The sequence below is a fragment of the Ostrinia furnacalis genome, unplaced genomic scaffold (assembly GCF_004193835.3).
Source record: "Ostrinia furnacalis isolate ACB-3 unplaced genomic scaffold, ASM419383v2 OfSCF1131, whole genome shotgun sequence".
NCBI classification, from domain to species: domain Eukaryota; kingdom Metazoa; phylum Arthropoda; class Insecta; order Lepidoptera; family Crambidae; genus Ostrinia; species Ostrinia furnacalis.
In genome coordinates, this window is record NW_021131370.1 from 776179 (window position 1) to 918897 (window position 142719).

The 142719-nt window shown below is 38.5% G+C and overlaps 3 protein-coding genes and 1 long non-coding RNA gene across 14 annotated transcripts; 1 reads left to right on the top strand and 3 right to left on the bottom strand.

The window, feature by feature from the left end:
- The first annotated feature begins 15009 nt into the window (after positions 1 to 15009).
- LOC114351353 (uncharacterized) lies at positions 15010 to 18898 on the top strand. 2 transcript variants are annotated; one of them, XM_028302540.1, is made up of 3 exons: positions 15010 to 15310; positions 16439 to 16629; positions 17483 to 18898. In XM_028302540.1, the coding sequence occupies exons 1-3, from the start codon at positions 15195 to 15197 to the stop codon at positions 17863 to 17865; spliced, it is 690 nt and encodes a 229-aa protein (XP_028158341.1). In that variant the 5' UTR covers positions 15010 to 15194; the 3' UTR covers positions 17866 to 18898. The 2 variants fall into 2 exon arrangements, with proteins under 2 accessions (XP_028158341.1, XP_028158342.1); XM_028302541.1 differs by having other exon boundaries at positions 15010 to 15301.
- A 601-nt stretch (positions 18899 to 19499) lies between these two features.
- LOC114351351 (kinesin family member unc-104) lies at positions 19500 to 86020 on the bottom strand. 10 transcript variants are annotated; one of them, XM_028302533.1, is made up of 41 exons: positions 85910 to 86020; positions 80828 to 80991; positions 70571 to 70653; positions 67240 to 67318; positions 66042 to 66202; positions 65202 to 65386; positions 63051 to 63162; positions 62519 to 62662; positions 61952 to 61963; positions 59577 to 59740; positions 58902 to 59041; positions 58344 to 58388; positions 56579 to 56713; positions 55968 to 56168; positions 55357 to 55514; positions 54049 to 54214; positions 53431 to 53603; positions 52796 to 52910; positions 51575 to 51660; positions 51374 to 51421; positions 50750 to 50961; positions 49100 to 49306; positions 47256 to 47393; positions 46656 to 46786; positions 46031 to 46201; positions 45090 to 45270; positions 41937 to 42027; positions 41657 to 41755; positions 40582 to 40815; positions 39839 to 39977; positions 39233 to 39353; positions 38671 to 38773; positions 38002 to 38176; positions 37545 to 37657; positions 36027 to 36155; positions 35025 to 35157; positions 31771 to 31900; positions 26527 to 26725; positions 25161 to 25297; positions 24257 to 24358; positions 19500 to 23116 (listed from the first exon to the last, which is right to left on the bottom strand). In XM_028302533.1, the coding sequence occupies exons 2-41, from the start codon at positions 80925 to 80927 to the stop codon at positions 23074 to 23076; spliced, it is 5295 nt and encodes a 1764-aa protein (XP_028158334.1). In that variant the 5' UTR covers positions 80928 to 80991; positions 85910 to 86020; the 3' UTR covers positions 19500 to 23073. The 10 variants fall into 10 exon arrangements, with proteins under 10 accessions (XP_028158334.1, XP_028158333.1, XP_028158332.1 ...); XM_028302532.1 differs by lacking the exon at positions 51374 to 51421 and having other exon boundaries at positions 19500 to 23130; positions 51527 to 51639; XM_028302531.1 differs by lacking the exon at positions 51374 to 51421 and having other exon boundaries at positions 19500 to 23130; positions 40582 to 40794; positions 51527 to 51660.
- Positions 86021 to 131935: 45915 nt separating this feature from the next.
- LOC114351347 (uncharacterized) lies at positions 131936 to 132921 on the bottom strand. The gene has a single exon (XM_028302526.1). It carries the CDS (start codon positions 132824 to 132826, stop codon positions 131936 to 131938), a length of 891 nt encoding a protein of 296 aa, XP_028158327.1. The 5' UTR covers positions 132827 to 132921.
- A 6418-nt stretch (positions 132922 to 139339) lies between these two features.
- LOC114351350 (uncharacterized) lies at positions 139340 to 140386 on the bottom strand. The gene is made up of 2 exons (XR_003655775.1): positions 139865 to 140386; positions 139340 to 139414 (listed from the first exon to the last, which is right to left on the bottom strand). It is a non-coding gene; the product is annotated as an uncharacterized LOC114351350 (long non-coding RNA).
- Between the last annotated feature and the right edge of the window lie 2333 nt (positions 140387 to 142719).

Below are 142719 nucleotides of genomic sequence, written 5' to 3' on the forward strand. Positions count from 1 at the left end.
CAATACATGTTTAGTTTGTAATTTTGTTAAATTTAATCACAGGGTGTTTCTAATATATTATTTAGAAGCGTAAATTAGTGTGGATTACAATTATTTGAAAGATTTTTCGGTATTTATAAGCTATATTTTTACCGATTTTTTTATAGCACTATCACCTAGTCGGCTAAATTGTACCACATCAAGTTGTATGGAACTTTACAAAAGGATTTTGAAAAATTTTTTTAGTAAATCATATTTTGAAGTTTTATTTGCGTAGTTATGTTCAACTAACAATAAATGAAAGGAAACGACTGGCAAAGTAGGTTAGGTACAAGTGTGCGTTACGATAATTGGAATTACAAAACTTTTACTCAAAATCGTGATAACGTGTAAAACAATATCGATTGTCTATGTTATTAACTACTGTTCCTTTTCGTTACCTAATTTGTTAAGAATGTATCATATAATATTTTGCCATAGTTTTTTTATAGGCTTGAAATTTATTGAAATCCAATTTAGTAACCCTGTGGTACAAATTATCGAACCGGTCGGCTAAATTGGACCGAAGAAGCTCTGAACTCGTATTTTGTTGATATGTGCTAAATATACAACAATTATGTTGATTAATACCTATGAAATAGTAAGTTGAATAATTTCTCTATAATTATACACCATGAACATTAGAAAAAACAAAAGAAAACTATGTGTAAAATGGGATTGAAAAAAACTGGTCCAAATTAGCGGACTCTCCCTTACTATTTTTTAGGGATCTGTTACCTAAAAGGATATAAAGAGTTTAGACCCTATTATTATGACTTCGCTAAATGTTGTCTGTCACCAGGCCCGTATCTCATGAAAATAAATAAATACTTAATTCAATAAAATATTTAAATATTTAAGAAGGGCTCCCATACAGCAAACGTGGCGTTGCAGTTTTCTACTTGATATTAAAACGTAAACAGATGAACCCTTGAAATATTCACATAATATTTAGTTTAAAAATATATCATAAAATTAAAATAAAATATTTTTTATGGGGGGCTCCCATACAACAACAAAGTCTCACGGAACCCTTCGTGAGCGAATCCGACTCGCACTTGGCCGGTTTTCTATTTGCCGTACTTTTGACCGAGTCTGCCAGTCGTTTCTAGGATTGACTAGGCAAAGCCCGAAACAGATTATTTTAGTTTCGACGTTTGACTGAACATTTTAGGCACTTCTAGGTTTGACTTAGTCAAAGGCCGAAATAAGAATTCACTTCGGGGTTTTCCTGAAGGCCTTGGTCAAACCTAGGATAGACCAGTCATTCCGCGAAGAGACTGCGTATCGACCTTTGACTATGACATAGACACAATCAATCGATTCATCGAACAGCTAATTATTCTTCAGTGTATAATTACGCGCGCGTAATTGGCACAATGGTCAATTATAACGTATTTCACAATATCGTTAAAATTAATTTAACTTATTGTGATGCAGACGGCTTACTTACTCGGTTAATTAAGTTGATTTTAATATTGAAATATCAATAATCAATATAGATGATTTTTTCTCTCTGATTATACAAGATCGTACGGATGAGGGTAAATAAATAAGGACCTCTTTTAATAAGCGTGATTCTGCCACAAAAATGTCTAGTATGATGTCAGCAAGGTACAAAATATACCTACTAGGTTAGATCAGCGCGCTAATGATTATCTGTTTGAGTGTTGCACATTCGTTTTTTTTTCTACAAATGGAGGGACCATAATACAATCACAGATTTTGTTATTAAAAGTTGGACAAAGCTGCTGGCTGAGTAATACAAAACTGTACAATTAATTAAAGGGAAAACCTGATTCAAATAAAGAGATTACGAATGCTGAGTGTTATACGTTTAGACTTCAATCACACTTAATATGCTAGTACAGTAGTAGTAGTAGAGTAATCGATACCTAGCTATGTAGCTAAAGAGTATCTATGCAGTTGTGATGCAGTTCAGTTATCTCGATTATTTTCCAAATCGCAAACCATTCCGATAAGTGATTTCGCGCTAATTACCCGCTGTTTGAGTGCTACACTAATGCCCCATACAAATGGAGTCCATCGCCGACCGCACGTTATCGCGGCATCGTTAAACGGTAACGTTACCTGCTATCGTTATTATCGTTCGCTATTTACCGTTAAATATCGCGATTTTGCGGTCGAGCTGTAAATTCGATTGGATTTACGTTATTGAGTGTTGATTAACGAATATTCAGCGGTACCTGCAGAGGTTGGCTATCCATTTTACTTAACCTGAATTCGCGACCTCAATTAACATTTATGTTGAGGTATTTCTCCGTTATTCTCTGTTAAAGTAATTTAAACAAGTTTTCAAAAAAACATTACTTCACTTAACTTTGCCACTTTTGTTATGTTTCAAAAAGTTCATTCATGCTTATAATTTTTTAACCATGACAGAGAATATCTGACTGGCATCTGATGGAACGTTATGATTAAACCCTCAACAGAGAGGAACTAACGATCTTAAAAAAAGCTTACCAATATCATAATTGAGCATGAAATAAGGTTTATTTATCCAGTTTATAACTAAGCATTTAGCAATAAAACCTACGAACACATTTACGGGTAACTCTGAGTATGGTATAAAATAGCATGAGGGAAAGTATCACAGCAGGGTGACACGTATGAGCTTAATGGTTTACCTTTAAGGGAAAAATGTGGTTCGTATAGAGAAAATAAGTGTTTAATTACCGTGATCGGATAATTAGCCTGGTTTTGTTCGAGTACATAACTACATACTCTTATATTTAGTTTTTAATAGAGAACCTATAGCGACTTGTTCAGTGTTAATCTATACTAATATTATAAATGCGAAAGTAACTCTGTCTGTCTGTCTGTCTCTCTTTCACGCCTAAACCACTGAACCGATTTTGATGAAATTTGGCATAGAGATAGTTTGAGTCCCGGGAAAGGACATAGGATAGTTTTTATCCCGGTTTTTGAAACAGGGACGAGCGCGATAATTTTTTTCTGTGACAGACAAAATTCCACGCGGGCGAAGCCGCGGGTGGAAAGCTAGTTTTTAATAAAAGTTATTAGACATTAACTAGTGAATACTGCCACCGTTTGTTCATAGTGTTTATTATAGTGTCATTAAGGTAAAATATCATCAATTTAATATTTTGAATAAAAGGTTTGAATATTTTATTCCTTTCTGTTTAAATAATGTAAAAGCATTTATCTTTTTCCTTTAATGATATAAGGCGCTATAAACGACAGTAGGTATAATAAGAGTTGAAAAATAATTACCGTCCTACTTTTGTAAGTAAAACGGTAATTATTTTTCAAATGTTATTCAATTGTGGCCAATCTGTTCAAATCTTTAAAATTGATGGTTCCATGTAACCTAACTATATAAAATAGTAAACAAAATGTTAATAGGCTACAATATAATAAGTTTGCTTTAAAGGTATTTCAAATCAGCGCCAAAATTCAATTTCCCAAAACGTCCCGTGCAGTAGTAAATTCCAACATGTAAAGCCAATGTAGATTATATTATGGAATGCTATGCGTATATAATTTTAGGTTAATAACATCGTAGTACGAGCAAATTGGATCAGTGGAAACTATGATCGTACTCTAATTTTAGGAGGTAGGGGAGACCGGGGTGAGTTGTAACAGAGGAGAGTTGTGACATTGTTGATTTTGGAAACCTATTAACTATTAGTGAGTTCGTATCAGCGCGCATTTGTTAGCTCGAGACTTGAACTGAAATACACGCACTGTTAAAAGTTCGCTAGTGGATAATAAGTTCCAAAAATGGACTATGTCACAACTCTCCTCCTGTTACAACTCACCTCGGTCTCCTCTATATACGATGCTAACGCACGATCAAAATGTAATTACTATCGAACGAATTTACATTAACAATGATATCCTGGTACTATAAAACGTACCGAGAATATTAAACGTGCCATCGTAGTATTACAATTTCAGATATTTTGTAACTATGTCGAGCAAATAAATCCTGGCGTTTTGTTTTTAAAACGAAAAAATAATTACTTGTTTATAAGCAGACAGGATTGGATAAAATTATATGGTTTCTGAAAAAAAAAAAAACGCTTTTATTATTTTTGACTCTAGTCATATTAGCTCCTACGCAGTTTACTCCCCCTCTTTCGAAAAAGCTTTATGATCTTACATATTTTTTGTAGTGTCTTCAACTAGGTTAACAAGGATTTAATAACTGTGGAAACCAGTTATTAAAACCGGTGTTATTGTTACAGAAAAATGCCTTGTCATTGTAACCATTCAGTAAAATTCCAATACCAAAATTTAATATCTGTACCTGAATAATTAAAGAGTAAAATGAATGATTGACGTCTACCTCAACCGCTGGATCATAATATTAAAAACATTTTGAATATAAATATTTAATCTCGATATGACAGGCTGGTATTAAAAAGCAATTTAAGTTTATTTAAAAAATAAACACGACATTCGAAAACAAAAGAGCGACGAAATAGTTAATTCATTAAAAGAGGTCTACCGGTCGCGCAGTTTTCTTTTGTAGGATTCCGTACTTCAAAAGAAAAAATCTGACCACTATTGGCTCCGTGCACGATTACAGCGCCAACTAGCGTCCACAACTTTGAGGGCTCTGTCACATTGACATTTAGGTCGTATATTTGTGAAAAAATATCGAAATGAAGAAATAACAAATATTTTCGACTAATAAGTTGTTGTGATACCACGATTTGGATGGAAAAAAGGTTTTGAAATCATTTTGGTCATTCAAATNTAGTATTTTATATTTATTCGATTCTAGAATATATTTCCAAAAAGTCTGAAAGGTGTTTTAATTTGTATCACTTGGATATGATTTGTATTAGAAAGTGTTGTGAGTGTGACGCTTGAAGGGAAGGAAGTCAACCTAACCTAACCAACTGCGTATTTCTATACTGTGTAGCTGGAAATCATGGCGGGAGCTCTTTGACGCGCTGTTTTCGGCGAAGAATTGCGCGCGCAGATTTTGACAGCGCGAAATACCTACTTTAGAAGAAATACCAAGCCTTAAAGAGGAAAATGAATGATTGACGTCTACCTCAACCGCTGGATCATAATATTAAAAACATTTTGAATATGAATATTTAATCTCGATATGACAGGCTGGTATTAAAAAGCAATTTAAGTTTATTTAAAAAATAAACACGACATTCGAAAACAAAAGAGCGACGAAATAGTTAATTCATTAAAAGAGGTCTACCGGTCGCGCAGTTTTCTTTTGTAGGATTCCGTACTTCAAAAGAAAAAATCTGACCACTATAGGATTTGTTGTCTGTCTGTCATTCTGACTCTTAATTCGTGAAGAGATTTTAAGAAGAAATTGCCATTAAATATTCATGTCAGCTTCAAGAGAAGCTGTAAAAAATCAAGATTCCAGGAAGGAGGAAGGAAAATCTTTGTATGGTTGTTTCATCTAAAAATATGTTAAAAAGCATTTGATAAACTAATCGCGACTTATCTCGATGTATGGAGACATTTTTTTATCTTTTTACATACTTACAAGTTGTCACTACTGACACTACAAAACTTTCACAAGCAATAATTCATGTATCTGAATAGGTTACGCATACCTAGAGCGCACTGTTAATATAATTATCACTCTTTTTACCTATGTTTATAAATAAATATATTTGATTTCATTTCATTTTAAAGTTTGTACGGAACTCCAGTGCGTGAATCTGACTCAAATTTGACCAGTTTTGGATTAAATGGGCGCCGGAATGATATCCCATTACGATAATGTGATGATGAATAGTCATTGCACAACCATCAGTGGTAACTCACGGGTTTATCACGCGGAAAGTAATTCGGGAAGGACTTAAAAGGAACGACTTAATTTTATCCCAGCCGAAAACCAATCAAAAATATTGTTAAACTCGATAAAATTGCGACAAAGGAATTTAATAAAGGAATTCTAGAGTTCTTTTGTATTTTTTTTCTCAGTAAAATGATTATTACGTTGTAAAAAGGAATAGACGGTGTGCTAGTTTTTATTTTTTAGCTTTTTGTTTAGTTCGATTGTAAGAAAATGAGGAAAAGTTACTTTATACTTGCCTACTTATTTCTACATAATACGCACAATGGAATTGGGCCATTGTGCGAGATAGACTTAGACTGGGTTGCTCCATCTTACTTTAAGTTTGACAAGCGTCAAAAGTCTGTCAAACTCCATACAGGAAGCACCGGTTACTGTTATTGTTACTGTTAAAATAAGGTGGTACAACAAAGCCTAGGGGCGGTAAAATTGCCCCGTCAAACTAAACTAAGTTTCTTAGATAAATCTGCTGAAATCTGATGAATTAACATTCTGTAATACCTAGTCTATTTCGAGAGTAAAGTTTACCAAAATCTAGTTATAACGTATAACGTTATCGAAAACGTTAAACACTCGTTATGTTATTTTACGTGCGTATAACACCCTCGCCCAGAGCAATATGAGTTTCCGTGTTATAAGTTCGCGCCATATCAGATTCATACATTAATTCATGAATGGTACGGCAGCTGTAAGCATTAAAACTGAAATGGCTATTAAGATTGTGTGAAAAATTGTTTTCATATTTCAACAGAAGTATCTTCATTTTTTCCTTTGCTTAATGAACATTTTAGATCTACATCGTTGCGCTTCTCTGTCTTTATTTGTATGTTTTACATTAAAGCACCAAAGAACAAGGTGTAAAAAATAAAATAACTTTATAATGTCTTAAAAAACCTTTTCTTTCTTTAAAAAATCTTACAAAACTAATACTACGCCCGCAGAAAGCTATCTTCAACTGCAATCAGAAATGTGACCTACTCCGCTTATTTCAGCACCGCACACGTAACGCAGTGATGTATAGAAGAACCACTGGGTTACTCTCTGTAGCCCAATTTACTTTTTCGAATAAATTATATTATTACCTGAACAGAAATGACATGTAAGTCTTTGGAAGTAGCTTTGTAGCGGCATTACTTACGCTGGGTGTTTCATAGAAGACTTTCGTAGGCACTAGTTTTCATAGATAGACCGCGCACGTCAGTTAGAGACACTTGATAGATGCGTATAGGAAAATATCAATCTCTACGATATAATTCGTTAATATGTCCTGTCCCTTCCTTTAGTTGTCCCAAATCATAGTTTTACTAAAAATGATGTATTCTTCAAAGTGGAAAAAGCTAAATGTAAAAAAAAACAAAATTTCTGCAACTCCTGTATAAGCAGTTTGCAGGCTGAAAGAAGTGAACATACTCTGTTCACGTTGACTGTGGCAATATAAACTTGCACCTCACGTACCCATTCCATGAGTTGAACTGGCAACCCGTCTTATCACTTACCAAATATTCGTAAATTGGGTACCGTTTAAAATTCCAGTGATGTTTGTTATTGTTCTATCTGGAGTACGGTATCCTGGAAGATTACGCGTGCAGTTATTTACGTACGAATTACGTAGCCGTACCCTTAGAAGATCGCTGAGGTTGCAGCCGCGCGCTCTGTATGAAAATACCTAAGTGTCGATATTGCAATTTGGCGCTGTGACGCAAATCTATTTCCTTTCAATATTGTTTAATTTAATTTGTCATTCCATAATCCGACTTCGATTAGGTTTCATCTCTTAGAAAGTAATTTCATGTAATTTTTTATTTCTTTTAATTAAATATATTTTAAATTAATTGGTTTTTTTTCGATCCTCCGGCTGCAGTAAACGTATTTGGCGCAGTCGGTAGGATACTCGCGGGCCGGTTCGCGAGGGTAAAAGTTAGAATCTCTCTATCGCGTCGCGAGTCGCCCGGGAAGCTATCAAGATTCCATCGACGAGTATCCTGATCTACGGACCTGCTGCAGACCAAGGAGGAGAATCCAGCCTTCGATTCACGAACAGGACCAGTTATGAAATCTTACCTGTAAGTACACTTGAATTGATCTCGTGTTGCTTCCTTTCTATTGTTAGTTATCCTAGTGTTTTATCTTAATCCTTCAAGATTTATCATCCTAGAGCTAATAGTTCGCGGGAGACTGAATCGAAACAGGCTCGCCGATATAGAATAGACAGTAATAGAGATATAGACATGTCGCACGACCCGGACACAATCTTTAAGGCCTTACGCCTCGTCCCGGAATTCGACGGGAACCCTAATATTCTCACACGATTCATTAATATTTGCGATCAACTAGTAACGCAATATATAAGTAATTCACAAGGTAGCGAGTTCTCTAACTTATGTTTATTGAATGGCATACTTAATAAGATAACTGGGACCGCTGCGTGTACCATCAACTCCAACGGGATACCAGAAAATTGGATAGGAATTAGAACTGCTTTAATTAATAATTTCTCAGACCAGCGCGACGAAACGGCCTTGTACAACGACCTCTCATTAGCTACGCAAGGAAATAGGACTCCGCAGGAATTCTATGACCATTGCCAAACGTTGTTTAGCACCATAATGACGTATGTGACTCTACATGAATCGGTACCTACGACCGTACAGGCGAAACGTGATCTATATAAGAAGGTTACTATGCAGGCGTACGTCCGCGGACTGAAGGAACCCCTAGGTTCCCGTATTCGTTGTATGCGTCCTCCCACTATAGAAAAAGCATTAGAATACGTACAAGAGGAGCTGAATATTATATATTTACAGCAGCGAAATGAACCCACTAAGTCCCATGTCAATGTCACTCCCAAACCTACCTCACAGGCACCTATCCCATTCGTGCCGCCACCCAGGATCCCTAATTTGCAATTACCCGTGCCTAACTGGCCTATTCCTGTAGGACAGCGGCCTATGAGACCTCCACCTCAGCCATTCAAGTTCTCAGAACGCATGCCCACTAACACCCAGAGGATGTTCGCCGCACCTCCACCTAACTACAACCCCCGTAGTCACGTATTCCGGATGCCACCCCGGAATAATCCACCACCACCTCAATATCACGCTCCCCAACCGATGAGCGGAGTACAGCGCTTTACTCCTAAAGCCTTACCTCACACCCAGATGTTGACAGGGCATGACTGGGCCAAATCAGGGAACCCGCCTCCTACTAATTATTTCAAAAGTCGCGAAATGAACGTTAATGAATGCATGCCGTACGATGCCGCCGCCGCCGATGCATACTCGTATTACAATCACTATGACTATTACGAACCGGCGTACAATTACTACGCTGACTATACTACTGACTCACCCGACTTTACTCCTGACTATAATATTTTTTATAACACGACTGATGAAAATCAAGTGACTGAGGAAATTCAACCACAGCCAGGTTCTAGCCACTCCGAGCAGGATTTTCAGGAGGATTCAATATTAAAAAGGCAAAAATAGAATTAAATCTCCAGACCCAAAGACAGTTGCCTTATATTCAGATAGCACACCCCCCATTAAAATTATTAGTAGATACCGGCGCGAATCAGTCTTTTATAAGCCCCGAGGCTGTAGAAAAATATTTTACTAACTATCCTCTTAATTTCGACCCCTTCGAGGTTACAAACATACACGCAACCAGCAGGAACGATTATTCAATAACGTTGCCGTGTTTCCCCGAGTTCAATGACAATGATGGTATGAAGTTATTTGTGTATAGATTTCACGAGTACTTTGACGGGCTTATTGGATTAGATCTTTTAAGTAAATGGGAAGCCCGTATAGACCTGAAGGAAGGGCAATTGCTAACCCGTTCAGCTTCAAATCCGATTAAAATGTTTAACTCGCGTAACGTAAATTTATATGAAGACATCATACCAGCATTTTCTTCGAAAATCATTAGAGTTCCCCTTGATGTGCCTGACGGCGATGCTTTCATTAAAGAACAGATTATTTGCAACTGCATAGTGCACGAATGCCTCACCACAGTTAGCAATAATCGTGGTTACTTAGAGATAGAGAACCCTACGGCGAATGATGTTATAATTTCACTAGATAGTCCAGCGCACGCCGAATTATTTAATATCCAGTGCACGAGCACTCAACAACCGCAGGCGCGCACCGACAAAGTTATTTCACGCTTACGTACAGAACACTTAAATGAAGAGGAAAAGGCTAATTTAGTCACTCTGTGTTCTCGATACGCAGATGTCTTCTACATAGAAGGCGAAGCGTTAACATTCACGAATAAAGTGAAACACCGGATTAGGACTACCGATGAAGTGCCCGTACATGGTAAAACTTATCGTTACCCGTTCGTACACCGACAGGAAGTTAGGGACCAAATCGAGAAAATGCTAGACCAGGGTATTATCAGACCATCTGACTCAGCTTGGAGTTCACCTATCTGGGTTGTACCCAAGAAGATAGATGCTTCTGGTAAGCAGAAATGGCGACTTGTGGTTGACTTCCGTAAACTTAATGAAAAGACTCTCGACGATAAGTACCCGATACCCAACATAAGTGACGTACTTGACAAGTTAGGGAAATGTCAATACTTTACGACCCTCGACCTGGCCAGTGGCTTCTACCAGGTAGAGATGGACCCTCAGGACATCACAAAGACCGCCTTCAATGTCGAGCATGGGCACTTTGAATTTCTCAGAATGCCCATGGGACTTAAGAACTCTCCATCCACCTTCCAGCGAGTGATGGACAATGTCCTCAGAGGCCTCCAGAATGACATATCGATACCTCTGGGCTCAAAGGTCGTAAAGGACAAAATACCGAAAATGAGTTATTTATACAGTTTTACTCAGAATTTAATTCTCTATCGATCTGTATATTTAGATTGTCGAAATTCTCAAAAAAAGTGCCTTTACGACCCATGATTTTTGATAAGCTAAACAGAAATCATCCTGAAAATTGGGATGTAAATACCATTTTATTTTTTAGTACAGTTACCATGGTAGTAAAGAACAAGTAAACACAATTTTTTGGGCGTATAATGTGCATGAAGTATATCTATTGTCCTATACAACCTAACATTTTCATACCAAAGTCTAAATAATTTGTCCTTTACGCCCTTAGATTATCTAAACAAATATTTTAAAAATCTACAAAGAGAAGATATTTTAATAACTGAGAAGGTTAATTTTATAGACGTTTCTTATTGTATTTAAGTAAGTGCGTTTGGAACAAACGAAAGAACTAAAAAAATCATCAAAAATATGTAATAAAACTATTTTAGAGTGTATTTATGTGATTGTACACACGACAGCACATCAGGTTACCCATTTTTGTTGCCAAACTCGCCCCTATTACAACTGCTCAAGAACCCACAGTGGTAACGTTGACGTGCCGTCGTCTGTACATATTAATTGATGACATCTACCTACATAGGGTGAAGAAATGTTGCTTTTTATTATTTCTCATATTTGAAGAAACTACGTATTTGTCAGGTAAAAGATCATTAAAAGATGATTTAAGAAAATGAAAACATGTTATAGCATGTTTTTATGATTTTTATTATGACTATCCTAACTTAATTAAGTAATGAAAAGAAAAATGAAAAAGCTAGATTTGTTAAAATTTTATGAGAAAAAAAAGTCACCTTACTGTAGTACCTTAAGGTGTCATTATTTTCTATGCACAAATCACACAAATGCTACTCTTATCGATTGTTTTTAATGATTTCCTAGTAATTTTGACTAACGCCCTTGGTCAAAACCACTTTTACTGTAGGTACTAACAATTATAATAAATAAGTATAGTTTCTAAAGTTATTTGGATCAGCTAATATTTATCTAGTAGGAAAAATATTTACACAACATGGGAAAATATAGTGTCAGTTGAGACTTAATCTACTAAAAACCGTGAAGGCACTTTTTTTCGAACTTAAATTTTATATTAAAAATAATTGGCTATTAAAAACGGTATTATTAGTCCTACAGTAAAGTAAGTGGATGTACTTTACTGGAATGAAAGCTTCCTACTTGTAATCTTACTTACCTAACCTTTTTACTTTTATATCAAGTAAAATGACATAATTTTAAGCTAGTATGAATAATATTTTTTAATCTATTTAGAATTTAAATTATTTTATAGTTTGGTTTTCGCATGTCCTTAATAATTCTATCCGATCTGCATTATCATAAGGTCAACTGGTTGACAGACTGCCCTATGGAATTAAGTCCGCCATTTGTAGTTTTTTTACAATAATAATGATTATTTTCGTATATAGTAGATACACATTTATGAAGTTTTATTTTAAAGCGTCATAATATTTATTTTCTAAATTCGCTCTTATATCGGAATTAATCGGAAATGGTATCTTCTAGTTCGAGGATATCAAAACTTCTGCTTAAATAGTTTCATAAATTGTGTGCATTAAATTATGAAGCTACGAAAAATCATTATATTTTATTTATAAGACCATAATTCATTAAAAATGTGTGAAGAAATGGTATATTACATATCAAATACCATAAAACATTAAATATTTAAGCTAAATTATCAATTTACCCTTGCATAATACCTTACCTGGGTGTTCCGTTACGACCAATGAAAACCTATAAAACTATGTAAATTGTCATTTATTACCTTGGTTTTGTAGTTTTGTGAAATAAAAAGAGACTTTACGTCCTGAGTAACTTGCCTAGGACGAATATTTGAGGGGCGTAAAGGTCTTTTTATTGTAATTTTGAGGGCGTAAAGGAAATCTATCTCAGTAAATACAGCTCTAGTCCAGTTTCTCAATACCTCCTCGGAAAATGCTGTGAATTCTAAGCACTTTCTTCCTAAGTCATATTTTAATAGCTCAAAAAACAAAAAAGTTACTGTCGAATAAAAAAATAAAAAAACGTTTTTTGCTTCTCCTGAAAAGTCGTACTTTGTCCTTTACGACCTTTGAGCCCAGAGGTATCGATACAACAATATACTCAAAACCATAGAGAGCAAATGAAAAAGGTCTATGACTTAATTAATAGTTCTTCCTTAGCTAACCGCACTGCTATTATAGACAATAGGAATCGGAACCGGGAACCAGAAACAGAATACGCACCTGATCAACAGATCTTCATCAAAAATCCTCTGGCTAGTCGTCAAAAAACCGCTGCTCGTTACACACAAGACACAGTTCTAGCAGACCTACCAATACACATATACACTTCTAAAAAACGCGGCCCTGTAGCCAAGTCACGCCTGAAACGAATCCCTAAAGCGGTTAATTTGTTACAGGATACTGTTAATAACGGCCCTCGGGTTCAGCCAACCTCAAGAGATAAAACTTGAGAGCTTGGATGACGGACCAGGACTGCTACCACATAAACTTGGACCTATGAAACTGACGACCCATCATCATACATTCATCCAGTACGTAGACTTAAACGACATCGAGGATAAAATTAACTCACTACAAATCCAACTTAAGAGCTACGAACAACGACTGACTAACGACACATTCTTACTGTACGAGACTCAGATCGACTATTTAGGCAACAAACTCAACAAGGTACTTAAACAACTAAGGTCATTAGAACCGAATAGAGCTAAAAGAGGCATTGTAGATGGCCTAGGCTCAGTAATAAAAAGCATTACCGNTCAACACCTTCTACAACAATATACTCAAAACCATAGAGAGCAAATGAAAAAGGTCTATGACTTAATTAATAGTTCTTCCTTAGCTAACCGCACTGCTATTATAGACAATAGGAATCGGAACCGGGAACCAGAAACAGAATACGCACCTGATCAACAGATNGGGCCAGCTGCTGCAGGAAAGGACAGCCGCTCCGTGCTGGAAATCTATTTAATCTTAGCCTAGAAGCTGGGTATGACTACCCCGCCCCTCTCCTCTCCCCAGGTCATAAGCTGGGCATGACTTCCCCCTCGGCCAGAAGTTGGGTATGACTTGCCTCTCCTCCCTCCCACCAAGGGGCCAGAAGCTGGGTAAGGCTTGCCTCTCCTCCCTCCCACCAAGGGGCCAGAAGCTGGGTAAGGCTTGCCCCTCCCCCTAGGCTATAAGCTGGGTATGACTTATCCCCCCCCCCCAGGCCAGAAACTGGGTATTAGCATCATATTATGTATTATTATGTTCAATACAAACAATCATTAAGTTACACTCACCCCAACCGCGTCTCCGCATTGCATCGAATCCTATNAAGCTATAGGGCTGACTTCGGTGACATTGATATAGCGTCAATGTCACTATGACAGCAGCTAATTGGCTATAACGATACCGTTATTTTAACGTTTTAAATTTTTTTCACAATTAACAATAGCAACTTCATAATCAAATACAGTGTGAAATTTTTAACAGATTTTAGTTGGTTCGATTCCCGGCTGTGGCAACCAACATTTTTGGAAATCTTTGAATGTTTTCTTTGAGTAAAATTTTCTGCAGTATTAAGAGTACTTTCCCTCCAGGTGGCATTACAAAATTCCACCCTGTATACTAGTATTAATACAGGGCGTCCAAATACCACGACACACTGACACCGGACATCTTAGGCCTTCGGTGCCAGTGTGACTGCTAATTTTATTTACAGTATTTATTCATTTTCTAGACGCTATCACACATTTATGCCTTTTGGCGTCATGAACTAACTTAACTTAAGGACTAAATGCAAAACGACTATTGCAAATCATTTCGCAAGCGCTCTCAGCTATTAATACACAAACATAAGTCTTTTGATAATTATTATTATAATGGTCCCGCGGCCATTACCAGCAGGTAAAAAGTAAACAAAAATTACTGAACGATTTAACTTTGTTAAAAACAAAAGGTGGCGATAACCTGCAATTATTGTCACAGGTGATAGAAGTAATGTAAACAATCATAATGAACTATTCTCTTGCATACATTTAAGTCTGATAGTAAATTTTTAAGATAACTTCGAAGTAAAATACTCTTCTCAATTCTCAATAATTCAAATATGAATGCTATATTAAAAACTTGCAGAAATAAGAAACGTACTGTTACTTGACCTTACTTTCTAGGACAACCTGTATGCAACCACGTCGCTCTAAATGCACAAAAAATACTCTCTGAATACCTTGTTTAATATGTCTTGTACTTTGTGGTTATTAACAAGGTCATTCTAATTTAGTTATTCAAAACAAATAATCTTGTAAATTACAAAGACGTAGCCCAAAAACAATATTATGTATACGCGATAATATGTCTTAAGATGTTCAGCCAAAGTACGTCACTTAAGTCATTTTACTGCACAGTTCTCAACATTTATATAACATACGCGAAGTTGTTATCAATCGGCCATAATCCGCGGCGGTAAACACGTTTCCACCGCGTTGAAAATGTCATGATCATTTATTTACTCATATTAATAACAGTGATGTATCTAGCCAAGTTCAAATCTTTAAATATCCCGCCGTTTTCTTGGTGTTTTCCGAGCACAAGTGACGATAGGTACCAAGGGTAATTAATATTTGTGTTAACGTGTGTATTGTGTTGTAACATTGCAACGTGGTCAGTGTAAAGATTATCGTGCGATTTGCTTATCGGTTACGTTGATTAATTCGCCTTGTTTATTATTTTTGATAATGACTTGTGATTGATCGATCGTTTTCGTGTTGCATAATATGGATTTTTTATATGTTATTAATTTAAATAATTTTGCAATTCTTAATAAATAATAAACTGTCTGGTTAGTGCTTTAGTAATTTTGTAACTTTGTCCTTGTTTCAAAAACCGGGATAAAAACTATCCTATATGTCCTTTCCCGGGACTCAAACTATCTCTATGCCAAACATCAAAATCGGTTCTGTGGTTTAGGCGTGAAAGCAAGACAGACAGAGTTACTTTCGCATTTATAATATTAGTATAGATTTAAGAATATCTACATTAGTAAAAGTGATCAAAATATCTGTGAACATTTCATTTAAGTACCTGTACTCATAGTGTTTTGACTTGACTGAGATTTTTTTTAATAATGAATGTACTCGTTCGTACCTATCCATGTATAAAAGTACCTAATACTAATTTGATCGATTTATTGACTGGTTGATGCCAATTTAGTTTTGACCGTGTGTTGATGGATCCGGCCACTATAATTCTGTAATCCATTAAAGACATGTTTATATTTTTTTGTGTTGCTGAATAAACATTTCATTTTTATTGCCATATGAATACAGGTCCTTCTCACCCAAGCACTTGATTCACTATATGGATAGGATCTTTGCGGATGAGGGGGGATAAAGGCATAGGGAAGCACAAAAGATCCTAATCGGTCGACGTGCACTGCGCCCATGCGCGGCCGTATATAAGATACTAGTTGACCCGGCGAACTTTGTTCCGCCTTAATGGCAATAAATAAGCAGACTTTTTTTTAATTTTGAACGGGATAAAAAGTATCCTATATCCTTCTCCTGGCTCTAAACTACCTCCCTGACAATTTTCAGCTAAATCGGTTCAGCCGTTCTTGAGTTATAAGTGGAGTAACTAACACGACTTTCTTTCATATATATAGAAGATATTGCTATATGAGTTTTGTCTTCCTGTCAAAATCTTCAACTGTCTTTTAAAATCACAATATAACTTTCTCAGCTACGCAGTAGTATCAGAGTACTACGGTCGCGGGTTATTCAACAAGCTGACGGTGGTGACGGACTCGCCCGATGCGCAGTCGCCGGTGGCGCCCGCGCCGCCCGCCGCGCCCGTGACGTCACCGCCCGCGCAGGCCTACGGGCCGGGCGCTGAGGCCAAACTGAGGCTGCAAGAGGGACAGAGTAAACAAGGTTCGTAGTGATTTCACTTCTTATATTCTGATTTCTAAGAGCTCTTTAAACAAATAAAGAGCCCGACGGATTAGCAAGCTGAAGTGGCAGTGGGCAGGGCACATAGTACGTAGAACTGACGGCCGATGGGGCAGCAAGGTTCTGGAATGCAACACGCAGCGTGGGACGTCCACCCACAAGGTGGACCGACGACCTGATAAAGGTAGCAGGAAGGCGCTGGATGCAGGCCGCTACCAACCGTGCGATGTGGAAGTCATTGGGGGAGGCCTATGTTCAGCAGTGGACGTCCTGTGGCTGAAAAGATGATGATGATGAAGAGCGCTTTCACACATTTAGGCGACTTTGGCAGCGTGACGAACGCGTTGCCCATAATGTATATGACATCGCGGCAGCAGCGTTTTTATAACGTGAAGGCAGGCATTCGCAGCTGCTGTCGCGCTTCTGACGCTCTAATTTGAAAGCGGCCTTATATTCTTCTTTCTAGTCGGAACGGAAGACGTCCACTAGTTGACAAAAATGATTTCCATGGCGTCAATCCTGCTCTCTCTCTCGACAGTTTGCTTCCTGCAACTTTTATTATTAGTAATCTGTTGTCAGTTAATTGAGTAATGCCTTGAGTGCCTTTATAACTCTTTATTAAGTAATTAAAGTTTGTTTCTCATCGCATGTGAAATGTTGCAGGTCCAAATAGTTATTTTTAATATCACGGTTTAATATAACCCAAACGAGTTACTGAATTTTGGTCCTTAGAGGCGAAACATAAAACGTTTTTCTGTAACTTTCAAAATAATTTATCATTCATACATTCTAAATATCCAATCCATATTCTAAACCAATTAATTTAATTTTGCAGTATTCGTAGCAACAGCCGCCAAGCAAGTGGCGCCCAAAGGCACGGCAGTGATCCCGATGCCAGAAGGCCGTATGCGGGTACTAGAACAACAGCGCTACAGCTCCAGCCTCGAAGCAAACATGAACAAACTCGAGCCAAGGGTACACCAAGTGGCCAAGTCTCCCCTCGCTTCCCCGCACCCCCAAAGAAAGCTAGACGCCCCCACTGCGTCCCCAAAGAACATTTCTTCAGCTATCGCCAACGATTCCCCTAAAAATAAAAATCCATTCGAAGAGGAAAATTACGACGAATCGAAAAACCCCTTCGCCGACGGAGAGGTCGACGACCCCACCAACCCGTTCGCAGAAGACGACTACGATAAGAACTTGAACCCGTTCTCGTGAAGTGATATTACTGTAAGTAGTTCTAATTTATATTTTATTTCGTTGTTTTTTTGAAGGCAAGTGTTCGTAAGTGGTTGTAACTTATCGACAGTTGGTCAATACCACAAAGGCTGGTACTCCGAAACCACAATCGAAACTCGATTGAAACTCATGTATCAATTCGAATCTTTCATTGGTTAAATTTCAATATTTAAGCCAATGAATGACTTGGACTTATTCTTGAGTACGCTTGTGAATTCATACTTGAATACCACCTCATAATACTGGCCTATGACCCTGCCTGGTGCCGGCCTGATGCAAGATTACTCGTAGTAGTAAGAAAACGCCATTTTATACGAGCTTATTTGGGAAGGTAGAATCATAGTGGTTTAAGCCACCGTACATAGTTAGAAAGTTTAGTTTCAAACAAAATACCGCATGTCAACTACTATAGGTCTTTAACTGAGCATGGGAGGGTGTTTTTGTGACATCAAACGTCACCGAGACTTCAGATCTCCTTCAGATTTGTATGCACGTCATAATACGTAGGGTTCGAAAGGATAATCATCAATGATATCAATAATAACAGATGGATAATAATATCGGTTGATAATAACAAAACAATGCGCTTGTCAAAATGAACTGTATTAGAAGTTTTGAATTTATATTTCCGCACTTGCGTCTAGTGGTGGGCGTTAACCAACATAGATAGTAAAAAACCTATCTATTTAGCTCCACAATGATCACTAGTTATCTAGCGTCAAAACATTTATCTATTTTCCAAGCTATATGCGACTAGCGATGGACTTGAAAACAATCAGCAACCAAAAACATAAAGCAACATTCGCAATCAGAATTTATTATGACAAATGTATGTTATACTGTTGATAATTATCCGATAATTTTCATGAATCGTAATTATCTTGATAATTTGGACCCTGATAATATGTCAATGTCACCCCTACTGTGCCACTCCCATACCTCAAACACTCACTCAGTATACCTTTAATATTTTAAATCACTTTGGTTCTACTTTCGCCATTTAATATTTGCAAGTCGAAAAATGTAACCAACTGATTGTATTGCTTAAACTAGATGTTAGCATAAAAACGCAATAAGTAGTGGAGAGCTCATAATCTATGGAATTGAACACTCGTACACATTCATTTCAGCTTGTCACACATACGTATAGCCATCGTGTGAAATATAACATGTTGTATCATGTAAAGAACATTTACAGATATTTATTCCATTATTTAATAGGTATTAATAAATAATAGCGCTATGAATATAGTAAAAAACCGATGATATATTTGTATAAGAAACGTTCTATGTCACATATTATTTTTATTTTTATCTATTTTGTAAGATTGAACTGATATGTATTTTGTACTGTAATATAAGATCAAATGAATACATAATATCGTGTTATATTGATGACATGAATAAATACCATGTGAAATTAATAATATTCTTTTTCTTGAAATCTTTCTTAGTGGGGTGTAAAAATAAATGGGAATCAATAGAAACAAGGGTGTGGAAATTTTCAAAGCATTTTATTTATGACCTTTAACACTGTGTATAATATATTTTGATAGTACATTTAGAGCAATGAGTAATATTACCAATCATTACATTGTTCTTATTTTCATAAATTGAATGAAATCCATAAATTATATATAGAATATATAATTTTTTAAATATCATTCTCGCCCAACAATCAACAATCACTATCGAATCACAAACCGGGCGCCGCCCGAAGCGAGCCGAGAGAAGCGCAGGCGCCGACGGCACAAACCAATCGAACTGGAAACAACTCAACACAAAACAACTGCTACTCCTATAAAAATAGCGGTATAGCTTAAACAGTATACTCTATAAAAATATAATCCAGCCTCGGCTGCAATCTCTAATTTAAATTTTCTCTTTAGAATTACAAAAATATAACAAATAAACATACTTTGCAAACGAAGTGTTCGAAAAAAGAATAAATAAATAGTTACAAAAAACATCATATAACACCCACCGCATACTCACACGTGATTTATTATTCCTGCCCACTATTCAACTACGTAAACACCATTTTGCTATGCAAAATACATTACTCTATTATTTGAAAAGGAAACGGTAAACATACATGGAATGTTATACAAAATGACTAGAAAAGAAAACGTTTCATTTACAATATTATAATGTCATTTTAATATGAGATCTCTTTATTCGTTCATATTACACATAAAATATTAGAGAATTCAAATAAATAAGCTAGGTACTTCATTGAGAAAGAAGGACGTACGACTATACATTAAGATTCTTGGACATTCATAAGCCTCATATATGTTCCTGAAACATTTTAAACACCGCCGAAACGAACTCGAGTTAGATGGAAGAAAACTAACGATAGCATAGTTCATACAACGGAAGTAATACATCACATAATCTCGACGACAATAATTGTATTAATTTCAATTTTAAGAAATATTATAACACACAGCATGTCTAAATTTGGATAATACTTTTTGATCTTACACCTATTTATTTTAGTCTATGCTAAATTATTATCAGGATATTACCTAGTGTTAGCCGAGTATGTCTACATCAGTGTGTAAGCGGTGACCGGACAACGCGGAGCAACTCGAGTGCCGTCTGTAATCCGAGGGGTATGTACCAAATGGTTAAGTTATTTACAACGACTGAGTCACTTAAGCTTACAATGTTGTCATAAATAGAACTATTTTTGCTCGATTTATTACGAATTGAAAATAGTCACCTAGAAGCGATAGTACAGTGACTTTATAATAATTTATTTATTCAACATTTATCAAGCGGTAACGAGAGTTAAGAATGCTGGACTTAGGCTGTTAGACGAAAGGAATAAAACTAAACATCATCCATATAAAACTACAGTCACATACATTAACTAGCTACGATGATATAAATGTTTTGTATAAATATTACGGTGTCTATGGACAACTCGAATAACCTTGTGAACTTGTTTGTGAACAACGTAACATAGACAATCTATAAACATACTACAAAGTGATCTGCAGCTCAGCATTGATGTAACTATGGCGCTACTCTATCACATACGATGTACTACGCGGAGAGTACATGACTAGAATACAATCATATGTGCCCGCAGGCGCGGGATAGAACGGTCAAACTACGCCAGTAACATCCATATTAACCTACTTTATACAAACCGTTTAAAGATCTCAATAGAACCGATAGTAAAAGACAAAACATCAACACAAAGTATAAATCTGGACTACAAATAAGTAGAGAATAATAAAAATGTCTTACGTTTTTGTAACGTATAGTCTATATTTAACTACAATGTTATAATTAATGTTATGTATTTACAATCAATAGATACTAAAACGTGAAAGAAACTTTACGTATGACATCATACGAATACGGACTATGCCTTCATCGAGTCGGCCTTTTGAGCCTCAAAATATATTTATTCTACCATTCGGGTCATACGTATATACAAGGTAAATTACATTAATAAATGTATCCAACATTAGAAGAAATTTTATATAGTATTTTCAGTGATTTGTCTTTTCACAATACAATTCATATTAAATTCATTCTTGTCTCGCCTTTAGAAATGGAGTCTATCGTGCAACGCCGACGCACACTTGTGCGCAACTCGCAGGTTGCGTCGCTGCCTCTCGCATCACGAACGTCGACAATGTTCCAATATAATTATGATCAAGCATTGATGATATTTCAATAACAATGAAGAAGTATTTAATGATGATTAACCTGTTAATACACAAATGTATCTAACATCCACGTTTTGATCAATGCTTCCAAATTACAATAATAATAAGTAAAGAACATCGTGATCCAAAGACCGCCATACATTACAAATACAATTAAATAAGATAGATTAATGTAAACAGCTTATAAACAACGAGCATCCTCTCCCTAATAGACATTGAAACAGCCATATGATATTCTATACCCATACATTTTATTGTTCCGATTGGTAAAATTCGTCTTTCTGTAAATAGTATTATTATCTTTACCCCGATCCCTATCAGTGCACCGGTTTGGTCCCACCCGCTCACACTTGGCATTCTACTACAAACATGGTTACTGTAAACGATCAAAACGTTATAACACATAAATATATATTACGTATAGATCGTATTTGCATTAAATGCAGACTTCATTAATACTGTTTAAAAAATTGGGGATATGCTAAAATAATTGATTCATAATATTTAGTGATATTTTTCCTATACCATTATCTTGTGGTCCCTAAAATATAAAGAAATATCAATAAAATCAGACTATAATGGACCACAATCGATCATTTCGCACATCGAGCTTGAACACGAATGTTCAAGTGAAGGAAACTTTAAACTTTCTACCAAACCAGCCACGGATATAATTCCTCTGTTTTGACGGATTTTATTCACTTTAGGTCCTCTACGAAATAGTTTGTGTAATAAGAGTTACAATTACAACATCAAGTTTAATAAACATTGTAAAATATTACCTATGTGTAGCACATAAAATTGGCTTTTTGTATACTACCACAACCTTTATCACGTAATGACGACGGATTTCATTCATCTTTATAACTTACAACCCCAATGCCTTTTTATACGCGGGTATAAAAACCATAACATGCGGTAACTGGACACATAGCGTAATTTTATAGTTTTTACGCGCTTTACTTCTAACATTCGATTTATTAATTGCATTTTACAACGCTGAAGGGAAAACGAAAGGAAGAAATGTTATTCCTTTTGTGTACCCGCGTTATATACCCTCAGCTCCCTAGACAAAGTAACTTAAATGACAGTTTTAATTCCGAAATCGCTTTGCTCCGGCTTTTTGTGAAACCGTGAAGCGATTTCGCTTTAATCTGTCATGAATATAACTTTGTCTAGAGAACATACATTGTTACTAAAGCCTGGTCCGTGAGCACGTAGAATTTTGTCCAATGACCCCAAGCTACCCATCCTTATCGCTCGCGGGTAATTATATTGCTATCGCGACTGTGCGACGCGCGCCCGTAGTGAGTGTGCGAGCACTATTCCAACTGATATTTTACAATCCAATCCGTCTTCATTACGCGATCAAGTGAAGCGAGGACACAAAGTGATACCTGGGCCGTTTCAATACCTTGCGGCGGGATGCTTGCTGCGTACGTGTCGCGTGCGCGCGCGCCGCTTAAAAAACGAGGATAGACTCCATTGTGAGGTGGTCTCATGCCGGCGCCGCGCCCGCCAGCCGCCGGCCCGAGCGCGACCTGGCGGAGAACACCTTGGGACGTGTATATTGACGGGGTCGCACCACCACACCACAAGCACAGGTTACGGCCCTTTACTAACCATATTTTACGTCATCAACTTGATGGGATCCAATATTTTTTAAAATAAAATATTTGTAAAAATTGTAAAGGGCAATATTTATTATTATTATTGAGCAACTGCAGGAATTACGCGTTTATGGCGAGTTGTAAGCAAAATAAAGTTACGTGGATTTTTTTTAATTAGCTTAAACACTGTTATAATGTAGCAATGTGAATAAAAAACACATTAATGAAAGTACAGATTACTCTATCGCTTTGTATAACGATTATGACAATTTATTTATATCAAAATAATATAATTATATGACAAACAGAATAAGTTACTATATGTTATTTAAAATGTTTAAATATGATTAGTAAAGGGCCAAAATGTAAACGCTATAATGGAATAATTAAACAGTTGCCTACAAAGTAGAAAATGTTAACTAAATCTATGAAAAATGTAAACGATGCGATGTTGCATGCAAAATTATCAAAATACTATAGAAGACGTAATAAATATAATATTTACTTTTTGTCTCACTCATCATTAAACTTTAAGGACAAACGATAAAGTAACGTTTATATTTTTCTGTTAAAATACAATATTACGATTCGTGAGGCTAACTTATTGATCGCATTCAAGAATCGTCAACTGTTGAATACAGAGATCATGTGGCCAGCGAATTTTGTAAGATTTATAACAAAGTTGTTTAAATTACTCGTTAATACATTAATGCATCAACAAATCTTTTTTTTTTTAATTAGGTATTGTTTTACTGGAACTTTATACAACAACAAACAACAAGATCTCAAGTGCTGCCACGTGGCAATGTGAAAGTGTAGGTATAGTGCAGTATAGTGAAGTGTAGTGCAGCAGTATAATGTAGTGTAGTGCAGTATAGTGTAGTATAAGTGCAATATAGTCTAGTGTAGAGCAATATAGTGTAGTGTAGAGCAGTACAGTGTAATGTAGTGTAGTATAGTGCCGTATAGTGTAGTGTGTACGTACAGTATTGTACAGTATAGCGTAGTGTAATGCTGTACAGTTTAGTGCAGTGCAGTATAGTGTAGTGCGGTGCAGTGCATTGTCCTCACCTTATCTGCCCGGCCAGCAGCGGGTTGATGGCATAGAGCCAGTCGTGCACCTCCTTGTCGCCCAATGTCTGCAGCAGGTAGCCGCGCTCCTTGCTCACCACGCTGAAGAAATAAGCATTTTTAGGGTTACGCAGTTCATTGAGCAGGCTCACAGAGAGTTATCAATGAAATATATTCGCCCAGTAGGGTGATATTGTAAAAAATATCGCACGCCTAAGCGTTAAAAGTCAAAAATCCTTATTTAAGCTTTTGGTAAGATGATGAGTTGATTTTGACCGCATCACAAACGTTTTTGTGACAGATTCACGCGAGCGATCGTATACCAATCGAGTAAATAAACATTGTCAGATAAATTAAATTGTTCATGCAAATTGTTTGCAAGAAAAAGTGATCGGTCAATTTAAAAACGGAGAAATTGTTTACGAGGTTTCCATATCGGTAAAAAGTACTGAAAAGTTACCAGATTCAAAAAGTAGGAATTAACCTACACTCTGCGGGCCAGGCGGTTAGACGAGGCATGATGTCATCATAATTCGCCTTCTATCGGCACCCACGGGAAGTATTATACATTTGTCTCGTGGTAGTTACCTGAAGGTGTTGGGCATGCGGACCATCTGCTCCTGGTCTTCAGAATATTCCACGTGCGCGTTGGCGAGGTTGATGACCGCGCGCTCGATGGGTCGCGCTTGTGCAGAGAAAACTGGCACCTAATACGATTGCAGTAGAGGCTACAGTGCGGTAGTTACCTGAAGGTGTTGGGCATGCAGACCATCTGTTCCTGGTCTTCAGAGTATTCCACGTGCGCGTTGGCGAGGTTGATGACCGCGCGCTCGATGGGTCGCGCTCGTGCAGAGCAAACTAGTTCCTAATTCAACAGCAGTAGAGACCACATTGCGGTAGTTACCTGAAGGTGTTGGGCATGCGGACCATCTGTTCCTGGTCTTCAGAGTATTCCACGTGCGCGTTGGCGAGGTTGATGACCGCGCGCTCGATGGGGTCGCGCTCGTCGCGGTAGATGAACACGTACGGTCGCCGCACCACCTATCGATTAAAACATCGATATTTATATCGAGCCGGTCCGATACTTCAACTGCGTCCCAAAAGGACTGTATAAAAAAAACTAAAAAGACTTGGCAAATATTATTGGCGTAAGAAGTAATTCCTAAAAAGACTAAATCCATGTAAATAGTCCCAAGACAAGACCACAATTGACGTTTAAAGGTCTCAATAAGATTTTACTATTCATATAAAAAGTTCTCAAAATACTTAGCCCATACCACCCATGAATTGGCCAATGCCATACGCATAACAAAGTCTCATTATGACTTAGCCCATAATTCATGTTAAAAGATACCAAAAAGACAAACCTAAATAAGGCTGAGTCGCACCATCTTACTTTAACTTTAACCAACGTCAAAAATATATCAAACTCAAATACAAAAAACACCGGTTACTGTTCTCTTCTTCTCAGTCGGTAAACTCTTGTCAGAGTGGTCGTGGTCATCATTGTGAATCACGATTCAGAGTGATGTTCCTCGTAATACGGCGCCATTCCTCGCGGACTGCAGCTTTCCAGGTACTTTCGCTAACCGAGCCCTTAGTTGCGGCCTTGATCTGGTCCGTCCATCTCATTGGTGATCTACCACTTGGTCTGGTGCCCTCAACTTTTCCCTGCACTACGAGACGCCGTTACTGTTAGTTACAGCACAGAATAATAATAAGTACTACGTACAGAAGTTTTACTTCGCGAAGGTATTTAAAAAAATGTATGCTCATTGTCATTAACAATATGGTGTAATTTAGCCTGTCTCAAGAGTCAAGCACCATTTTGTTGACAAACGTCAGTGATCGGCACTGCGCCGAAGCTATAGGGCTGACTTAAGTAAAATGATGTGACGTGAGGTGCCAAACTGCGGAAAATGGCGGAGGAAATACATGATTTAGCATGAATTATCACGAATAATATTAACTACTTATTTACCTCTCAGTGTCTTGAGGCAGCTTAAAAAAGTACATTCTGTGTTTTTATTATTATTTAGGCAGTTAAATACTGCACAGTATTTAGTACACCATTTTCTTTATTTTCTTCCATCATACACAAGAATACGCGTGCGTGAGTCAATGTTCGCTCGTATGTGAGGCCTTGTCGAATAGTATCCTGTAGGTGGGCCATCGTGCGTGTTTTGTTTTCGATGTAAACTTTTGGAGATGAACAGGCCTGGTTACAGTTAAAGTAAGTCGGTGCAACTCAGCCTAAAACCGTCACATACCAGCCACCGCTTCTTCCAGCCATGCGTGCCGTGCTGCAGCACGTTGAGGTGGCCGCGCCGCGCCACGGCCGCCGACACGCGCACCTCCTCGCACTCCGGCACGTACAGCGCGCCCGCTGCTAGGGCGCCGCCCACGCCCGCCGCGCCCGCCCAGCCAGACATGGACTTTTCGAGAAGCGCACGCTCCGGGGAGCATAGCCTGTAAAAATTATGTCAACAACGTGAGCACGTACAACGTGCCCGCTCCTGCGCCACCCAATACGACATAGACTTTTCAAGGAGAGCGCGCTCGGGAGATGGTAGTCTGAAGGAACGATATACTCATTGACAGGGGTGAATAAACAAACATTTGCGTGCCCTTGTGATTCCATTCTAACACGTAAAACGCGCCCACGAAAGTACAACATCGATTTCTCTAGCACCGCGCGTCCGAGCTAGCATAGTATGTAAAGACGGGACATTATCAATCCGGCACGTACAGCGCGCCCGCGGCCTGTAAGAACGATATGCTCATTGCGTGTAAAAGCGCTTTTTAAAAGCCTATTTGCAAAAATAAATGAATTTTATGAATTTTATTGACAAAGATTTGCGTGCTCTTGTGATTCCATTCTGACACTTAATTTCTCTAACACCGGGCGCCCGGGCTAGCAGTAAAAGACGGGACATTTTCACTCCCGCCCGCTGCCCGCCCAGCCCGACATGGATTTTTCCAGAAGCGCACGCTCGGGAGAGCATAATCTGTGAATATGAACGAACAAAATGACTCGGGAACGTAAACTGCGCCTGCCCGCCGCTAGGGCGCCGCCCACACCCGCCGCGCCCGCCCAACCAGACATGGACTTTTCGAGAAGCGCACGCTCGGGAGAGCATAATCTGCAAGGACAGTATGACAATGACGGTTGAGATAAGATAAATGGCTGGCAGAAGAATTATCACGCAGTCTGTAAGAACAGAACAATTGGGGTTGATTAAAAAAAGATCTCAATCCCCGCCCAGCCGGACATGGACTTTTCTAGAAGCGCACGCTCGGGAGAGCATAGCCTGTAAGAATTACGTCATCATCGTGAGCCCGCAAGCACGTATAACGTGCCCGCTCCTACGCCACCCAATATAACATAGACTTTTCAAGGAGAGCGCACTCGGGAGACCATAGTCTGAAGGAACGATATACTCATTGACAGGGATGAATAAACAAATATTTGCGTGCCCTTGTGATTCCATTCTAACACTTAAAACGTGCCCGCGAAAGTACAACATCGGTTTCTCTAGCACCGCGCGTCCGAGCTAGCAGTATGTAAAGACGGGACATTATCACTCCGGCACGTACAGCGCGCCCGCTGCTAGGGCGCCGCCCACGCCCGCCGCGCCCGCCCAACCAGACATGGACTTCTCGAGAAGAGCACGCTCGGGAGAGCACAGTCTGCAAAAGGGATGGTATATGACGACCGGGGTTCGGTGGTGGCGTTAATAAACATAAGGAAAATCATCATTCTAATCACTATCTCGCGTAATTCGCACCCGCGTTTGCGCCCGATATAGATTTCTCTAGGAGCGCATGCTCAGTCTTAATCTGTAAAAGGAGCGGTATACGTTGACAGCCGGGGTTCGATAAAAATACAACGGATACATCACTAGCGGACGTAAAGAAGCCCGATATGGACGTCTCTAGAAGCGCACGCTCGGGTGAGCCTAGATAGTTTGTTAAGTGAGACGGTTTAGGGTTGACGACGAATTGATACATTATCAGTTAGGGTTGGATAAACATAGATCGGAATCGCGTCATCATAATAGCTCCGGCACGTACAGCGCGCCCGCCGCTAGGGCGCCGCCCACGCCTGCCGCGCCCGCCCAGCCAGACATGGACTTTTCTAGAAGCGCACGCTCGGGGGAGCATAGCCTGTAAGGGCAGACAGTAAAGGTGTTGACAGGTTGTCATGGTCAAAATCACTCCGGCACGTATAATGCGCCGCCTAGGCTGCCATTACAGCGCCCTCTCAACCAGGCATGGATTTCTCGAGGAGGGCACGTCATATAGTCTGTAAATACGCGACATGGCGGGTTGAATAAAAAAAGATCATGGTCAGCATCACTCGGACATGTATTACGAGCCCAAGATCGCTCACTAACCGCTCAACCTAACAGAGACTTCTCTAGCAGCGCTCGCTAGGGCGATCATAGTCTATAAAAGGGACGGTACACGTTGTCAGCCGAGGTTCGATAAAAATACATCGGAAACATAACTAGCATGTGTACAAAAGCCGACATGGACCTCTCTAGGAGCGCACGCAGGTGAGCATAGTCTGCCAGTAGGCGAAGTTAGGGATTGACGTATTAACAGAACCGGATTTAAACTAATCGGAATCACATCATTATGACCACTCCGGCACGTACAGCGCGCCCGCCGCTAGGGCGCCGCCCACGCCCGCCGCGCCCGCCCAACCAGACATGGACTTTTCTAGAAGCGCACGCTCGGGAGAGCATAATCTGTGAATATGAACGAACAAAATGACTCGGGCACGTAAACTGCGCCCGCCCGCTGCTAGGGCGCCGCCCACGCCCGCTGCGCCCGCCCAGCCAGACATGGATTTTTCTAGAAGGGCTCGCTCGGGAGAGCATAGCCTGTAAGGGCAGACAGTAAAGGTGTTGACAGGTTGTCATGGTCAAAATCATTCCGTCACGTATAATGAGCCGCCCATAACCTGGATCATAGCAGGAGCATAGCCTGTAAGAACGATATGCTCATTGACAAATATTTGCGAGCCCCTGTGATTCCATTCTAACACGAAAAACGCGCCCACGACAGTACAACATCGATTTCTCTAGCACCGCGCGTCCGAGCTAGCATAGTATGTAAAGACGGGACATTATCACTCCGGCACGTACAGCGCGCCCGCCGCCAGGGCGCTGCCCACGCCCGCCGCGCCCGCCCAACCAGACATGGACTTCTCGAGAAGCGCACGCTCGGGAGAGCACAGTCTGCAAAAGGGATGGTATATGACGACCGGGGTTCGGTGGTGGCGTTGAATAAACATAAGGAAAATCATCATTCTAATCACTATCGCGCGTAATTCGCGCCTGCGTTTGCGCCTGACATAGATTTCTCTAGGAGCGCATGCTCAGTCTTAATCTGTAAAAGGGACGGTACTCGTTGACAGCCGAAGTTCGATAAAAATACAACGGATACATCACTAGCGGACGTAAAGAAGCCCGATATGGACGTCTCTAGAAACGCACGTTCGGGTGAGCCTAGATAGTTTGTTAAGTGAGACGGTTTAGGGTTGTCGACGGATTGATACATTATCAGTTAGAGTTGGATAAACATAGATCGGAATCGCGTAATTATAATAGCTCCGGCAAGTACAGGACCGGACATGGATTTTTCTAGAAGAGCACGCTCGGGGAAGCATAGTCTGTAAGTGGGGATTGTATACGCGTACAGTTTGAATACAGTAAAGCCCAATCTAGCAGCGTGCGCTCGGGTGCAGTCTGTAAAGAGATAGTAAACGTTAACTGCCGGGCTCAATAAAATACATCGGAATCATCACTACCGCACGTAAAATGTGCTACGCCCTTCTCGGCATCGACTTCTCTAGCAACACGCGCTCGGGCTAGCAGTATGCTAGGGCGGTGTACGAATAGGGTATTTGACACCACCAATCAATTGACGTACTTTTTAAAACTGTCAAAACGACACTCTCCCATAGATTTTGTACGGCAATACTAGCATGTGACGTCACAATTTTATCAACTCAATGAAACTACTTTTTTCAATTATAATGCAACGAAAAATCGTAATTTACAGGTAATTAAAAATTAATTAAGTTTTTAAGACCAGAAAGAAGTGTCTTTTTAAAAAAGTTGTGCTTTAGAATTATTGGGAAATGGTGTCAAATACCCAATTGACGATTTAGTTTGAATAAACATAGATCGAATCCAATCCAAAATGATATTATCATCATCACTCCGGCACGTACAGCGCCACCCATCATCACAGCGCCCATCCAAACAGTGATGGATTTCTCGAACAGCGTATTCTCGGGTGAGCATGTCTGTAAGTACGCGACAGTTCGATACTGACACACCACGTAAGAGTAGGTTACAAGGGGGTTACGCATTGACAATCAAATTTAAATAAACGAACAAAAGGTCGAACGAACTTCATAAAAGTTATCCTGTAAACTAAAGTTAAAATATGAGTAAATAAAATGTGTTGGTATCTAAAATAAATTACTAAATCTGCTGAAAAATCATCTTCAATAGAGGTTAGATAGTCAACATGTGAGTGACATAAAATAAGTTTTTTTTAAATAAGTCAATGTTTTGAGGTTAATAAGTCAAAGTCGCTTGGTGTTTCGAAGCAGAGATTCGTCAGCAGATTTCTTATTGATTTGTTGAAATAAGCTAGGCGAAGTGTTGTATGAAGAAAAAAATAAACAGAAAAGGAGTAGAAAATAAATCAGATTTCACCAACCAATAGAAAGAGCGAGCAAAAGTTAACGCACTGTGCGGTTCCAAAATTCCCAAACCTTCAGGGCCATGTTATGAAGCGAAGTCCCTTAACGGTGGCGCTTGGCTCGTAGGGTGTCATAGTAGCTGGCGAGATATGACGCGAGCTATGAGAAGAAATGCGGCGAGTGATCGAGTAACTTTAGTTTTTTTCAGTATTAAAATTGGAATATAATAACCAGTTTTGAATGGGATTATGGAAATAAATGTATTTTTATTTAATCTATTTTTGCTGTAAAATTTCTTTAAATAACAGCATTGTGATAAATACAACATTGAAAGTACAGACAACAGCACTTGATGAGCTTTAAACACCATCTCGTTCGTTCGTTTCAGCCAAATGACGTCCACTGCTGGACAAAGGCCTCCTCCAAGCCAAACATTATCTAATATTGTTGTAATAGTAGATAAAATGTAGCCTGATGTGCTGTTGTCTGGACAATGGTTTTGCTTGAATTTTAATGATGTTACTATACTATGTAGGATTACTAGCCTAGCAGCTTTGTTGTTTAAAACGAACGTGAATGACAAATAGATTACAAAACTAAAGCTAACTGATCACTCTTTCCAAAAACGATTTCAATGTATTTCCACCTCCATCACCCACACCAATACACCGAAATCGCACCTCTTCCCAACACTCACACCATTCCCCTCCAGCCACCATCGAAGCGGTGAAAAAAACAAAAGATGGGATCTAACTTAGATATCAGTTTAACGCAAAGGTGTAGCACTAACTCGAAGCTGCTCGCGCTGTGGATGGACGACAGCAGGCTGGGCGTAGACAGGTCGGCTGATACGCCTTCGTCGACTGGGGTAGCGGGCGACCCGGCCGCTTCTAGTTCCTTGCCGCCGGAGCCTATCCGACCTGCGGAGATAGATGGTTGAGTAAGTGCCCTGAAAAGGGCTTAAGAAAGAATTTGAACTAGATAGATAATTTTCATTGCACACAAAATACTCGTAGACATAATAAAGGAAATACAAAATCAAAACGGTAGAATTCAGGCGGTTTTATCGATTGGAAGTTTTCCCTTTCCATAAGTTCGAATAGAACTCTTTTTTCATCATCGCAATTTCAGCTCAAGAATCTAATGTTGAATATACAGGNGATGATAGAAGGTAAAACTCCTTTATGCTTAGGAATTGGAGGATAATTCTTTTAATTTTATAAATAAGTATAGTTTCTAAAGTTATTCAAGTGTTCACATCAGATATTCATCATCTCATCATGATGAATTGGTCATGGTAGGTACAACTCCTTAATGCTTAGGAGTTGGAGGATAATTCTTTAAATATTATAAGTGCAAATAGACCAACAGTTGTATTCTTTCATGTTTTTAAGGTGAGCTGTCGGTTTAAGGTCTTTTAGGTTTCCTATATGGTAACCTGTATTTTGTATGGAATATTATTAACACTAGACATGAAGAATATGGTGTCAATGTACTGCCTACCTTCAGTGGTAACATCAAGGTAATAATTAGTTAACTAAAAAGCAAGAAATAAGTAAAATTTTATTTTATTTTAGGCAAACTTTACATGTTTCATAATCTTGGCACCGACTCCAGAAGTATCAATCATGGTATACCTACATAAATATTAATTCGTCCTAATAAATAAGCAGGAAATTAGTAATTATTTTTCTACTTTTTAGTGTAGGTTTTTTGGAGTCGGTTTTATTTTTTTTTATAAAATTTTATTAATATTGACACACGCTTTTTTCTTCTTTATCACTGGTGGCAAATCAACATAAGTCGACCCAGATCCACATAATGGATCATATTTGTTAATATTTACTTCTAAATAAACATTACTCAGAAAAGTCCATCCACTATCACGTTCCTGAAACTCTTCAACCTTCTTTTTTATGATATTTAATACTGATGTAAATAAGCGCTTAAATGCAAAGTTACGATGAACAATAATATTTTTAGTTGCGAACGATTTTATTTGTTGTTCGTTATTTTTGAACAAAAGGAAATTACCAAAATATTCTAAATTTACTTTGATGCTTACATGTTTTTTAAGAGAACTCTGTAAAAGTTTGTAGAGTTTGAATTCTACGCTTTTTAAAAATAAGTCTGGAAAAGAATGTTCTGTTTCGGTCGTCACCGGTAACCTGTAGGAGGCTATGCGACCGCGGAACGCAGACGCGACTTCAACGACTCCGTCCTGAGCGACCGCCGCGCACTTGTTCTTGTGCGCGGTGCTCCGCAAGTGGCCAACCCATTTCCTTCTATCAACTTGAACGGCACACCCAGAGCAGAAGGGCATCTTCTTAGTTAACCTAACTTAACCAGTAATTAACTTTAACTAACCTAACTTAACCAGTAATGAACTTTAATTAACCTCGGAACCTGTCTTCTAAAGATTGGAATTATTTTGTAGCTAATAAAACTTTACTTTTATTGATTTTATGTAATGTACCTATTTACTAATGTATTATGTAACTTGCTGAAATATGTGAGTTCGTCGAAACGTGGTTTGGGCTAGGTACCGAGGTTAATTAAGTACTATAACACTAAGGAGAACCAAAGTAACCGACATAGCTCGCAGAATTGCTAAAATCAAGTGGCAGTGGGCGGGGCACATAGCTCGTAGAGACGATGGCCGTTGGGGCAGGAAAGTTCTCGAGTGGCGACCACGGGCTGGAAAACGTAGCGTGGGCAGGCCTCCTACTAGGTGGACCGACGATCTGGTAAGGGTCGCGGGAAGAGCCTGGATGCGGGCAGCGCAGGACCGTTCATTGTGGAAAACCTTGGGGGAGGCCTTTGTCCAGCAGTGGACGTCATTTGGCTGAAACGATAACACTTGGTAAATTCTTGCTGTAATTGTCGACAATTTTTGGTTTTTTGGAAATAATCCCGTTTTTAACTTTATCTACCTTGGTTAAAAATTATTATTCTAATGTGCCCAAAATTCAAGTTTCTGGCTTAAATGAGGTGGAGAAGCCATTTTAAAAGGTATGAGCGGGACGGAGAGGGCCATCTTACCAAGCAGGGATGTTATGGATATCCGTAACCGTAACCGAAACTATCGGATATCCGAAATAAAAAATATCCATAACCGTAACCGAAACTGATTCAAAAGTTACGGATAGTTTCGGATAAAGGCGGAGTCTAAGGGTACAATTATTCCAAACTGCAAAACTCTATGAAATCTGCAGTACGCCGCAGCAGCAATGCCGCGCTACCGATTTCATAGTGTTTTGCAGTTTGCGGTCTGCGGCCCGTCTTGGAATTGTACCTTAAATCTTAATATTTGTTACCAACTTGTCATTTCAGAACTTTAAGGCTTATTCCAGAACTTTGCCCCATCAGCCGTCAGTTCGGCGTGCTTTTCACGATATACCTACTTTACAATCTACAAAATGTTACAGTTACGATTCACCATCGTCATTATTTCAGCCACAGGACGTGCACTATTGAATATAAGCCTCCCCCAATTTCCACATCGCCCGATTGTTACATAGTTACGGTTGTTGTATTACATTGTGTATTATTATTATTATTGGTTTTTTGGGCCTACATTTGCGCCAGCTCGACCAGATTTGATCTATTGTGGCAGCCCTTGTGTTTAGAGTTCACTGCTGAATCCCGTTGAGTCTATAAATTTCCAGATTCTTTGGTGCGTGATATCTGCTATCGCATCCGGGTGCATGATGTGTCGCCCGAGATGGATACTTCTTTTGCTAATAAGCGGGCCGCATGAGCAGAGATCATGCATGGCCGTTTCTTCTTCTGTATGGCAGAATCTGCACAGCTATAGTCTGGCCCGGGTGCACGTAGAATTTTGTCCAATGACCCCAAGCTACCCATCCTTATCGCTCGCACGTAATTATGTTGCTGTCACGCTCGCACACTCACTGCGGGCGCCCGTCCCACAGTCGCGACAGCAATATAATTACGCGCAAGCGATAAGGATGGGTAGCTTGGGGTCATTGGACAAAATTCTACCTGCTCCCGGACCAGACTATACATTGTGTATACACTCACCCTGTATGAGCTTGATGTATTTCGTAGCCAGTTCGCGCTCGCGCGGCGTCATCTCCCACGGCTGGTGCGCGGATTCATCACGTGGTGCGTGCGCGCACTCCGCCGCCGCCTTCGCCGCCATGTTGGATACCTCCTGTGAGGGGTCACGTGGTTACAAACTAATTGATAACAATAGCGGACTGGACACTTTCCGACAATTGAAATGAGTTTTTTTTTTAATAAAAACAGATTTAGGGCTGATTTTCCAATCGTCAGATATCTTTTAACTAAAGAATAATCGTGTCATTTTGACATGTTTCCCATACTAAATCTGTCAATGTGCCAAACTTATTCTTCAGCTAAAAGTTATCCGAGTATTGAAAATCAGCCCTAAAGGTTTATTTTTTCAGACATTTACTTCAGAAGTCACACTTCTGCAATCAATCTTAAAGTAACTGCTACTTTAAAAAACAAATCATTATTTGTGTGTAAGCTGCAAACAAGCGTACAGTGACGAATACGCGTCTAGTCTAGTACGCTACGCACCGTCGACTATTTTTTGCTTTTGGCAGCATCGATTTGCCTAATCGAAGGTATCCAAAAGACATTTGGATATCTTAGGCAAATCCTATGATGTATAAACATATTATTTGGATTTTAACACACATAAATGTAATGTATCCGTGTACGTTATTAATCTGACGTTCAATCAAACCATATTGAACCTTAACACAAGTGCACAGAACCCACCTTCTCCGTCTTGGTGAAGTCGTTGGGCGCGACGGAGTTGTCGTGGATGTTCAAACCAACTTGAACCTTAACACAAGGGCACAGAACCCACCTTCTCCGTCTTGGTGAAGTCGTTGGGCGCGACGGAGTTGTCGTGGATGTTCAAACCAACTTGAACCTTAACACAAGGGCACAGAACCCACCTTCTCCGTCTTGGTGAAGTCGTTGGGCGCGACGGAGTTGTCGTGGATGTTCAAACCAACTTGAACCTTAACACAAGGGCACAGAACCCACCTTCTCCGTCTTGGTGAAGTCGTTGGGCGCGACGGAGTTGTCGTGCCCGTGGCGCAGTCGCTCGCGCAGCGCCAAGAAATGCCGCGTGCGCCCCACTTGCTCCAGCCGCGTCATTTTCTCCAACTCCCACTGAGGACAAGTAACGTCTTAGTAAGGGGGCGTCCATTAATTACGTGAGACAATTTTGGCAATTTTTCAACCCTCCCGCTCCCCTTGGTGAGATTTTTAAAGACCCCCTCCCCCTCCCCAAAATCTCACGTGAGATTTCTTAAAATGCATATTATTTGCAATGTAAATGGGTTATCTATGCTTCGATTAGGATTTAATATTAAAAAAACCGTTTCTCCTAATTTCTTTATTGTTTAGAAGGTTTAGAATAAAAAATTGAATAATTTATCATTATCATCACAAAATATTTTTTTTTTAATTTAAAATAACCCAGTTTTGTCGCAATGTCACCCTTTTTCTTACACGAAAAAAAATTACGTGATATTTGTCGAGATCCCCCCTCTCCCCTACGTGAGATTTAGTGAGGTTTTTCTTGACCCCCTCCCCCCCTAAACGTCTCACGTAATAAATGGACGCCCCCTAATATGCGATATAAGAGCCAAATTACACCACAGTAGCTTGCATATGATCGAGTATCCATACACTAAAGCCATGAGCCAACACTGAACATCAGAAGTAGTTCTTTGCAGTAAGTGATATGAATTTGAACTGGAATGTCGCAATGTTCCTGGTATGAAACGAAAAGAATACGGTTGGATTTTTTATGGGGCACCACATCATTAACGCTAAGCTCGAAGCTGTTTTGTTCGTTGTTCTACCACCAAGTGATCAAAACACCATCATAAAAAAAATGAAGTAATTCAGAAAAGGCACAAAAGATATATACTCAACATCAAATAAACCGCACCTTCCGCGACGCGAACTTTAACGATTTTCTTCTGACACAATCATGGTGCCCCAACAATATTGGTGTTATTTGAAAGCCCAATAAATATACTTAATGAAAAACACATTTAATTTCTTAATAAATGATTAACATTATACCATAAATGTGACTTGAAAAAATACCTCACTTTGGGCCCACCTATGGGATCAATTAGTCCAATTTTTATGGATATAAAACCAAATAATGATCTCACGTGTCCTCTTTAACAGATGAATAGCGATTAATCCCAACTTAACAATTTTATAGCCATAAAAGTTGGCTCTACCGTAACTACCTATTTTTTGAAGAAGTGACTCTAGATCCTTCTAAAGACACATTTTTGGGATAAAAACCTTTCCTTTAGTGAAATGAAGGTTAGAACTAGGCTTTCAAATGGTGCCAATATTGGTGGGAAGTGGGGAAGCATTCGTTTGAAAATGCTTGTCGCGGGAGGTGCGATTTATTTGATGTCGAGTGTAGTACATATTTCACTGACGAAAACAGTGTTAGGTTTTAATCAAGGATAAAACCAAGTGATTGACGAGACAAATTAATTTTATATCAGTCGTAAAGCATCCACTGACCTGGTGGTCGAATATCAGCGAGTCCCCGCGTGGCCTCCAGCCATGAAGGTTCTCTTCGCCTCGCACGTATGTTCCGCTGGTGTCCAATACGCGTCTCTGTCGTCGCTGTACACCTGTGAAAACCAGCATGTCGTCAATATACATCACCTTAGTAATCCTAAATAAAGTTAAAAAAACAACTGGGATCGTACAATGTACAGCATCGTTGTGTTTTTGGCAGTTGGAGGTAAGATTAGGCAGTTCCTCCACCGTTCAAGTAGATCTCATTCCATCACTTGATCATCACTTTCCATCCATCAGGTGAATGTAGGCTCAAAGCCTTCCCATGATGGTTTAAAAAAATATATCAAAATCATACTGTATGCAATGCTCGAACGAAGTTCTCATTTCCGTTGCAACGTATTCCAGTCTGTCATTTTACCCCTAAAGAATTTAAGGTACCTCTTAGCAACCGTACCTGGCTCCAAGGCCCGGTGAAGGCTCAGCTCGTATAATCCGGCGATGCGGTCTGCGCGGGCGGCGCGGGGCCCGAACAGGGCCCGTTTCAGGGAACGTCCCGAGCGGGCCTCGCGACCCACCACTACGACTGACAGGTCCTTTGTGATGATGGCTGGTCGGCCGCAGTTCTCCACCTATCGTGAAAAATAATACTATGGTTAAAGTTTGCAAAGTATACATCAAATCTAAGGGCCACACCGACAGAGATGGAAAAATACAAACTTGCATTTTGAGAGATGGAAACTGCAAGCGTCTTTTATCTAGAGATGCGTACCTAGGTATCGTTAGCTTGAATATAATACCTATGATTTGTAACTGTCTAGTCTGCAGTCCGGTCGCCGAGCACGTAGAATTTCGTCCAATGACTCCAAGCTACCCATCCTTATCGTTTGCGCGTAATTATATTGCTGTCGCGATTGTGCGACGGGCGGCCGCAGCGAGTGTGCGAGCGTACTAACATAATTACGCGCGAGCGATAAGGATGGGTAGCTTGGGGTCATTGGATGAAATTCTACGTGCTCGGCGACCGGGCTTTACATAACGTTAGGATATTGTCTGTCACCCAATAACGTATGTGATTCTATTCTTCTACAGAATAATTATAAGCGCTAGATTTGTGTTAGTTTACCTCGAGGTAAGCGCTGAGCGTGATGTAGACCACCTCGCCGTTAGCGCTGACCCTGTTGAGCAGCGGCGAGCCGTGCAGGCTGCTGTCCCACGCCGCCTCGAACCTGGGGAAGGGAAAAGTTATACAATAATCTCCATTTGATGGGATGCTAATAGAGCAGAGACTGAGTCAGAATAGATGCAGTATGTTCGGTAAAATATTATGATCACCAAAAACTGTTTTCATATTACTTATGTAACGCCAAGACGAGTACATAAATTATTGTTCTCTAATAAGTTATCAGATCTTATAGAGAGCTAAGATTCATTTCATAGCGTTTAGCTTTCTGCGTTAATCCGAGTCATAAGTTTTCTACAGTTAAGAGTACTTCCTACAAACCCCACACTTTTGTCAAAATAAGAGACCAAGCCATACTACAAGGGGTTAATCTTAATAATCTTACTGCAACCTACATCTTGAATCAGAAAATAGATAATGGACATGAATGTGGTTTAAATATTGTTAATAGCACTCCAATAAACGATAAAACTTGATTCACAAAAAAACAAAAGAAGGAATGTACCTGAATACGGCCCTGTCGTCGAGCGTGGGCCTCTCTCCCGGGAAGAGTCCCAGCGAGAGCGCGCCGTCCTCGTCGCCGTCTGTTGTGTCCTCATTAGCCTCTGGCGTGTTGCGGATGCGGCCTGTCGACAATGTTACATGCTCACTAATTGCTCCATAATAATAGATTAACTGGGCCTTATTACAAAAAAGTTAAACGCGCATTGAACATTTATTTAAATAGACATTTAGTATGAAAATGACATTTTAAATTAGTGGTGTTGAACACGCGTAATAACGCAAACGTCCAGGAATCATCGTGCTTTTAACAATAACTATCTCGAAAGACTTGAACAATGATAAGTCATGCCTCTAGGAACACGTGACATAATGATGGTTAGTTTTGTTTTTATTGCCTACGTTATTTGCAAAAATGATAGATACCAATTTTTCTTTCTATTTTTTTTTCTTTATAAGTAAAACGAATGCCTCATTGAATGGATTGAAAAGCAAAGAGCAAAATTTTAAGAAATGTAAGTTACTTAGTTCTTTCGAATTTGTGAGAGTCCATACATTAACTATTTATTACAAGCTTTTTATTACTTTCATTTGTTTTGATGTCGCTTACCAACAACAAGCTCCCTGACATCGGCCCACTGCAAATCAGACGAAGGCTCGTGCAGGATAGTGATGCGGATACGGCGCTGGATGCCCTGGTGCAGCACGAATAGCCCGCGGCAGGGTAAGTCGTCGCTGTGCTCCACCACCTGGTAAGGAGATGTTGGGTTCAGTTTGCTGGTGGATTTAGATTCTTCTAAAGGTATAAGGTTCAAAATGCTGCAAAACTGTTTCAGAACTTAGTGCATTTTGAACTTCATATTTCACGTCAATAGTTTAAAAAATTCACTAATAATTGTTGTTGTATTGTTTAAAATGTGATAGACATCGATCAGCTATGATCAGGTTAGGTTTAATAGAAATTATACGGAACGACGCGCGCTAAATGAAAGGTTTGGAGTTACGTACTTACACACGGCCACACTGTTAACTATTCATATCCGTTTTTGCTCTCGCTCTCATCAAATGGTGATTGTTTGCGATAGAACGAGATGACATGACAGACAATGTTAACACTGTTGCCGATGGTACAAGTTTTTACAATAAACTAGGGCTTTTTTTGTCTAGGCGTCTACGGGTTCAGGATTTCAGGTGAAGTTGGATTCCACTTCAGTATTATCATCTCTTTAAATCAAGAGAGATGCAGACCAATAAATTATCTATTGTGGTGTCGTGAAGAATTGGCCGTAACTTAGTGACTAATTTCAATTAAAATCATTAAAATCTTAGAGCCTATGAGAGCACAATACTCACCGCAGGCACGTAATCGCCACTAGGCGCCAACTCGCAAATCTCGAACCACACCAGCAGATCGTGTTTAGAATGCAGATGGCTCGAGCAGCAGGGAGGTGCAACACTAGCAGCGCCCCACTTAGGGCTGCGAACCGGCGCCGAGATTGGAATAGAGGGCGGCAACATACGCCGGGGCGGCGTGCGCCCGGCGACAACCCCGTCTTGCTTCGCGTCCTGCATAACAAAGCTTTGCTGCTATCGAACAACAAAAGTTTCAACACTTTAATACGGCGAATTTTGCACGCTGGTAAATATGGACAGAAGTGTAAAGTACGGCCAACTAGCAGCGATACAAAAGGATTCGACTGTCGAGTTGACAATCTATTCTGTCTCTTCCCATCTTGTGTATTTGTCGTAATGTCTCGTTCTCCCGCCAAAATATGTCAAAGTTAGACGGATTCGTCAACATTTGGACATCCATTTTAGTATACATAGTTGTTGCAATTCACATTATTTATTATTTTATTTATTTATTCCGATATATTTAAGTCTCGATGAAAAAGGGCACCATACACCGGGCACATTGTCAGGCAGAAATGTTATTATTATTCTCGCTATTGAATTTAAATCTACATTATACAATAATTCAAATTATAACAATAACAAAATTCAATAAAACATCTATTTGTATGGTTTGCCAGATATTTTTTAAAACTATATTGTCTACAAAAATATGTAAACTAACTATTAAAAAGTTATGCACCCCTGCTATTCCAAACGACCATGACATTGGGTTTGTTTACATTTGGTATCGCTTCTCGTTGGCCGTACTTTAGTGATGTGGTTGTCATATTTACACAAGTTTTAACGTGCAAAGTGCCAGCTTAAAGTGAGTCTACTTTGAATTAATAACAATAAGATTAGTTTAGAATTTCATGAACGAAGAAAACTTAGTGCCTCAATTTAAGATATCTGGATAGAAAGTTGATAGATAGATATGAGATTCTTTTTATTGCACACCACACAAAACTGACAAAAGAAAGGGTGCAATTTAGACATGAACTTTTGTCTTATGTATTTGTTTATAAATTCTCACCTTGTGCAATGGATGTTGCTGGTAGTGACCGAACACTTCGAAAACAATCGGTTGCGTTTTTATGTATTCGACAAACGATTTCGTCACAGGTACCGTGATCTGCGGAAAAATGGATTGTCGGTTAGTTACACATATTTTGTTAACCCTTAACCAGGCTCTTGTATCCACAGAGCCCACATAAAATTGAACTTTATGCTGTAAAGATATAGTTGAAAACCAATGACTTTTTTTTAGTCTAGTTAGAGTTAAAAATAAAATAATGAGCAAATAGCTAACTTACATTCTGTACGTGGTAGAAACCGAGTGGTGTATTTTTTCCTGTATTCTTGACGGGTTCCGTCGAGAATGCATCTTCGTTGCGATGTAGGAAGCTGTAACAATATGTAATGTCATCCAATTAATTATTTTATTTTATTTGTTAACATTATATTGTTACACAAATGCGAAAACATGTTAATGGTGTTCAGTTTCTTAAGCAGTGGTTTTTAGACTGTTATTGTTTCACTGTACATACAGTAAACATTTACCGAAGAAAATAAAATAAAATAAAAATAAACATTACATTTACAAATTCAAATTCATTATATTTGTACAATCAAGTACATTTATTACTTGTATGTTAAGGAGAAGTTGCAACTTCCATAGAAAATTACCCCACGTCCGACAGCTATGAAAAATAATAATATCTCATTTTTAATAGCTATCGCTTTTTGCTCAGATTTATCACAGTTTATTTAAACTTATATAATTATTATAGTAATATTTTTACAGTAAGGATGATCACTGAAAGTATATCATTATTTTCATACGAATTCTTAGCAATTTTTTGAGATACTTCTTGTTGAAGTCGGAAATTGGAGCGTGGTTGGGTTGGTTTTTGCAACTTCTTCTTTTACATTTATAACAAACAAATAAAGAAAAAATACATATTTGGACACATTAAGAACTACAAGTTACAAAACCAATACAATCGGCACATCGCAACATTTGATTTAAATATGAATCTTTACAACACAATACACAGAGGAAAAAAAGGATAAACCATGTAGAAACATAATTTACCTTTTTTTTCCTTTTACAAGTACATTGTGGCGGTATACAATGTTCCTGGCTGGTGACAAAAAGAAGAACTTACTCCAACTGGCAGAAGACATAAGCGTAGTCCAGCCGTTGTTTGCGTCACGCTCGTCCGCTGCCGTCTCTGAGTGCGTACATTCGGCGGACCCAGAGATGGCGGCGCGCGAGTGACCGCTCCTCTACGTTGAATCGTAGAATCCACATCACGTATGAATTTTTCGTAGACTTAGCGTAGTTTTAGAGTAGGTTTCTAAAGTCAAAGTCAAATTTCTTTTATTTGTATAGACTATTATATGTATAGTGCTTACAAATCGTCAAATATTTTGCTCTTAAGGAGCCTCTACATGTCTCATAATGTTTTTACCCTACCAGCGCTTCGAGACCAACATTTGGCAAGTGCTGAGAAGAAGCGCCGCAATGAACTCAGTCACCACTGTCTGCCGGTTAATATAAATAAGTATATTCTACTCTGTGCACTCACTCGAACTTGTGACGTCAGCATACGTCCGTTGTCTGTGTGGCACTCGCGCGCCGCCATTTCCGAATCCACACATGGTAGATCCGGAAATGGCAGCGCGAGGGTGCCTGCTCCCTTTCCCGCGTGAAATCCCATCACACTTATCACACTGCCTGCTTATACTATGTTACGATACAGATACGTTCTTGCGTAAGCCTGCATAAGTTTAAGCGTAGTCCCCACTCTTGAAGAAGTCTTCAGCGTAGTCCGGCGCCCGCTGTGTGTGGCACCCGCGCGCCGCCATCTCTCAATCTATTACTGGTAGATCCAGAAATGGCAGCGCGAAGGTGCCGTTCTCCTTCGCGCGTGAAATCCCGTCTCACGCGTCCGCATCACTCTGTCTGCTTATACTGTTTCGATACAGGAACGTTCTTGCGTTTTAGCGTAGTCCCTAAAGCCTGGTCCGTGAGCACGTAGAATTTTGTCCAATGACCCCAAGCTACCCATCCTTATCGCTCGCGCGTAATTATATTGCTGTCGCGACTGTGCGACGGGCGCCCGCAGTGAGTGTGCGAGCGCAACAGCAACATAATTAAGCGCGAGCGATAGGGATGGGTAGCTTGGGGTCATTGGACAAAATTCTACGTGCTCACGGACCAGGCTTTAGACTTGAATTGGCAGAAGACATTAGCATAGTGCGGCGTCCGTCTGCGTCGCACTCGCGCGCCGCCATCTCTGGGTATAACAAAGTATCTCCAGAGATGGCCCGGCGCGGGTGGCCGCCTATTGGTTGCACCGCTAGTAAATGAGCCTCGTAATGTCGTACTCTGTTTACATTTTTGTGTCTTCTATGTACATCTGTTCCTCTATTTCTTCTCACATAAACACATAAACTGGTAGAAAATGAAAAGTCCAGCGCACGCTGCTTGCGTCGCATTCAGCGTGCGCTGTCTATATTATAGACAAAGTTGACGCATGATCAATTTTAAAAATGTACGTTTGCACGAGAAATGACCAGCCTACATGGCGGGGGTTAGGTCTAATCGCTGCGGAGAAATATAAGCCTTATGGTGTTCAAGCGTCAACTTCGTTTATGGCACACACAGCTTATCCAGAAATGTTATACAGAGATGGCTATACGATCATAACAACTAGCATACCAACAACATTACATATAAAGTAATTACATGAAAATCTTACTTATAGAAGTTTAGTATGTCTAATAACAGGTACACACAGCTTTGGCCAATGTCAAAAATCTGTCAAACTTCATACAAAAAACATCGGTTATCGTTATAGTTACCGTCAAAGCTAGGTGGTGCAACTCAGCCTTAGTTTATACTAATAAATATGAAGTACAGTCAACAGCATATCACACCACACATATTTGTTGCACAATAGCTCACATTGCAAGTTCGTAAGATACCACAGTGTGCGGCCTGATATGTTGTCGTCTGCAGAATCAACACAGCAATTAAAACACCACTGCTTATACACATTTATTTGCGTTGGTTGTGAATACTTAGGGCTAAAAAGACAAAATGAAAATACACTTTAAGGCTGAGTCCGCACTACGGTTTTTCACGCAAGCGGTAAACCGCCAAACCGCGAGATTGCCCGAAACGTATACGCGGGAAAAGCCGCATTGCGGACGCTTGCATTTGTTTTACTTGGTTATAAAATCAGGTGGTTAAAAACCGCGGCGGTTTAGCCGTAGTGCGGACTAGACCGGACCGGACCGGACCGGACGTAGAGCCAGGTGACAGCTGAGCCTACGCACTCACTTGAACTGGCAGAAGACGTCGGCGTAGTCGGTGGCCACGCTGTGCGCTTGCAGCACGGTGACGCGGAAGGTGAACTCACCCGAGCGCCAGGTGACAGCTGAGCCTACGCACTCACTTGAACTGGCAGAAGACGTCGGCGTAGTCGGTGGCCACGCTGTGCGCTTGCAGCACGGTGACGCGGAAGGTGAACTCGCGGCCGAGCGCCAGGTGCTCCGGTAGTTCTTCGTCCTTCAGCTCTGAAGCTAGCGAGCTGTCGCCGCGCCCGCTGTCCGCGTCGCATTCGCCCACGGCCATCTCTGTAAACAGCAAGCTGGTTAATGTTGGCTGAAAAAGGAAACCACGAAATCTTGGCAGCGACAATAAATTAGATCAGTGTTTTTCAACCTTTTTCATGACGCGATGATGCAAAGATGTTGTAGAAACCGAATTTTTCAATCCATACAACATTTATGTATTTGCATAATTATATTTCAGATAAATCTATATTTAGAACTCTATTGTTTTTTACTGAGGTAGTTTTTACGACTTTTCGCGACCCGCCTTTAGAGGCTTCGCGACCCCATGGGGAGTCGCGACCCACAGGTTGAAAAACACTGAATTAGATAACTCTTTAGTTCAGATTCCTATTTAACATCGTAGCGGAATTTATATTACATATCTAAGATGGATTTTCGCTGCTACAGTTTCGCAGCGAAGGTAGCCTAGGACATTGTCCTTGTCCTTGTCATTGTCCTTCATTCTGTCTATATTCCAGTGCCACTCTTTATTATCTATATCTTTTTTAAAGGCATAAAGCTTCGGCCAAACCACGTACAGCTTGCAACAGCGAGTGAGATGACGATGGCGATCACTACGCGTGCAAAGATCGCCGCGACCAATGATTGGACGCGTTGATGTGAACCCGTCGCTACTAATTCATACATGACATCTGATCGCCATCGCGCTGGCTGCCCGCGTTAATTTGGCCAAACCTTTACACTCCTTTGTTCTTGTATGCTTTTCAACACTGGTCTCCAAGTCTAGAGCTCTGGAGCCGGCTCGTGTGACGTCACTCACCTTCAATCTTGATGTTGGAGTCCTGTCCGTCGGCGATACGCTCCTCCAGATTGAGCGCGTTGTGTTTCTCGACGCTGGTTAGCGCCTTGAGCCGGGAACGCGTGGGCGCGACGTCGTCGTCGAACGATATCTTCGCCGACTGCTTCACGCCGGCTACGAATTCAGCATTGTCTACAAATTATACCGGACCAATCAGTAACATACGCTTCAATGAAGCAATTATGGAAGTGTGATCGATCGTTTTTTTATGGAACAAGCAGCAGTGCTTGAACACTGTGCGGTATGGAACGAGTTAAATTACGTGTTGCCCACACTCAAAACTAATTGAAACTGTTAGAATATATGCAAGGTCAGGTGAAAATGAATCTTTACTCATGCCCGCAGAGTCAGATCGCATCAATACGAAACGTATAGAGACCGACAAAGTTGTTTTTCATGATTCGGGCTGCATTCACTTTGAGATCACAGTGTGGCAAATCCTTCAAGGGTCATCCTCATCAAATAGTTTTATGCAATATGACATTGACAACTCAGGGCTGCGTTCACTTTAAAATCACTGTGGGGCAAATCCTTCAAGGGTCATCCTCATCAAATAGTTTTATGCAACATGACATTGACAACTCACTCTTGTCAGCGTCGATGACCGCCTGCACGGCCACGCGGAGGTAGCCCTTGACGTCTCCTTTCTCGTTCACGATGGCCACCTTGTGAATGAGTGGAACCGGGTACAGCAGGTTCGACAGGTACACGAAGCTCCTGTTGTGGGAAATGACATTTATTAACTTCGTTACTTACTGCCAGAGACGAAAACATAGACAAACTTCTTCTAGATGAATGGATGACAAGATTGAAATGGCGGGATCCCTGGAGATCAGGTCGATAAGAGCTAATTGGTTTTCGTAAAAAGATATACGTCCAGCTTTAGAACGTTACTTGTTTATATTGATTTCTCAGGTAAAAAAGTGGCACATTGATATTCCATGATTCAAAGGATAATATTATGTGAAGCTGCTCAGTATGATTGAGTCCTGTCCGACACCAATGTATGGCAGCTCAGGAAAACTGACCCCACTTGCTAATATCCCCAAGCCAAAATAAGATTAGGATACTAATTGATGACGTCAGTCACAGTCGCACTAGGAAGATCCTAAGGCACTCACGAAATCTTGACTCCAAGTTGTTACAACCTTTCTGTTGGAAGATATGAATTGATGACGTCACTCACCGTCCCACCAGGCGGAACCAGGGGAACCGGTCATAGAATGGATCCCCGCCGGTGACGGACTCGATGTTGTGGTCGGGAGACGTCGGCGACAGCTCCGCTTCATTGTGGTACATCTCACGCATCAGCTCCAGGCGTTGTCTGTCGAACAAACAACTTTATTGTGACGGGTCCAAGATTGAATTTGGATTGACAGGATTGTGCAAATTGGATTGGGATAGTTTGGGTATCACGAAATCCCATTATGACAATCTGCAAACAGTTTAATGGAATTTCGTATATAAGGTTATGTAACATAGTGATCATTTTATGTAAATCTAAATAACACATTTGCAGCTAAGCAAACATTGCAGTTTTGATTAAAAAGAGTGACATTATAAAAACATTTTGATACAACATAAATAGCCGGTGATTTGGCGAACAATTACAACAATTTTTTTTTCGACTAGACACAGATATTTCATTCTTTAGTATAAAAAAAGCTTTCAGCCGCAGCAAGCTTCATCATATTGCAGTTTGTGATTTTAAAAAAGACAATGACAAAGCGATAGGTATTGTATCATCGAGATTTTGGACAATCGGATTTATACACAACATCGTTTTATAAAATAAATCAACAACGGGATACAAAAAACATATCGATTCACAATGTGAGTTACTAGGTTGTATTTATACTACAGGACAAGGAATATCATACAAACTATGTAAATTACTAGTATATCTAAGTAGGTATACAATGCTATTGCTTAAATAACGACATCGTAATATTTGTAGTTTGATTATGAGGGTGGTTTGTGCAGGATTCAGGATTAAGAGTTGATTCTGAAATGCATTATTTTTTCATATTAAAAACATAACAACTTTTTCATGCCTAAAAATAAAATGTCAGTAAAATGTCAAGAATACATTACAAAATCACTCCGTCAACACAACATCGACGCATACGCAAAGAAAAATGTGTGGGAACACCAAATCATAATAATTTCACAGGTATTACACATAAGCTTAAAAGCTATACCATCATTCTAAAGTGCTTTATTTAAATAAGTTCATCTTGGCGAAGTGACTTACATACATTTCCATATTTGTAAATCCTTATTTTCTCAATAACAATAGTCAATAGAATAATGGTTTCACAAGCATGGTTATGGTTTCACAAGTATATGGTTCACTATCTCATACGGTGATAAGTGCAGGACTGGATGGTCTATCATACATTTTGGTCTCTAGAGGTTCTCCATCTAAAATAGTACGCTGGTTGTAACATAACAATTCGAAATGTATGAGAGTTCTGATTTTGATTCGAAATGATCCTACATTAATGTGCTCTATTGGTTACCTTTTCATCACCTTGCCTCAATCACGAGTTTGTTGTTTGAACCTATCATTCATGACTTCAAGCGGGTCAAAAACTCTACAGCAGTGTAAGCAAGTCTTACTAATATGAATAAAGACGTGATCAGTCGACTCGTGAGTCGTACACTATTGCTAAATCCTGCCAGCGGCGACCTGATAAGCAGATGCGTTTAAACGATCAAGAATCTTATTCACGCTATAATATCGTTTTGAAAGGTCTATTCTGTTACTGGCAAAGGGCCCTTGAATACTTGAGAAACCTCTTTTATTGATAACTACAATGAGGTCCCGACACTTTTGCATCAAAATACTTCAGTCACGGTCACATTCGAGCGCCATATAAACCTTTATCACGCGTATTGTAAATTGTAAGCTGTGTGAATACACCAGCATCGTAACCTATCATCGATAGAAGTGTAAGCTGTGTGAGCACACGTACTACTGCCGGCATGAGGCGAGGCGAGACGAGGCGAGGCGAGGCGAGCACAAACCTCGAGGGCAGCAGGTTGGCTAGCGACAAGCGCGTCTGCTGCGCGCACGCCGATATGCACTGCAGTATGTCTGGCGCGGCGCCGGGCGCTGTTGCCAGCTGGGCGGCCACGGCGGGCGGCGGTGCCAGCTCGAGCACCGGCTCGTCGTCCTCCTCGCACGCGCTCCCGTTCATGTTGTATATCTGCCGCATGAGCTCCAGGCGGTGGCTACGGATAACAGAGGGTTGCAGCGCACCGCCCGAACGCTCCGCGGTGGACGAGAGTATGGGATGACATGCGAGAGTTGTGCGTTGGACCTTTTACTTCTTTTTACTCAATATTTTTTTAAACGTTTGAAAATCATTTGGCACGTTAGAGATTTCATTTGCGCTTGTGCTTTCGAAGTACGTTTATCAGGTTAACACAGTTATCTAAAGTTAATCAATTAGATTTAAAATAAAATTAACTTTTTTTTTCTCTTCTCAATAATAATAAGGTCCATTATTGACTACAAATACGAGGTATTTCGGTAGCATGTCCTCTCATTTGGTCCACGTTCCCAGCAAATGACTAGACTCGATCGTTATTGTTTTCATGAGAGCTAATGTAACGTCGTGTATGTACACCACATCTAACACAACGACGAAACACACTACTATTCATACTATACATTCACGTTCTCATCATTTGCTTCACTAATAAATATGAAAAATCTATTATACATAATAATTATGTAAAAGGTAGCACGTAAACATATGGGGAACTAAAATGAAAAAGCGGCAACTAAAACAAGCTATAAGATTGAAACATCGCAATCTATACAGTAATAAATATCATAGGAATATTACTTACCCTTGAATAAATATGTAGATATTGTTAACTAACTACAGAGCATAATATAATAATACATAATCATATTTTTCCGTACAATTGTACAAAGGAACGGGTTCGTCCAACACGGCACCAGCAAAATAGGTCGGTTACGTTTCTCATACGAGAAGAAAAACGAAATAATAACACAACAAAACGCAACGGAAAAGAAACAAACATAAATAGGAGTACAGTCAGTGAAAATACATAAAATAGTACACTATTTTTGGCCATTACTGTTGAAAATAGGCCTATTAGTTCTTATGTACTGAAGTCGAGACTGTACCTAAAGAAAATACGTAAAATAAAAGTACATATAACATAAATTCACACGAAATAGTTTATAAATAAATAAAGATATGACTGCAACGAGGGTTATTTGAAGACAGGATCACGCTTGAATAAAAATTAAAATACTTATGTACAACTAGAAATTATAAATAAAATGTAATACCACAGACAATTTTTTTTTTATTTGTACTATCTAGGTTTCAAGTTTATGTCTGTGTCAAATTATTTCTGACTCATTACTTATCGGATGCTGAATTATTGAATATACCCCAATCGACTGGTTTCTGGAACGTATTATTTTCTCATCCTAGTAGAATGACACAAAAAAATTGTTGATCCATCTATTCGTTAATTTACTATTTAAAACCTCAAAAAACTCGTAATTTAAATTGCATGGGATTAAGCAGTTACATATTCCCTAACCTAATTAATGACCTACATAATCTTCAATGACCTCAAACGTCAAAAGTGTTATAACTCTTTGTTCGAGATAAACAAATATGAACTTACCGCAGCTTCTCCAAGGTCCAATAATGCGTAGCGCCGTTCTTGGTGTCAGTAACTTCGACGGCGACGACAGTCGGCGCGCTGGGTCTATACTCGTCATCGGCATCGTCCCGCGGGGCCAGCTCAGCAGGGAGCGGCGAGTACGCGGTATCGGTCAACAGAGTGAACTGGAATTGCACCTTCTTGCGGAGTTCGACTGATATTGCGTTGGCTTCCTGTGGGTGGTATGGTGTGTTAGTGGGGTGGAGTAGATAGTTTCGAAGGGTAGGAATTTATGATGGCTTAAAAACATGCAGTTGTATGTCTCACCAGTTGTTAGTCACTTCAAAAGCAACGGGATAAAAATGCAGGTCAGTAAAGAATTTTCCTTGAGGGTCACCGCCTAAAAAGGTTTCAGGATCGGAAACCTTCAAAATGCACCCTGCTCTGGAGATAATCATGAAGCAAATTCTTTCCTGTCACTATCTATCTACGTCATCTATACGTCAATAAGGTCACTGACCTTCAAGAATACAACATTGCCCCAGAGGCCGTCCCGCAGCAAGCTAAACTGGCGCTTTATCCGCCCATATCACTGTTCTTTACTGTCACTATCTACGTAATCTATACGTCACTAAGGTCACTGACCTTCAAGAATATAGCGTTGCCCCACAGGTCGTCCCGCAGCGAGGTGAACTGGTGGTACTTCCACTTGCGGAACGCCCACGCGGATCGTCCACCCATATCACTGTTCTTTTTTCCTCTCACTATGTACGTCATCTATACGTCAACGTCACTGACCTTCAAGAATATAGCGTTGCCCCAGAGGTCGTCCCGCAGCGAGGTGAACTGGTGGTACTTCCACTTGCGGAACGCCCACGCGGCCAGCCCCACCTCGCGCGCCGACCAACACTCTGTCTCAAACAGGGGATTCACTAAAACGGGAGCGTATAGTCACTATTGGGCACGGTTAAAATGTTATAACATAAGGTAACACATAAAGGTCACCGCACACGGGCTTCACGCCACAATCAGAAACAAAGTTGACGCCGGTGGCCGTAACACTAAAATGTGAACTGTGAATGTGACTGTGGCGCGAGTGAAGTCCGTATGCGGCAACCTTAAAAGCAAATTGGTGTGGGGTCATGCTGGGATAAAATCAAATAATAATAATGAATAAGAAAGAACTATAAATTAAGAGATAATAATAATAAAATAGTTTTTCTTTTCTCATCACAAACATTACAATGACACAAGTTATTAAGCACATTACAATTCTTAAAACAAAGTTGTTTGTGTGAAACTGATGCCTGTGATAGTAATCAAAGATATTATTATACGTCTAGCGCTTACGTAAACAGTGCCCGTGGGAGCGACATGGAAGAGGTGACATATGACGTGACAGAGTATACAAGTCTGAAGCACATCTGAAGACTCGCTGACCTCAGACGTCCCATGCCACTCTCATACCTCAGGCACGGATTCATTAAGGCCCAGTTTTTTGATTCATAGTTAAAATAACTAATTGTTAAATTTTGCTACTAATGGTTAAATATTAACAAAATGTAAACTGATAGTTAAAAAATGTACTAAAAGTCAAGTTAACCATTGTTCGAAAAACATTTTTCTCTGATATTGAACCACTTGTCATTTGACATCTGTCAAATTTAACTATTGGTTATTTTAACTACGAATCAAAAAACTGGGCCTAAGGCGCTAGACCTATACATAGTTAGATATTCAATGAGGGTTTTCGCGAATGAAAGATCCGCTAGATGGCGAGACGTGGATGTGGGGTCTGACTGCTACGTGATTGGTGGATTTTGACATATCTGTCAATGTCATGTCAAAAATAACCAATCATGCAGCATTTGGACCTCGCGTCTACGTATTGCCATCTGGCGGATTTTTCATACGCGAAAACCCTCATTGATATCAATCGACAGGTCCTTCTTCAAAATCTGATGCTGTATTGTAATGTTTAATTTTAACAATTTGTTAAATTGACAAAAAACACATTTGGTGGCTAAGTTTCTTAATAGTCACATTTAGATAGTAATACTTCCTTACCAAATATGTCCTCATCGTTGTGGAAGTCCTCTGGCGTGTAGGAGGAGTACATAGACATGGTAACGCTCTGCTCCTCAACTTGGCGCTGTAAGGCGTCGATGCGGGCCTCGTAGTTCTGCAAATAAAGAACTTTGTTGAGACAGATCGAAATTTTTACTGTTACTTAAAAAAAAAGAGCTATAGTCATTCCCTTTTAAAGGGGAAGATCTTTGGAGTAGTTTTTGAGGGGCTGTTCCGCAAAGGAGTGTTTCAATTCGTCTGAACGACGCTGTCGCTTATGCCTGCTTGAGTAGATGTTACACCCAGCAACCTTTACATAATATGCAAGGCGCCTTTTCTTTTGTGCTTAGGTCACATCCACGTCCAAAGGTCTTTGCTGGGTTTAGCAATATTTTCTTGGCGCAGATAGTGGGTACGTCATCATTATTATCAAGATATCCAGAAGTACGTGTTTGAAGCAGTTAATATGGAAATACTCCTAGAACTGCTGCGTAACTGCTCCTACAGGGTGACCAGGTGTTTTTGCATTTCAGATTGGAGGTCTAAATTCACACTGGAGTAAACCCAGTCACTGGTCAAGTGGTTACGTTCTCTATGCCTTTGCCAGCTGAAATATAGACACTCAGTATTCTTACCTTCCTTTGTTCCTCGAACTGCTGATCAGCATGTTCCTTCTCGCGGCGGAACTGCTCTTCCAAAGCAACCAGGCGCTTCTGCATCTCAGCACGAAGGTCAATGCCCTGCTTCTCAAGCAGCTCGCATTGGGCGAAGTCCCAGTCGATGGTGCCGTTTTCTGTGTCGCTGCCAGCTGCAATAGTTTATTATTTTGGTTCATCATGAAAGTACCTATAACAGTCTACATTAGGAACAGCTTATTTGTGATCAGAATGAAGATCGATACGAACTATCGAAGTCAAAAACCACCATGAAAAAAAACTCGTGACTCGTTCTGTATTTGGTAAATAGCATTTTGTATGGTCAAAAGACGAGATCTCTTTCGATTGTGATTAAAGCTTTTAACAGCTGAAATGAACATTTAATTGCGAGTAGATAATTTTAAAGGATATAAGAGTCATAATTCGTAAACACAACACTTTCAGTGATACGACATCAGTCTTTCAAAAACAGTGCCTTGAATAGCACTCAGTGGGAGGCGTGCCTAAATAGGTTACAAAATAATTAGATGATGTCTTAGCTCTAAAGCTGATAACATAGAAAAATACACTTTACTACCTACGTCATAAGGATCTTACCGTCAGAAGCGGGCTCAGCGACAGCATTATCAGCAGGCTGTTCCTTGTTGTTGTTCTCCTTGCTGACGCGCTCCTCGCGCGGCTGGCCGGGGTGCGTGAAACGGAACACGTGGTTCTTGCCCAGGATCACGCGGGAGCCCGTCTTCAGGATTATCGGCTCTGTCACCTACGTGATAAGATACATTTTTGAATATCTCGTTCACATTAAAACCACAAACAATTCGAAGTACAATTTGTAATTCAACCTGTGTGTTGGTACTTGGTACTTGTTGATTGTTACCAATCAAAACGCTAACTAAAATGTACTTTCAGAAAATGAGGTAAAATATATTTTTCAATTGATTAATTATACTAATCGAATAATAAACACGCTGAAAACAATCACAAACGATGAAAAGTATAAATAAACATACATTTACATTTATGTATCAGGAAATAATAATCCATTTTAACAGTTGTTTATTGAACTAATTTACTGAAATTAATTTTGTAATTCACATTTCACAATAAATAGCATCGTCAAGTCGTCAATGATATTATTGTTACCTACTTTGTTGTTACATTTAACTTGTGGTGTATATTTACTAGTTTCGGCATACAAATTAAAGCTAAGAATATCAGAGGTTTTAGTCTGACACTCTTTCCTATCTTTTTGGGACTTCTGTTTTTGAGACAATCATACTTATTTTGGCTCGCAATTAACTGAATGAACGTTTGATAGCTATGTCATCCTATAGTGAGCAATATTTTTCATGACAGCATATCTAGTAGTAAGTACAGTCAACATCCCATCAAGCTAAATATCGCGGGATCTAACCCTTCCAGGCTCTGGTATCCACAGAGACCACATCAATTTGAACCGTATGCTGTGAAGATATTATTGAAAACCAATTACTTTTTTTTTGACCTGGTTAAGGGTTAGGCCGGCAATACACGGACAGCTCGAGCAGTTAGTCAGTGATCAACATACACGGACCGCTCTTTCAGTCAAGAGTCAACAGCTTAAAGCTGCCAGTGATAACTGCTTGAAGAGTTGGTATTAACTGCTCAACAAATCACAAGCGCGCGCGCCGTGGAATGAAGAAAGTGGGCGGAGGTAACTGCGCGACTGCTTGACCGCACGATGAAAATTCACCGTGCCCGAATCAGTTGCAACTGCTCGAGCGGTTCGTGTATGTGCGTCCATAGAACTCTGCAGTTCACTGTTCAGTCGCAGCTTGAAGCTGTCGACCCTGACTGCTTCAAGCGGTCCGTGTATTGCCGGCCTTAAGCGCGATTCTGCAACAAAAAGGTACATTCTGTACCAACCTCGCGTCCGTTGATGTAGACGAGCGCGCCGTGGTGCGGTATGAGGCAGATGACGCCGTCGGTGTTCTCGAAGATGCAATGCTCGCTGAGGATGTGGGAGCCGTTCAGCTGGATGTCTTGGGGGACGTTCGCCTCGGCTGTACCTAGGCGGGTCACGCCTGGGGGACAGAATGTTTGGTTATGGGGTTTGTACGAAGCGAAAATAAATCTGAATTATTTGAGATACTTTGGCTTTAAACATTTTCAAGTCTTTCATTCTAACATTTTCAACAGCGTAGGACGTCCACCTGCAAGGTGGACCGACGAGCTCATAAAGGTAGGAGGAAGGCGCTGGACACAGGCCGTTACCAATCGGGTGATATGGAAATCATTGGGGGAGGCCTATGTTCAGCAGTGGAAGTCCTGCTGAAACGATGATAATGATGAAGTCTCTTTCAAATACACAAGATGCGGCATCTTCACAGTTTGAAAAACAGAACCTACAGGTAACGTCAACCGAAAATACAAACTCTACGGCTGGAAGAACAGCGTTTTAACAGCTCATAGGAAGTTGGCATAATCTCAATTACCTAGTTGACGGTGTCCGATTCCCTTCTGTGATAATAACTTACCGTCCTTGATGTAGTAGATGAGGCACTCAGAGAGATTAGGGTCTTCATTGAGGTTGACGAGATGCGGCGTCTTCTTGGGCGAGTATACGCCCACCGTGATGCCTTCTTTCACGGCGACGCCCATTTCTGCAAACACGGCCTCGCGTTGCAGACGGATCTCTTCCGTACGTTTAAGCTTCTCCTCCCATGTCTCGTTTAGTTCTGGAACAAAATCGTTTGATGAAATGTTGTAGACCATAAGGTAAGGAAGATGGCACATTAAGGAAAAGACTGAGGCATCTTTAAGTAGTTGCAACCATATTAATTGCTATTTTAAAACAAGTGACAATAACCTGTATTGCGTTACTCAATTGAGAATCTGACCATTAGTTTCTTTTGGTCCTTCGAGCCGGATTCAATCATAGCAAAAAGAAGTATAATTTGTCATTAGAAGTGTGATCACACTCATCATGCTGTTGTCCAAAGTTAAAAATCATCTTTTATTGGTCAATTTAAATGAAATATTCTGAGAATCATCAGCATCCCTCTTACGCAATGAAACCAGTGTTTAATCCTTCCAATATGTTTCATATTATTATACTATCTAGAAACTACAAGTAATATTAACATACCAGCAATAAGTTTTTCAGACGCCTGCAGCTGATCGACAGCCTCCTCGGCGATGGTGGTGCCGGCTCGAGACAGCTTCGGAGACAGCACTTCGGCTTCGCTCTTCTTGCGGATGGGAGAGGCGTTCTCTTCGCCTGCTGTTGGGGATCGCTTGTTAGTTTTATGTATAGGCAGTGGGAGGTGTTATGTGGTACAATCAGCGTCGAATAGTTCGTGACACCCAAAGTAGACAATAAGTTCGCAACACGTCTTTGTTACAATTGAAATAAGGTTCAGTGTTGTCAACTTATTAGGCATTTTGGGTGTCACGAAGTATTAGAAGCTCACTATAGGAGCTGGTACTGGCTATCATTCGTTGATAACAATAGTTGAGGTCATACTATACAATATACTAAATAAAACTATTGTACCAATTATAAAGACTAGGAATCTAAATGGTTCTATGCACATTTAGAATCCTAGATTGAAAATGCGTTCATATTATACCAGCCCCTACAAAATCGAGTTATTCCATTTCCATATTTGGCAACACCATTACCAGTTATGGTGGTCTTAGTTCAGTGAGAGTAAGCCATTGGGATTACCCATTGCAGGCTTAGAAGTGCCTTTGTGAAGGAACACACATTATGGTGTGCATGTGTGTGTAGTTTCTAATCTTCAAGTCACCTTTTGTTTTGTGGGTACATCTTCATCTAATATAACCATTAATCAGAAGTTGAATAATGGTTTTAAAAGATCCAAGTGTACATCCAATTAATTTTAAACATCATTACGAATAACAAAATACATTTAGAGGTTTAAAAATCGACACAAATATAAGGGAAACATGCAAAGGCTGATGAAGCTATAAAGCTTTGTTTTTATTGCATAAAATAATATAACAGCCGTTCGCGACCTTGCTGTAAGTGAATATTAGATTTTTTTGTTCTGTTTTGCAGTAACTGCGGTCTCATATTGAGAAATAATTTCGTTTCATGGCCAATACTTTCAAATTATTATGATTATGGCCGCGAACGGTCTCGTTTATACATAGTATAGTGTTTCTGAGCATCTCAAGTACAAGATAGATATTGTGATACAAATACTAAACATTCAGAGCATAAATACATTATTTATTCATACATATCGCTCCGAAAAGTGATACGCTCTGGAAAATTCTATTAAATATTTCACTCCATTCCTTTTTCATTTTATTATAACGAGCTTGCTTACATTTAAGTTACACTGTTGCGTGACTTCAGTGAACGGAGAAGGTCGATTACTTTATACGGAAGAAAATATAAACAAACATGAGTCAAGAAAAAGGAATGGATTTTAGAATATTTTATTTTCCGACACCACATAATAATATCCCATATCCCTGGTCAAGCTAAATACATTAATTACATACAACAATAAATACGTAAGTAAAATACATATTCCTAACTCTATCGATCTAAATATAGTGTACCAAAACCAACACCAATAACAAGCGCATATACAAATACGTATGATATGTATAATAATTCACTCCGCTTTAATATTTTTTGCGCATAATCGTGGAGTGAATACGAGTAAAACTATGCCTACGAACGCCACAAGCCGGACAAGGGTGCAAAATAAATTGCTTTTTTTTCATGTGTGGGTTGCCAGATTAATGACCGATTTCGTACCAAATTGCACTTGAATTTTTGTGTCTGGCAACCTCAAACCAAGATGGAGGCTAAGCGTACAGTACAGGTGGGGTGTACAAATGCAGAATGCGCAAGCCTCTTCGTTTTTACTTACTGGTAGGCGGTTCTTTCTTTTCGTAAACGACTCTACCATCTGGTCCTAGTTCGTGTGGGTTTTGGAAACAAAAGTTCAGCTTTAGTATCAGGAATTGACAACGTTGTGGCGTTTCAACTAGCTCTGTTCTCACAATGCACACACTCACACAAGACGCTCTATCTCACATGACGACTAACAGCCTAAACATTTGGAGCACGTGGTTGTGTGCCGAGGTCGATAGATGGTCATTAAAGTTTAATACATTCCAAATTACCTAATTGAACGTTGTTCAATAGTTTGTTAAGCAACATAATCCTGTATAACATTAATTTGCCTGCATAATGCTAACGCTTAATTATTGCAGCACTAGGTCACGTAAACTGTTAATATTTCAAATAATGTGTTCTGGATATTGCATTTGAAGTTTGGACCTTAAAATATCTACAACGCCATTGAAAAACAACCTAAGAATGCAGATTGAAAATGAACCTAATTGCTGAAGTCATAAAATCCATCATCTATCGACCGTCGTCACCAGTGCCAAGCCCAAGTGGCTAGAGTCGCGTGCACACGTACCTTCTTCCACCTCGATGCCCTCAGCCTTGAGCAGTTCTCGGAGCTTGAAGATCTCTTCCTTGAGCTCGCGAATGAGTTTTGCATTTGCGTCTTCATTGACAACCGCCTTACAAACGATCTGCTTGGCGCGATCCGCGTATCTGTGGACAATCCACTTGTCAGTAATAAAACTAAAAAAACTCATTTAAATTCATTTATTTCTGTAAATAGGCTTAAAAAAAGCACTTTTACACGTCCCAGTATTAACCCTACCACTGCTTCAGGACAATAAATGGGCCAGTGCTGAGAAGAAGCAGCGCAAGAAACTCAGTCACTATAATACACCGCTTAAACTAGAATACACAACTAGTTTTAAATAATTTTGCAATGTAGCAACAATAATTAATAATGTTGAACAGTAAACTAACGTGTAATCGTCTAATTATTAAGTTTATTTATAGTCCACGTATTTAAAGTATCAATTTAGACCGACTGAAATAAATGACATTTTTTATTTGTGACTTATTTTATTACCAAGTTTATGTCACGAATAGCAATAGTTATGTAACATATTTCTATTAGTGTTCTATTTTCTGTTTTAATAAAGCTTTAATTGCTAGTTTATTTCGTCTACTTCTACCATAGTCACATGTCTTAAGGTCGAAAATCAATTGACAAAGTTTCAACAATACGTACCTCAGCGTGCTGAGTGTCTCATCAAAGTTGATGTCAGCAGGCGAGATGGCAGCTATCATGGCCGTCTTGGAGTTACCGCCGAGGTTCTCTCGCAGTAGCCACGTCAGCACCGAGTCTCGGTACGGAATGAAGTCCGCCTTCTTTGACTTCTTACTCTTTGACGCCTAGAATTTTAGTTGTGGCTATAGTAACCGTTATAGGATTAAAGGTTACATGTGGTACACTGTGGTTCTGCTTCGCTAAGCTCCTTAGCTTTACTTAGGCTCGAAGATAGGGTTCTTCATAGCAGTTTTGTTTTGCTAAGCTTGGAAAAATACAGTGTGAGTCACGTTAAAGTGTACATATGAAAATAGATGAAACTAGACCTGTTTTTATCGACAAAAAAGAGGTCAAAAAATTTTTGAGATTTTTTTTAAATTTTTTATAGAATTTTTTTTCTTCCAATTACTTATTGTAAAGAAAACGTAATAACTTTTAAACTAAGCAGTAGATCCTGATAAAATAAAAACAGTAATAATGCTAAATAACAGGCAATACTAAAAAAATACATAAAATACACAAAAAAGGACAACAAATAATAAAAAATGATACTTTTTGAAAAAAATCTGCTTTAAAATTCGTGTTTTTTTGGTTATTTGATAAATTTCTCCAAAAAATGCCCCTATAACCGGTGGTTTTTATTATTTTTTATTGTTCTCAACCGTATTATCTTTGTAAAACCAAAAATCGCATGTCTCTATCCCTATCACAACATTTGCTATGCTTTTCGAGCACTTTAGTACTAGATGATGTCCAGGGTCCTGATGATGGAGTCAGGAGGTGGCCATAGGAATTCCAAAACGAAACGGTGGAAACTTATCGAGTTTGGTTTTGCTGGATTTGTCTTTTCGAGCACTTTGGTGCTAAATTGCATTGTAAAATAAAATTATAATAATTAAAAATCTTTTTATTAAAAACCGGTCAAGTGCGTGTCGGACTCACGCACAAAGGGTTCCGTACCATTGATTTATGAAATTAAAATTATCATTTTTTTATTTAAGTTATTTGTATGAAAGATTACGCGGTAATAAGCGGTTTACGATTTACGAGGTATTAAAAAAAAACTACTTACTAGATCTCGTTCAAAACAAAGTTTTTATAGTAATGTACCTACATCATGTTTTTTTTTAGATTTTTCATTTTCTTCACGCAAACTATTCTGTTTAGAAAAAAAATATTTTAGAAACCTCGATATCATTTTTGAAGACCTATCCATAGATACCCCACACGTATTGTTTGATGAAAAAAATTATTTTGAGTTTCAGTTCTAAGTATGGGAAGCCCCCAATATTTTATTTTTTATTTTTTATTTTTGCATCAAAATATTAATGCGGTTCACAGAATACATCTACCTACCGAGTTTCAACAGTATAACTCTTATAGTTTCCGAAAAAAATGGCTGTGACTGTGACTTACGGACGGACAGACATGACGAATCTATAAGGGTTCCGTTTATGCGATTTGGCTACGGAACCCTAACAAGCTTTTATTCTGAAATGCAGTTATACTAAAACGAAAAAAATAATTGTATATACTTATGCAAGGTTCAAATAATTTCGAAAGCTTGTAGCGCAAACATAAAAGAGGAATAAATTCCATGAGCGATACAAGCTTTCGAAATTATTTGAACATATTATTTTTTTCGTTTTATTATCATGTGTTAACGGATTAACGATTAACGTTAACTTGCGTTAACTCTTGCGAAATGTAACGTTTTAACGTTTAACGAAGTTAATTTTTTTATTAACGGTTTAACGATTAACGAAGTTAACTATTTGATTAACGGTGCCCAGCTATGCAGATAAGGTCTTTGTAATCCTATACAAAGCTGGAAGGGCACTTTCGAAGTTGGTGAAGTTACATCTTCATAAGCAGTTTTGCTTTGGCAAGCTTAGAGAACAGATATCCTAGCTACAAATAAGGTATTTGTAGTGTTATGCTAAGCTGAGTTAGGGCTCTAGAAATAGTGCCTGCAACGGATCTTCGCTTGAGTATTCTGCACTATACCTATATTTCAGAAATAACACACAGAAGTAGGCAAAAAAGTTTGATCTTAAAACAGTGGTCTACACATTATGAAGCTGCCCGTAGTTATGAAATTATAAAATAAAATAAAAAATCATCAACAGTTGCAAAAGTAAAAATGCTTAAATATTTATGGCACACGAAAGCGTTCCCAATAGACGTATCATTAGGGTGGTTATCGTCTGAAAGGATAGCCTTTGGCATAGTAGAGATGTTCGGTGAAAGCCTCAGCACGTCTCAAGCGATATTGCACTCTCTGCCAAGCTGGATGTGCTTGTAACGTCTTAATGAGTCGGAACGATGCCACTTACAGTACTTACCGACTGTTCCCGAATCCCGAAATTAAGTGATGCAGTGAAAATAGTTAATACATGAGTTAGCTACGTGAAAATTAGCATAATACATAAAAACAATTCAAAGTTATTTAAGTTAATGTTATGTCAATGCATTTTTTCAGTTAGCGGAATATTTATACATGAATCAATGTTGTGCAATGGATAACCAAGAACATTATTAGTGCTGTACAAATTCAAGTAGGTAATTCAATTACTTTCTTAACTGCATATGAAAATTACGAAAATAACGAGTATTTTTAAATAAACCTGTCTAGGGACTGCAGGTTTTGTGGAGTGCTATACAATTTACAGTAAACTGAATATTAGTGCTTATTTAGCTGCGGTATACTGACTATACGTTATCAGAAGGAAAATTGAAGTTTTTTTTTATGCAAGACAAGTCATAATAAGTGTTACCAATAATATATCTTCTCAGCTACTTTATATTCCCTTTATCATTTTAGTGTTGATTAATATTTAACTTGCAGTCCCTATTAAATAATTAAAGTCCCACCACCAAAACTCATTAAAACATAGACTTACGATTTCAGCCAGCGCCGAGATGACTTTTCCGAGGGTAGTGAGAGATTTGTTGATGTTAGCGCCTTCTTTCAGCCTGGTGCCTTTAGCGCCAGTCGAGTCAGCACGCTCGGACCCGGCCAGATCTACTAGAGAGATCTTTGACACCTGATGACATTCAATGATTGATGACATTCGTAATAAATCATGTAATATAATAATTGGATATTGAAACTACTTCCTAAACTGTAAACCTAAATTTTAGTTGCTTCGACAAAAGACAAAGCTAGTAAATCTTGATAGAATAATGATGTCAACGACTCCCATACAAAATCTTTGGGAGTATCGCGTTTCGATAGCTCATAAAAAGTACGTCAATTGATTAGTGGTGTCAATCACCCTAATATGGTAAATTGTAGCTAAATAAAGATTTGTGATCCGTTGTAGATATTGTAAATATTTTTTGATGATGAAGTCATCTGTTGTCGTATTTAATTTCGCGTAGAGCATGGTCGACTGGCATTTATAAGTTGGATTAATGATGGTAAAGGTTTACCTTCTCTGACATGAGGTCCGTGGTTTTGTCGTGCCGCTGCTGCGTGAAGAAGATCGTGAATACCGCGTGCGAGCGAGACGAGGTCTCGTTCATGTTGGTCGCGGCCACTGTCCTGTTGGGGGAGCATATAAACTTGATTATACGAATAAAAAACAAAAGAAAAACGTAAATAATTGCTAAATATGAAGGCCATCTCCTCATGTAAGCCTTGACTTTGGGCCACTCATTAAACGTTTGAAACTAGAAAGTAGTATTGACACTAACGTTGGAACATCTTCATATTGGCTTTGACGAATGACGATAGAATAAAGCTTTGACGACAGAATAAAGCGAACGTGAGGACGTCTCACGAAACTTGCCATTGTACGAGAGTTGGCGGCAACGTTTGACGCCGGTGTCAGTCACGGGTTTGGTCCAACATCATGGATACAGGGCAGCAGCACTCAACAAAGCTCATTCTTACTAGTTATTCTTATTCTTCTTACCTAGCCTTGTTCCCCTCGTCGATGAGGTCGTATATGTCCTGGTAGGAGGTGACAGCTAACTTGCTGAGGTCCTCCACATAAGGGCCAGGACCAGCGGTGCTCACGCACGCGCCGTTATAATAGGCCCAGGATATAGGGTGCTAACACCCAACAGAGCCGAGTCTTACCTAGCCTTGTTCCCCTCGTCGATGAGGTCATAAATGTCCTGGTAGGAGGTGACGGCGAGCTTGCTGAGGTCCTCCACATAAGGGCCAGGACCAGGTGCTCTCGCACGCGCCGTTATAATAGGCCCAGGATATAGGGTGCTAGCACCCAACACAGCCGAGTCTTACCTAGTTTTGTTCCCCTCGTCGATGAGGTTGGATATGTCCTGGTAGGAGGTGACAGCTAGCTTGCTGAGGTCCTCCACATAAGGGCCAGGACCAGCGGTGCTCACGCACGCGCCGTTATAATAGGCCCAGGATATAGGGTGCTAACACCCAACAGAGCCGAGTCTTACCTAGCCTTGTTCCCCTCGTCGATGAGGTCATAAATGTCCTGGTAGGAGGTGACGGCGAGCTTGCTGAGGTCCTCCACATAAGGGCCAGGACCAGGTGCTCTCGCACGCGCCGTTATAATAGGCCCAGGATATAGGGTGCTAGCACCCAACACAGCCGAGTCTTACCTAGTTTTGTTCCCCTCGTCGATGAGGTTGGATATGTCCTGGTAGGAGGTGACAGCTAGCTTGCTGAGGTCCTCCACATAAGGGCCAGGACCAGCGGTGCTCACGCACGCGCCGTTATAATAGGCCCAGGATATAGGGTGCTAACACCCAACAGAGCCGAGTCTTACCTAGCCTTGTTCCCCTCGTCGATGAGGTCATATATGTCCTGGTAGGAGGTGACGGCGAGCTTGCTGAGGTCCTCCACATAAGGGCCAGGACCAGCGGTGCTCACGCACGCGCCGTTATAATAGGCCCAGGATATAGGGTGCTAGCACCCAACAGAGCCGAGTCTTACCTAGCCTTGTTCCCCTCGTCGATGAGGTCATATATGTCCTGGTAGGAGGTGACGGCGAGCTTGCTGAGGTCCTCCACATAAGGGCCAGGACCAGCGGTGCTCACGCACGCGCCGTTATAATAGGCCCAGGATATAGGGTGCTAGCACCCAACAGAGCCGAGTCTTACCTAGCCTTGTTCCCCTCGTCGATGAGGTCATATATGTCCTGGTAGGAGGTGACGGCGAGCTTGCTGAGGTCCTCCACATAAGGGCCAGGACCAGCGGTGCTCACGCACGCGCCGTTATAATAGGCCCAGGATATAGGGTGCTAGCACCCAACAGAGCCGAGTCTTACCTAGCCTTGTTCCCCTCGTCGATGAGGTCATATATGTCCTGGTAGGAGGTGACGGCGAGCTTGCTGAGGTCCTCCACATAAGGGCCAGGACCAGCGGTGCTCACGCACGCGCCGTTATAATAGGCCCAGGATATAGGGTGCTAGCACCCAACAGAGCCGAGTCTTACCTAGCCTTGTTCCCCTCGTCGATGAGGTCATATATGTCCTGGTAGGAGGTGACGGCGAGCTTGCTGAGGTCCTCCACATAAGGGCCAGGACCAGCGGTGCTCACGCACGCGCCGTTATAATAGGCCCAGGATATAGGGTGCTAGCACCCAACAGAGCCGAGTCTTACCTAGCCTTGTTCCCCTCGTCGATGAGGTCATATATGTCCTGGTAGGAGGTGACGGCGAGCTTGCTGAGGTCCTCCACATAAGGGCCCAGGGCCGGGTGCTCTCGCACGCGCAGGTTGCCCTTGTTTTTGGGGTTAAGCAAGTCGCGGACACGCTCGCAGTAGATCTCCATGTAGGATACTTCTACCTGTGTGACGGGGAAGGGATATTGTGTGATTTAAGTCGCTAGGCCAGAGAGGTTTTTGAGATATTTATCGTCTACAATTGCAGAAAATACTGTTTTCTAATAAACAACACGATGCGAACACTAGTGTTTGAAATATTTATTGCAAGTGAACAATATCGCTATATCTGAGCACCTTCTAAAGTATAAAATGTATTACAACATGCCAAACTTTTGACACAGTGGTGAATATCTAAACCATCTCGGAACTCGGGTTGTATCGATTTAGTTATCACGAATTCAATGGCACACTTTTGGAAGTCCCATAAATTGTAAGTCAATTCAAATTACTGGAAGTATTTAAAAGTACAATAAATTGTGTGTGATATCTGTGGCGGGCACACGAGCGGAGCGGCGCCGCGCGATACGGCGAAATCTTTGCGGTGCGGCGCAACGCATCGTGTGCTTTGGCTATTATGATTAAACCACACCAAAGAGTGCAGATTGCCATTGCCGGCGCGATCTTAGGCCAATGACAGGTCGCACGGACTGTCATGGGTCGTGCGACCTGTCACTGGCCTTTGATCGCGCCAGTGATGGCGATCTGCACGCTTTGGTGTGTTTGAAGCTTAAGACGAATCGATTTATGACAAATTTCAGTTCATAGTAGAATCCTTACTGAATATTTAAGATCCTCGCTGGTGGTCTGCCTGATGCGCCTGAAGAGGTCTTTGCAGATCTGCGGGATGATGCCTTCCTGGCCGTCTTCGCCGCGCCCCATCATCGTGTACGACTTGCCTGCTCCCGTCTGCCCGTAAGCGAATATGCATATATTGTAGCCTGAGGACAAACAGTTTATTCAGTCCAGGATCTGTCAATAGGCCGTATATGCCGCGGCCTAGGGGCGGCAGATTTCAGATGACGCTTACTCGATTTCAGAAGATAAAAGTTAAATAAAGATCCAACCCCACCCTAGCCTACGGGCGGCAAAACTGTAAATCCGCCACTGAGTTTATTATTAGGTACATAGGTACCTACTTAGCTTAAAATAAATACTCGTACTTACATTACCTAAATTCTTACTAGATCAGCTCAATCAAGCGCTTGAGCACATTAGTAAAAATGTCTTTTATCATGTGGCTTGAGTTAGAGAAGAAGATTGCTTATTCAATCTGTTTAATAATTGTTGATCATGCCATAGCAAAGTGGAGACAAAGGGAATGCAGGGTTTATCAGATTTGAGATCATCTGCTGAAGACTATTGTTAAATACATAAAAACTATGGTTTGATTGATAGTTAGCAATAGTCAGTCTATTTTACTTTACTGTACTTTTCCATCGCTATCAGAAGAATTTATATATTTTTAGGAATAACACGAAACAGACCAATTATTTAACATATCTGCCACCCCTACGCTCGAAGCAAACAATTTTTTACTTTCAGGAAGCGGTAATTATGTAACATACAGTCCATTTCAACCTGCCTATATTTATAACTATTACGCTATGAATGTACGAGTATATCTTCTTCAAATCTGTGCGGTAGATTATTTTGGCTCTAGTTTGCATAATGAGAGAGAGTGGTCAGCCACGAGTTTATGTGGCGTGAAGACGATGGTGGAGTGAGAGCCGCTTACCACGGAATAGGAAGTATTGTTTCGTCCACAACGCTAATGAGACTTCACATTGATGAACAAAGTAGCTCAGTAATTGCCAAGGGTTGATGACCAATAATTTGTTTTGTTTTTGTTATGATACACGCTCAGACGTTACCAGTTATAATAATAAGCTTAGACCTCAGTAATAAGAAAAAATATTTATCTCCATAACCTAGAATATTATAAAGTACAAGAACAACCTGGAAATCATTTACTCACCATCGAAAGCGTGTTGTAACATTTCTTCGCCAATGTCTTTGTACACCATAATTTGGGAAGAGAATTCCGGATCATTTGGCTGCAACAAGAGAGAGGAAATGAGAAATAGTAAATTACCAAATAAAATATTCACTTTATCTACGTTCCCAAATAAAGGTCTTTTACTAAGTAAACAAATAAATTCTGATACAGACGCTTACAGGCTTAATCCGATTACACAATTTAAACGCTGCGCGCATTTCCGAGAGGGAAACAGAAATAAAAATGTAAATACAATAAATGAATACATTAAAATACGTTTTGATCATAAAACAAACGTCGCTTTGTACAAATTTATATTGTGATTGTTAATAAAATAAAGGCATTAACATAATATCGTACCCGAAACAGAAAAGCGACGCAGCTCTCGCATAAATTTGAATGAATCGCCCGAATTGCGAGACTCGTTGAAATTGCAAATGAGATCTACTATCTCATCACAGTGGATGTAGATAAAGTGAGCTTGGAAGCCTCCAAGGCTGGGCTTCAGAAGATTCAGAAAGTGATATGCGTTTTGACGGTGTTCATGATTGCTGCACCTTAAGATTCTAACAGCATTATTTGCCGAAACTAGAAAGGACTTTCAAAATTTCAACTACACAGTTCTGCGAAACCTAAGCACGGTTGATAGAAAGTGACAAAGAATTTGTAAAAAATCGAGTTTATGCATCAGTAATATGCTAGGCATGTCCCTTGCTTAGTTAAAACCACCTTTTAAACGTCATATCTGGATCGAAAGCTCGGTAGAGCAATTACTCTACTAATAAGCTGGTTGAATATTAAAAAAGTTTTATGGGTTGGTTAACTACGCCGGTTAGTGGGAGTCAAACCTATTGGATCCATTTTCATTGTGCCCTCACCACGCGGCCATTTCTACGCCGCATTCCTTTTTAATTTGCCATGCCAGATGCCAGCAAGTGTTATAATTGCGTCTAGTTATTTTGAAGATTGTGCTTTTCCGTGTTAGCAAAATAATTTAATTTGAGAATTTCAGCTCAATTTCATTCGGATTAGGAAACATCTAATTCTTAACTTATCTTAGTTGTTATTTCTTCAATATTTATTTAATTCTCTTTTTTTTTGTCCAATTATAATGGAAAACAACCAATAATAATTGAAAACAACCAATAATAATTGAAAACGATGTTGCTTAATTTGCATAATCGATGAAACAAACAAGTAATAAATAAGCACAGCTCTCTCAAATCTCCTTCAAGCTCAACCATTCCGAATTAATATCCAAAGAGATTAGAATCCTTTTTTTTAGTTCCTAAACATTGTACCTACAATATAACAGCAATACAGCCCATTTTCATTCCGTTATCCGCTAACAGCGACTAACATAACATTGTCAAGTTTTAAATATTACGTGTTTTTATGTTTTAGGGACTTGTCTAGATTACCTCACCCGGGGTGTTAGCTGTTAACTATATTGTGTTAGAGTGCTAGAGTCATATTTCTCCTGACCTTGGCCTTGCCGTCGCCGGCTAATGGAAAAACGCCCACAGGCAAATTCCTTCACGAAAGACACAAAGGTGGAAAAAACAAAACGCTACTTTCGTTTGTTCAAAAAAGTCAACGCGGTTTAAAAATAACAATGGCCTAAAGTTTGTTTACAAATATTACAAAAATAAGGCCATATTATTCTGCATACTATACACAAATTCGATTCTACATTCATCATCATCATCATTTCAGTCATATGACGTCCACTGCTGAACATAGGCCTCCCCCAAAGATTTATATGTTGACCGGTTGGTAGCGGCCTGCGTCCAGCGCCTTCCTGCAACCTTTATGATGTCTTCGGTCTACCTTGTGGGTGGACGTCCCACGCTGCGTTTTCCGGTACGCGGCCTCCACTACAGAACTTTGCTGCCCCCCCATCGGCCGTCAGATTCTACAATTTGCGTGGATTACTGGCATTGAACTAATTTTGCAAAGATCATAAGCAGTAATCAGGTTTAACTAGCAAAGCATACTGTTTTTGTACTTTTTTGTAATGTACAAAAACAGTATTCAGAACGCAGCAAAGATGATTACGTAGAGCCTTGAACAACACATTACAGAAACCGTAGAGCTCATCGCGGAGCAAATCCGTTAATCGCGTTGCGGTTAAATCCAATATGGCGGCCGGCCAAAAACAGGTTGGGGTTACCATACAAATTACTACTTCAAAAGTCCTGGCAAGAGCAGGATATTTCCATTGAAGTTTGTATACTTATTTTAAATTATATTATTTGTTCAAACACTGCTCAAAATAATTTTGATTCAGTAGTAATTGATACATTGACGATTGGAAGAAGTTATACAATGTATTTATGTTCCAATAAAGTACCTACTTCTTTATTAATGCAGGTACATAGAATCTAATTTTATCAAGCAAATTGAATAGAACACACAGGCGGAAGGAAGTCTCGAACATGTCCGGATATTATATCTGAAACTTGGTAGCCCTAATGGGGAAAATGCTGCGTCGGCGATTGGCAGGAAATCTCATTATCGTTCGCCATCGGGTCTATTGTCAGTATGTTGAATAATTATTTTGTTGCTCTACTCATGATAGGATGATAGGACCTATGCATACGTATACACTCACGTTATAATAAGCCATGAACGTATTAAGGCATAAAAATATCGAATATTTGTATTAAATTCTACCAAATATTAGATCTTGCATCAAATGAAGAAGAATTCAAAGTCAGCTGAAACTTATTCATTGAGCTTGTAAACTCTTGTCACTCATGCATGACCCACGATTAGTTACATAGAAAATCCTTTTTTACTCTTAAATACTCGTAAGCCTAAGTATAAACGTCTCACTGCAAGATAGACCACTTCAATAGTATGCAATATCGCAGGCTATTGTATTAATAGACATTGCCTATAAAGGCAACGTCAATAATATACCTTAATATAATTAATTCACGGTAAAAATGCAGCGTGGAACGTCCTCATGAAGGAAGCCGTTGGATGCAGGCCGCTACCAACCAGACAATATGGAAATCATTGGGGGAGGCCTATGTTCAGCAGTGGACATGGCTGAAATTCACGCATCAGACATGGCGTACTGGGAAAGCTGAACCGAACGCGTAGTTCCATTAAGTCTCGCCCCGAGCACGGAAACTCGATTCGAGGAAAGCAATCTCCGCTATTTACCATCCATTCAGTCAACTGACACGTTTGCAGTTTACTTTGTACCTACGCGTTAGTCTCTAGGCTTATCGTGTTTCCAATTTACTTCACTAATGCTATAGAAAAGTATAAGGTGACGTAGGAAAGATAGGGTACTTACGTTGTGCGACCAGTAAGAGAAATCAAAGTTGAAGCTTTTCACGCCCTCCTTGTTGCCCGGCGGTGCTTTTGGATTTGTTATAACTGAAACAATGAAAAACGTATTTAAGACACATAACATTAAGATATAATGCCCTTAAAATATGACAATATTGTCCTGGATGAGGACTATTGTAAAGATATCAAATTACTTTGCCAAAATGTAAAAAAATGCCTGAGATGTTTAACAAAATTATTATGATGAAAATAATGTAAAAGCTTTTGACTTTCGTTTGCCCGACTTTTATTACCTCCGAAGTTACATGATTAAGCCTAATCGCAGACCACCGATTTTTTGATGGCCGATAGTTGGGTCGGGCTGTTAATCAGTACGAAGATGTATGAAAGTGCCGCACATTACACCGATTTAGTATCACCTGATTCTTCATACAAATTAGAATCGAACCTACTATCGGCCTAAGTACCACGTCATATTGCTCCTTTTACAAAATCACGTAACATATCCTGCCAATCCTGTGCTTTTGGTAGAGTCTGTCTCTCGGGGTGTTTTTGGGTAAAATCGGTCTCTAAAGCGGAAATTGCCGTCTAGAGGTGGAAATACATCTTCAGAGGGGGGAACCCAGTCGGGATGCATTCAACCTTTACTGAAGCATTCGGCGCTACCGGTTGAGTGACCGCGCTGTCTGTAAGCGCTAATCAAATCTCCTTCTTGGTTTGTACTTCGTCCTCGACGCTTCTAGTCGCGCCGTATCGACCGGCGGGGCCGCCGCGCCGTCGCCAGTCAGTAGTTGAAGCTTACTTATTGGCGTGTTTACATACGGATGAACGCTTTTGGGGTATTTTTAGCGACGATAATCAAGAGACTAAATATTAAGATAAAAGCTATTTGAATATGTTAACTAGAAATTAGGGTAATAGGTAGCCTATTTTGGACACGATATTTAAGAGCAAGAAATATACATACGTAGTCAAGTCATTAAGTAGTAGGCTGGACGACAAATAACGGTCCCTACCTAGATATGAAATTATTGGCATAGATAGCCTGCTCTCTCCGTAACGTTCAAAAAATATAAATGAAAATATACCAAATAAAAGCACCTATCCATCCATAAGTTCCCCTGACAATGTTTCTTCCAATCCACTGACTAGACGGTAACTCAAAAGCAATTTCCTCCCATCCCAAAACAGTGTCGCGTCATCCCACCCCTTCGGTGCGTCTGAGTCACGATGCACCGTGAGAACGAGACAGCAGGATACTTCATACTACACACTTCCGTTATGGCTGAGCAATCAAACCAAGTGCAAGCAATGACATTTTTATATGTCGCTGACTCACTCTTCTTCGGATGTAATGCTCGCTTTATGGATTAAGGACCGTGAGCCGGGACAAGCAGTAAAACATTCTATTGGCAGCGAGATGGTTTATGAATGCGTTTTAAAATAATAACATCGGGTGGAATTGTACACGACCCCTGCTGAATTCGTTTTGTTGTGATACAGCAAGAATATCGCGTAGGTAGAGATTTTATTTCTTAACGCCCACCATCTTTTCACCAGCAGAGTACCTAAATGCGTCATAACTTATAAGGTCGCGCTTGAAACGGCAGAGATTTATCTACATCACTGCCAGCTGACTAAAGGGGCTGTTTAAACTTTCAATTCAAATCACAGTTCAATAACGAGTTTGTTTATAAGTAGATCCAATAAAACCATGAACTTTCATCGAAATGAGATCTCTTTGAACACAATGTAAAGTACGTGAGAGCTTTTCAATACAATCATACGTAGATTCCCGATAGTCAATCAATATCGAGAACAATGCGGGCGCCATGTTGGAAACAGCGGCAACAGCCAGAGAGCGGAAGCGGAAGTGAATAACCGCATGTATCTACCGACAGAAGGGCTGTGCCAAGGGCGAAATACACATTTAACCTTGCTAATCACATAATAAAATGTTCTGCACAAGTGGCAATTCTAGCAAACACTAACGTAAGTTCATACATAGAACTTATATTCTTTTATTTAGATTACTTTAGATCATAAAAGCAGCTTATCGATTAGTACAGTTTGCCTGCCCGTTTAAAAAACCGAGGTAACGAATACAAAAACTATATGTGATTGATGGAATTAGTTTTAATGCAAGCTTCGTCATTGTCACGCAAAAATAAAATAATGTGGTAAAGGTTTTCTGAGCTAAACCAAATGTGTGTCAGCCCTGTAACTTTACACGTCCCTGCTGAAGTTTCTGAACAAAGAACCGACGCTTTGCCGATGCATAATGCAGCAGGCAACGAAGACCATTATTTGAATAAATTGCTAATGTTGCCAACTTCGATATTCCTTCCTACACATACTGAGATAGGGATAATTATCCTTGTGAAATAATTCAAGTATTGTAACTTGGCTATATTTTGGCGAATTCAAGACATTTACTTGTCTGTGCAGGGAAAGAAATCAACAATGAATAACGGTTAGAGGAAATGGGAAGAAAAACATACGCATTCCATGGATATTGGATGTGTTGCGTGCCCCTTATTCAAACGGCTGGTCCAAGAGTTACGGAGGTCAGAGGGCAATCACTCCGATACAGTAGTAAAGATAAAAGATTATGTGTGTGCCTTAACTAAAATGGGACACACTCCTTTACTAAAAAGTAAACAAATCCATATAACAAATGACCTACCAAGCAGCCAAATTCTATTTTTTCCCGTTTGTAATCGCTGGGTAGCGTGACTAGCGTCATCGCACTTTGTATGAATTCCTATTGTTCCTTTATTGGCCCTACTAATCTAATGGAGCGAGGGTTTATTCGGGAAGTAGTAGAGCTGATAAAAGTCGATATGTCGTGTGCTATATTTAGTTTTATGGAACATAAACGCCACAAAGTATAAAATTGACATCAGAAATGCGGGGTCAAAGGCACAAAAGGTAAAGATGATTTGTCAAAAGCGTTCCGCTGAAGTGAAAATGAGTCATCACGTTTTTTACTTCCCGAAAAAGTTGTGAAAGTTTAATCTGTGCAAAAAGTTTTCGCATAAAAGATCATCGCACCGAGTGAAGTGGGGAAACTGGGGAACAATGAACCACAGAGGTCAAAGTGCGGCGATTTATCTGAGAGCGTCTGTGAACGGGGCGTGATGGTGCGGAAAATGAGGGCGCCCTCTACAGGCAGTTTGGGCCAACTTAACTCCAGTGTGCTGTGAATGAACGCCAATTGACTTTGGTAGTACTGAGTAGGTAAGTGTTGGCGGTGCCATTTTTACGCATCAACTAATTGGGTCGAATCTAGTTCTTAATTGGTAATCAGAAACGTATGACTAAAGGAATCAATGAATCAATATTTATTTCATTTCAAGTAACAATCATACTCATTTATATCCTCTTTGTATGCTCTGAAAACGAACCCAGAGCTCATTTAATCAGAGTAAGTGAAATTAACTGCTGAGAATCGCACGAGTGGGGGCATGATGGAGGATTTACGACGCCATGCCGGCCCATGGACAAGGTTTACGGGGTATAATGGGGTTTATGGGGCATCGCGGCGCATTGCGGCCGCCGATCGCCAATTACCTCGAACGCGAAATAGCGTAACTACGCTATGTTCCACACGAGTGTTTCACGTGATTTCTAAAATCCAACGTTGAAAATATAAAAGGCTATTTTAAATTTATTTTCGTGTATTTTTTTAATGGGCCCTGCCTGTATTCAAATGTAAGGGCCATAATATGTATGCATACATGAAAGCAAATAGAAGGGTTTTCAATCAAAAGAAAAGCCCTCCAGCGTAACGTAAATTAATAAAAGAGCTCACAAAAAAGTTTCACTCCAGTGAAAATCTCGCTTAAAAGTTATTTTATTTGAATAAACGTTACTCAACGTGATTGCCTAATGTGAAAAATGGATTTTGTTCGCAATATCACACAAAAACGAAGAAAAAGCTGGAGGCAATATCATTAACTATGGTTAGTTTTGCTCTCTCAGCGACGTTAAATTTTCTCCTAATAGGTTATTGTAAAAGGCAGTCATTTTTTATATAAGCCTTCGGGTGTGAAAGAGCCATTTGCTGTCCACTTAATGCATATTAATGGTGCCGTGGGCGAGGACTGACGCACCGGTGACGTCACGCGCGGTTTACACGTCACTGTTTGGGACACGGGCGTTTTACACCCCACGCTTCTCACCCTACGTGACAATGAACTTCCCAAGTAACACAAAACACAATTATAAGAAGCGTACAACAGCATGAACCTACGTGCAGAGCAGTATATGAGCAGCATATGTAGCACTATATCAGCCGTATAAAAGTCTATAAGTGTCTTGTAAGCGCAATTTGGGCCCCAAATAATACGGCTTTGAGCATTATTAAATATTATTAGTGCTGCTAACCAGCGCTTATAATGTTATTGAAGACAGACATTAGTAAAGTTGTTAGACAGCATATTCTAATGTAAAAAGCATTTTATTAGATGTTAGTACAGCTTTGAAACAGCTTTCAGAATTACAATGCCAAAGTTACGTTTTATTCTAAGGCTGAACGTTTTATTTTGTTTGTTTGAAAGTATTCGAAAAAACTTATAGCATTTTATTGTCCGATTTGATTATTTTTCGTTTAGAGTATTGCAGTGCAATGGTGTTGTGAGGAGATGTTTTAATGTCTTTATTTAAAATAATTTATCATAAGGTAAGTATCATATTTTTTTGTTTCAAGAATGAAAATGAGCTGGGAGTATTAGTCTTATGTGAAAATATATATATGTTTGTGGTTTATAATTCACGCGCCCTCACAGAAATCCTTTTTTTAATAAAATAGGGACAAATTTAGAATCGACATATGACACTTTTTGTGATTTTTTTAACGATTTGATTAATTTTAACTTATAAAATTGCTTCTATCGATACTCCGCTTGTAAGAAAAGGATAATAAGTAGTATTTCATGCATATGTGTATTATAATTTTATTTTCTATGTTAGAGAAAACAGAAAGCAAATGGCGTCAGATAATATTAATGTTTTAAACTTTCAACTAGTGTCTTTTAATGTTGTCAGTCTTATTATAGTAAAAAGAAAATGGTTAAGTCATTCAACCTACATATAAAATATCTAAGTGATATCTTTAGCATTACTGTAACACTTTTTAGGTATGTTATAATGTTCATTAGGTTTAAACGTCATAAAAATGGATTGCTTTAGTGTTAATCAGGGTACCGAAACAATAATTTAGAATCCTTTAATCACGTCATGATCCCCTACTCCACGTCTTTCAATTTTATCTGTCTCCAATTAGGTAGGTACCTAGTTTGACAAGTGTTAAGTATAAAATCATTATCACTACAAATGTAATTTGTAATGAAACACGATATAGCTACCTATCTTATTTTTCGCTCATTGTAATAGTAATAATTTAAAGGAACTTTTTGTAACTAGTTAGTAGTGTTGCTGTAGTCGTTTTTTTAAGGGTATGCGTTATACGGGTAATTATTTAGAATTCAGGTAACTACTTCTCTATTAAGTCATAAATAAGCTTATTTTTTTTTTTTTCAGATGCCTTTTAAAATAGTGCAAACGACCGAAAGGGATGAAGGAATGTTCTACGGAACTTCTTGACTCACACAACAACCGATTGTACTGTATTTTGTGTATGAGGTGTATCATTTTTTGGAACACGTTTTGCATTTCTTAAACCAAATATAAAGTTTGAATATTCCGTCTTTATCTTTCTCTTTACTCCACCTGTTCTCTTAGGCTGAGTTGCACCACCTAACTTTGACCGTAACTATGACGATAACCGATGTTTTTTGTATGGGGTTTGACAGATTTTTGACGTTTGTTAAAGTAAGTTGGTGCAACCCGGCCTTAAGTTTTTTTCCACTGTTTATTCATGTCAATAACGTGACACGTTCGACATAAATTTTCTAATGAATATACAGGACCTACTAACGCACAAATGAATATAATCATACGGCTCGTGGTTTTATGGCCAAATTATGACCTAAAGTAATAAAATATTTTTTTTATTTATCTAAATAGTGCTAAAAGCTTTAAAGTAACAATAAAATAAGAAGATAACAGAGCTAAAACTTTAGTAAATGTTTGGCTAATGCTGAGCAGTAAATAAGCATAAGAAAAGATCATAAAAATGCGTTCAATCTGTAAAATGTGTTAATATATCTGAATGCACTATAGAATATTTCGACAACGTTTATTTAATGCATCAGGTTTTCTTATTTACTAATATACGGTTTTAACCTTTGTGTTAGTGTAAATGCTGTTAAAGGTGCTGTATATTAAAAGTAATTAATGTTTTAGTATGATTATAAGCCAATTAACTTAATTTTTTAGACCATATAATAGCTTCATGCATTGTAAATTTTACCGCATTCTACTCAAAAGCATTTAAACTAAGTCAAAACTGATTTAAAGTGATAGTCTGACTTTAAAACGTAAATCAATCTTAACTTCAGTGAATATACAGCTTGCGTGTTACTTGGGTTGTAAACGCAGAAATATTATTCTATTTGGGTGGTTTACGACAGCATGAGGTAAGCCTTAAAATCTGTAGTAGCTGTGTACAATATACATTGATCTATTTGATAACCCAACATGTATGTTTAATAATATTTAATCTATTTGATTTCTGTGTTATTTTTCTAGAATTTTTTTATAGTTGCACTCTAAAACTGCAAAGCTGCTGCACTCTTTACGTGACCCGAGGTAAACGGAAAAACCAACTGTAAAACACCAAAAAAAAAACAAAATAATTCCATCCAGTAAACGTCTAGACGTATTTGAATAGCTGAGTGTGCGTACCTAGTCACAGCGAATGCAGCTATATGCTGTGTGCTCGAATCGTAGAGACCACTTTTGAGTGTAGAGTTTTGCAACCTCATTTTTATTGAGAGTCAGTGGCAGTTAACGAGGTGCAACGCTCGTTAGATGTGCAGCTAGGGTTGTCTGGGATCGCGAACTCAGATTTTTTCGAACAAAATATTTAAAAGCAATGTAGCCATGATCTGGGGGCACGGCAGTGCCCCCACCAAGTCGAGCAAAAAAGCGGCACGGCCGTACTATCCTTTTCTCGAAGCAATTCAGGCCATTTTCGACCGCCTGTAACTTCATTGTGGATAAAACTAGAAGGCTGAATTTTCATTAGCTATGCAGGCATTGTAAAGACACGGTATATTTAAAATTTCATTCAATTTGAACCGGTAGTTTAAGAATTATAACGGGTCAAAGTTACTTAATTTTGTCACTCACTGACTGACTCACTGACTCACTGACTCACCGATCATCAAAACTCTAAGGCACTTCTAGCAGACCTAGAAGCTTCAAATTTGGAATATAAGTAGTGTTTGGTGTATGAATCAAGGAAAAACTTAAATATTTGGGGGCACGGTAGTGCAACCGCCAAGTCGAGTAAAATTTTTCAATTTCGGTCCAGTTTTCTAGATACATAACTGCTGTCTACAAAATACAAAAAGAAATGAGATCCCATCAAAAACAATACTTGTCAAAAAAACCAAGTCTCGCAACTCAGTTGTTCTACGGTAAAAAGTTGTGAGATCCATGTAATACCAAGTCCAGGCCAGGAAATCTTTAACGTTTTACATAAATATATTGACTTGGCCATCGCATGAAAACACGTGTAAATTAAATTATTTAGTGCGATGGCCAAGTCAATAATTTAAGTAAAACGTTAAAGATTTCCTGGCCTGGACTTGGTATTACATGGATCTCACAACTTTTTACCGTAGAACAACTGAGTTGCGAGACTTGGTTTTTTTGACAAGTATTGTTTTTGATGGGATTGCTTTTTCTCAGGCTTCTTATAAAAATACACTAGTTTTTTCAAGTTCAAATGTTTAGATACAAAAATATTTTTAAACAAAAATATGCTAAGTATTTTTAGAAACCAATGTTGGACTTTTGCAAACCCTAGCTGCAACACAGTTCAAAAGGCTAGACTGGCAAAAGCCTTAATTGGTCGTAGAGTTTAAATGTCAGCTCTACGTAATTTTTTAAGTTGTCATAGGTTAAAACTGATAATGATGATGACTATATCGTTAAAAACGTCAGGTTTTTGAAGGCTTTATGAGAAATGTGTAATGTACGTTTTTTAACTGTGGATGATATCATTTACATGTAGGTATTTTTATCAGACGTGCGTGAATAGACAACAGCTTTAGTTTAAGTAACCAACTTCAATTTGTTCTGCACATCCACTTGAACAAACAATTTATCTCTCCCATTTGTCTAACGCCGAAAACCTTAATCTTTTAACAGCAAAGTTGAATATTCAACAACAATAAATTGTTACAGGGTGGTTCTCTAGCAATAAATTGAAGAGTCAAGATAACGGGGTCGAAAAGACCGCACGCTGTCCGCAGACATTCTTTTCTAGACATTTTAGCTTTCTGCATTGTGCAGCTCTAAATGAGATTTATAGGATAGAAGTACCTAAAAATACAAAAAACAGACTGTTCTGTCAAAATGAGACTCTCCCATAGATTTTAAATGGCAATACAAGCAAGTGACGTCACTATTTAGTCAACTCAATATACTACTTTTCTCAATTACAATGAACGAAAAATCTCAATTTACACACGTAATTTAAATTAAGCAAGTTTTTAAGACCAGAATGAAGTGTCTTTTTAAGAAAGTTGTGATTTTGAATGATTAGGGAATGGTGTCAAATAGTCAATTGCTTCAGGGTTTATCTAGCAAGTCAAATCCGCGCACGAGTACGGATGGACTCAATATATCCGGGTCGTGTGAAAACACATACCACACGCTTCCGCACACATTCTTCTCTAGACGTTTCTAGCTTTCTACCTTCACTATCGAAACTCTCAATAATATTTCTAGAGTAAAAGGATGTCTAAAAATATTTTGAGATGTTTCAGGGTGAATTTTCTTTCAGCAAGTAATATGCACTTTACAATACATCGTCCAAATATTGATCACCGACATTTCACAAAAAAAAACGCGTGTAATTTTATGAATGCATCCTCGCCTTGCATGTGTAAAATACATTGTATCAACAGAACTTGTAACCTAAATTCCTGATATACAATGGTCATTAAGAATAAACGACAATATATCGAAAAAATGTGTTCTTTTTACCCCCATCTCCCTTTCAAATCCTTCTCTCGTATCCAAAATTACGATAAGCATAATCAGTTTAAGTGGCTACTTCAGTTCCGGTATTACATAAAGCAGCGGGCGATTGATTTCTCCTGACATTGCTTTTACTTGAAGGGCTTCCCTCGACCTTCCAGCAGTTGGCACCGTATTCTCTACTGCGCAGTAAGAACGTGTGGAAAACCAAACCATTTGACTTAGAAAACGGTTTTATACTTTTATAGTGTGACAAAAGTAGAATAAGTATGATTTAGGTAACTGTTGACATATTTTCGGTTATGAAAATTTAGTTTTATAAAAGTGTAAGAAATATACGTGTAATTTGAAGACAAAAATGTTCCCTCAACTAAGCCAACAATATAGCCAGAGTGCTTGAAATAGCAGCACAATGGCCTTTGTGTGCTGCGTAGTTCAAAACCTACTAAATACTGCCAGTTTTATGAGCAGTTGCTATTTTTACAATTAACTATTGTTTTCAAAAAACAGCTGTAAAGACACTAGTGATCAACCCGACACAAATTTCTGTCCCTGCACCCTATACAACCTAAGCTTGCTCCCAAGTAACTACGAAGGTCAAGTCCACTAAATCTGTTTAACAATGGTTCATTGACGCTTCTCGTCGAAGAGTCAAATAGGGCCCGTTAACTGCCATTTTGTATGCAATTTAAACATCAGGGTTGTAAGAGTCCCGAAGTAGTGGTAGGGTTAATAATACTGGGACGTGTAAAAGTGCTTTTTAAAAGCCTATATATTTGCAAAAATAAAATGAGTTTTATGAGTTTTACAGCCAAGAATGCACACAAACTATACTGACTGTAAGTTATGGACAAAACGTATTACTTATACAATTGTTTTACCAATTATAGTAGTAGAAGTAAATATGCTGTTTCTACTCCTTGTTCTGTTTTCTCTAAATTCCAGGTTTACTGTTTTACATAAAATACATTTAAGTACTAGCATTTGAGGATTTTATTGGGGATCTGAGCATTTGTTAATTTTCTCATTACTTTAACTTTGAGTGAAATCGCTATCAACCCAACCATTCACTGGTTCGGGCACCTAGTGTTGAAAGAACATAGAGACGTGCAATCAAATATGTATCTTATTTAAAAGTACTTACTTGTAGTATTGCCAGACATCTCGATGATGCATTTGCAGTCCCTGGCGATCTCGCGCGAGTTGAACGGGCGGACCCGGACCGCCACCTTCACCGACGACATGGCGGCTGTGGCTGCTCCTCGCTGCTAGACCTTCTAGAGCATCGGTGCTGGCACCCACTTGTACCTGGAAGGGAGAACACCGTTAGATGCCAAGAAAAACAATTAACTATATTTTTGCCACGCTAATTAAGGCTCCTACCAAAAAAAAATTTTGAGACGACCGTGAAAAAGTTATTAGATCTCGTGAAGAGCCAAAATTTTGCTAAGCTGATCACGGATCCTACCAAAAACACGTAATTTTTTGCCAAAACAAAACCGTTATGGCTCGCACTGTGTAAAAGTTATCAGACCTCATGATGTGCCAAACTTCTAACTATACGCCTTAGCTCTACAAGCCTTAAACTTCACAAATTGAAACATCTTAGTCAAATTATGAGGAATGGCCGTATCGCTATCGTCGAATGAGCGGGAGATTAAAAATTTAGCACTCCCGTGCTCCCAGATTTCACATAGGACTTCAAGCAGGACAAGGCAACATTTGTCATAGTTTTAATTCTGAAACCACTTCGCTCTGGCCTTTTTGGACGTAATTATATCGCCCTGAAGCGATTGCAAAGTTAATCTGTCACTAACATTATTTTATCTAGGGAGGCCGATGTAGACCTCAAAAAGTGGCAACGTGAAATTAAGTCTATCCCTCAACCTCAAAATAACTTTGACACCTAATAACTGCCTAAATAGGCACTGGCCAAAACGCCCGTCCCAAATTAACGCCTAATGTCAAAGCAGTAAAAGAGTACGAGCAAATAGCTGGAATATTCCTAAAGCCCCAGAAACGGGCTAAGAATGTGGGAGCCGGGGCCCTAATGTTGGCGAGACGTCGTAGCGATAACAATTATCCGACTTTGGGTATTACTGTAAATGCCGTGGTGACGTCAGCGGACTAATCGAGGGGGGAAAATAGGCGAAGTCCCTATCTCTACTAAAGTTTCCTTGTAAATTGTAAACATTTACGACGTTCGGTTGCATGAAAGGGGGCTATTTAGGCTATTTAGAGGTACCAGCAAAAGGTGTGTCGTTAGTAGAACTAGGCGCATACACACTTTAGCATCCTCAATTTTTCACGCGATTGAAACTTTTGGTTGGCTGGGCACAGTGAACAGCGCACGCCGCGCTTAGACACTATTTTTGTGGTTTAAGATCTTTATTTATCTCACAAGAATTACATTTTTATTGTTCCTAGTATAAAACTTAGTGGGAGTTTTTGAGAATTGGTAGTAAGAAGCAGAGAGAAAATTAATAAACTTTATTCGTGCAGATGCACCGGATAAGTCTTAGCCTTAGCTCGCAAATTCAAACATTTCAATTTTCTAGCAAAGGAACATTCTACATGTTTTGTCAGTCAGTTATGATAAAACCTAATTGAGGAAAAGTTACTTGTTAATTTTAGTAGTTTCCTCGATGATAACTTTAGCAAAGTAATTAGTATTGCGCTTGAAAAGGAGAATTAGACAAACCGAACAACGAATAGTATTGTAGATTATCAGTTCTCGTTTGTGTTTCTAGTATTTCAATTTTGCTTTTTGTTTATTTACTAAGTTGAGTAACTACAAGTTTATTATTTATTTCTTCATATTTACATTGATTCAAGTGTTATACTGTGACTTCAATAAATACCTATCCTACTAAAAAATCTTATTTACCTAAATCACGTTTGAAATTTTAATGTCTTCGAAGCACGGCACGATAGAAATCGTACTAAAAGTAATGTTCTTTTTTTATTCGTATCGCATTGAGTTATTTTTCGTTTAGTGTAACTGCTTCCCGACCTTCAAAGCACTAAGTATACGATTACATCTACGAATACGATTGAAGTAATCAAAGTAGATACATTCAAAAGTAAAGTATGTAAAAATGTGTAGAATTTCGTTACGGGCATCCTTTACTTCGCTATAATTTCATTTAGGTACTACTCAAAATTTTGCTCAATCTAAACATCTACTAGCAAAACGCAAACGTTTATGTTCCAGTCCCTTGTAATCAAAATATAGCTTCATGTACTTAAATTGTACAAGAAACTTGTAATCACAGTAGATAAATCAAACAGTACGGAAGCTTCATACAAACGCTCGAAATCAGACTCACGCACACAGACGCACGCTTTACACGAGCTCTAAGCGAACCTCGCAGTCCATCCGTCGCGGGTGTCGCGCGCGTTGCGTTTTTAATAATAATTTTATTGCATCCACTGTCCGCTGTATTTTTAAAAACATGCCACGAGTGTATTGCGTAGTATACGGCTACTTTAACTCGGCATCTTCAAAACCAAAACTTTCATTTTTTAAACTTCCTAATGATTCTGAATGGTAAAAATGATTAAATATTACTTTTTAAATAAAATGCTTACATCTGATTTTGTAATAGTTATTTTTAAATTACGTAATTACGCTTCTTAACAATTTGTGTGTTCTATTTGATAAAGTAATTTTCTCAGCGCGCTTTTGTACTAAGTGATGAATTGTACCTAATTTAATATTTTTTTAACTACTTAGTCAAATAATTTACTAAATTACATATTTGATAATTAAATAACCTAAATAAACGTTTTAATAAATAAGTAAGTAAAAACCTTATCCCAACTAATATTATAAATGCGAAAGTAACTCTGTCTGTCTGTCTGTCTGTTACGCTTTCCCGCTTAAACCTCGCAAACGATTTTGATGAAATTTGGCATAGAGATAGTTTGAGTCCCGGGAAAGAACATATGATACTTTTTATCCCGGTTTTTGAAACAGGGACGCGCGCGATAAAGTTTTTCTGTGACAGACAAAATTCCACGCGGGCGAAGCCGCGGGCGGAAAGCTAGTTAAATATAAAGATTAAGAGTGACAACCCTAACACTCAGTTGAAGTGTAGGTATTTAACTCGACGAAAGGGCTTAGTTTCCGTACTGCTTTAGCTCATATATTTACTGTGTTGTAATTCTGTAATATTTTAAACATAGCAGCCGAAATGTCAAAGCGTGAGACCCTACATAATATGTAACGCATATAAAAAGTGATGCGAAGAGACCCGTGTTTTTCTATTTTACTTGTAATTCTGTAATTCTGAGTAAGTTTTACTGTGTTAAACAGAAGCGTGTTTTATATGTGCATCTAGTTTCGTTCCCATTTTGTTAAACTGCTTCTAATAAAGATGTTTAAAGTGGAAACTCGTGGTGAGTAATTGGCGTTGTTTTACTAAGTTAATTAATGTTTACTAGTTGTTGTCTGTATTTTGGCCAAATACTTCAGACAAAGTAGAAACACCAGTTCTACCATTATGAAGTCCCAGGCTAATCCTCCTATTATAGTAAAAAACATAGAAGTCCAAGACTGAATAATAATATAAATGCCATTGTTCATCAACATAATATGGCCGCAATAGGATCGAACCCGTAACCGCAGTTGGCGTTGTAGTCCGACAAATTGCAAAGTGAAATGTTGCTAATTACTTACTATTACTATCTACTCAATATGAGATGATGAACCCGTTCGGTTTCTCTTTATTACTTGTAAAAACTGAATTATTATAAACTGATCCTGTTTTGTTTTCGTTTTTTGTTAAAACTAGTTAATAAGTATAGTCATGTGCCAAAATATTGGTTAAAATTGAATAAAATAATAGATTTGATTGATTCAATTTGATTTCAGTAACAAATTAGTAATCTGTGGTATTATTTTAAGTTAACGATCTTGTTTTGTTTTATCCGTATATAACATAGGTATTTTGCGTATGTAACAAAGATGTTTTGATACAGTTTAACATTCGTAAGGGCAGGTCCCAGTTCGATCGCGGTCAAGCGGCGCATCGCGTGCGCGCGCGCCTCTCAGCTGATTCGCTTGCCTAACTAGGCTACTGTGTTACATCTACTACTTTAGCGGACGAATCCAATTTCACGGAGCGTTACTGTTCATTTTAAACTTATTGTAGTATTTAATAGCTAGGAATTTAAGCGGAGCTACTTTGATGAGATGTGTCGGAAATTGTTGAAAGACGTTGCAATTTAAACTACAGTTATCTCTAACTAAATGGTATTTGCGATTTTTAACTACTTACACTTAAACGGGTTGATGACTTCAATACAAAGTGTATCAAATATTCAGTTCAGCATAACATAATTTACAAGAAATTTATCGTTGTATAATGAATTATTTATTATAAACAAAATTAGGCTAATGTTATGACTTCGCTTCTATTCTTGGCATCGTTTTGCCGGATTAACGTTGCTTATTCAAAGTGCTATCAATATTGGATACAAAAAAAGGAGGCAATAAAATCAATGATGTAGAGTCACGGGTGCGGTTTTCAAACGAACATTTGCAACGGCACCTACGTGCACATCTGTCCGCGAACTATTGCGCAATTACCAAATATGAAAGTTGCAATTAAAACAAGTGAGTGCGCATTGCTCAGTGCAATCATTTTCGTTTATTATTGCCAAAAGCAGCTGAAAAAACATCCATACCTACTGTATGTCGCACGAATATTATGCAACGTAACAGAACACTTCAACAACAGATCAGTAAAGAAAATTCAAGAAACACTTTCACAATCCGACAAAAATATCACACATAACGCATAGTCCTTTGAGAAAAACAACCGAACGCACGACTTTGGATCTCATGACGGTGAACCACACTTTACTGAATGAGTTTTTACTGAATCCACAGTTGCCAGCACAAGGTTCGCGTACAAAATGGTGAATGTTTTCCTGAAAGCAGTCCTCGCGTGCCGTAATTGGCTGCGCTCGAGTGCGCAGCGCTCTGCTTGAAAGTGTAGGCACCACGGCCGCTGCACTGCCCCGACGCACTTACGTAACACACTGCAACCGTCTTCGGAGGACACCTACGGGACTGGCGAGATCTAGGGGGCGGCCATGAAAAACGTGTCGCAGAGATGACTCATGGCGCTCGCAGCGCCCTCTACAACCCGTTCGGGGGTTTGTGTCCGGGAAAGGCCTGGGAATTTGCACTGCGGTCCGGGCGGCGGAGGGGACTTACCGGAGAGTTGTAGTGATCGTTGGTTGATCCACTAGAGCGTACACTGTTTTCCTTGAGCTAGGTGCTCGGTCAGGTCGCAGCCGGCGACATGGCGTCGCGGAGGGGAGCGCGGTGCGACTGCGGGCCGGCGGCGGAGGCGGCGGAGTCGCGGCGGCGCGCATGCGGGATGGCGCGCCCGAGCCTTCGATCTAACGCCGCTGCGCGACCCGCCAGCGCGCATGCGGCCGACACCGCAAATAACACAATCTACTCAACCTGACCGTTTCAATTGGCCGACAACTCCCTAAACACACTAAGATTGGCTTTAATCACTGACTCTCGAAATTTTTAACGGACAATACATCCCCGTCTGTGAAAATGTTAAATGCGAGTCTAACATTATTTTCCCCTAGCTATCTTGATCTATTTATATGCATTATAGGTATGTATATGATGTAATAAGGGACTTCTTCAGTCGAGGATATTATCAAAGGAGCAATGCTGTTACCTATAATACAGGCGGAGGCTTGTTATCCGATTGGATACTTGAAAATGCAAACGAGGCGAGGGTCGAGCCGAAGCGAAATGGAACCCGTTTTAAGGGCATTCGGGGCACGTGCGCTTTGATTTCAGCACTGCTGATCAACTTCATCGGCCTGATTTGAATTTTAGACGCACAATTATAACTTAAACTAAGTTTACACAACTCTCATGTATTCCTATAATTATGAATCACATTTCATCTTTCTTTAATTCAGTTATTTGGCTTCTTGTAAAACATCTCTAACAAACAATCATTATAAAAAATGAGTGTTGTTTTTAAGAAGACCCCTAGATCGAGCAAATTGCGCTGCAATAAAGCTCTGAATGAGTGTTTGCACCTGCGCCTCACGCCCACGTCAATAAACCCCGTGTGATGAGAAATGTTCTCGTTTCATACAATTACACCATTTTGCTGTCTCTAATAAAACCATTACTGTTGTGGATTGCATTTTGTAAAGCTTCTGACACACGGGGACAAACGATTGGGTTATACCCAGTATACGTAATATTCATCATAAATCAACCCTGCATTATTAACTCTACATGTAGTATGCACACATGCACTAGTAAAAAAAAAACTTTATCTTTTAAAATAAAACTATTGACCTTTTATAACATTCAACTCTAGTGCTAGACAACAATGGTCATTCTTTAAATTCGCTTCTGCGGAAATAAGAATTTCAACGTCTTTGTCTGTGGTAGATAAGAGAGGTTTGCGCAAACATTTGTTCATGGTCAGTTACCATTCGATAGTAGGTAAGTAATGGAGGGTCTATTGCTTACCTACTATCGAATATGCTTTCCAGTTTTATATGCATTTAACTTTAATCAAATTAAATTTTGGAACTATAATGGGCGCTCATTTCTGAAAATAGCCCTTTTACTGCTTATAATAACGTAATTACAATGGGCATCAAGTCGCATCATTACTTTTGATGATCAAATTGGCAATGGCAGGGTCAAAGAACTAGTCGAAGTACGCACTTCAGCTTCGCCAGTGACGTAATACGTATCGCCAATCAATACAGCAGCCAATGAGAAAGGCAGACGATATGTAAATCCTGAAAACTCCGCAAATTGTGTAACTGCGTCATTTCCTCCACATTCAGGACTTTTGGAGAATACAGAAGCTTAGTATACTCGTATGACGCTTGGTAACTATATAGGTTTGCTTTTTACAGTGGACTTCATTTGGCTGAAACGAACATGGATTTTCGTTACAAACTAACTTTCATAGAACCCATTATTATTTTTTCACTTAACACAACACAGAAAATAATTAATACAAGAAAAAACTTTTCCGGCATAAAAGACAAAGGGAAAAGTATTTTCCTACGAGATTAAATTAATAAGGAAAGTGCTAAAGGTTTTTCTGATAAAGCTTAATGTTTCCTGGTACGACGTAACGCAGTTGGACTCATTACACCCTATTTGTATTCAGATGAAATAGACAAAAAATGCATGGCACGAGGGTAGAACAAAACTAACCAATTGGATTACACTGATGTAAGTATAAACGACGGTCACAGTATGTTATTCTAAGAAGTGCAAATTATTGTAGTCTGCTGTATCGACTGTAACCGCGTATAAAAGTTGCAAGATTCTGAGAATGTTTGCCCCAACTCACACTTGGAATATGGTTTTGTTTGTTTCAGCCGAAAGACGTCCACAGCTGGACTGGATTTCCACAACTTGTCCTGCGCCGCTCTCGCATCCAGGGACCTCTCCAGCAGGAAAATGTTTTTTTTTTACTTGGGACTCTTTGTACTACCATATCAATATTAAAGTATAATATCATACAATAACATGTAATTTTCTCAATCAAATAATTAAAAACCCGAAGATGTTTTCAAAGAATAAAGGCAACCATTTTTTCAACCATGTCGTGATTTTGTAATCGCAGAATAATGCCGTGACACGTTTCACCATATCAAGGCCAGCCTTTCCATCTCATTACCGCAAATGAGTACCGACAGTTCTCAAATAAGCATGATCAAAGAGCAATTTTACTACATTTTATGAATCCCCAAGCGAAAAGGGAATATAAATTCGCATTAATCTAATTACATAATTAATGAAACGTATAATCGAGGCCTTTACAGCTGAAGGCTTTTCAAAAACCTAAAACCATAGTACTGAACCTTTTAGCAAACAGTTTACTTAGGACGTGTTCATTACTGATTCAGTTTTTGCCTACGCATTAGAAATGTAGGTATTTTATTTTAACAAGTCAGGACTCAGGAGCTTGCGTTGCGTAAAGGCAAATAAGCAGCGCTTACTTGAAAAAATACTTGACAAAAAGTGTGGGGGTTTTTATTGTCAAAAATCAGCAGCGGAAGCGAGGAATTCGTATGTGCCTATTTACCTACCTCGAAATAAAACTAACGCGCTTCACAGCTATAATTGAAATTTAAAAACTCTATATTATACAGATGTAACTGCGTAAATGCAGTAGTACCTTAACTGCGTAGATTAAAATCGAATGTATTAGTTATGCATCATCATCATCATCATTTCAGCCACCAAGATAGGAAACATTATTCTGGCAAGCCAAATGTGTATTAATAATATCAATGGTTAAAACATTTAACTATCCGATTATATGGTGTTCTAATGTTCGCACATAAACACCAACGATTTCCTTCTAACATTTCAACTACATAATTTTCAGTCTCTGATGATTGAAGACAATGATTGCCCCTTTGCGTTTTCAAAACATTCGAACTAGAAATAACATTGTCTATACTCTTTCTATAGTCTATACCCATGGCTTTCATAGACAACTGCGTAGACTGATTGCGTCACCGGCGAAGGCTCGGATTTTATTACAGCACACATTTCAAGGGCGCGGCGGCCCTCCCTTCCTTTTCACTTGATTAGATATTCTTGTTGTAGTCGACTATATCTGCTACTGACTACACACATCACGAAATTATACATTTTGGATTTATATTGTTGTTAGTATGAAAGGAACGTTACGGATACTTTGGTCTGTATGATATTTTGTTGGCTACTTACTTTTTTCAGACTTTGGTTCAGACGATTTGGAGTATGATCAGAATATGTGGCATCGTGTATATTTTTTTCCACTTATTTACTCGTTTCTTTTACCAAAACACGATTAGAATATTGGTTATTTTTTAGAGAAAGTTAGGCGGAGCTTTGTTGTAGAATATGTTTTTGTTTTCAAATAGTTACTGTGTTTTAAATTAAAACAACAAATTATTATGGACATATTCACCAACTCAAAACTATGCAATATAAATGGACAAGATAAGAACTACATATAAGAAGACTAGAATACCGTAACCCAAAACGCTTGAAAATAACACATTCAATTAGTTAAAGCTAACAATGAAAATACGGATTATGTTGTTCAAAACAGAGGGTAAACATAACACATGTGGTGGGGGGAATGAATCAAATTAGCACAGGCCTTCAATCTTAATCTGACATCGACTTAACTATAGCATCACGCGAGAAATCAGGCATATGAAAATAAGACATTTAATTAGTTAAAGCTAACACTAAAATTAAGTAGTGCAAGACAGGGGGTAAACAGATCGTTTGGAAGGGTACCCGAGATGTGGTGGGGGGAATGAATGAGGTTAGCACAGGGCTTCAATCTTAATCTGACATCGCTAAGCTATCGCATCACGCGAGCGGACCTATTCCTTTGGGAAGTAAGCTTATTTTCATCAATCGTAAGATAAGTATAGAAAATGTTTCCTAGGCGTTAAGGTTTTAAGAAAAACATTTTATTATTTACTGTGAGTGACCATTCCTGTATACACAGACTTCGTGAAAAATCAAGTATATCTAAGCTTTTAGATGAATGCATGACAGTAAGCTTTTTTGTGAAAAATCAAGTCATAGGTAGAGTTTGGAAAATATAATAGACCAATTCAAACATAACACTATAATATGAAGTAACTACTAAAATCGAGTTACTAGTTTTTAAATCGAAACACATAGTCGTAACTCCGTAAGCCTTTTGCCACGAAATTAACTGCCACGAACTAATACCGGCGACCGTTAAATAAATATCGGGCAACGCGGCCGCGGCACGTATCGGCCGCCATGTTGCGGGCTGGGGCACGGACCGGAACAATTTTACGATATTTGGCCCTGGTCTAACGGTGTTACAAGCTGGAGAATACAGCTAGTTCAATGCAGAACATTCTAGTCGTAATCGTGTAAAAATTAAAGTAAAAATAGTTATAAATTCAGTGTAGAGAAAAAAACAAGGAGCTACTGCAAAATTTTTATTCTAGGTACCTACTCTACACTGCTAAGAGAGCTTTCAAAAAATATGTACTATGGTGGATAAAGCTAATACGATGTTACAACTATCCTCGGATCTCGACAGCTAAAATATATGATAGTCTCTGAGGCGCGCGGCCATGCGAACATGGTAGAGTCATAAGTGTGATATTTAAATGTCTAACAACATTAATTTGTTCTTAACTTTAATACACACACACACAGTACAATTTAAATTATGTTTTTTTTAATTTTATTTTATGAAGGCTCTATATTCAGCTGTTCTCTCTCAATCTGTGCCTCAGGCAAAGCACCGCGCCGATCACCCAAACAATGTCCTTCACGGGGCGTTCGACCAGATCACGGCTTTGACCAACAATGCAGCGGCCATTGCTGCGAATGTGCTGCGAACGTGCCGATTGCGAATTAGTGATAATGTCAATACGGTTTAAATTTTTGAACTGATAAATGCCGGATAATTTATGCTTTGAGTTTATATTTGCTCAAAATAAAGCAAACTATTGGGTCATATTAAATGCGGATAAATAAAACGTTTTTCGGTTATTGTTGTATATTGTGGGTCGTGGTGTTGCTGTTTTATATTCTCGTTTGTGATATGAAGCCAATGACACGTTCGCAGATATGAGACAATTACATTACATGAAGTCCTAACGTTACATAGGTTAATGGACTAGATTTTGGAAGCTGGGTAAACAATAAGCTTTAGTCTAAGGGCTGTTACCTAAATGGATATGTACTATTAATAGAAAGAACTATCAGCCGCCCGCGACTTCATACGCGTGGAAATTTCCCTCGTTTTGAGTGTGATATTTAAATATCTTACCCCCTTAGGGGTTGAATTTTGCAAAATCCCGTCTTAGTGAGCACTTACGTTCTAAAAGGAACCCCCACGCAAAATTTGCGACTCCTAGCGCTTGTAGTTTCTGAGATTTCGTGATGAGTGAATCAGTGTGACCTTTCGCTCTTATACAGGATGTCCCAAAAACAATGGATAACCCTGTAACCATCTATAGGCCTCGCCATGGTCTCCCTAACGTCCAATTTTGACCCCCAGTAAAAATATCACCGTTTTCAAGATTTTTATTATTTATTATATATTTAGTCTACTGCCCACTTTGAGAATAAATTATTTTTTAGCGCCCCCCATTTTTTGCAGTCAAGAGTCGAGCTCAGTCGGTGTCTAAGAGTCCTCCTAGTAGATGACGCCTCCCAAGCCTCTAAACAACGTCCGGATTTTTTTTTCTGGGTCTCTTACCTTTAAGCCTGCAGCGCCCACAAGGGGGCGTTATCGCCCACAAGGGGGCGTTATCGCCCACTTTGGGAAAGACTGGTATAGATAGATGACATTGTTCAAAGCAACAATGTTAAACAAAGAACAGATACTTGTGAACGATATTGCTTAATAATAAGAGGTAAGATACCAATCCGTACGTACTAAAATCAATTTCAGATCGTATCGCATCTGATATCTGTTATGAGCCAAATCATAATAAAGATTGAGCTAAATTGGACTCCCACGGAGGAAGGTAATAATACCAAATCGCGTATCACTATGAGAGGAACCAATCGAACCTTACTAGATATTACATATTAATAAAATAGTTTTTGAGAAAAAAGTAGAGCATCTTTGCTTTCATGAAGTTTTACACGTGAATAATTCAGTAGTGAGAACCTAAGTCGATGGTAGACTTCTACATTTCAACCTGCGTACAGGCATCTAGGCGCGCCCCCTGGGGGTTTTCAACAAATATTGCAATGGAATGGAAGTTCAATTCCGCCCCCAATCCCGAAGGAAACGAGTTCCTCAAACAGGAATCTCGTCGACTTTTGATTAATGTTATCGATCCTTTAAGAATAAAATAAAGCTCCGTTCATTAGTCACCTTTACTTTACCTTCTTCCCTGTTAATAATTGGCTACGTTTCATCTCAAAAGCCTGTTTTATTAAAATGGTCGTAACTTAATTAATTACAGTGGAAACCTAGCTCGTGTAACGGCAATTAAAAGTTATAGACCAGCAACTACCTACGCAAAGCCAAAAGGTATTCCAGGCCAAAATAAACTCGGCTTTTCCCACCGAGACCAGTTTGTCTAAGCGAACAAACAATAAATCCAATTACAAATAACTACCATTCGTAAGCTAGAGACCTATAAAGAAGTCTTGTTTTAGTAAGTTATATTAGTATTAGACACGTTAATATAAAATGATAACGGTAACGACTTTTACAAAACAGCTTTTTACATCGCAGTTTAGCTGAAATGTTTCTTTCTTGAAAAAGATAATTTTATAGATGAGAACTTTGTGAACGGTAAAGAATCTAGCAAGATGACGGTTACAATACAATAATTATATTATGAACTATTGCATAACTTCATCTTTTAATGTTTTCTTGCTTGTATCTCGAGACAATTTAAGTATCGACTAATACACAATGACTCATCACTTGTTTTGAATAAAAATCCAAAAGCATCAATGACCCAAGTCGAATAGAAACAAGAATCCAATAACGACAAACGAAGTCGCCTTGAGAACTGTCGCAGCTTCCCTAATTTCCAAATAAGTGCCTCAATTAGATACAAACTGGAGCCCTGACCCTATTAGACACAATTTTGCTGTCCCACCCCTGCCTGCTAATAGACATTGAGATTGCAGATGTTATAAATTAGCTGGCCTTTCCCACATCATGGATTACTTTAAGACATGGTGTCTAGCGCGTCTTACGATTAAGAACGCTATATTTCGTACTACATACTTACACATTTTAGTAACCTGGCTTTGAACATACTGTTAAAAAGAAAAACAAAAAATATGAAACAATCTTGGTTTATCGAAAGTGTAATTTAAGTAATAGATTTTTTTTAGTCTAGTTAGAAAAAAAAATATAAATAATTCAACTCAATTTTTTTTCCAACTAATTTTTTATTTCATATTATTATTTCAATGTTAATGAGCAAAACAAATAATAACCTCAATCAACATTATTCCTAAGTAGAATGTTTAAAATAAACACGCTAACAGTGCTGAAATTCGTCTAAAAATACAGAAACGTAGGTACCTATTGTCTTTCCTAACACGTGTTTTTAGTTTTCCTCCGTAACTTTTTGTTCCTTTTTGTACTTTATCGCTTGTGACGTCGTCTGAGACATGTCGGGGGTAGTCGTGAATATTTTAATATGTAACGCGGCGTCAAAGGCGGGCGGGTTGTTTGTCCGACGGGCAGCGCAGGCGGCGAAAGGTAACCATTTTATTTTAGGTTTTACGGACTGGCTAGACAGTTTCAGCAGGAAAACCTTATTTTTTATGTTTCTCCTGAAATTTTGTATTCACGCATCATTGTCATAGCCATCCTCTTGATCCTACTCAGAGATAAGACAGACGTACATGAAAGATCATCAGTTGCATTAGTTACATGGTACGCATACGCATACTACGAAGTATTCTGAAAATGACGTAGGTCAAAACATAAATGTTCAAGGATAATTTTTTAACTGAATCAATTTTCCTGTGGCTGAAAGATGATGACGATGAGATTGATGAACGTCATTTTAACCGAACTGTCCTGTTTTATACTCCGTTCTGATATCCACCCTCACGTTGACATCAAAGTCAGCTCTCATGGATTGGTTCGCCCGCCACTACTCTACGGTGAGAGGATTGATCTTGATTTCGGTGGCCTCTCATAAAACTGCAGTTGCTGCCTTTTTTCAGGGTAGCGCGAGGCAAAACTACTCTGAAAAAAATCGATTTAAATGCTTGGGCTGAGTAGCATCACCTTATTTTAACCGTGACAATTACGATAACCGGTACTTTTTGTATGGAGTTTGACAGATTGTAAAATTGTACTTAATGTAAAATAGTGCAACTCAGCTTTAGTAATTAGAAAGGGCAACTTACAAGAGTAGTTAATGAAATACAGTTTTACATCATATTGTCTCGAGCACAATAATATTACCTACGTCACATAAAATATCACGTAAAATAAAATAAACCCAGAAACCATACAATTAATTACAAGTTACGGGTCCGTGAAGCTGTGGTTTAATATAGACTCAGGAACGAATTCACAGGTAACGGGGCGGTTTGCAATTACCTTTGAAGTAAATACTTCGGTAATTGCGAAAGATCTGAAGTTGAACAAACTTTTTACACGTGTCATTTACCCGAAACGTGGAAAAGGATTACAGGCACTTGTGCTGGGTTTATACATTAATCGAACAATCAAATTGAGGAAAGACTCTGGTTCACTCTTAACACAGAATAAATAATATTAAAGCCACATTTATAAGAACATATTTTATTAATTGAACAATAAAGGTTTGATTAATATTTTAAAATGTGATAAATAGACGCAGACGCTTGCAATATAGCGCAATAAAAATAATAAATACTTATAGGAGCTTAATTTTTAAAGTAGACATTCTTTAATAAAAGGAGTAATATTATAATGATAATTAGACAGTAGGTACCTGAGGTATTTCATGTTATTATTGAACAAACAAAGCTTCAGAGATATTTTTTACAGAGCAAGATATTTTTACCCTCACTTTACAAAGCTGTTCTGCAATTCCTAATAAAATATCTGATAGGTTTTGCCAAACCACGAAGGGGTGAAAGGTCGCAGTATGTCGATGTACTACTACCTAAAATCTCTAGCTCAAACTAGAGATCAAAGGCCCTCTGAAGCCTTTGTGTAAATAAATAATCTTCCGTAATACCTAACCGAAATACCTGAATTAAAGCCAACAATCTATCAAATTATAGGCTTTGTTTGAAAGCTCGCCTTCAGCCTGTAACGTCTTTATCTCAAGCCCTAGATCAACGCCCTGAAAGCCTTTATGTAAATAAATAAATAAATATAATCCGCTAAAATTATCAAACAAAACACCTCAGTTTAAGCCGGCTGAAGTAAGAAATCGAGTTTAATTATTTACGATGAAGTGAAAGGTCAAGATTAAGTCGACCTAAAACAAACAATTACTGTAACTTAACATTTAGATTAATACCTCCTGGGGCTTGGAAATATTACCCTAAGCATAAACAATTACTTAAACTTTAAACTTAAAATTAAGAATAAAGAATTCAGACATAAAAGCGATTCGGGTCCAAACGTAATATCATGAACTTAGAAACAACACCCACAAACTGGGTCCTCTGAAGCATAATTAAATAGATAAAAATCTATACTAATATTATAAATGCAAAAGTAACTCTGTCTGTTTGTATGTGTCGCTTTCGCGCCTAAACTACTGAACCGATTTTGATGAAATTTGGCATAGAGTCCCGGGAAAGGACACAGCATAGTTTTTATCCTAGTTTTTGAAACAGGGACGCGCGCGATCAAGTTTTTCTGTCACAGACAAAATTCCACGCGGGCGAAGCCGCGGGCGGAAAGCTAGTATAAAATAATCATCAGCAACATTAGGTTTTATACCTAATCAAAGACTTTAATTAAAATCAGCTGTAGTCATAGCGTAGGCCTTTGGTTTACCGCAATGTGGCGAAAGGTCGCAACAGGCCGACCTGCGACCTATAATGCCTAGGTCTGCCAACAGATCAACGCCCGAAATACCCTCCCAGGGGTCTAAATTATGTTATTAACACACAGATGTTTATAGCATCTGCACTGCCCGTGCCCTGCAGTTCATTGGCGACTTGCTCGCTCAGCACGAGGATATTGACATTTTTGCCGACCATATTGGATTTATTTTTAAACGTTTTTGTATATCACTCAATGACACTCATTGTTAATGATAATGATGACCTGCTTGATATAATGATATTTTTTTTTTGACATGTGACATTATTAATCCATAATTTTTCTGTTCTACTGTATCTATATTAATTTTATCTCGATTTGTTTAGTATCTAGAATTTGTTAATTAATTAATTCTGTTTAAACAGAATTTAATTTTAATTTAATTTAATAATTTGTGTAATTTTTTGACTATATATAATTTTATTGTAATCGATGTGGTGACTAAACATGTAAGCGCTTTGGGTTTTCTGTAAGCTTATTATGTTGCTCATTAAATAAATAAATAAATAAATAAAAATAGCAACTTGGCCTAAAACCACATTAAAGTTACAAGTTAATTTATTTTGGTAACTCGAGAGTTCAATTATATTTAGCTGAGCAATCTGTTGTTTAGAGACTAAACAAACGAAAAGCAATTTTGGTAATACTTACTTATAGTATTAATAAATATTTTTCGAAGAATCTTTGTAGAAAAACGTACTTAGGATCTTTTTTCATTCAGAAAGCATAATTTATGTACACAAACATTTCACACATAAGTGTCGTTTCCATTAATTCATCATTAATTGATCCTTCATCATTGATTACTCTCATTAAGTATAGATCAAATAAGGCGTCATCATATTTTCTCAAACATAAAAATGTAGTTTTATTTTGAAGCGAAAATTGCATTAGACTTGGGAGTAATGTTTGCGAGACATCTGACTTTAGACTGACCTCGGTTGTGGTAACTGCGTATGTTTCGTTATTACTAAGGCGACCGAATTGAGCTCCACAAATGTAGGTATTTTCCCAAATATTTAACCTTTGGAGGGCTTTAATGATGGTATATACCAACTGTATTTTTTTTTTGTATTCCGAAAATGCTACATGATTACGAAACAAATTAGACTCCAACACACAAAGGTTTTTGAAGTTTATTTATATTATTTAAACATAGAAAGGCTTTTATAACCCTTTGATTTTTTTCAGCCCGCCTCATTTTCTATGTTAAACATTAATTTAACAAAATATAAGTATTTCAGAAAGTCGTTAGGTTGTTAGCGTAGGGCAAAGGTCAAACCGGGAGAGTAGATCCTTCGAACTTGTATGTGTTTACGAACTGTATTGACGTCAGAGGTAAAGTGACGCGCATAAATAAAATTGGAAAATAGACAGCATATTGAAGCAACATAATTATGGTGGTTATGACGTACTTATGTCTTATCTTATATGAAGTTGTCTTTCTGGTATGTGTGGACTAACAACGTGGGATCCGTATACTCCACACTCATTTAGTTACAAACAGCACATCATATATACTCGTACCCTATTGTTCCAAAAGTAGGCATTACAACCTACATTATGATGTCAGAGCGATTCGAAACAATCTCTCTATAAACTGTACTAAATAAGTATGTAACTTGTATGTGTCATAAAAGTAAATACCTAGGGCACAGACGAAAAATAATGTCACTCCTAAAAAAATATAAAAACCAATAAACTACACCAAATAGCCATTTCAGCAAGTCAACGCAGTCGTCTCTCAATAAAAAGTTATGACTTTTACACTACTTATAATATTCTGTAAATGTTTTAGTGTATAAAACAGACGACACTTCAAAATTAAACATTAATGTTGTTGTAATATGTTTCATTTTTGCAACATAATGACTGTACAACTTCACGATCAACCATATTATGAGTACAAGCACGGAAAAAGCAACGACTTAGTTTTTAACGACAGCACATGAAACTACTCGTTTTTGTTGCAAATTCGCTCCTATTACAACTTGCAATAATACCCCATAGGGTTACGTTAACGTGCCGTCGTCTATCTGTGCTATTGAGTTACACATTAATGTATACCATGTAGGTCTGTACACAATAATATCTGCTCGGAGCTGCAGCGCGGAGCAAAGGTCAAAGCATCACGGCGCGCAATCAATACGCACTCTGGTGTACCTTGTAACAATGCACTTCATAAAATAGGTCAAATATGAACTATGGTTATCATTGTTATAACAACACTTATGTGCTCTTAATGCACTTCCATTAGCTCCGCGTTATGTTGGTATTAGAGATGAATAACTAAATTAAATATGATAGCAAAAACTGAGTTGAAACTAAACTTGAGAAGTTGTAGTCGTCGTCAAAATTGACGAAGTCACATCGTCATTTAACATAATATGTTAATTTATAGCGCTTCTTTACGTTTATTTTCTAATAGAAAGGTTCTCATTCCTGAAATAGCACTGAGCAAATTTTAAATAACATTTCACCCAAAACTCTAAAAAGCGCGTTTGATACACTGGCTAGCTTTCTTGTCTAAAAATGTCTTGAGATCAATACGTAATTATTAATAGTTATAAAAGTTTGTCAATCAAGGTGCCTTACTGAAAGCACAAAAAAAGAAACAATATCATAGATACACTTTTGTAAGTTAATATCAGTTCCCGTTTATAACATCGCTTATAAATAAAAATGAATTGATGTTCGTTAGTCTGATTAAAACTCGAGAACGGCTGGGCCGATTGAGCTGATTTTGGTTTTAAAATGTTTGTCGTAGTCCAGGGTAGGTCTAAACGGTGAGCAAATACGCGCGCGATATTGTTTTTGTGTGACAGACAAAATTCCACGCGGGCGAAGCCGCGGGCGTAAAGCTAGTTGTAAATAAAAAAAAGTAAGCTCAAAAATCGGCGGAGCGAAGTGATTTTGGGATTACAACTGACATGTTTGTAATTTTGTCTATACCTCACTAGTGATGTAGATTACCAAGGGTACGGGTAACTCGATATCAGAGGGCAGAGGTCAAAGCTTCGCGGAGTGCAATCAATACAACCCCTCTTCCGACTCTAGAGGTCTTCAATACACGTTAGTATTATCTATAAACAAACTAATAGATTTTTTTGTGGAATACAAAACACATTAGAGCTAGTGTTAAATATTTAGAGAAGCGAGACCCATTAAATTGAAAAGACCTTTTTCTAAAAAGCAGCGATGTGATAAGTTTAAGTACGTAAGACGAGTTGTTCAGTCTAAAACATGCTCCATGCTGAAAAGAACTGAATTTGGTACTTATAAATTCTTTGCTTAGTTTGCAGTATAACTATTAAAGAGCAGTACATGGGAGTACATATACATACACATTCTGTCATTACTGAACGAATTTGTTATTTGAGACTGAAATACCACTTTCATTTAATCTGCCTTGCGAAATATTCAGAACATGTTTTTCATCAGAGTGTACAGGTACACTTCGGGAAACATGTAAAGTTTATGCATTTATTTTTATAAAACTCATCTAAAACAAAGCTAATTCTCATTGTCTCAAAACTCATTATCCTGGCCTGGGGCACAAGGAGCATCTGCAACCTTGCTCTCATTCAACTGTGCCGGGTCAAGGGAAGGTCGCCAATGCTTTTCACACAAGTTTGTGAGTGCCGTATGAGACCAGCATTGGTATTCAGCTCGTTGAGTTGCTTAAAACTCCCATTGTTTGTGGTAATTTGCAGATTTCTTCTTCTTCTTTTTGTCTAAAAGCAAACATTTTTAAAAGAAATGGTAGAAAACTTTGTAATCTTCTTCTTGCAACAAACCTTTACAGTGTCAGCCCAAAACTCCGCTACAAGAGTGGCGTTGTCAGTAGCATTCATTAAATCTTGCGTGCAGTTGTGCGTGCGTAATTAATATCATCGTAATAAATATCAATAAGGCTAAATAAACGTTGGAACATATTTAGAGCAAGCTTATTCTCAATACTAAATTATAACTGTGACGATTTTGGACATGTTAATCAGCAAAGCAACATGTGGCGTATTGCTAAATATTACACGACACTTAGCACAATATACTGAATTCCCCCAGTATAACATACATATTATGTGTATACAAAATACTGTAGCAAATTAATACCGGCGACCGCCAATCCATTAACCCAGCAGAGCATGATGAAAAGCGTTGTCCCTCACCACACTCCGTATACACGTGCTACGAGAAATATTTTAGACAATATATTGCAATTAGTAAAGCAAAAAGAAAAAAACAACATGTGGCGCATGATAAATAATAGCACTTGATCGTCCCCCCAGTCAAAGTCAAGTCAAAATCAAAATTCCTGCATGGACTATTAAAAAGAGTGCTTACAAATCTTCAAGTATTAAAATAAGAGACAATAAAAAAAAACTTTCAAGTTTTGCTCTTAATATGAAGCACACGTCTCATAATTTTTTTGCCCCGCCAGCGCTTCGAGACCAACATAAATTTGGCAAGTGCCGACAAACTGAGTCACACACAGTAAACTATTCACAAAATACTGTGGCAAATTAATACCGGCGACCGCTAATCCATTAATCGAGTAGAGAGTTATGAAAAGTGCTGTCCCTCACCAGACTCCGTAGACACGTGCTACGAGAAAGCTACGAAACAACAATATTGCCACGAGTTCTCTCGATTGCGAAAATACCTGACACTTTTTCGGTATCTTTTCGTCTTTCTTGCCACGAGGCTACTACAACTCAGTATTGAATTACGAAACACAATAGAAGTTTAGTTACCGTTTTCACAAAAACATTTTTGTAAAATAAACATCTATTTTTACCCGACTATGCGACGCAAAGAAGTGGTAATGTGTTTATTACTGACAGCGCAATACAAAGGACCAACTGCATTTGTGAACACTAAGTTGCCTTTACTATCTTTTCAGTTCATTTTTACGCAGTTTTCCAGTAAAAATTCCTCAATAGAAAATATGAAAAGTGACTTTAGATGAAGTAATTGCTTGCTTCTGAAATATATTGTGGTAACGACGGACAACTACGGAACCCTTCACTGCGCGTGGCACGACATGCACTTGGCCAATTTTTGTTTTCTTAACAATATTTTTTACCTCTGTTCCTATTACGAAAAACTTATTAAAACACAAAGTTGTTAAAATCAGAAATTCTAAATTTCATTTTTCTTCCTCGGTATAATACTCGTAGCGTTCTCGTAGCATATGTATGTCAATACGCTACGAGTGTGCTACGAAGCGCTACGAATAGTCGAATATATCATGAACTAGCCCTTACCCGTAGCTTCACGCGTGTGTTCGGTCTATTTTCATTTGTTTACCGATTCCAATTCCATCAAATTATAACCACATCATAAAAACTGTATCAAATAAATATTGTTCGCGCGTTCAATTCAGTATACGTAAAATACCAATCTACCTCGCCGATAGATGCCCTATAAACCTGATGGAATGCGTGGGTGTTCTCATAAATGAAAATAATAGGAAATTTTACAGCAAATAATCTTAACTGTGTGGGTGTACGTCACAGCTACAATAAAATTAGATGACAAAGGAACGGTAACACGGTAGAAATGGTTTGCTTTGATTTGTTCTTAGAAATCATTGGCCTTTAATCCTTCAAGCTCCGCGAATTTAGACACAATAGATAATCAATTGTTATGACATTAATTAATGCCGTCTGGGACTCAATCGGTTAAATTAAGTTGTTCATAGCGAAATGTAGTTAGTTAATTCTCATGACAGTATGGAATTATTTTAGGAAACAGAGAAATGTTCAGATGAAAGAAAAGATACAAAAGGTTTTTGTTTTTCCCTAATCCAATAGACCTTTACTTTTGTATTAGGAGCGAAGATAAATAGAATCGCTTGTTACTTGTATTTTTTTGGCATGAGTAGGTGTTTATTAACACTTTAATACACAAGTTTATGTTTCTCATAAAATATAATGAAGAAAATAGTGTTGTAACACGATCAAATTACGCCTCGCTGCGGTGTGGAATGAATTTTGTGCTAACTAGGTTTCGACGGGGCCTTACTCGTGGAAATATCTAGAATCTAGACCGAACGTGGGCGTTCGTTCGCGGGCCTGGGATTTGCCAGGCTGAAACGCGCCGATGAATTCTAGAAAGGTCGATCAATGGTCAGGCTTTATTATGAGTCATACATATGACAGCTTTACGTATTATCTAAGGATCGTTGCATTGCATAGTTCAATGGTTTATTGTAGAGTTGGCATTAGATTTTTCTTGTAAAATAGCACCCATTACAATTACATAATATGTTACAGATTTAGCTTGATGTACCGTCTCCGTGCTTACTCCGTGCAACTAAATAAATAAATAAATATCCTTGGACATTTTACACTACGTTTCTAGTCCCAAACTAAGCAAAGCTTGTACTATGGGTACTAGACAACGGATATAAACATACTTAAATACTTTTTTTTTGTAAATACATACATATTATACATAGTAACACCCAGACTCGACACAGAAATTAAAATTCATCATTTCAATTTCTCCCCGGCCGGGAATCAAACCCGGGACCTCTCGGCACAGTAGTCCGTTCCGAAACCACTACACCAAACGGCAGTCTCATACTGTAAATGAAGTCGTAACATAATTAGTATCTAATCTTCACATAGTCTAGTCACATAATTAACCGAAGGCATTAGGGTTATTACCACTACAGCAAGCAATTGCAAAGAAGAGTAAGTACCTACCTCTAGTTGTAATGATACATTGAAACAGTTGTAAATTACAAAATTAAATGTAATTTCAAATGTCACCACCGTCTAATTTTCCGGGGTTAATAATAGTCTTCATTTCGACCTATAAGGTTGTATTACCACTATTTGAATGCGAAGCTAAGCTGAACACGAGGTTTACATCACAGCAGCGCAATTCTTGCTTTAAACTATTTGTAAAACAAAATATTTACATTGAATACGGTGCGGCTCATTTAATAGTAACCTAACCTAACCTCTTGAGTTCAGTACATCAGAATACACATTTTTGTAGCAAAATAGCAGTTGTTACAAGAACATAAGATACCGCGAAGTGTAGCTTAATGTGATGTTGTCACTCAACTGATACAAAAATTCAAGTGTTTATCATCTCACACAGCTCAGTGACTCATCGCAGCAAAATTACGTTAATTTCTACTGCAAACTTTCCTCGGCTATCTTCTATGCCTATGGAAACGTAGCCTTAAGGTCTCTTGTGCCACTGTGACGTAGACGTGTAGGTACAAGGATTGCGTGAATGGGCCACGTTACCGCCGCCCACAGGTCCGTGATGACAACGTGACCAGCTCTTTACGCAAGTCAATTACAAAACATGTTTAGGGGCAATCAAACTGTTTGCTAAACAAAAGTATACAAACGTTGCAATTTCGAAAGACACCCAGAAATAAAACGTGTAAATAACTTGATGATTAATATAAAGCATACATTCCGTGCTAATTACCGACTGCAAAGTTTCAAACAAAAGTATGAACTATTCTAGACCCAGTGATACTAACAAATATTTCTCAATAAAATACTCGGTCGGGCCATATACTTGGGCTTCAAGATTTCAAGTCTCGTTGGCCATGGTTTGCAAGTTTGCAAGTCATTTAAAAAAAAGTTTTCAGAGAGCTTGGCACAAACCACCTAACGGATTCTTGTACCTCAAAAATATTAAATTTTCCTTTCACGAGTTAACTCGCGAGACAATAAATAATAATTACAAAATCACAAAGAAAAATATTGAGACAATAACACTTTATCAGAATTAAGAGCGTGCAACGCGATGCGAAACTCAGCTACTACTTTTCTTCAACGAGTATTGCCACCAAGTAAAAAGTGTAATATAAAAACCCAAGTTAAATATTGAGAGTAATGCGTTTGGCACATTACGGTACATTATTCGGAAGGATCTGGGGCACAATAAAAACTCGGGTCTGAGTACGCTGTCGTGTAGCCCCGATATTGGCATAATCATAACTACAGTTGCGTAATGAGAATATGCCACACTTGCGTGCTTGTTTTTTATTTAAGTGAATATAAAGTACGATAAATGCCTTGGGGAAACTTCATCATCATCGTTTCAGTCATAGGACGTCCACTCCTGAACATAGGTTTCCCCCAATGATTTCCATATTGACCGGTTGGTAAAAAACTTGTTCATATCAAACTGATAGCCTTTACTTTTTTGTCCACAATTAGGAAAGACCTCGTATGTCGTATACAATTCAAATGATGATATTTTTTCAGTCAATGATTAAAGGCTTTACAAGGACATGTGACAACGACAGGCGATTTTAAGTTCTACAGTTAGTTCACTTTTTATTCACATTACAGGTCAAAATCCGTCAGGTGGTAGTAGGATAACAGTACTAATTAATCGATTGATCAAAGACAGAACCATACTAAAATAAGGGACAATATTATTTGATCCTCTAAAAACTAATTGATCTTTTTTGTATGTGCACTTTTAAAAATAAATGATGTATTTTATTATATTTTATCTTTATATTAATTATTGGGTCTATATTAGTTGATCTACGGATAAATTATGAATGATCTTCATTTAAGGTAACATAATATTTATGTTTAACATACTCTTTTAATATTTGGTAAACAAAAATAATATTTGATCCTCTTTTTTAGTTATTGATCTTTAATTTTGTTAATTTGATGATTTTTATATCAAGTTTGTCTTTTAATATTGATCACCTAATAAATACATTTCGATCTATGTATAACTTAACTTTAAAATATATTTGATCTAACTAAAAATATTATTGGTTAATATTTAATTTACTCGGTACTTTGTAGTTGAGTGACAATCGTCCGTCATTGGTCACTGAGTTAGCCAAGGGCTTAACGGCCAATAAGCAAGCAGAATGGTACATTGCCATGCTTGTTTAAATTACTAGCTTTGCTTAGTTTGGGACTAGAGAGGCGCTATGTAAAATAATTTCTTACTTCTGACATCCCTGAACCCGACATCATAATTTTTACCTCTTTATTTTGTTTTCAAATCGCAAGGTTGATTTTCTCTTAGTATACCAATCTCGACCGTGATCAGTGACCATAAAGTCATTTATCAACAGGTTGATTAGACACGATAAAAGCAGTAAACGATATTTGTTTACTTTTAGTGCGACATCGGGTCGCAAGGACCTGATAAGTTTTTTTTTTCCAAATATTTACTGTGTTTGACGAAACAATTGCAAAACAATATTTATCTTTCGTACTACTGAAAAGACCGAATATATCCATCCCGCACCAACGCATCCAGCACCTAAGGTCAATTCGACCCGATAACGCAGTGTGAACGTATTAAGTATGCTTTTTTAATAAAAAATAAATCTTTGAACATCAAGTGCCTTTAAATAGTTTCCATCCTTTGACTACAAATTAATAAAAATAAGTACCATAACATAATTATTTTGAAGATTATTTGATATAGATAAAAAATAATTTATACAAATCGAATTATTTAAAAAAGTATCACAATATTGAATATTTGGTGCTCATTTCTTTTATTTTTGAGGACCAACAAGTAACGATCAGATATAATTTTTAAATCTCAAATTTTTTTTGCGTAGTTCAAAAGAGGTTAAAATATCGATCGATTTAATTTATTTTATGTCTCAAAGAAAGAGGATCAATCATTAAAATAGATGACCATTTAGATTTTTTTATTTGCCGTTTTTGCTAATTTAAAAAGATCATTTAAATACATGCCCTAAAATAACTGTACTTTCATGTATCTCCACAAAGTGAACTTGTATGTTTTATACTCGTACTACATGAAAAAGAGAAAGCTCAAATATTGATACTAGCTCAAGAATAAAGCGAATATTTGAATATGATAAAAACTGTTATGTTATGTATACAAAATAACTAGAGCTTTTTTGTGATAAGCAAAGAAACTAAGTAAAATTCTTCGTCGAGAAATTCTTGGTCGAAATGTACCTACTGGAAGGTCACCTTGGGGCGTTTTGTAAGTGGGCGCTAGGAATTATAACGGAATGCCAACTAATTCCTCTTGACAGCGCTAACACCCTAGCCAAATAAGAACATCCTGCTCTCTTGAGATAGAACTGAAAGCGCTCTCAGAAAACACTGAAGAAACACAAGGAACATATCATGTTGTCGTGAACATTTCTATCTAGTACAGTATCTAGTAGCCCTAACTCTATGTATAGTGCAATGGCACTATACATAGAGTTAGGGCTACTAGAATTAGAAACTTGGCTCTACATGAAATATAACAATATGACGGACGACGGCACTTTTCTGCTGTTTAGACGTCATTTTAGATAAGCTCTGTTAATTTTTGAAAATTCTTTAAGTTTTTTTCTTTTCAAGCTATTAAAGATGAAACAAACTGTTCTCTTCAGACTGTAGCATGATCGCGAACAGCCGACAGCGTTCATTTATCAAGTGCTCGCGAGCGGGCGCTCGAAGCGTACACTGGATTACACGGGAGCGAGGCGCGTTAGGCGGGGGCATTATGTTAATCTAATATCATAACAACCCGGGTAAACAATAGACGCTCGTTATTTATTTAATTTTGAATACATTAAACATATTTTGAAGCACCTACGTATGTACAGTGGGGATAAAACTGCCTGTTATATCAAAATTGCGATACGAGCAGTCAACGCCGTTCATTATTTAAGCGAGCAAAATATGCGCTATGAATAGTGTACAAGGAGTCAAGTCAAGAGACAACCTTCAGATGTCATACAACATAGGATGAGCAAGTGACTCATCATGAAAGTAAGTAAATGCTCCATTAGCCCTAAAATTGTCGTAGCAAGTTATATTGTTGCTTCATTTAACAAGACGGATAAGGTCAAAAGTACAGACATGTTATGAAAGTACTGGAGACATAATAATAATCATAATTCGATCCACGTTCATGTTAGGTACTATATTCTATCTAAAAACTATCTAAAGCCTGTTTAGAGAAGAAAAACTACTTGTACATATGCTGCAATAAGATTTTTTAATTATTGTTATTGCTTGAATGTAGTTCCTAAAATGTTTATTGCGTAAGCAAGCGTTGAAATAAGAGAAGAATGGGGCTGACGTTTACTAAGTACTAGTTAGAGGCAATGTAGCGGTGTACAAAGAGGCTTAATTCTGAACGACCCTACGCCCTTATGGTGATGACAACCACATAATTACTTGAACATTTCAAGGGACTGCGACAACGCAATGACAAAACCCTAATTTGTAAATAAATTGTTTGGAAAATTACGCTGCTTTTAATTGCTTTTTAAAATAGTAGATAAAAGGAAACATTCTAAATAGATGACTTCTTGACCTACGAGTCTCATAATCTCATAATAGAGATGACAACAGAGAATGAATAATGGACAATTTCATAGACTCGTGAGTACTGGCACTACGTAACCCAAATACGAGCATGTTTATTAAAAGAACGTCACTCTGCTTAGGGAGGATTCGACCAAACAAGAGTAAATATTAATCTTAGAATAAACTTGTCATTTTAACATATTACTGTGCTGAAACTGTCAATGTGCCAGTTATACCAGGAATTATTCTCGGATAAAAGTTTGGTCGAATTGGGCCTTAGAAGTCTACTACGAGTACTATACTTTTGCATAAAAAGCAAAGCTAAGTGCTACAGGTTTTGGCTTGGACAACCTGTCCTGATGAGGGTCACTGGCAGTAAAAATAAAGTTTTGTTGGGCGTTTTACAACACCATCGTGAATCCTGAAGTTGTACTCTTTAAAATCATGGTAACGAAATTATATGAATTTAGGCAAGTATGCTTCCTATAGGTATTGTGGCACATAATTTTTTTTATTTTGATTTTTCGTAAAGTTAACACAAGACAAGACTGTATATTAATACAAAAGGACTTGGATCGTTTGCTTCAGTACTATAGGCAAAATAATATAACTGTCAATGCAGGTAAGTGTGAGTGTATAACATTTACGCGGAAACCAAAGCCGGTCACACACAGTTATCACTTCGATGGAGTAGAAATCAGTCGAAAACTAAATGTAAGGGATCTAGGCGTGTATTTCGATCATAAAATGATACTATCCGACCATATTGAATATGTTATCGGCAAAGCTTACAAAAATCTGGGTTTTGTTCTTCGCATCTGTAAGCCATTCTCAGATATCGATGCAATCAAAATGGTGTATTTTGCATACGTTAGAAGTGTCTTGGAATATGCTGGTTCCGTATGGTCTCCGCAGTACAAAGTTTACAAAAACCGTCTTGAAAGAATTCAAAAAATATTTATAAATCACCTCAACTTTCGCTGTCGTAATAGCATTAGTAGTTACACAGAAAGCTGTATTGAGCATAACCTCTTATCTCTGGAGCACAGGCGTGTTGTCCTGGACATGGCTTTGTTGTCCGATGTAGTGAATAGCAGGATTGACTGCCCGGACTTGGTCTCGATGATCACGTTTCGTACTCCGAAGTATCGCACCCGCAACGTATCTTTGTTGGATACTCCCCAGCACTATACAAATTACAATCGAAACTCAGTCTTGTCGCGACTTGTTAGTGCATTCAATAAACAATTTGCACACATCGACCTTTTTGCAAGTACTAAATTTACAGTTAAAAGGGACGTCATTAAGGCACTCAGAAACCATTGACTATTATTGACGCAATGAATTGCTTCTTTGTGAGTTTTTGTTATTTTTAATTATTATTATTTTTTAACATCTTTTATTCATATTTTTTCCCAACAACAATGTTCTTTTATAGGTAAAAAGGGAAACCTTTCATTGGCTATACTATCAGTCTAAATCTTATAACTAATATTTTCAATGTATCGCTGTTGGTTTCTATAAAATAAATAAATAAATAAAATAAAAATAAATAAAAAGTAGCCAATAAACGATCGCAAAAAGACAATCTGACATACAAATAAAAAAAAACATAGCCTCTATGTAAAGTTATATCAAGCATGATTTATAATGAAGGCACGTGTAGCGAGAATCAGGCCGTAATAAATGTTGGAGGTCTAGGTCTCTGGAAAGCAGAATAATTAAACACATTTATCTTCGCCAAGTTAAATATTTACAAAATTAAACAACTTGTTTGAACGGTATAATCTACTCAACAAACAAAAGCTCTAAATTAAACCCTCTTGAGGATTTTAACGATACCTAATATCAAATTTCAGACCCTATTTTAGGCCTGTGATGTACGATGTTGTTAAGCGGTGCGTGAGGTAAAAACCCATCAATATGACTACTCTATTATCCTACCCCCTTACTAATAAAACTTACACGCTCGTTGATCAGTGTTTTAAAGTGACGTTTAGTATGGAAATGTCATTTTAAAACAGTGATCAACACCTGTGTAAGTTTTTATTAGTAAGGGGGTTAGAATTTAGGCAACGCATCTTGTAGAAAGTACAAAAAAGGTTTTTGCATTATAAGTGAGATATGTGCTAGGGACACAGTCAACACAGGACAGGCTTTATAAATCATAGCACTATTCTGTTCAACCACAAAGAAATGAAGATGACGAAATTAATACAAAAGATATTGTTATTATTATAATTTTTTGAGACAGAAAACCATAATGTGTTTTTTTTTATTTTATTCTACAACAGATGATAATAAAACATCAAACATTATTTTCGGGTATCAAGAAATAATAAGGAAATTATCGTAACAAAGGAAAGGAAATATATTTTCCGCCGCTAGTGCCATTAAAGATCCTAACACAATCACTTAGCCCGAAGCTTGAATTGTAAATTAATTTCAGACCCAAAAACCTAAGGACAAATAATACTTTAAAAGCATTTTCAGGTTCAGGTCACGCTGCCGCCTAAAATAAGTATTGATTTAAATAAATACTTACCTACTTATTTACAACTTCAAAAGCCTATCTGTATTCACTTGGTAAGGGTTTACCCTTGTAAGATTTATGGAGTTAGATTTTATTTACTTCCATGACAAATATTTATTTACTAGCTTTTGCCCGCGGCTTCATCCGCGTGAAATTTAGTTTGTAACAGATCGTCATAAATTATAGCCTATACGTTATTCTGGGTTATAAACAATAATACCGTAAAGTTTCATCAAAATCCGTTCAGTAGTTTTTGCGTGAAGAGAGTAACAAACATCCAGACATCCAAACTTTCACATTTATAATATTAGTAGGATATCTAAATAAATTCTGCGAATTTGCTCAGCCTAAAGTAGGGGAGACCTAGGAGAGTTGTGACAGAGGTGAGTTGTGACAAGGACGATTTCTCCTTACTTAATATAGTTAGGAAGCTGGTAAAAATGCTTGTTTGTATCTTTTAAGACGCTCTTTTTGACTAAGTACCTGCGGGCGGGGCACGAGTCACGGTTACCTAAATATGACGTCTGTGTACAAAAAGAAGCGAAAAGTAAGTTTTTCTTCAAAATTGTATTTCAATTTATATCATGTTTTAGTAAATGTGCACTGTTGTGTTATTTTTTCTCAAGTTGCATGGTTATTCAGGTCTCAAAATGTAGCACTGATCTTTTGTGTGCGCATCGTGTTTAGAAAATAAAAAATATTATTCGAACCAAGTCGTCATTTTAAACACCTAGGAGAGTTGTGACAGCCTGTCACAACTCTCCTAGCTTACTTAATTTGTCTGATGGGCCATTTCCACGATGTTTTCAGATGTTTTTTTGTGTGTTAGTAGGTTCATAATTTGTATAATTGCATGCTGCTCCTTTTTTTGATCCAGAATGCCTAATAACTATACTTGAAAACCATATAGAGGAACTGCTTGCTAGAGTTGAAATCTATTAGGACCTGGCTTATAAGTGATTAGGTTAAAGGGTTAAAGTTTAAGATATGCTGCAACCTCTTACAATCTAAACTTGTCAAGATATATTAAGAAGAAAGAAGCTTATCAAGTAAACCCAGAAGGCGAATCTCCGTCTATGGACCACCGATATTCACCAATATCAATACCACCGCGACTATTTTATTTTTACAGAAGAGGAAGAATATATATTAAGTGACTATATTAGCTAAAAAATATAATAAAAAAATCCAGTGTCGTGGGAGAAAAATGAAAGCTGGAGAAATGTGGCTCAATCTGTGTAACGACATCCTATAACTATTTGTTTTAAGGTACTAAAGGATGATCATAGTACTTTTTTGCTAAAAATCATATTTGATTGAGTATTATGGTATTTTTATATCTAATAGATGAAATACAATGCTGTCACAACTCACCTCGGTACCTGTCACAACTTACCTCGGTGCTAGGAGAGTTGTGACAGAGGGAGTGGTCTAAGATTTTGGTAATTTTCTTAGAAACCCTAATACTTTAGTTAACTTTGGTGATTGTTTTAAAAACAGAAGGAACGGCGCTTCAATAATTTGTATGATTCATAGCTGTGTAATGTTTTTTGACCGAGATATGGCCCCTAAAGTAAAAATTGTCACAACTCTCCTAGGTCTCCCCTAAACTCCCAATAATAAAGACAGGTATATTGAATAAATAAAAGATTACGAGGAAATGACGGCTTTACTTAACAAAAATGTTGATATAGATTTTATGAACGATTGATCATAGGAAGTTCACAAAGAGGAAAATAAACTTTATTATTTTTCTTATATAGACCTCATATGAGGATATTGCGTTTCGTCTATCCAAGCTATTAACCTACGCAATATTGGGCACGCAACACAACCCTTTATCTCTTCATCCCGGTCTATAACGGTTCCGTGGAAGGGTCCCGTAGCCCGTACAGGATACACTTGTCCTTCAGTCCTTGGGGATGCATGGAAAGATTCCTCATTATGCGACACATTACCATTCATGAGATAATATAGACTTTTTATGTTGAACGCTATTTTTGGAGGTGTCCCTTTCAGCGACCTTATACGACCTTAGGTACACCAATATAAAGCTTGCTACATCGCTTTTGAAATGATGGGTTTAAATAAGTATTGAGGCATGTTCCCACGAACATAAACCTTTTTTTTGCAGGAATTGATTTTTGCAGTAACCCGATTAGTAGTATGTTTTAATAATAAGGTTGACACGAACATCTCGTTTGCAGTGTACCGCAAAAAACCGATCCGTTCAAAATTTGTAAATAACCAAACTTACTTAATATGTGTGTTCAAGGGACAGTTTTACGGGATCCTGCATTACTCAGTCCCGTGAATCAACCAAACTGGAATGCCGTGGGAACAAGCCCTTAAAGTCATTCGGACAATTTACAAAACCCTAAGTAACTTTTGATTTACTTACACAGTTCTGTAAGTAAATCAAAAGTTACTTTGTATAAAGGATTTGATCGGATTAGGGATTATGAATTAGCATAATACTGGATTGAAATATTATTCTGTCTAGTACGAATTTCAAACTAATTTAATCTAGATGTACGAGTATAAAGCGTATGATCAAGTAGCACAAATTAATTTAACTCAATTTGTAGCTGACAATTTCTAAGTGACACACGACGCCGAGAATTATGGTTCATTAGCGCTGTAAGTGTAATTACTCAATTTCATACTCGGGTCCCAACCAACAGGCGTTGTCATATGAGAAAATTGTGATATGAAAATATAGCAGCTTATAACAAGAAGAAATAAGAGTTGTTTGGAAAAAAATATCATTGAAATACAAACTATTTTAGAACGTCTTTTCAAATCAGCCATCCGCTAATAATGCTGTCCAACCAAGATATCGAAATAAAACTGTCTATTTGACCCTGAAACTGGCAGCCTTCATTTCAACATGTCGACAATGGTGCTCGATTCATAAGAACAAAAGGAAATGGAGGCGGCTGAATCGTTCACATCGCTATCGATTGAGGGGCGACGGGCCGGCGCCACCGCGCCATTGGTCACCGCACGTGACGTCACATGCGTTATCGACCGACGCCCACGGGCGCGCATGCGTCGCGGCGCGAGCTGGAACGCGATTGGTCGACGCGTTTGTTGACGGGTTGATGCTGATTTAAAAGAAACAAACATTAATTTTATTTTCAATTAGGTAACGAAATGTTGGCGCGTGAGTAACGAAGCGTATGATTTCGCAGTTTTACAATAAAAACATTTCAAATAACTCTGTCATTGTTTATTACGTTTCTCTTAAAGAAGTTGATCTCTTTATAATAGTCATAGTACATCATATAGCCAAATAAAATTATGAACCCATCGTGACTTGGATTAAATATTGAATGGTATTCAATCGATTAAATTGTTCCACAGAAATATTCCAGTAAGTTCTAGAAATCGCATTCAATTCAAATGCAATAGCTTTCAATAGAACGAGCTAGAACTACACGTCCGCGTAGTTTTTCTTTGTCATTCAAGCTCGAAACGCATTCGTGCGTCCATTTTTCTATTTTTCGTTATCAAAAAGCTTTTCCATTTCGCGTTTTAAACAAAAGCTGATCGCTAAATCGGAATTTATTAGCTGAATCGGTAGGAATCGAGACATGAAGAGGCTCATTGATTGGTCCACGCAAGGCCAAGGGCCAGGCAGACGGTGCGTCACGACTACGGGCCGCCCAAACGTCTGCGTATTACATTTGCCAGCCAATATTTGCACTCGTGTTGGACGAATAACGTCCAAATTATGATTGATGGCAATACAATAACGGGATTGTCTGACGCAATCGTTTTCAAAGACAATATCTCCAATAATGTGTATCGTTGATTCGTGCGGCATAAGAGTTGACAAAACAATATTCAATATTGTTTTCCTAGAAATATACCTACTGAGTCTTATTACTTCATATATTTACTTTCACATGTTCTGGAATACAGCTCCAAACACGATGGAAGTTTTACTGTTAGCAAGCCTATGGGCAAGCTGTATCAAGGATTTTTTTTAAAATTACGGTATTATTGGAAGATAAAGCGTAATGCGCAATGAATAATTTAGCCTGCCTATTTATCATCCCTAAGATCCACCCGCATAAGCTGAGCTAAAACAACCCATAAACAAAAATAATGCCCAAAATTGTAAAAGGATAAACGTTTTTCAGTTTGGAATGTAAATTTCATGCCCGCATCAATTGAATCCTCGATTAAGGCCGAATCCCTGGAATTTTAATCATAGATTGAAAGCGGATTAATGGCCTTTGAAATAACCTGTGTCGACCTCTGTGGTCGCTAAAATATTGGCTCACTTTATTGGATTAGGAATGAGACCGCAAGAATTCCCCGTCCAAAGCTTTTGACGCGCAATTGGCGAGAAAACTTTTAATTCGTTGCTAGCTGCTGAATGTAATTAAAACAATGGACATTTTTGGGCCTAAAGTCGCAATGATTGTGATTTTCTGTACCAACACAAGTAAAACTGTCCGCAACAGAAATACTACACTACATTTTAATAAGTAAGGGCGAATACGTAGGACAAGGACATTCGACCATCCACAACGCACGCTTTGGCGCTACCACGAACACAATCATAGCATCTAGATCTATAACATTTATAGTGAAAACACTGGTCGAATCAAATCAGTCGTTTAAGTTAACTACGGTTTTTTATCATGTCAATGATAATTAACACTCAGCTGTTAACAGCCATTAACAGTATAGTGATCGATTGGTCAGATAGAGTATCATCCATCAATTACAGTAGTTTCACGCTATCACTGTTACAAAAACATAAATCTCGTAGAAAAGTCTGGATGATTCAGAATTTATGTCTCTTTTTAACGTCTGGGTTCCACAATACATAACTGTGGGTAAAACTCTGTATGCTTATGGCAAGCGTGCCGCGAGCTATCTTTGATCTAGAATTCTAGTGCTTTACGGACGTCCGCCGTCGCGTCGCAGTCCCAGACGTTAAGCATGTTGTTCGTATGTTACAGACTGCGTACTAATTCGTATTTTTTTGTAAATTTTCAGGGGCTTATTGAAAAAATAAGGATCTCTCCTGTGTAGTAATTTAAGTTAGCAGTGGTCATATTAGTAAGTACTATAGTGGTTTTTCTCGTGGTGATTACAATTGTAAGTAACTTTGTACCGATGATTGTGTAATGTGAAATAACACTGTTTTCATTAACACACAAAAAAACAAGTTTCATTCGTGAAAGCTTTCCAGCAGTATAACAAAGAATAGAAAGGATTTGCGTCAATACTGAATTCCAACTACGTCACACTCAAACCTTTCGAAGCTTTCAACTGCGTGACGTCATAAATAAAGTAGATGGTATGTCAATGAATTAGCTTTTAAACCAAGATCTATTTACGGATTTACGTCAGCTTAAAGTGTTTTTAGTTTTTACACAGACTAAAACCACTCCATTTTTAAGTAAAGCTGCGAGCCGTTTCGTAATTACATAAAGTGGTCTGTTATTCACCAGCGCAACAGCCAGGCGTTTAGTAATACAGAGGAGTTCACAAGACTGCAGCAACATAAACGTACTAGTCCCAAACGCAGCATGAAAGTAAAACTGCACTATTTCTTCGCGAACGAACCACTGAAGCAAATTGCGAACGCTTTAAAAACTCCTGGCACTAATTAGAACAAACTGCTTAAAAGGTAAGTACAAATTGCGCATGGAAATTGCGGTTAATAATGAAAGGGCTTCGGAGCACTATGAGGCTTATACACGGGCCGCGGCTCTGCATGTGTAGATTTCTGTTAAACGCTAATTTTTGGAAACAATGTAAAATGTGATATAACCAGCTTAATAAGCTTTTGACTTCGTGAAAATCAATGGGATAAATCAGCTTATGGCTTTGAAAATGTGAATGCAGCAGTTTACTGGTTCATTAATTTTTTAAAAGAGCTTGAAGATAGTCTGGATTTAAATCAATCACAAATAGAGCACTACCTACCTAATTTTTGTTAACTAATCTGTTTTCTTTAAGTTTATGTGGTGTGCAATAACATCTGTCGGTGAATGAAGAAAATAACCTTTATGCAAAGTTTCGACAAACTTACATTTTCTATATTAGGGACATTATTATATCCACTTTGTTTACCCGAAATTATGTAGATTTTTAAAGCAATTTCGAAGCAAAGAGACTTCGATTCCATTTGCGTTGACTTTGTGAGAGTTCGCAAAACCGTGGGTGTGTATTTTCATAAATGCTAATTCTGTGTTCGGCAGACTACCCATTTGAATAAGTGTTTGCGATCAATAGCTACCGATAAGTATAGCTTAGGACGGTTACACCACTTACATAACGGCTATGCCTACATAACAGATTATTGTTATGTTTTGAATCTTAAACCGGTATCAAAACATTTGACCGTAGTTACACAGCTACATTACAGCTGGTAAGATTCTCCAAGGTCAACAACGATTGTTGTATGATGAATATGATCGCATCTTCAGCATATGATCGCAATAAAAAAAACATTTCTGTAATCAAAATTATATGGCCAACAACACGCCAAATTATTTCAAAGTAGGCTTACAAAAGGCTTAACACAAATGCCAACGTTGAGCTGTCCTAAATAAAGGTCGGAATTACGATTAAAAAATAACATTGTTGGCAAACGCGTCACAAATGTTGGACGTCGCGTGCCGGTAATCAGTTTCTTGTGACACAAGACATGTGGAGTGACGACAGACGACACGGTCGTTACATAAAAGAGAATGGTTTGTGAAGCCGGTGAGCTTTGTACGACCGTGATGGTTTAATGAATGCTTACACAATTGTCTTGTGGATGATGGAACTACAATGTATTACTTAGTTTGATATGAAAATCAATTTGCATACGGCAAAGAAATGTTCGTAGGGCGTGGTTTACTGTGTGTCATTACACAAAGTAGATAGAACCTAGAAGATTCTGAATAAAACATATAGGTACCTACATGACCTAAACAACATATCTGAGCCTGATCTTTGGCTTCCTTTTTTACGTTTAGTCGTTTTTTATTCAGATCCCCTTGTCTAGTTACAAAAGAGACCAACAAAAACGTTAGAACATCGTAGCTGTTCACACACGATCTTTCAAGACAATGTATCTTTAAAAGTCAACTTCCACAAAGTAACAAAAGAGGTTAGAGGCTTTTTAGAACACTGTCAGTGTTCCACAAAGGACAATGTTCATTTCTGGCCTGGCGTGGACAAGCTGCTAATGAAAATATGAATTTGCCAAAAATTTTTAATTAATTTTTAAAGTATTCACTTAGTGTAACTTTGTATCAATTTGCCTTTATAAAAACCCATTTTAAATAGTACTCTAAGTGATAATTACAACTTCCTGTCTTTATCACTCATTTCAGTGTTGCCAAAATGAATCTTATCGGTAAGAATCGATTCATATCGATTGTTGTTCGACTATGACAATTATTATTTTTTTAAATACGTATTCATTAAAATGACATTTATAAAACCTTTTTAATATTCTAATAACACTACCAAAAATATTTAAATAACCAAATGAAATCTTATTTCACACACACCTCATTATACACCTTATTTCGAGTCATCAAAAATACAATCGATTTTTATATCGATTATTTTTATTCATCACCACATTATTAGCATGGCAACACTGAAAATATTGTCACAGCTGTTATCTGTCATTCGCTTTGTTTTGTATTTTTCATCGTGAGTGTTGTTTAGTTCTCAAAACCAAGTTTTTGCCAAAATAAAAGCAGAAGAGTGTTGTATAAGTTTCCCTTTTGACATCTTTATTTTTTTGACCATGGTCCTCGATGCTTCCCTTCCCGATGACCCTGGCATACTCTCGAACTACGAATCTCACTCAACCAATGACCAATGGCTCACTTTCGGACATCGAACCTTGCCTAAACGCCGACCACGGCTTACGTATGGACTCCGACCCGAGCCCCAATGTTAACCCCAGCCCGATTTTGGATAATGCAACTAGCAATTCCTCAACCTCATGAGGAACCTATGATAAGTGTATGTTGTCACTCATGTTGGACCGTGGCCACGGTGTGGCTCTGCACCAATCAAGGACAAATAATATTTCAAATGAAGAAGCAACCTCTAGCACTGGTCACTGTTAACGTGGATTGTCTTTGTTACAAATACGTTCCATAGACTGCATATTAACACGGAAAGAGAATCCCATATTCGAAAATAATGTAATAATGGAACAGATTTCACCTCATCAAGTAAGTTTTTTTATAATTATTTTCATTATATTTTATTAAAGACATTGGCTTGATATATTTGAACAAAGTGTATATTTTTTTCTATACAAATACTTCTTACTGATAGATAAAAATTGACATCACATCTCAATATCTTAAAGAATGAATTTTGAATGATACCATAATTAATTTCTTTGTTTCAGCTGCGGGGATCTGACCAAATATGTCATCCTTAAGTGGCAGTGAGCTGATCAAGCTGCTGCATGCTGTGGAGCCCCAACAAACACATGATGGGACGAGGATTCATTTGCCCTGATATTGGCCGAATAACAGTAGGTTGCTGTGCTCATGTTATGACAATTTTGTGGTTTTTGAGCTGGGCAAGGTATCAGGAACATGTATTTCCACCTGCCTAGTTCCTAGACAATATTTTATTGACCCATGAGTCAGATTAAAATAATAATAAAAAAAAAATGGTGTTTTATTTTGCTTCTAACCTTTCTAGTCTTAATCAAAAAAAATTTTTTTAAGGACTTGGATACAAAATGATATTTATAATCTGTTTCTTACTGGTATAGACTATTTAATAAATAACAAATCACATGCTGTAATGTCTGTCCACCTCAGGCCAAAGGTCCCATACTAAGTGGGCATAACCCTTTATAATAAAGGCACTGTTTGCCTTTTTTTACAGCCTACGCCAAAAATAACCCCAGAGCGTGACGTTAACTAAGCGATGCCACGCTAACTGCCGCGTGAAGTTTCGTCGGTCGACGACCTTGCATGTACTCTAATAACCGAAGGCTATTACGGCCCTAGTGTTGGATACAAATAAAGTGCAACGACTGATGTAGATAACGTTGAAACCAACATACAATGGGAAGCCTGACTATAGGTATATGTATATTCAGGCACAATAATCGATGTGTCAATTTCGAAGACTTGTACTCTAATAATAACCGAAGGTTATTACGGCCCTAGTGCTGGATACAAAGTGCAACGACTTATGAAGATAAACGAAGTTGATAGCCAACAAAATACAATAAGAAGTTTGATATTTGTGTCATAAATATTGTAAGAAAATACAGTTAAGCACAATAATCAATGTGTCAATTTCAAAGCCATTGTTCATCATCACCATCATCATCACCATCATCATCATCATCATTTCAGCCATAGGACGTCCACTGCTGAACATAGGCCTCCCCTAATGCTTTCCACGTTGATCGGTTGGTAGCGGCCTGCATCCAGCGCTTCCCTGCTACCTTTACGATGTCGTCGGTCCACCTTGTAGGTGGACGTCCCACGCTGCGTTTTCTGGTACGCGACGGTTTCGGTTTGCCGACGATATTGTGGTCATGGCAGAATCGTTGGAAGATCTTAGCACAATGCTCGAAGACCTTACTCGAGTTTCCCAACAGGTAGGCTTGAGGATGAACATGGACAAAACGAAGCTTATGTCGAATGTCCATGTTGCGCCCTACCCAGTTTCAGTTGGGAGCTCAACTCTCGAGATTGTTGACAAGTTTGTCTACCTCGGACAAACGATCCAGCTTGGTAGGTCCAATTTTGAGAAGGAGGTCAATCGTCGAATCCAACTCGGCTGGGCAGCGTTCGGGAAACTACGTAACATCTTTTCGTCCAAAATACCGCAGTGCCTGAAGACGAAAGTCTACAACCAATGTGTGTTACTAGTGATAACTTATGGCTCGGAAACGTGGCCTCTCACTATAGGCCTTATACAGAAGCTCAAAGTTGCACAGCGTGCTATGGAGAGGGCTATGCTTGGTGTTTCTTTGCGAGATCGAATCAGAAATGAGGAAATCCGTAAACGAACTAAAGTCGCTGACATAGCCCGACGGATTAGCAAGCTGAAGTGGCAATGGGCAGGGCATATAGTACGCAAAACTGACGGCCGATGGGGCAGCAAGGTTCTGGAATGGAAGCCTTTGTTATTCTGAATCAAAGGGCACACAATACAATATACAATAAATAATAATCGATCAACATTTTTGGCAGTTGATTGTAAAAAAACTGTGATTGATGAAGAATGACTGTTTTACGATAAAAAAAAAATTATACGAGTATGCTTAGCTGTCGGTTTCATTGAGCCCTATCAGGAACTTACGACTGCTCATTAGTGCTCATCGCGTCTGGACTTAGAAGACGCAAACTAGAATGTAATTACAAACGACAAACTAATTCCCAAATAACGAATCTGAACAGTAACAACACTACCTAAAGGGACTGTAGCTACTTACAACTTGAGCAAGATGATTGATGAGTCTACGAAGGCACATTATATACCAAAATAACCTCATATCTGTGCCTATGTTGCACGCTCTCGGCAATCGAAAAACTTTTACACGAGAGTTTTATAAGCGTGGCAAAGTTTTGCGAGCTCGTGGCCATAAAATGTAGTGAGATCTCATGTACCTACAGTGAAGAGTGTGGCCGCCTCATTAAGTTAGATAGAAGGCTTTCGTGGACATATAAAATGCCGCACTATTTCACTATGGACGTGTAGCGTCACGTAGGGAATTTAATGTTTACTTTAATTTGTTGATAAATGCTTATTATTTGGTAAATCAAAATTTTCTTTACAAAAATCACTTTATTGCTTTTCAGAAAGATGCTGCAACGCTACTTTACAAAATTAATAAACTCAATAACTCATCGTTTCCAGCAAAGAGAACATTTCAAATGTTCAGGATGTGACCCAAATATCCCAATTTCATCACAAGACATTACACCGGCCTCAGCAGGAAATTACTTGAACAAATATGTGAATTTTTTGGGATCGACATAATAAAGATAATGTATGGTGTGTGTAACGCAGTGAATAAATCTTACTATCCTAATAATATTATAACTGTGGACACTTTGTGAGGACGGATGTATGTTTGTTACTCTTTCACGCAAAAATTATTGCACGGACTTTACAGCGGAATAACATAAAGATAATGTTAATAATATAATTCCACGCGTAAATACATAAAGATAAATAAGCGCGTAAATACGTATAGTAAATAAATAAAGATTTTACTTATGTTGTCACTTTGTGAAACATTCGCCAGGCGCTGAGGCATATTTATTAGACTCCCACGCGTCCCGACGCGTCCGTAAATACCGGGCCGACTTATAGCCTAGGCCTTTTGATATATTACGCCTAATTCTCGCTTCACCTAAACTGCTGAAGTCTAGAATTGGGCAGAAAGCATGAAAAGGGATTCTGCAACGACACTAGAAACGTTACATTTCGACAACCATGAACAACGTAGGTATTTGAGTTGGTTTTAAGCAGAAATTAAAAATATCTATAGCAATCTTATGAGTCTTCATATTATTGGGTTACGTGCCTACGTACTTAGATACTTGAGTGCCCGTCGTTTAATGAATATCTAAAAATGTAACTATCAAAGACGTATAGTGATTTCCAAGTCAACTCGCTTCGTAAACAACACTATCGTTGCCCCAAGGAGATGGAAAAATAACAGGAAAAGTAATTAAACGGCGCAAAAGTGTACCAACTTGAAAAAGGTTTATTTTTAGCAAAAAAAACCTTATAAGAAGCCGAACAAACTCGTTCGTTGGGCAAGCAGCTAACTTGGGCTTTGTCTCAGGTCGTTTTCGAGCTCAATGGGTCTTTAGTAGTACTTTGCAAGTGCTGGAGCTTTGTTGGCATCGAGCAACATTCAACTTTTATGTAGCACGTTTTTTATTAGCTACAAAAATAGTAAAAAAAAAATATTGTTGCTGATTGATGATCGATTCATGTAACAAAATGAACTTGTATTCTACGTAACGTGATCGTGAATTAAGATAATAACATTGTGTGTGCGTGTGAATATTCCAAGGAGAGCACAAATGCTGAAATATTTTCCGGTTAAATACTTTACTTTGTGTATATCTTTGTACGAATAAGGAAGGAGATTAATGTTCACTAGCAATACTAACATCTTCATCATCATCATCATTTCAGCCATAGGACGTCCACTGCTGAACATAGGCCTCTCCCAATGCTTTCCATGTTGATCGATTGGTAGCGGCTTTCTGCCCCGTCAGTTCTGCGTACTATGTGCCCTGCCCATTGCCACTTCTGCTTGCTAATCCGTCGGGCTATGTCAGCGACTTTGGTTCATTTACGGATCTCCTCATTTCTGATTCGATCTCGCAAAGAAACACCAAGCATAACACATCTTAATTGGACTGTTTTTGGCAAATTCAAACAATGAAGAAAACAATTTACGTAGTTTTGGCATAGCTTGGGTGATTCGTCTTATGGACTGGTAATTTAGCCCATTCCGCAGGGCAAGGTCAGATACTATACTGCCTACCCTTCAAAAATAATGCTAACTACCATTCTGTCAGGTCAATTTAACCTACTTATGACCGGCGACGATGTGAAAGCGGTGCAAATATGATTTGTGATAACCGTGATTGGTTAACACTTGGGTCATAGCAAAATTTGGCCGAACGGTCTTAGTGAACTCCTGCAAGCTGTTGTCCCTGCGACGACCAAACCTCTCAAACGTGGAAGCACCTATTAACACAATGTCCCCGATTTGTAATACAACGACAAAATCACGAAATTACTTCCTCCATGCTCAATGTCGATACAATCTTACAGATTTAATTAAAAAAGAAGAGACCATCAAAAGCTTTCAAAAATTCATCACCTATATTGTAAATCACCTAAAAGAATTCAACAAATAGAAATGTAATCCAACTTATATCCAAAAAATAGCACACCGTCTTGCAACTGGAGTAATCCAATAGCACCTTTTGCAAGGCATAACAAATGATCATTTAAAAAAAAAAAAAAAAAAAAACCTACTTATGACCAGAAATAAATTCCTTATGACAAATGTGAATATGTATTATCTCTTCAGTTAAAAACTAGGTGAAGTATTGTAAAAAAAACATATCCATAACAACCGCTTCCATATTACGGGGGATCGTCCCAAGGAGAGCACAAATTCGAAGGCTGTCCATAAATCGCGCGCCCGCATCCCTCGCGTGTTATTTGCGATCCGCACGCACATCTGTATCGTTCCGCTTTGCCCGACGCTTATTTATTAATTTGCAAAACACTTACATAATATATAACCTTCGTTATTTGGCTGAAACGACTAGACGACTAAAATACATAGAGCTTGAAAACTTGTGATAAAAAATCAATAAGTTATAGCACCGACTAGAACATCATTAGCACAAATCTATTGCCAACAATCATCTCTTATCCATTAGCTTATAATGAATTCGAATATCATTTTCCTAAACCTTCGCAAAGAAAAAGGACTTCTGAGGGTGAATTACAAAACAGTTTTGGAACATATTTGTTTCTCGGAAAAGGAATACATCACACAGGAATAACATATCGGGTCCTCAACTTACTGCGAGTTATTTTCGTACCATATTTGCATGAATTATGTGGGTAATGCCGTAAATCGATATTCGATATCATAGAGAAGACGCAATATTGTAATAAAACTGTGTAAGAATCGATTAACTTTTTACTCAATCATAAATGACACACGTTGGTGGGATTTTCGTTCTATGAAAATAGAAGAGCTTTTGATTGATTGGCAAGTATGTACATAAAAATAAGTCAGCCATACTATTTATGTTATGTAAATTAAAACCTTTTTTGCAGGTAATGTAACTACGTTAGGCTACTTAATAATGCAGTTTCAGGGCATATACTAGCAAAACAAACTGTCTGAGAGAGATGAGATACAAATCGCGTTTTTTCATAATCCACAATACATCTTCGTTACTTCTGTATACTTGAAAGAAATAAGCTATGATAAATGAAGGACGCGCAACAACAAACACCATCACGGTTAAATGTAACATGAGCCAATTTCTCGGCGGCGGCTTACGAATTCATAAGAGCATCAGCGGGGTTACTCCGAAAAACGTTATCCGAAGTATCGAATGTTGCTATCCCTCTCGCGCAAAGCGAGATGCCAGCATGACCGACGATGACAGATAGACTCGAAACCAAGCGTTTCGGAGTATTCCAGCAGCTCGCTAGCTCTGCCGGGACCGGTGCAATCACCACCCGCGTTTCATATTGCAGACGTATGTTCATTTGTTTTGATGAAACTGTCATTATTTGAGACAAGAATTCGTGGGGGCGTTTAGGAGAATTCAGAATTCATAAACAGAACCTTCGGGATCACTTCAATAATCTCGGAGCTCTACTATACCCACCCACATTCATTGTTTAACGTTACATGAACAGCAGATAAAAGGCAACTAGAAAAGATTGATGTTACAAAAATATGTTATTCACGTAACATGATAATATAACCTATTACATAATAATAACCATTTCACAAAAGGCAGATAATAATATACATTATCAATCATATTAAGCTATTGTGATAGGTTATTTATAGCTTGGTAATCTAATCTAATCGAGACACACTTTATTAGTTATTATACTTCTGAAAGCTTTGATAACAAAGTCTGATTGAACTCGGTCACAAAATGCAGTATTTATTGATTGAAGCATCGTAGTATTTGTAATGAGATAATTAAGCCAAAAAATTAAAGCATGTAGCGCAATATCGCAAAAAGAACGTAATAATTTCACCAATACATTCTCATCACGACGCGGCAGAACACCGAAAGCACGTCCCCGGGTGAAGATATGTTACATTTGTTTATGTCCTGTGTGACGCGTAGTTCTTGTGATACCTACCTACGTGAAAACTCGCTGAATGCGTATAACATTGATAACCAAATAACAATATACAGCCGAAACGACGTCAACTTATCTCACCATCAGTTTAATAAACTACAACTATACATATCGTCAGTGGAAAGGAAAAAATGCTAAAGCGNGGGTACTGAACAGCGTGCAAACCTGCGAGCCAGCATATTGCTTCTTACAGCCAACGCCCTACGCTCCCTTTCAATGTCCTCATTATCAGAGAGGTCTTCCGTCACCCAGTGACCCAGATACTTAAAACGCGAGACCTGTTTAAGTGCAACACCGCCTAAATAAACGGGAGGTACTAGGGTGATCTTATGATCCCGAGACTTAAACATCATAAGTTCACTTTTTTTGGCGTTATATCTGAGCCCATGAGTTTCAGCATATTTCTCACATATCTCAAGTAGTTTACGAATGGCACTTATTGAGGGAGCCAGCAGCACCATGTCATCAGCGTAGCTCAGGTTATTTATAAATTTTCCGTCTATGGAGCAGCCAACACCAGCGCCGCTGAGTTCCTCAATAAGTCCATTCATATACAAGTTAAACAGACGAGGAGAGATTAAGCCACCCTGTCTCACACCACACCTCAACCTGTACTCATCTGAGACTTCTCCTTCCCATCGTACAATATTTATTTGGTTATTGTACCAATACTCAAATATATCTACTACTTCGCCTGGAAGACCGGTATCTAAACGCATTTTGTTCCACAACAAATCATAGGACACCAAATCAAAGGCCTTCGACAGGTCCAGGAAACAAGCATAGACCGGCGTTTTCTTATCAGTGTAATACCGGACGGTATGCTTCATACACAGTATCGCAGTCTCTGTGGATAGTCCGGACCTAAATCCAAACTGTGCGTCATTCAGCTGCAGATGACTGTTAAGGAGGCGATCGAGCAAACCGTCCAGCACTTTCGCAATAGTCGTGGCCAATGAAATGGGCCTATAGTTATTCTTGTCAGACGGGTCCCCAGTTTTATTCTTGACTATTGGTACAACAACCGTCTTCATACACTCCGCCGGTAAGTATGCATGACGCACACAAAACGTATAGAGCATAGAAAGCACCCTAGGCAAGTGAGCACCTGCATGCTGAAGATGCTCAATACTGAGTCCGTCGTGTCCTGGGGACCGTCCCTTCCTCATACATTTTATGACCCTAGCTACCTCTTTAGCTGTAAATTTAATTGGCAATCGCGACTTGACAGACCCAGGACCAAGCGCCCCCCGCACACAGGCCCGAGGTGATGGTTCCACATAAAAGTGTTTTTTAAACAGGTTTGCAATATCTCTAGGCTTATTCACACCACTCACACTTAGAGGCACAGACGGTCTAGGGCTTAGTCTCTTAGTGCATTTCCAGAAGCTCTTAAAATTATTCTTAGCTTGATGAGTTGCCAAAGTATCCATTTTTAACTTTTCTTGATTATTCTGGCACCATTTGAGCTTTGCTTTGAAAGCACGCCGAGACCCCGCCATTTTTTCATAATGAAAACCATTTGATGGACTACCCTCCAATCTCCAAGCTCTAAAGCTAGACCGCGCCTCCGTATGAGCAGCCCGAACATATTTGTTCCAACCGATCACCCCACGCTTCTTTTTGCCACTGGTTAGCCTCTTTGAAGTGGCCTCAGCTGCCTTAATCAATACATCAATTATATTATACTCTTATCTTATATAATCTATCTATAACTAGCCTATGTTCAACATTATTACAGACACTGTCACAACATTCAGATAACTCGGTCGGGAAATCAATATCCCGCAATCCTTGATGGCATAATTTGTTATACTTTATTATCTGTTCTTTAATTCTATTTCCCCATAATATTTTATTGTGATGTATTTTAGTTTCTGAAGATGATATAGAAAAAGAATTCACAGAACCTAAATCGACACTTAATTCGAGAGGAAAATGGTCAGACCAAGTACAGTCGTAGTGCACCCCCACATCAACCACCGACTGCCACGAAGACTCTGTAACAAGGCAGTGATCTAGCCAACTCGTACTACCGTGCGCATCGCTAATAAATGTGAAAGTGTTCGAGTTTAATCCGAGCTTTTCTATGTCTGCACAAATCCATTTTTGCTCATAACAAAATTTACAAAGTTCGGTACCAAACAAATCACCAGGATCAGCATTAAAGTCTCCCAAGATAAATACAGACGCTATCTGAGTACTCTCTATGATTGCACTAATTTCGCTTAAACAGTCAGTAAATTCAATTAAATTTTCACTAGCACTCACTGGCATATAAACAGAGATGACCAGGAAAGAATGATTACACACACAAACCTTTATCGCTGTCAAACGTACATTATTACAGGGAATTACTGACACTGACTCAAAAGCACTTTTCCGCCACAACAACGCCACACCGCCATAGGGCCTGCCTCGCACAATCCCCGCAGATGAGTCAATAGCGGAGGTACCTGTATATCCAAAACCAGGATCAATGGTGCCAAGGAGTGGTATATCATGTTGGAAAAGCCATGTCTCTTGTAGGGCTATAATATCTGCCTTTTTACACAGCAACCTTAGGTGGTCTATAGATCATTTCAGCGATTTACAATTAAAAGTTATAAAACTACTTGTCGATGTTATTTTGGTTTGACTTTCTTCCATGTTCTATATTGCGTTTATTCCTGTAACCAAAGTCTATAAAGCGGCGAAAAGTAATGCCTTCAGGCCACATCTGGTCTTCCATAAATAATTCTATTTTATGTTTAGGTACAAAAATCTTATAGGCATCATACAGTTTTTGCTGCTTCATTTCAATTCTTTCTAAAATTACTGGCACTTGCGTTTTCTCCTTAATATAGTCTGCAATGTCTTTAAGCGAAGTACCTTTATCGACGTTATTTATAAACAGTGGGACTTTCAAATCAGCTGCCTTGAATTTACAGTCCGATGTAGTCACAGCTATCCCCTTTTTACCTACGAATTTATTCTTATATGTTTTTCTCTGAACTTCAATCCATTCGTTACTTTTAGTTGGCTCTTTCCAAACTCCCGCCTCTCGCGCCACCTCCACAAACGAGCGCGCAGGCGCAGGCAAGTCGTTATTGGTCGCATTGCCCGAGATATTGACCGGGACCGCGGTGGGCCTCACTGCCTCTAGCGCAGGACGTTCGGCTTCGCTCGGGCCGCTCGGGCTTTTCCGTGCCGGAACCGCGGTTGTCGCCTCCACGCGCTCACTAGTAAGCGATTGCCCCAGCGCCGCGACAGAGACGAAGCATATATCGTCTTTACGCGCGGGCAAGAGAGATGAACGATCACAGCTGATTTTTGCGGCATCAATGCTTGAGCTAACGGTTTTTTGGTCGTTCTCCAGTAGTGTCATAGGCGGGAGCCCGATTGGACCACTATCGTAATCAAAACTAGCCAAACATGCACCTCTTCTTAAGTTTATATTTCTATATGAGTTATTAGGCGCTGTCTGACTTAATTCGGTTCGTAAGTTCTTGTCCAACATTACGTCACCATCATTTATTTTCATTAGGTCTTCCTTAGTTTGCAATAACTGTTCGGTAGTTACATAAGTGTTTTTAATAAGCTTTACCTCATTTTGTAGCTTACAAATATCTTTTAATAGTCTGGTTACGTCTACGTGATCAAATGTAATCGGTGGCAGTTTATTCAAATCATAGGCCACAAACATCGGAATATTTTCTGGATCTATTGTTTTAAAAACGTCAATAACGTCAAATAAATCCTTGTCATGTTTCCCATCTTTTGGCTTCCGTTTAATTTTGCGTTTTTGTGTCGGGATTGATTGAAAAAGCAACGACTTAGCTGTTACAATATCCTCCGGTGAGAAAGCTGAAGTACAAATCCTCACCAAACTTTCACTGTCCATAACTTCATGCTTATTTTGCACAAAAGTTAACAACTCGTTAACTACAAGATTGCAGTTATTACACTTAAGTACACTCGCTACCGACATGTTGTTTTTACAAGGCAACAGCGAACGTTCGCTTCGCCAACCGCTCGTGCCGAATGCTCGACGCTGACTGATAATACTCATGTGTGAACGTTATCTATGAACTCAGTGACGGATTATCCAAAATAAATTAAAATCAAACAAGTGACAATGAAAACAAACAAAAGTGAACAACAATAAGAAAAACATCAGTGAAGTGGGACAGGATAGTTGGAATTTGACTTACACAGTGATAAACATAACAATTGTGCACGATACAGTAACTAACATTTGGAATATTTTGAAATCAAATAACGAACAGTGTTTTACTGCTTAATATGAATATTGGACTTTGACCGAGCGGATGATTTGCACTACGACAACGTCAGTAAACAACGACATCTAGCGCAACACGCGAGTACCACTAGCACGAATAACTTTCGAGAAATCGATGCACGCAACGACATCTGATTCCAGTTCACACCGTAAGATGGCGCATAATTGCCAAGCTTGTCAACAAAACATTACAAATAGCCAATTTTTGATCTGTTCCCTGTGCAAAAACGCTTATCACATAGATTGCATTAATGTACCGTTTGGGCGTTTTAGAATAATGAGCCCAGAAAGGAAAAAAGCTTTCAGATGTGATGTCTGCTTAAAGATTCCTAAGATTACACCAGGTCAAGATTTCGTCACTCAACGACCTAAACACAAAATTAACATCCCCACACAAAACTCCTTTGAGGAATTGTCTAATGATAACGTCGAAGACTCATCTTTAACATCTTCACCAGCGATGACGATTAATAGGAGTTTTTCAAATCTAAGATTAAATAGTAGCTCTGACATTGAGGAACTTAAACAACAAAATATTTCACTTTAAGAGAAGATTGGAAGTTGCGGATAGTGAGATAGAAAATTTATTGGCTGAAAACAATATAATGGCCAAACGACTCGAAGAATACGAACTAAAAATAAAGAAGCTGTCCCACATCTGCAGTTCAACAAATAAGAAAAAGATAATATGCTCTAAAACAAAGAAAAGCATTACTAGAACCAGACTCGATTTCTCACAATTAGAAGAAAGGACGAATAGAAAATCAGAAACCTGTGTACTGAATAGTACTCCAGCACACGAACGCATAAGATCGAACAACACCAGCCCGCCAATAGATGGAGCCAGTGGCAGCGATGGCAAGATTATGAAGGTGCATATAATAGGCGATGAACAACTAAAAGGCCTATCTGCAGCGTTACTCAAGTCACGCCAGGGAAAATGGAACGATAAGTACCAACCCATAGCGCATATTTTGACCGGTGCTACTAGTACGGAAATACTGGATTATTGTGTTAAAAACTTTTTAAATATCTCAAGTAATGACATTGTTATACTAGGTATTGGTGGAAATGATGTAAATATACAAATACTACATTCGAATGTTTGCATAATATTGAACCAATTATGTAAGAATACAGTGTATTTAGCACCACTAAATTTTAATATTAGTCTAAATGTTAGAACACTCCATTATAACCTAAAGTTATGGACAAAACATTTCAAAAATTGTAACATTATTGACATAAATTGGTTCAACCTAAATCATTATTCTTATATCAACTACCTTTGTGATAAAATAAATCTATGCGTCGACTATGTGGAATATAAAAGTAAATACCTAACGATCGAAAGCCTAAAAAAACATATTTTGAGACCTTGCACAAAAAATATCCCTTCACACAATTCAAATACGGACCAAATACTACATTATAAGAAAGGAACTATACCATTTTATTTTAAAGCAATAGTAAAAAGTAAGCCACAGATTACTCAAGGTACACTGAATACACCTACAAATACGGTACAAACAAACGATTTTTTTCGATCCTAAAACTGATACAACTTTCACAATCCTTCACCAAAATATCCATGGTTTATTATCAAAAAAGGAATTAATAGAATTAACTTTGACAGAAATCAACAATCACACAAAACCGGATATATTGTGCTTTACAGAAACTTTTGTTAGAGACACTGATGTTAAGAACATAAATATTAATAATTATGAGGTCGCAAGTAACTACTCTAGACAAAATAAAAGAGGAGGTACATGTATTATGATCAGGAAGGCCATTGAACATAAAAAAAGTTACATACTTTGAAGAACTTGTTATGACATTCCATTTTGAATTTTGTGCCACAAAAGACAATGCCGGAAATTGGCGTCTTTTTTTTTTCGCGCGGCCATCGACCAAACCTTGTTTTTTGATTACAAAATAGTGTAATAAACCAAACTTACTATGATATGTATACCTCTAAACTCAGTCTGAACTGAGTTACGAGCATCAGAAGTTTGATGATTTTCATACTAGATTTGCTGTTTGCGCGCAAGAAATTGCAACAAAATAATGACATTGTATGTGTAAACAAACAATACCATCCATTAAAGGCTCCAGACATCAGTATGCAGCAGAATCAGCGCAATAAAAAAATAGCGCAATATTTTGTTGCAATTTCTTACAAAACTTGCGCGCAAAAAGCAAATCTAGTATGAAAATCATTAAACTTCTAATGCTCGTAACTCAGTTCAGACTGAGTTTAGAGGTATACATGCCATAGTAAGTTTGGTTTATTACACTATTTTGTAATCAAAAAACAAAGTTTGGTCGATGGCCGCGCGAAAAAAAAAAGACGCCACCTTCCATACAAAATCTGGCATTGCCATTTAACGCAAAATAACATCATAATCATATGTCTTTACAGAATTCCTACGAAAATTAAACGACACATGGACTATTTTTTTGATAAGTTTGAGCTCTTGCTTTACAAATGTTTTTTTAAATTCGGAAATAAGAAGATAATTGTGGTAGGAGATTTAAACATAAATCGCACCCTTCCTGGAATAAGTACGCAAGTGAAAAATGACAACTTTTCAGGAGCGTAAAAAAACTGTCCTAAAAATGTATTACCATTATTAAAAATATGTGTTATACATCAAAAGATAGCTAAAAATGTCTGACAAAATTGAGACAAAGATGGGGATTTAGGTAAGGTGCTACGATATTCCTCCCAATTTCGACTAGTTACAATATCTAATTTGTTCGACATCATGTAAACAATAAGCGTGTCCCAATACTCCGTGGGCTCGTTCAATGTTTTTAGCGCTCTGATGTTTTTATTAATTGTATCAATGAGATGACGCAAAGAAGCACTCGACTCTTTCGAGACGTTGCCAACATTGAACAATGCCTGCACGTGATTATTCACTAAAAGCCTACTGTTGTTATAGCGCTCACACAGTAAATTCCACGCCATTTTATAATTATCACTATTAAAATCGATGTTCTTTATAATTTCGAGTGCATTCCCCTGCAGGGATGCACGTAGGTAGTGGAATTTACTAATGTTGTCAATACTACTGCTATTGTGAATTAGTGACAAAAACGTATCTCTATACTCAAGCCAGCACTGATAACTACCATTGAAATTAGGCAAATCAATTTTAGGTAAGCGAATAAAATTATTGTGTAACGATGCACCTGATTTGCTCGCCGAACTCGTCACTGACTCGCTGTCCCCGGAGCCCGCGCTGGCCAGCAAGCTGCGTGCCTGCGCAGCCAGCGCGTGGTACCGCTCCTCAAACTGGGCGCGTTCCTCGTACTCGGAGTCCGGAGCATCCGACTGCACCTCGATGTCGAGCTGTAATGCGTCAAAGTCAGCGTATAAGGCATCAAATTTACTAAATCGGCCCTCTAAATCTATACGCTGCATATCGGACAGTTTTTTAGTGCTTCCTAAACTGTTTAAGTAATTGTTGAAATGAGTAAGCTTTGCTTTCATAGCACTGCGTTTTTTAATTAGGATGGGTAAGCTATCAGTGGCCATTGTGATTTGAAAATTTAAATTTAAATTCAACGTTAAAATTGCAAACTAAAAATGTGTAGAATCTGCACGCTAAAAATAGCAATAATAGATAAGGAAACAATAAGCGAAATTATTTGTGTGAGTACCTAAAACAAAACAAAAAAGACATCACAGATTGAGACAACACAAATATATACATAATACAGGGATTAAAATAGTTGGAAGAAGGAGGGTAGGATGGGAGATTGGGAGGGGAAAAATAATTTTGATTATACCTACAAGCGAATTTTTCGGGATTGGATAAATTTTGATATTTGTTTTATAAGCGGAGGATTCATGGAGTTTAGTAAACATTTAATATTAGTAGGACGAGGGACGCTGTCAGGGAGGAAATCTAATAAGAAGGAACCTATGTTTGGACAATTAAAAAAAATATGATAGGTTGTGCCTTCGTCTAAGCCACATTCGCACAAGGAACTATCCTTTATATGCATCTTCGCGAGGTGAACCGGAGTACACGCATGACCAATTCGCAACCGACAAATAATTGAAACCGAGCTTTTAGGAAGGTGTTTGTATTTAAAAAACCAAGGTCTAGGGGGAATATCTTTCTGAATATCTGCATAATATTTACCAGCCAACCTTTTTGAGTTATCCCAATGAGTTCTCCACGATTTATAGAGATGGGCTTGGGAGAGAGATGCAGCATCGTGTGAGAATAAAAAGTAGTGCTCTAGTGAACCAAAGGATATGGCATGTTTAGCACATGAGTCGACAGATTCATTACCTGGGATTCCTCTGTGACTAGGAATCCAAGCCAATACTATGTTGACATCCTTCAGTCGACAATCGAAAAGGGCTTGTCTTATTTTTAGAACTGTGGGAAATTTTACTTTGCATTTGAAAGGGTTAGCCAAAATTGATTGGAGGCAACTAAGGGAATCCGAGAAAATTAAAACGTTATTTAACGAATGGGATTTCACATAAAGTATGGCTTCTAAGATAGCTGTAGCTTCACCGGTGAAGACCGATGTAACCGGGGGACATTTAAAGCTAAGTGCAACTTTGTACACAGGTATCCACACTGCTGCGCCGACACAGCCGTCATCAGCGAGCTTGGACGCATCTGTGTACATCGTGAGCCATCCTTGCCAGTGTTCGGACAGAATATTTCTAAATTCTTGGGGAGCTGTAGGAGAGTCTTTTGAAATACCAAAATTTAGAATAATAGGAGGTTGAAATATTAAGGATTCGAAGCTGTTTGAGAAAAGGGGGAAAGTAGTAATTTTAGTAATGGGACATGGGAGACGACCAAATTTTTGAAAGCTTAGCAGAATGCAAGGGGTTTTTTGAGATGATGATGGGTTGTTAGAAGAGGAGAGAAGCTCAAGTTTTTCTAAAAGAGGGTGGGAAGCATTCTGAGCGACCTTGACAAAGAAACGGTCACTGAGGTATTGCCTACGTAAATAGAGGGGAGGGTCAACGCACTCAACTTGAAACGCGTTTATAGGCGAAGATTTCATGGCTCCCAAAATTATACGTAAGCACTTTGACTGGCTTTTAGCTAATTTATCGAGGGGAACTTTATTGCAAGGGTCTAGAAGAAAAGACCCGTAATCAAAGTGGCTGCGAACGATGGCGTTATAAAGAAGCTTTTGGGAGTAGGGGTGGGCCCCCCACCAAGTGCCAGAAAGGGCGCGAATTACATTGATTCCTTTTTCTGCTTTTTTAAGGATGTAGGTAAAGTGAGCGACACCTGATAATCTAGTATCCAGGATCAGACCTAAGAATTTGACCTGGTTGCAGTTAGGAATAGGGTCACCGTTTAAAGATACCTCGATATCTGGAATGTGCCGTTTCCGGGTGAAAATAACACAGCAACATTTCGGCACAGAGATGGATAGGCCGTGAGTAGTCGTCCAGTCGCCGAGATAGTTAAGAGCAGAGCTAAGGCGTGTGTTAGCCTCATCTATCGATTTAGATGTAGTGTAAAGGGCAATATCATCGGCGTACTGTAGAATGTTGCAGAAGGAATTCACAGCTTGGTCAAGGTCGTAGGTGTATAAGTTATAAAGAAGTGGGCTGAGCACCGATCCTTGAGGGAGACCCTTCCAGAGTAAACGGGGCGGGGATGTGATATTTTGGCATTTAATTGAGACAGATCTTGCCATTAGAGAGTTACAGATGAAACGTACCAACTTCTCCGAGCCACTCAGATGTAGCAGTTTTTGCCTGAGCACTGGAAGCAAGACGTTATCGTAAGCGGAAGAAATGTCCAAAAAAATTCCCACCAGGAATTCCTTATTTGTGAATGCCAGTCTGATATCCGTAGTAAGTATGCTTAGGCTGTCCAGAGTACTAAGACCTTTGCGAAAACCAAATTGAGACTTCGCCAGAATACCGCGAGACTCCATTAACCATTCTAGACGGTTTCTAATCATGTGTTCCATGATTTTTAGAAGGGCAGAGGATAGGGCAATAGGGCGGTAGGAGCTATGGTCCAAGGGGTCTTTCCCTGGCTTCGGTATAGGAATGACGATTTGTTCCTTCCAAGAGTCAGGAACGATACCCTGGTTAAAAAAGTTGTTAATTAGTTGTAGGAAGAAAGATTTAGCACGAAGGGAGGAATTAATTAAAAACGAATATGGCAATCCGTCGGCTCCAGGGGAAGAATCAGAGAGGCCACTTAATGCGGACAAGAGCTCATCAACGGTAAAGAGGGAATCTAAAATACCGGTTGGAGCGATGGAAACAAGGGGAGAGGATGGGAAGCAATCTATATAAGGAACAAAGGGAGGGGCTAATTTGTCAGCAAATTTATCCAACCAAACAGAGGGATCATTAGAGGGAGAGTTGGATGCTGAAAGGGATTGGCGGTACCTTCTTATCTGTTTCCATACCACAGAAGACGGAGTCCTAGGGGACAAAGACTCACAGAAATTAATCCATCCTAACTTTTTCTTTTTGGATAAAAATTTCTTTGTCTGGGCAGCTGTCTGCTGATAGTGTAGGTAGTTCTCCATAGTCATAGACCTATTGTATTGCTTTTCGGCCTCCTTACGTTTAAGAATAATGGCTGAACATTCTGCATCCCACCACGGAGGGGAGATCTTTTGAATAGGTTTTTTTTGGGGGAAATGTTCATCAGCAGACGACCGAAGGATATTTGTAAAGTTTTCGTATGCTAAAATAGGATTTAAAGGAGTAATTATAGGGAGGGAATCTAATTTGTTATCCACCGATACGGAAAAAGCTGACCAATCGGCGTTCTTTAATTTGTATCTCATTAATGGAGGGGGTCGGGCTGTTGGGGATGATTTGTTAGGGATGGTGATCAAAATAGGGAAGTGGTCGCTGCCGAAAGTACTTTTCAGAACATTCCAGGAAAGCAGAGACATAAGGTTGGGGGAGCAAAAAGACACATCCACAGCGGTAGCTGGGTTTTGAGATGGAGAGCATCTTCTAGTCGGGCAGCCATTGTTCAGAACGCATAGGTTAAGGTCGTCTAAAAGGTCTAGAAGTAAGGAACCTGGAGAGTCCGTATGGTATGAGCCCCATGCGGTATTATGGGCATTAAGGTCACCTAGGACAAGGACGGGAGAAGGGAGAGCTAAAATGGCTGAACGTAGTTCATTAAGAGAGGATGAGTTAGGACGGGGAATATAGAAGTGTGATTCCGGTACAAGCCAGGTCTCCGAGACGGCTAGAAACGACGGGGAATATTTATTGATTAAGTAGGATAATTCATGTTTCTTCCGTCTAATGCTCTGGCAGTTCCACTGGACCGCCTGGATTGCCATTATTGTTGGATAACTGAGAAATTTGGAAAAGTTTGTGGGCAACGTTGGACGGTATATTATTTTTGTGCTGGGTAACAATCTGAAGGATGAGGGTTAGGACGAGGTCTAATAGACTCTCGTCGGCTAACGGCGATGATGATGAGTTGTTGGTATTAATGGCACAACCATTAGGGAGGCTAGACGCACAATTGCCAATAATGGCTTGGTGTGCCTGCCTATCATAACCTTTTCCTAATGGCGCGTGAGAGCGGGGGGTGCGGGAAATGGTTTTCTTGTAGGAGAGAGGGAGGTGAGATGAATGCGAATGAAGTGGTTGGGAAGGAGAGGGTAGAGGTTGTGAAGATGGAGACTTGGTGATGTCGGCATAAGACCTACGAGATGATGGGTACAGGGACGAAGCCTCAGCGTAGGAAATATTATCTTGAGACATGGCTATTTTAATTGCTTTTTGTCTGGAGTGCTCAGGACAGGATTTGTTGAGTGCGAAGTGCGGGCCAGTGCAGTGAATGCAGGTGGCCTTTTCCTCTGTAACATCACAGCTATCCGCGGAGTGAGGTTGCGTGCATCGAAAACATCTTGCCTTCGACCTGCATTGGGCTTTGACATGGCCAAAGCGGCAGCAGTTGAGGCACTGAATGGTGGGGAGCTGATATGTCTCGACTGGTATAGAATTGTGGAACAAAAACACCCTTTTTGGCAAGACCTGTCCTTTAAATGTAACAACCACTGATTGAGTAGGGACCCAGGACGCCTGTCCATCTGTGGTCACTTTTCTATTTAAACGTCGGGCTTTCAGAAGGATGCCACATCCATCAGGGATCGTCAATGACTCTGCAAGTTCTTCCATTGGAAGGTCAGAAGGGATTTGTTTAATAAGGCCCATGCGGGTCACATTATAAGTGGGGATAGTAGCAGAGTACTTACAGAGTGATAAGACCTCACTATTCAAAAATTTGTTCGCCGCACTGGCAGAGGAGAACTCTACGGAGATTCGGTTCCTGCCAATTTTTTTAACACCGTCATTGATGACGTCAGATATTTTGTTGGTGACCAAAAATTTTCCAAATCGTATTGGTTGGATGAAGGTTGGGGAATTAGGCTCCGATTCAATGCGTGAAACGTGAACCAAGAAAGGGCCTTTGTCAAGGTCAGTATATGTTTTAGGAGCAATAACTAAGGATGGGTGCGTGTACACCGGTTGACTGCTTGGGGATGTCATTGGAGCAGAAGGGTTGTTGGATCTCTTAGCGGGCTCTGCGATAACCTCCGTATCTAGGCGGCGCTTTGTCGCGGCTTGTGAAAAAAGCGGTTGAGAGATGTCCATTGGGAGGGAAGCCGGGTCCGGGGGATCCGGGGGTTCAGGAGGCGTTAAATCCATTATACTTACGGTTTACCCAATAAGACCGTCACCTGTGTTTACTTATTAGAAATAACTAAGCTTAGAATTAAATTATTTGCTTAAAATGAACACTAAAGCTTTGATTTTTCACTGAAAACACCGAAAACACCTGAAACACGTGTTGCCACTGTCACATGCGGCGAGCCAGTCTCTCAATTGAAGCTATAATGCTATAATTTAATGAGAACTTACAGAGCAGATAATAATACATCTGATGTGACCATCCACCAGGTTACACTTCAGAGAATGTGCGAAGGAATTACTCGACCTAATTCCACCAGCCCCCTTCCATCATCAGACGCTGGTTAACGTATCATTCCTACATTGTCGACATTCCACCAGCTTGCACTAAGCGTTTCGATAAACTCTTTTATAATGCGAACAGGTCGCTGCCTGCTACTGTCTCTCCTGAGCACTATACCGGACCTTATAGGCACTTACAGGTAGATATCTATCATCTTATACTGCATCTCACTTAACATCACATGCAATTGCGGTCAAATACCTTTTGCTACCTAGTTCTGCGTTGAGTTTATGAAGTCAATAGAAGACAACAAAATATAAGCTAGTGCTAAAGTAGTTTTATGAACCTTGATGGAACAGTCCAAGCATTGGGTATTGAATGGAATTTGAGCACAGATTTCAATACAATGTGAATATACCACAAATTGCAAAACCAACCATGAAACGTAACATTTTATCTGATACATCTGATCAAACTTTTTGATCCCCTTGGCTGGAGCTTAGCGTTAATTACAGTCATGGCTAAGATTCTAATGGAAATAGAATAGAAAGTATTTATTTGTTTCAAAACAAAAACTTTGGCTGATAAAAAACTAGTAAGGATGGAAAGATAAGTAACTCATTAGAAAAAGATTGGATTAAGATATGGCAGGATTTGATTCACATTGACGAAATACAGATATAGGTTGGTATACTATCTATGTATAGATACAGAGAAAAAATACATCATCATCATTTCAGCCACAGGACGTCCACTGCTGAACATAGGCCTCCCCCAATGACTTCCACATCGCGCGGTTGGAAGCACATAGTACGCAGAACTGACGGCCGATGGGGCAGCAAGGTTATGGAGCGGAGGCCACGTACCGTAAAACGCAGCGTTAGGACATCCATCCACAAGGTGGTCTAACGACCTGATAAAGGTAGCGGGAAGGCGTTGGATGCAGGCCGAGTAAAAATACAATATAATTAATTTAGCGATGCCTCTGTGAGTGCAATAAACTGCAGCCGTTCACTATCAACTAGATGAAGGATTTGAAACGAAATTAATTGCTAAAAAACTCAAGTGCTCTCTAAAAACTATTTTTTTACCACGTCTTGAGCTATGTGGTGCTTTGAGTAAACTGGATGAAGCAAATGAGAAGAAGTAATGTGAAGAATACCAACCTAATACAAATACAAATACAAATACAAATATTTTATTATGAAACACATGTTACATTGTCATTACAAATTAGCCTTATCCATTTAAGTTTTTAAAAACTTGTCCTAGGATAAAGCTGCTCTTCACAATGTTTAAAATTTCTAACATGAGTAGGTAACTAATAATTTTACGTTTAACAATTCCACGAAGCTCAGCAATATTTTATAAACAAATTTTTATAAAAATCTCTATGAATAAGAATGAAATAAGAAATTAACGCACTGCTTTTAATTAAGAGCATAATTCACAAATCAATAGTTTTTTTAATTAAGATCATAATTCACAAATCAATAGTTTTTCAGTTTCCATATAGTCCATCTGTTTCAACCAGTCGTAATTTTTTTTCTTAGCTTCATTACAGGACATGTTGTAGATATGCAGTATTCTATTTATCCGGTTATATAGGGTATAACCTCACAGATGTTCGAACACTGTGAACAGGTTTTTCTATTGTGATCGCCTAGCTGTCTGGAGAGACGAATAGGTGGAAATCTATTGTTGCAAACCGCGTCGTGGAGAAAGTCGAAAACGTTTATAATAATTAATACTATAATTCATAAGAAAGCTGATACAGCTCCACATTTTGGATTATCAAGGCGAAACTATTGGCGAGAAAATACGTGCACAGATGTTTCAATTGTGCTAAATTGAATGCTACTGCCAAAGTACAAATAATGGTAGATTTACCAGAACAGCAAGTATCTCAATCTAGACAATTCATGAACAAGGGAGACGATTTTGAAGGACCCTTTTAAATTTTGATGTCCAAGGGAACAAAACTATAGAAGCCTATAATATAGTGATATTTATTGTCTGCATGACTACAAAAGCTACCCACATTGAACTCGTTGGTGACATCGCTTCCAAATCCTATAAGGTTCACACTCGATCAACTGGCGTGCAGCGATGGCGAACAATGCATTTAGGTCTGGTCGCCATCGCTGCACGCCAGCTGATCGCGCTGTGATCGCGTTGGTTTGGCCGAACCCTAAGTCTAATCGCCATCACTGCACGCCGGCTGATCGCTTGAGATTGCGTTGGTTTGGCTGAACCTATAAAGAAAGAACAGTTTTTATTTGGTCCAAAACTTATAGGTGCTTTTATACGCTTTGTTGAAGAGTGGCCGGACCTGTGAAGCAACCAGGATAGGAACATTGTCTGAGCCAGGAGTTTCATAAGGCCTGGAAATAAATGCAATTTACTGGACAAATAGCGTCAACACTAGGATAGGCACTACATTCCAGTGGCAAGTACAATCTGTGGAGGTCTGCGGAAGGTTGGCGTCCGGTCGATCAAGTACCACCTGAAAAGAATACAGTCAGTATTCCCTCATCGTACATACGAAAAGATGGCAACAGTTTTGAATCAGGTTGTTGCATTTTTAAACGTCTGACCATTACGAGTATGTCCTTTTGATTACAATAATCCTTAAAATACATATAAAAACTTGTATCATTCTATAATTGGGGACACACCGATTGTTGCTTACTGCTCCAAAAGACGTATAGATACATACCTTGTCACGCTGGCAATACACGCATAAGCTGATAAATTAACTCATGCGGCTCTGGAAAGTTGAAAATTTATCACGATAACTACGATAACGATTCACTGAAGAGAGAGACAGAATTTAAAATGGATCTTGTACTCATAAAGACCGATAATTTTACCACGTGGTAAGTAATCATTGGGACGAATTTTTGATAAACACACAGTCTTACAGGGGTATTTAGTGCAAAAAGTAGTGGATTGGATACTTAAATGACTGAAACTTAGTTAATTTGTGCTTTGTTAATGACTTAATTACATCTAAATAAATGTATCAATATCGGTATAAAATACAACATCGCCAAAAGTTTCGCAAAATATTAGCAACTAGACTTGCACAAAGATATCTACGTAGAAAATAACGTATCAATTGTTATATATTATAATGCGAATAAAAGCTTCGTGGAAGAATTGGGCATCTAGACTAGGCATCGATAATGTGCACAAAAGTTTCGTGGAAAAACTACGCAACTGAACTTGCACTACGATACCCACCAAATAATATCCTAAAATAAGTATGCAACAATAGATACGCGAAAATGTTTTTTAAAGTCTTCGTGGAAGATGTACGTAACTATTAATATGCTATTATTCAAACGGAACTTTATTAAACAATTAAGTGCAAATGTATTTACTTCGTTTTTGCTATGGAAATTTAGATGTTTTAATGTTGCAATATTTTACATATTTGTACATAATTTCTTCATTTTTAAGATAAAAATTATGAAAAAAATTGACAATATGTATTACCTCCTCCTCGATTTTTTAGTGCAATAAAAAAAATATCGCACAAGTGGACTTGCATACTTCTTCCAGGGGGGGTGCGAAATATGCTGAATATTGACCCAAATACAGCGAGATTAAAAGATATCCTGAAAAAGTATAACCTTTCATTGCATATAAACCAACCGACTAGGAAAAATCTTGCATAGACCTAATTATAAGTAACATCCCAAATGGGTGCGGATCTACTATACCTCTTTGGTTATCCGACCACAATACGGCACAGATACTAAAATTTCAGTTAAAAAATTTTAAAGCCGCCCCAAAGGAATATTATATTTACAAAAGAACATAAGGAGAATATAGAAAATTTTAAAAAATATTTGGGGAGCATCTCATTTGCGGAGGTCTACACACTTACAGACATGAATGCTGCTTTTAACGGTTTCTATGATACCTTTTGCCTAATCTATCACCTCTGTTTTCCAATAAAGAAAATAAAAATAAAATTATTCCGTAGGTTGCAGTGGACATCTAGGGGCCTAAAAAATAGCTGTGTAACAAATAGGAAACTCAGATATAAATACTACACCAGTAAAAAATTAAGTGATAGAAAAGCATACCTAGCTTACAACAAACTATTAAAAAAGTGCACCTCAGTCGCAAAAAAGCTCGCAAACAAAAAAATTGTAATGAATAGTCAAAATACGGGTAAAGCAACATGGGCGGTCATAAAAAATGAAATGGGCCAAAACAGTACAAAAAGACAAATTAATAAATTGACATAATAATATAATGGATCGGACATACTGAATCCCTCAGACATAGCAAATTTATTTAATAATTATTTTATCGAAAAAAATGACAACATAGCAAATAGAGACCTAAAAAAAAACACCACTCGCACAGTGGAACAAAAACTCAATTTTCTTAACTCCTGTTAGTGAAGACTCCCTCTCGCTCGTGGATCGCCGAGGTGTTCGGTCGTGTCCACTAC

Excerpts from the sequence above, each read along its gene's own strand:
- LOC114351353 (XM_028302540.1), top strand. The coding sequence starts at position 15,195 with ATGATCATTTATTTACTCATATTAATAACAGTGATGTATCTAGCCAAG. Across the intron at positions 15,311-16,438 it reads AGTGACGATAGGTACCAAGG|CTACGCAGTAGTATCAGAGT; the intron begins GTAATTAATATT and ends TAACTTTCTCAG. Across the intron at positions 16,630-17,482 it reads AGAGGGACAGAGTAAACAAG|TATTCGTAGCAACAGCCGCC; the intron begins GTTCGTAGTGAT and ends TTAATTTTGCAG.
- LOC114351347 (XM_028302526.1), bottom strand. The coding sequence starts at position 132,826 with ATGGCCACTGATAGCTTACCCATCCTAATTAAAAAACGCAGTGCTATG.
- LOC114351351 (XM_028302530.1), bottom strand. The coding sequence starts at position 80,927 with ATGTCGTCGGTGAAGGTGGCGGTCCGGGTCCGCCCGTTCAACTCGCGC. Across the intron at positions 35,158-36,026 it reads ACTTCACCAAGACGGAGAAG|GAGGTATCCAACATGGCGGC; the intron begins GTGGGTTCTGTG and ends GACCCCTCACAG. Across the intron at positions 23,131-24,256 it reads CTGCTGGCCGGGCAGATAAG|GTGTTCTCCGCCAGGTCGCG; the intron begins GTGAGGACAATG and ends ACACGTCCCAAG.